Genomic DNA, 138,379 nt, shown 5'->3' with positions numbered 1-138,379 from the left:
AGCTTCTCGAGGGTACACATATTATGGTAGTAATGATTGGTTGAAAGTGTACAAGAATGGTAGTGTGATTCTACAAGGGAATAGGGTCAATCACTTGTACATGTTTGATGGAGGCTCAGTTGCTGGAATGCCTGTGATGAAAGAAAAGAAGAAAGGTAAGCATGTTAGCTTTGCAGATACTGTTGAAGTGTTTGGAGATTCAAGTCAAGGGAGGATTTGTTGGGATTTGCCTTGAATCTCAGAATCCCACATCGAAAGTTAAGTAAGTTTGAATTTGTCTTGTATCCCACATCGGGAGTTTAGTAAAGGTATAAAGGGTTTCACCCCTATAAATAAGATGTTTTGGTTTTAGTTTAGTAACCCCAGAGAGTTAGACACCAAGAGAATAGCTAAGTGAGTAGGCTATTAAAGGGTGTAATTGGGTTTTGGGTTAAGTTTTGAGTAAGGAGTTTTAGGAGACTTTTCTCATTCTAAAAGTCTCACCATTGTAAAGACTTATTTGATAGTGAATTAGATTTGGAGTAGGCCATTTTGAGTTGGGCCGAACCAAATATATTTGTGTGTTCTTATTCTTGATTTGAGCTTGTTATTTTGGGTGTGGTTGCTGCGCGTGGATATTGTTGTTTTTCCCAACACATAGCACATGGAGTCGATGGTGAATTGATTTTTAATGGTTCAAAGGAGCTATACCATGACATATATAAACCTCGTTTCTACACACTTTCCATTCTTCCTCTGGGAAAATTATCTTCACACCTTCAAACGAAAACCAATCTCAAACCAAATCAGGACATGATTTGCACATACCAAATACTTTCACTTTTGCACTTCGAGTGAGAAATTTTTATCTGACAAAGTTTGGTTACTTGGGGTGGTTTTTTAAAGTGTATTTTGCCTTTTTGTAATTTGATGATTAAGAAAACCTTTTAGCTATTAATATTCGTATAACTTTTTTGGGTACCGATACGCAAGTAGAGAATTTTCTTGAATCATTTTTCAAGGTGGGTGAGTGGAGGAGCTTTGGATTTATTAGCATTTAGGGTTTCTTTTTAAAGCTTTTTACATTTGTTGTGTTGTTGTCTTTTAATTTTTGATAGCGATCGTTCTGGTCGTGGTTGATTTACGTAGTTATAAGAGTTTGCTATGCATGAAAGAAAAAATTTATTAATTCGAACAATAACTTTTTCTGTTAATTTGGAAAGTTTCATAATTAAATATATGCATATAGCTATATGAAATAATATTAAGAATTCATTTAGATGTGTTGTTAGAGAATATTTATCATGTTGTATTTATCATTTTATTCATTAAATTTTTTAAGATTCAATAATAAAGTATTGTTATAATACGGACATTTCATTAGTTGAAAAATCTAATCATAAAATACAATTATGATGTAATGACAATCTCTCCCACCATGCAATTAAAAAAACTTTAGTTGTCCTTAAGTTTTTGATCTAGTGATTAAAATCATTTGAGGGGATATTAAGGATTTAATTTCGAATCAGGTTTCTTTTTTGCCCTTACTTGTATTAAAATTTTATTCTCTTGATATAATAAAAAAAAATTTTAGTTAAGTAAAGTATGCTTGTTTTTAACCTAGTTTTCATCAAATTTTCTCTTGGTATACGTACGGATTGTTTCAATTAATTATGTTTATATAATTAATCAATGTGATATATTTTTTTTCTAACCTCAATTTATTTATTAATACTGAGATTTTTAAATAAACAAAGATATTTTAATAATTTGATAGCATTTCTTGACAATTTTTGTTTCTTTTATAATTGAGTCAAACGAGCTTGTACACTAGCTAGTCCCTTAATAGTTACATTAAAAACAAAAAATTCTTACTCTTCAATTATCTTTTGCTTAAAACATTAGTAATTTCGTTTTCAGGCGGCAGTTGGTTGGAAAATTGATACAAGAAATTTAATAACAATTAATGGTCCTAAAGTTACGTTAGAGCAGATATATATATAGCTTTTTAACTTTGACCATTTCATCTGGATCACTGAAATTCTTTAATTGCTTTTTCCTGTTTGATAACCAAACTTAATTCTTTTCAAATTTGACCCAACCATAATTTCACATATATATTCTTCTACTATCACTGATTTTATCATTAGTTGAACTCGGAATGCTGACATACATGACTTTAATTCAACTCAAAATAACAAAACTAATCTTTGTAAAAAGGATTAATATCTAAAACATTGTAAAATTCATAATAAATTCAAGAGAGTCCACATTCCACAAGCCTCTTGATAAATTCAATCAAGAGAATAAAATAATGATTAAAAAAAAGAATATCTAATAATAATAAACCTAACTAGCTATTATATTTATTTTTGTAATTACGTGTAATTTATTTGAATGAACTATACTTAAGGATTTTACATACACTCTTTAAAAATACTTTTTAAAGTTAAAAGACACTTTGAAAATTTAAGAATGAATGATGAGATTTTTTTTTAAAATTACAAAAAAAAAAAGTGTCTAGATCTAGAAGCTAGGAAATTGAATTAAAAAAATCAATCTTAAAAATGAAAAAAAAAAGTTTCTGGTTCAAAAAAATGTTGTGATTCAATTAATAATAGGGAGAATATTACTGTTCCATTCCATAAATGATTGAAGTTGAGTCTCTGTCTACCAATTATAAAAGAGGTTTCATTTTCTCCCTCTCACTCCAATGAACCACGATTGATATATGTAAGTATATAATAAAAAAATAAAATTAAAATTTACATGTAATGTAACATTACTGGACGTCGAAAGCCTAAACCACACCTCCGCTGATATTTTTGTGGTTTTTCGTTTTTCATGCTGCAAATAGCACTCATTGCCTAAGTTGCTAGCACGTACCCTGCACGACCTTTGTTTGATTTTGACTGATGTCACTTTTACATCAACAATTTCTTTTCCATTTTTAGCTTGACAGGTTATATAAATATGTCATTGTTAAATTCAATTATTACTGTAATAATAATATAATATATGTTGCTCATGGCCACGTATTCATATTCAGATAATTATATGAAATTCATTAAAATTTTATATAAAAATTATATTTATAAATAATATATTTTTATATTATTTTTTGTTATAATTAAATAATTATATGATTATAATAAAAAAATTTATAAATGAAATGCTCAAATTTAATGCATAGATAGAGCTGATTTGAAATTGTAATTAGAGTCACGTTTACTATTTAAGCTTGAGCCCAACTGGAAGAAAGACCAGAGATCCATTCAAATTGAATGCTGCTATGTCAATACTGAGGTTCGGTTAGAAGCCTACGAATGTAAGAAAACTAAAGAACAAATTTCTGGATGGGCTGTAACAGGTCATTTTCAAAATTTTGGTTGCCCAAATCCATGTCTCCCTCCAATTTTTTTTCTTTTTCTGTGCTCGTCTTTTGATATTGAATAACTATTCCTATAATAATTTAAGAGGAGCGATTGATTTAAATACTATAATTTTTTAAAATTTAAATTATTAGTTTTATTATTTTTAAAAAATAAAATGAAATTATATTTATTTATTTTTTAAATTTATTAAAATTAATAATTAAAAAATATATAAAATATAAAATTATACTGTATAAATTAATTCTTTAATTTAATCTCCATAAAGCAATTAGCATTTGTCTATTTGCTAATGAAGAAAAAGTTTACTTTTAATTAATATGCAATTTAGAGTATATTATCTTGTTTCTTGATTGCATTTATTTAATTTACAAATTAAATACTAATTCAATTAAAATATCACCCAAAATTTCATTATTTTGAAAAACATAAACGTTACATCATCAATTAATCTTTTTATTTTATTTTATTTTAAAAATTATACATTAATAAATAACATACAAAATCGAAGTATCCGTTAATCAATTTTACTTGCGATGCACGCCTTAAGTGACCACCGTGTGCCTTGAACGACATTGTTTTATCTTTATTTTATTTTGGAATAACAATAAGGCCCCTGTAACGAAATAACTGCAGAAACGGCATCTTCAAGTCTTCTTAAGAAAAAAATATGTTTTTTTAAAAGGCTCAAGCGCTATTCCAAAATTACCAATAATATTTTGATTTGATAGTGGCAGAGATCTAGCTTGTAAACGTCTAATTATAACTACGCCGAATTTCATCGCCGCCGTCTGATAATCTCCCTTGCTGGTGCATGGAAGGGCTGTGGATCCATCTGTAGGGCACGATTTTCAATTTATTCATAACTAATGGCTTCGTGGCTCAAAGCCGCAGAAGGTATGGCTCTTCTCTCTCAGTTTATTTCAACCTCCATTTTTTTTTTGTTTTTAGTTTTTCCACTTTAAAATTTTTAATTGAATTTTGAAGGTCTGATTCTGATCTTAAGCTTTGAATCATTAAATCATAACCAATTGGAATTAAACTTGAGATTTGAATGGATTAGGCCGCTTAGTTTAATTATTTTCGTTTACTTTTTAATTTACTTGTAATTTGCTAGGTATAAACTAAAGAGCAAGAAGATTTTAGTTTTTTTCCCCTAAAACTAAGAGATCTATTTTGTATTTGGCCATTGACAGTAATTGAAGTAAATAGTGAACGGCAGTTAGGCTTAATCTAGATATGTGATGGGGGACTATGGCATGTTTCTTCATTCGAGGAAATTTAGAATTACCAGTTGCCTTTATGCAAGGGAATTTGCTTTTGTAAGATTTTTGGAGTGTGCAATTTGGATCCTAGTTTTGGTTAATTATTGGCTATTCTTGATAGTGCCAATGGCAGGAATCTATTTACAGTAAGCAAGAGTTGAGTCGATGTTATTTGATTGTTATAAGCAAACATTCATTAGCAAAGGGATTACTGGATGAAATTGACATTATGGCATGGGTATTGATATTATTATTATTTTGGTTGTTTTTCGGTTTTTATGAAATTCCAAGTCCGAGAATGTTTGTTTATAACAATCGTTTGTGTAATTAGATAAGAAATCTTGAGCAGTTGTCTAGTAAGTAGAGCTGTATTTAATAGATAACTTTTGATATGGTGAATGATAGGACTCTATATTAGGGGTAGGTTTTGATGCTGTTGATATGGTTTTTAAAATTCCTGTACGGGAAGTTATTTTGCATCCATGTTAGAGAATTTCAATATCACTTGGAAGTCTCAATGTTCTCCTTTCCATAGAAAAATAAAAATTTCAAACTAAAACTATTGCTTTTTATTTGAATCTTGAGGCCTTCTCTAGGGAGTTGGTAACAGAAAGTCCCTGCATTTGTTTGTTGGCAGTGAGTTCATAAATCTTCTTCATCTATTTTACCTGCTGCATTTTGATTTTTCATATATTGCTGTAATTTTTTTGTTCCTTCTTTTATTTAAATATTTTGTATAAACAGTCTATGTAAAGGTATGCAAGGGGTGACATTGATATCATCTGAACCTTTAGCGCTTTTGGAAAGTCTCTAAGGACTTACCATGTTCTCTTGCTCCTTATTGTTCAATATTTTAACTGTTGCTCTAGGCAATGCTGGCCATCCATCAGTAAAAGCAGCATTCAAAATTCCTTCTATATGATTTGTGAATAATTGAAGGTAAATCACTATTTTGGACCAGATTTATTCGAAGTTGTAGATCGAAGAGCAAAGCTGGTTGTTAGTGAACTGTCAGAAGAGCAATCTGATTCTCAGTTAGAAGGTAAGGATGTCAAAATCTAGGGGTTATTTGTAGGCATAAATCAATGTGAAAAATGTGGTTAGGCATCTTTGTACATTTTCTATTCTTGGTTATATATCAACAGAGTGTTAATCTAATGGAGAGACTAAAGTTATAAAAGTCTGTTTGTCGATTATGAGATTATGCCTTAGTAGCAATTCAAATGGCCATTTCATATTCGGATCATTTGCTTAGTCAGATAAAAATCAATATGTAGATATTCCTTTTAATATCAAGCCGACATGAACCTCAGTTTAGCATTCTTTACTAGCCATTTATTATCTATACTTGCACCAATATAACAATTGCCTCGAATATTAGAGTTTGGCTGTACTTAATAATAGCATGCAGGATCCTTAATTCTTACTTTTCTCATTTCTTTTGGAAATTAAGTGAAATTCTTATCAGAAACTTGATGATATCTTGAATTTTCTTCCCCGAAGATGGGAAAATCAGATATTTCAAGCTTCATGGTAATCAGGTTCTAATAATTTTGTTGAATAGAAATATTAAAAACGTGAAAACTATAATATCAGCATGAATTCTGAGGTGAAAAATAAAATTTAATTTAGTCCAATATTCTTGTTTTAGAGGTTTATTATAATAACACCAAGCTATCTTCTTTTTTGTTTCTGAATTACAATCTCAGCTGCTTCTCTCTCTCTCTCTCTCTCTCAAACACACACACAAACACATATCTTTCCCCCTTTTAATTGTAAAGCTTCTAATGTGCAAGGTTCTTCAGAAAAAAAGACAAAGTCAAGGACAAAGGTATTACAAGCATACAACCTCGAATTAGCTTTAATTGTATTCATTTCAAGTAAATATATTCATAAAAGCAAATTTAATTGGGTGGTTTTTCTTGTTTGCAGGCTCAAAAAAGACTTTCTACAACTAAATCTCCCAAACCTAGTGATACTGTACGTGAACACAAAAGTTCAGAAGCGTTACAATCAGATGTAACACCTGAGAAAGATAAGGGTACTCTTTCTTCTGACAATGAGGGAAACCCTAGTGCTAAGTCTATGGTCCAGACAAGTAGTGATCTGTATAGCAACAATGAGAAAGATAACCCTAGAATTCCTTCATCTGAGCCATTGGACACTGATCTGGTTAAACATGATTCTGATCAGGAAGAAGTCTCTGCAATTGTTCGCAATGCAGAAGCTTCATTGTCAACTTCAAATGGGGAGCTTCTCAATGAGAATGCTTCTGATGTTCATGTGGAGCACCCTCCTTCACCGGTAGCTGCCAAAGATATTGAGGTTCTTAGTGAAGATCATTTAACTGATGGTAGGCAAAATATTGAATCCCAAAGTGCAGATGTTCCTTCAAAGACTCACCAAGAGAGGTCACAACCTGTAGCTGCTGATTCTCCTGTTAACACTGAAGCTCAATTAAATGAAGATGATGTTAAAGTTGAAACTCCTGTGAATCAAAAGAAGCCACATGAGCAAAATTCTGATACTCCTCCAACGATAGTCCAGGACCAACTAGATGAGGTGACAAATACACTCAAGCTGTAATTACAGTTGATGTCCTTGAATCTTCTCATGCACCTTCCATCAAAAGCTTTATTCACTAGTCCTTCAGTTTTTTCCAGGCTCAAGGACTGCTTAAAACCACCAATTCCACTGGTCAATCAAAAGAGGCAAGGCTAGCTCGGGTAAGCTCTCTGAATCTATTGGTTTTCCTGTTTCAGACGAATATTGAGACTAAGTGGTATACAAAGAAGTAGGTGTCATTTTTATGTATTGCTTTTAGAAAAGAAGAGTTCTGTATCTGACCATAAGGGATACGTGAGTGGGATGGTAAATGATGGAGTGACCCTGATATAATTTTGTTGTGAATAAGAATAAGCTGCACCCTTGGGATGAAATCATCATGTCTGTTTCTTTTTCTTGAAATCTGTTAATGGGTTATTTAAGCATCTAATTTGCTGTTGTTGTTGTTATGACTTGATGTGAATCATATTTGTGTCCATCCAGCAGCCGGGCAGAAACTTGAGAACTGTTCTGTTAAATGCATGGAAATCTCATTTAAAAAAATTATTCTCACGAAAAGAGTAAACTTTAGATTGTATCAGCTGAACTTGCAAATGAGTGGGACTGTTTTTTGTGCCTCCTAAGTAATCACTCCCAGATTAGACATTTTGCTGTTTTTCCCTTCTTTTTCTGTTTGTTTGTGAATTTTGTAATTTGGCATTCATAGCAAATTGTTCTACATTGATTCCTAGGTTTGTGCTGGACTGTCATCCCGTCTTCAAGAATATAAATCTGAGAATGCACAGCTTGAGGAGCTTCTAATTGCTGAGGTAAGTTATTATATCCTTTTTCTCCTTTTGGATATATTTTCAAGTTATAGTCATGCTTGTTATCATGGATGCTGTTTAAGGAATACTATTTACTAAATTGATCCCCTGACAGAGAGAGCTGAGTAAGTCTTATGAGGCTCGTATAAAACAACTACAGCAAGATTTATCTGTATCTAAGAGTGAAGTAACAAGGGTAGAGTCAAATATGGTTGAGGCTTTGGCAGCAAAGAACTCTGAGATTGAGGCACTTGTCAAGTCTATGGATGCACTTAAGAAACAAGCTGCTTTATCTGAAGGAAATCTGGCATCACTGCAGGTTGGACTCTAAACGATATTCAGTTATTGTTGGTTATAAACCCCCTGTTTTCCAAGCTATATCTTACATAAAATGTGGTTTCTATTTAATATCTCATCTAAATGAATTAATTTAGTTTCTAATGAGAAGTTTATTTTCTAGAAGGCCTTGTTACTGACTGAAATAATAACAGCAACAATTGTCAAGATTGCATGCGATATACATAGCAGCTTTCAATTATGTGATTTAGTGGGTGAGTTTATGTGGTTTAGCTTAAAAAAATAGTTCCTATCATTACAAATTCTGTATATCTGACTATTAATAGCTTTATAAGCAAAATAGAAAGATATAGATCCTGCCACTTACTTCTGTTACTCATGCTTTTGTCATGACAGAGAAACCTAAGGAGCTTATTTCATGTCCCTTATAACAAAAACTCAGACTATTCATGAGTTCCTGTTAAACTGCTAAGCAAATTGTAATATGCATGACTGCTTTTGTATCCCTCTCCTATATAGTATTTGCTCCTTTATTTTGCCTCTACATTTAAACATTCTCCCTCTCTCTCTCTCTCCATCTCTCTATCCTATGGGCAATCAATATGTGCTGTTGACTTGTGCCTTTTGATCATTTGAGGTTTGTTAATACTTTTGATTGCATACCATCAGGCAAACATGGAGTCTGTTATGAGAAACAGGGAATTGACAGAGACGAGGATGATGCAGGTAAACTAAATGGTTCTTTCTTGCTTGCACACGCATTTGTATTCACACACACACACACAATATTGTTTCATTATGAGCTTGTTAATCTATTTGTTTGCATCTTTCTTAGGCCCTACGTGAGGAGTTGGCTTCTGCAGAAAGGAGAGCAGAAGAAGAACGTGCAGCACATAATGCTACCAAAATGGTCCATATTTGGAACATTGATATATTTACTTTTTGTTGTTATCTTGCAGTCTAATAATCTCTATTTTTTGGAACAGGCTGCTATAGAAAGGGAAGTTGAATTGGAACATCGAGCTGTTGAGGCATCTGCAGCTCTTGCTAGGATCCAGGTAATGTAAGGATTCTTTGTTTTTGATCCCATGGCCAAATCAGCACCTAACTTGCATGCATAATATTCTTGTTTTGCTTGATAATCAAGTAACTTAGTGATGCATATTCAATACATTTTTCAGTTGAATGTACTATTAACCTTTTAAATTTTGCCTATTCCTCATTCTTTTTTAAGTGGATATCAGCTGGTTCAAGTTAATGCCTTGATGTGGTAGAAATTTTGCATTAATATCTGTTTGGTGAAGTTATGTCAACATTTTGAATTTCTAAATATGGTTATGCAGGAAAATATCATTTGCAAACATATTCACATTTTTATTCCTTGTTTGGAATTTCTTTCTTGGCAAAGTAAGGTTACTAAGATAAATATGTGATTGCAATGGTTGATCAGATGTTTGTCTTTTGAATTCTTGGGATTCTGGTGTCTCGATATGATGTATAACCTGGTATACCTGCACAATCTTATTTGCCATGACTCTTTCTCTGAGAAAAGGTGGAAAATCAATGTTTACTGGATTATGGATCTGCATGAGTATCAAATGCTAAAGTGGCAAAAAGGAGCAATCCACTTGAATTTGATAATCAGGATGCAGTAATCTTAATACTCCTCATTTTTTTGTTTCATATTTACTAATCTAGGAGTTTTAATGCCGACTGTTCTCTTATTGATATAAAAATTTATTACATATCCTTCATAGTTGCTAAACTTGTTTAGAATTGCCCTATTTATGAGTTTACTGACATTAGTTTCACCATTATGGTGCCATATCTTCGTTATTTTAATTTAGTCTCCATCAATTTTTCTTTTAAATTAAAAATAACTGTCTGTCCTGTAGTTAGTATGTCATCTAAAGTTTGAATTTCAATTCCCTACCCCTAGGGTTACTTTCATGTTCTCTCCCCCATTTCAGAAACATCAAGCTGGTTAGTTAAATATATATATTGCATCAAACCATAGTTTTGGAATATCTATGCCCACAATGCAAACTGAGCATAACTAATGCAACAGAACAATGGCTACATTATTGCTATGTTTACTTAAAGTATACTATCCAGTTTGGTGCTAAGTTCACTTCAAAGTTGGTAAACAGAAGCTTTCATTGAATTTCTGTAACTTTGACATATGCATCTGTAAGCGTGTGCTAGGGGACATCCAGCTGGAATAATATAGAAAATAGAAGAAACAGTTAGGATCAAAACTGGTGCCTCTTCCTTATTCAGCACAGCAAGTTGTACATTGATCATTTGGCTTCTGTATATGTTTCAACAAGCATTGTAAATTGCTGCTTGTTTCTTTGTCCAGAGGGTTGCAGATGAGAGGACAACAAAAGCTGCAGAGCTTGAGCAGAAGGTGGCACTTCTTGAGGTATATAAACAAACTGATAACAATGCTTTTGTATGAAAGTTTGTCTTTTTGGCTAAGCTAAATATGAAGTGAAAAGCCTCTTGAAATTAATCAGATATGATAACAGGTAGAATGCACATCTCTAAATCAAGAATTGCAAGATATGGAAGCTCGAGCTCGTCATGAACAAAAGAAGTCCCCTGAAGAAGCAAATCAAATGGTTCAGGTAAATATGACGGGGATGTAACTGTTTGAACTCTATCTGGCAAATGACATTTTTAACCATTTCCATTCAGCCGGAGTTAGCTATAAAAAGCTTCGTACTTATTTGATCCCAATGCATCACCGTAATCTACTGGGATGTGGGTTTCTTTGTCATTAAGAACATTCTGAAGTTCAACAGTTCAAAATACATTTAATATCTAGTTACAGGCATAACCTGTGGCCTTTAGCTGTTGCACCAACTGTAATAACTGTAAAAGACAATGACTTAAAGATGGTGATATCAGATGCAAGCATGGCAGGAGGAAGTGGAGCATGCACGGCGAGGTCAAAGAGATGCTGAGAGCAAGCTCTCTTCACTAGAGGCAAGTATCAAAATTTTTTTCTTGCCTAATACGGGTATCTTTGTACAATTATAGTAAGGCTATTCTGGTTTCAATTGCTAGCTGATTCATGGATTTGTTTTCTGTGACCAATTTTTCTGGCTGTAGGCTGAAGTACAGAAAATGAGGGTTGAAGTGGCTGCCATGAAGAGGGATGCTGAGCATTATTCACGCCAGGTAACTGTTCAAATTTATTCATCATCTTTTTTCTTTCTTTAATCAAACACATAAATGCATATGCCTTGATCAGAAATGAAGGTATAGCTTTATCGATGGTATTATTGCTGCTAAGTTGCAAGCATTTATTGTAGTGACTGCTGAACTTAGTAGAGCCTTAACTTTAATTGCTTGTCTGCTTTATGTAGCTGCGTGCCAGTTGTCAAGTTACATGGCCATGTTCTCTTGTATGTTTGGGTTCAACCAACACCTCAAAGTTATCAGATCTTATTGTGTATGCCTAATCATTATGGAACAATCTGTCTTTGTTGTATTCTTGGCTTGAATGTGTTTGCTCTTCCCTTAAAGTTGTCATATACTCATTTATTCACATGAAACATACTGGAGTTCTTGGGCCAAGTTTCCTGAAAATTTTAGCTGTAGAAAACATCTATGGCATGCCCTCCGTTGAAGTTGTATTGAGACACCCCATATATGTTCTCTATCAAAATATGCAGATGAAGAGAAAATTCCTGAACTAGAAGCCGTGGCACTGAGTTACTGTTGTTGATCTGTGACATCTTAAATTTTCTTGCTCCTGTCTGAAAATGTGATGGAATTTAGTTCAGTTGTTTTCTATATGCAAATTTATTAAGTATATTTCTTCATGGTACGTTCTTTCCATGTTGTAAATCCCCCCAAGCATTGCCTTATTGATGTTGATGCCTTCTATCAGGAGCATATGGAACTAGAGAAACGCTACCGAGAACTAACTGATCTATTGGTAATACAAACTGAGATTTACTTTTTCTTATAAATCTATTTGTTTGTGCTGACTTCTTGTGGCTACACCATTATGTAGTACTACAAGCAAACACAGTTAGAAACTATGGCTAGTGAAAAAGCTGCAGCTGAGTTCCAGTTGGAGAAGGAAATAAAGCGTCTTCAAGAAGCACAGGTTTATTGATTTCTGTGCTGTAAGACTGATTATCTAGTTCTTGTTATAACTAATGGTATTCAATATCCCTGTTTTGCCTTTGATGCTACTATTATAATCAACAGGTTGAAGTAGAAAGAAGTAGAGTTCCTCATCGGGCATCATCTTCCTGGGAGGAAGACACTGAAATCAAAGCACTTGAGTGTGTTAAGCTTCTTTTGTTTTATTAGATTAGAACCTGGCACCTTTTCTCTGCAAGTTTTAGCATCTTACTGAGAATATTGAGATACATGGTCATTATTAGCTAGCAGGAATTTATATTACCTTCTCTTTTGAGATCTGATTATGTGATTTGTGAAATTCAGTTGTATTTGATTGAATTTGTATCTATTATATGTTCTGCAGAACCATCTAATGTTGCAAGTGTTGTTTTGGCTCAATTAGATTTCCTGATACGATTATTTACGTACATCTATCCTTTGGATAAAAGTATGAAATACTATAGCAGAAGTTAGCAGCGTGTTTGGAATGAATTGCTGTGGTTGCAACCGAAACATTTACATTCCTATAGTATCTAACATTTCGTATAAGGAGAGCATCATGGGTGCAACCTTGAGCACAATGAGAGAAAAGTGCAATATTATGTATCTGTCATGACCATCTAGAACATCTGAATTCTCACGTTTGTATGAAGGGAGAAAAAGTAAAGAGAAAGGAGGGGAAAAACAGAAATTCTTTGTGAGCCTGTAGTCTGTGGACCTGAATCACCATTTATTAACTATATGAGCTAATTTTTTTGTGATACATCGGCCATTGTTCATGCATTGCTTCTTGTGTTGTAATGCCTTAAAATTAGAACAACACTCTTTGTACAATTTTTAGGCTTTGATGCTTGTGATTGAGGTATTCTTTTGGCTTTTCCTCAAAATATCTTTTCTCCCTAGCACTGTTATGAAGTAAATCAATGTGAAACAAAAATGAAAACAGATATTACTACCCGTCCTTCCTACATGCTCATTGGGTCCCCTGCATGAATATTTTGCTTCCTCTTAATTCACTGAGGTGGTTAGTGGTTACTTTTGATCTTTTCAAAATTTCCTTATCAAGTTAATAATTGCAGGCCTCTTCCTTTGCATCACCGACAGATGGCTGCTGCAAACATACAGGTATTCCATTCTTATATCCAAAACCAACTTACCATCCCATTTATTTGTTCTGACTCATGTAACAACCTGCCGCATGCAGTTACAGAAGGTCGCAAAATTCCTGGATTCAGGGGCAGTCAGGGCCACAAGATTTCTTTGGCGATATCCAATAGCTCGAATAATCTTGCTATTCTATCTTGTAAGAACAGTTTCACCTTGTCTTTATTGAAATATGTTATGGAAAGGATTAAATTCTAAAATAACCATTTGGAAAAAATATGCAGGTGTTTGTACATCTCTTTTTGATGTATTTGTTGCATCGCCTTCAGGTGTGTCTATCTGAATATTTGCACTATTACCTTATGAATGGTTGATTGTAGGAATCCGTTCACAAAAAGGAAAAATTACTATTTGTATGAAAAAATTTTTCTAACTTCAGGCCAAGGATGCTGTGTCGTACATCACTAAATTATTATGTTAAATGTGGCGTGTAGGAACAAGCGGACAATTTTGCTGCTAGGGAACTCGCAGAATCTATGGGTCTTGCCAACCCTAACTTACCATAATTGGGCAAAATGCCCCAGGTCGGCCGACGGAGAGTTCTCCAAATATGTGATTTAATATTTAATATCTGCAAGGTTGTATATTCAAGTTTCTTTTGCAGGTTCATATGCAATGATCCAAGAACTGATCAAGAAGTATGAAGCTATAGAAGATGCATATAGCGGAAGTCAATCACTCCCATTCTGGATATGCAAATATTCTTGGGAGCAAATACTGCAGATTGGAACTACTAGCAAAACTAGATTTTGATGCATTTATGAAATTAAGATGCATCAAGCGGCTGCTAACTGTCCAATGTCGATATACTACCATTTTTACATAAATTTGATTTTTGAAACGAGAATGGCAAAATCAGAAATGAGAAGCTGCATGTTGTAGAATGCAGATCCAAAGTCATTATCATGTGAAGCAAATATTCTTTTATATGCATACAGGTAATTGTGGAATCCTAACTTTTGCTTTTGACCTGTTCTTAACGTCGTAGAGTGGAAGTTCTGGAATATACATGTATGTGAAACTTAACTTTAACTAAGTAATATTATACTATGTTTGGATGAAAAGGGAAAGAAAGAAAAGACAAATAAAAGAAAGCAATGGAAATAAATTTTTTTTTTTTTTGGATAAAATTTTAATTTTAAAAAATAAATATTTAATAATATTTAATTTATTAATAATTTTTATTTTTTTAATATCTTAATTTGAGGAAAAAGTTAAAAAAAAGTTGAAATTTTTTTTATATAAAAAAATTATTATATTTATTTTTATATTAATATTAAAACTTTAGTAAAAACACTAATCATATCACAGTTTTTTGTAATTTTTAAAAGTTATTTTTTTAAACAAGTTTTACATGTTTTTTTCAATAAAAAAATTATTGATATAATTACAATCATACGAACAGATAAAATAATAAATATATGAATTTTAAAATCATAAATAATAAATTATTATAATTAAAAAAATTATTATAATAAATTATTTTTTTCACTTTTTATCAAAATAATGTTTGTTAAAATTTTTTTTATTAATATTTATTCAAATATTGCGTTAACGCGGTTACTTTCAACATCGGAATTGGACACCTTTAGATCATCTCATTGCTGAATGATATAAAGAGTAGATGCATATGCAAACATCTTTTTCTTTTTTTCCTTTTATTAGCTAATAAAAAAGAAAAGTGGACAATTATAACTCGAATCTTGACTTTTATTGAAAGTATCTTTTCCCTCACTTAGTGCTTAAATTGTGGTCTGCTTTAAAAGAATCTTCGACTTTTTTTATCGTAAAAAAATATATGTACAATGGTATTGGTTTTTTTTTGTTTTTTGTTAAAAATATATATATAAAGGAATATTTTATTTTTATGAATTATATTAAAGTGACTTTGTTTTCATACACGGTGATCAGATAAGATGCTAGAATCGATTTTATCTTTAAATTACTTATTTGTATAATTTTAATGATAATTTTATTTTTAATACTAATATAATACTAGTATTTTACTTCTAACATTGTTAAAAATGGAAATTAAGAAAACTTTTTTATGGAAATGAAAATTAAGAAATAAAAGAAAGTTTATAATGATAAAATTTTCATATCATTTAAATTTGTTTATAAAATAAAAATTCTACCCATGAGAAATTGGTTAATGATCCTTTTACATTTTTCGTTTTTTGGTTACTATGCTTTTACTTTAATAGAGAACGCACTCCCATGTCTCTTTGCCTCTCTAAAACAAAAGGATTTGTTATGAGGTACGAAATCTTACTTCCCCACGAAGGTAGAACCATATAAATCTTTTAATATCAGTTGTGAAAGTGGTCACATTTGAGCTATAAAAGCCTTTACTGGTGAAAGTGTTTTTTTTTTTTTTTTTCCATTTATTTTTTTCCTGGAATATTCGCTGCCTTTTTGCATCAGCACATCTATCGATCATTCATCACATTCCAGCAATCATAAAGTAAAAAAAGTGTTAAAATGATAACTTGTAAGTTTAGAATTGCAGACTAGACCGAATAATTGTTGTAGATAAAATTTACTTATGGTCTTTATTTTTTATTTTTAGTTATATTTTAGTCCATAACTTTTAAATTGTTTTATTTTATTAAAATTGACGTATTATTTATAACATTTCGACTTCCGATCCTAAGTGTAATATTTTTACTACAATAATCTTATGTTGAGATATTACAATATTTTATTAATACGAACAAACAACAAATTCCATTTCCTGTACAAATTAGAAACACTCTAATTTTTCTGTTGATTCTATCTTTTTCATTTTCTCATTTTTCTTATCTTTCACTTTGCCTCCTCTCTGACACCACCCTACTCTGTTGCACGTCACCTCTTGACACCACTCACCACCGAAAACAATCTCTGTTTACATTGGGTGAGACGACCAAAACAAAGAAATTTCAACCGAGTATTTATTTATTTATTTTTGCTTTAGTTAGAAGTGTGTTCCGATTAAATCCTGATCCGAATAGTGAGTCAATAACAAATCGAACGGCTCACTCTTTAGATAGCACGATGAAAGTATCGCTCTTTAACCCTTTTTGAATTTTGACACCAAAGTTTGCTTCTTCTTTTTTTTTTTCTTAAATTAATTAGTTTGTATCGTACTAAAAGTCTACACTTCCCTCCCTATTCTTGTCCTATCACACTGCAAACGATCACTTCAGAAAGAAGAAAAGGCTTTCACTTTCCATTTCAAAACAAATTACTACTACTGTATAAACTTGTGTTCTTTCAAAACTCAAGCTCGAGATTGTTTTAGGATCAGTTTGATCAATGGAGAGTAATTTTCATGAGGCCATTGCTTTACCTCAAACGGTCGAAGCAGCAATATCTAGAATCTGTCGTGAGCAAAATCAACGGCCACTTGCCAACTCCACGAGATGTGCTCTAGCTAAAATAGGTGAAGAAGAAGCTTTAAGAATACTAGAGACAATTCAACGGTCGAGAATTCATTCTTCGTTTGATGGATTTGTTTTTTATATAATACGAAACGAAGGATACAACGGGTCTCCTCAAAAACGGCCAAGTCCTTCTACTCAAATAAACCGGAGCCCCCAATCTTCTCCAGTTAAAGCTTGCCGACTTATGATGGATTCTCAAGGTTACCTCTCTCTCTCTATAAAGCAATGAAGGTTTTTTTTTTTTTTTTTTTTATTTAAGGCATTGTTTTGATTTTTTTTTCCCTTTTTTGGATTTTTGGTTTTATAGTTACTTTAAGGGGAGATGATGATGTTATTCAGACCCCAGTTACTCCTGCTTTGAATTTTGCATCAAACGTCGTCGTAGAAGAAAAGTTTAGTCCACAGTTGATGGCTTTGGGGGAGCTTGAGTTTAGAAAAGCGTTCCTCATTTTAAGTTACATTGGCTTGTAAGTGTTTCCAATGAACCTATCCTTTTAAAAAAAAAAAGTTGATATTTTTTTCCAACCGTTTAACTACAGGGAGAGGTTGGAAGAAGTAACTACTGCTGATAAAATTCGAAGATTAAAAGATTTGGCCATGGATAAGTTTGAGGAGGAGGTCTGGGTTTCTCTGGGCCAACAGTATATCACTCCGGCTGATCGTCGAAAGGTAGCATAACGTGTTTTTAACCATATTCTGAATTATGTTACATGCTAATGTCTGAGTAAAACGGAATTTTGAAAAAAATGTTACGAAGTTTGTATCAACTAAGATTTTTCCCACCAATAGATTTTAATTTTCAGCTTGTTGTCTCTGGAATGCAAGGATATCTCAAAAGTTTGGAATGTGTATTAGACCACTCACTCATATGGGCATTACTCCCTTGCCTGTGATGATTTATGCAATTGATTATTTTCTGTTTTTTGTCATTCCCCCTCACCATTATGTTCCCTTGTCTTGCAGTCACTTGAGTGGGAGTCTGGAAAGACGTACGAGTACCATTGTCATGTCTCTGAAAATGGGAGTTGTAGGTTCAAGGTAAATTGGGAATTGCAGTTTCAAGGTTCTTACATTTCCTTGATTTTGTTCGTACATTTATGTTAACTTACATTGAAAGGACAGAAGGTTTGAGTTAAATGTATTGACGCTAGTAGAAACAAATATCGGATGGTGTGGACAGCTTTATGAGGCCACTGCAGGCAGTGAAATACGATTTTTCTCAATTTTAAGCCTATCTCTCAAACATGCCACTCTCATATTGTATATCATGAATGTTAATGCATGGTTATAGGGATCTATTATGAGATTACAAAGATTAAATAAATTTTTATGGTAGTGCATGGGATAGAGATCAATCATGAGATTGGGATTTTAGCACATGTGATGCATCTACTCCAAGTGTGTATTTGTTAATTGCTTACTTTCACTAGCTTTGAATCCTGATTTATAGTCTTGGCTGTATTAATCTCATATAATGTTTGTGATTCTCTTCCTAAACGGTGCTTGAGTCCCCTGATCTGACTTTCTAGGGTGGTGGACACACTCCAAATCAACAATCTCCAAGATGTGGAAGGATTCACATATAATTTGCTAATTCTGATTTGATACTTTCCTGATAATTCATTTATTAATGCTATTATGACTCTTTTACTGAAAAAGACAGAGGTGGTGACTTAAACATGAGATAACAAGAATCTATAATCTTTTTCTACACCCCAAACCACTTAAAATTTCTTTTACTAAGCTTTCATGCTTTTTTAATTTAACAATAAATATGCTGCTGGTAGCAGTTTCCATATTGAAACCTTTGCTAACAGTTTTAGTTATCTTGTTTGTCTTTCTTTTTTTACTGTTCTCATCAAATAGGAAAATTAATTAGGTCAGTCCTATTAAGCCTTTCCACATAAATTCCTTCTTTATTGTATCAGTCTTTTGTGTTATCTTTATTACTGGATAACACTTTAATTTTTGTGGTGGCGGTGGGTGACACTCTTTTCACCTATCATAAAATCAATTACTTCAATTTGGTTCCTTGATTGTATAAAAAGTTTTAAATTTGAGTTTTTTTATTCTTACACTTGAAAGGAATTGCTTCAAATAGTAATTATATTATCTTGGCATTTATACATTTTATGTAACTTTGAAGCTATTTTCCCTCTTTTAAATTTAAAGTTATCACTTTTGTGCTCTGTTCTTAGTACTTTATGAGTAACTGGTCTCTTCGAGATTAAGCTATATTATTTTTAAGGTTCCATAAACATCAGTAACCTAAAGTGCATTGTTTATTGATTATTATTTAGCATTAATTTTCTTTTATAATATTTTCCTCCATTTTATTTTATTTTTTATGTTCTTATTGTCTTGAATGTGTTATGACTTTGATGTGCTTATTTTCAGGGTCCTTATATGGACAAGACTAGTAGAAGTCACTTACAAAGGGTTTTAGGAGATGATAATGTTCTGATCGTAAAGTTTGCAAATGCCACAGATGGTAAAAGTTCAGCTGACAATGATTGTTTTGCTGAGTACAGCAAAATTGCGAAAAGAGGAATCCTTGTTGGTTTGCGTCGTTACCGGTTTTTTGGTTAGTCTTCTACACCACACTCTTGTAATGATGAATTTTTCATTTGGTTTTCTTGTTTGTCCTTTTGTAACATTTATACTTGTTATTCCAACATACATCAATATTGTCTGTTCAAGCCAACATGTAAGGTGATAGGTTTTATCGTCTCAGCTAGCAGTATGCATCTCTGAATGTATTTTAGGCATGCATGTCCCTGATGTGCACCTCTGCTAGAGTGGAGGAAAGCTTGATATGTCTGCTGAGTTGTATCTTTTGTTCTTGTCTTACTAATGAGAATAGTCTGCGTTGTTCGGTTCGTTGATTTAGGTTTTTTATTCAACTTGTCTCAGAGAATTAGCACAAAGCAATGCGGCAAGAGCTGTTTTTAAACCATGAATTGGTTCATTGCTTTTCTACAATCTTACTTGATAGTTTCCCTATTTTAATGGTGGTGAAATGTATCTTTGGTTTATTTATTTTTAACTATGCCATTCCCTAATTTTTGTCTTTATGATAATTAGGATGATTGGTTGCAACAAATAGGGGTTTCAATCCCTTACAGATTTGGGGTTTTCGTTCCATTATGGTGCTGGGTGTTTGAGGTTCTATGTGCATGAAAGAAAGGATTGATCTTATTTTCCAGGTTGCAGCTTTGTGTGGATGTCCTGAGTCCTGACTTCTACGTACATATTTGTTTCTTTCATCTGTAACATGTCAGTTATTGAGGATCCTGTGCTTCTCTTTTTTTTTTTTTTTGGTACCCTTATAACATGGAAAGAATTTTTTAATACCTGACTTCTTGGGAATGGCTTTGAATATGCACTGACTTGTAGGATGTGTTGACTTAATATATTCAACAGCATCATCTGTTCCTAACTTTTATGAATGACAAACTAGTTTTTTTTTTTTTTTTTTTTAATTTTTTTATCCCAAATATGCTGAATTTTCAGTGTTCAAGGATGGAGGCAAAGAAGCAAGAAAGAAAGACCCAACTTCCTCATCTGTTAAGTGCTTATTTGTTCGATTTGAGTCTGATGCATCTGTTGATGATGGTAAAGATTATGTTCTATCTGGGAAGACAGTTCAAGAAGCCAGATGTGTGTTTATGCATGTCCATACCCTGTCAAATATAGCCAAGTATATGGTCAGGTCAGTGATAATAAGAATCTGCATGTTTCTTTTATTCCTTTAAATTTCTTAGACTTTTTTTGAGAGGCATTCTTAAGGTTGTTTGTTTATAATTTAATTTTCTTTGGGCTATAGATTTTCGCTAATCTTGTCCAAGACCATGAAGCTGGAAGTTAATTTAGCTGATGTAAATTTTGACCCGATAGAAGATATACAATGCCAGGTATGATATATGGATTTAAGTTTTGATTAAAAATCATCTTGTCTCCCTTCTTTACAGCTTTTTTCTTGTGTTTTTCTTTCTGAGTTTTAAATTTGATATTATATATATTATATATATTGCAGGATAAAGATGGAAATTCTGTTTGTAAAAAAGACGGGGAACCTTGTATTCAAACGGATGGAACTGGTTATATATCAGAGGATTTGGCTTTGAATTGCCCAAAGAACGTTTTCAAAGGAAGCATTGTGAATGGTGACATTGTTGAGGTTGGTGATTGGGGGCTTGATTTACTACTCGTTATACAATTGGTTAGAGATGAAAGTATTGCACATTATTTGCCTAATAATTCATCTTCTTGGTGTGCACAACAACAAGAAAAGAGTTTGATATATGTAAACCTGAAACAGCTTTTTCACTTAAACTCCAGTTTATGGAATTGCTTAAACTTGACAAGGTTTGAGATATTATTGATGGTCATGCTTGTTATGTCTTGGTAATTTTAAAAGGCACATATTCCAACTATTTGTTTGTCATTTAGTTCTTTGTGGTATTCATGTTTTCCTTTCCATTTATATTTCTTATCCTAATATCATAAATTTCTTAACCTTTAGGGGAAGTTTTCAGGCATGAATTCGACAGAAGCTCACCATAGGGTACCGGTGTGTGCATTTAACAACTCAGTGGTGCTTTCTTTGCTAAATCTTATCTATTGATTATCATTCTTTTCTTTATTTTCTTTCTAGCCTCTGCTGATCCAGTTCCGCCTTTTTAACAATGGTTCTGCTGTGAAGGGAACCTTACTTGTCAATAAAAAGGTATATTTTGTCATTTCAATGTTTGAGAAATTATAAAAAAGATGAATTTTCCTTTTAATTGGAATAAACTTACACAATCCAAAATGTCCCTACTTGAAATGAGAATTGATGATTAGTTCTTTGTAGTAGTTCCAGTAGAGGACAGTGCTAATTAAATTAATTCTGGAACAGATTGCTTAAAATTTTGGGGAAAGGTGGAATAGATGGAGAACACATTGCAGATATTAGCCTGATTCAATTTGTTGTAACAGTTATTGCATCAGAGAATCTAGTTTTGTGCAGTCAGTCTAATACAATTTGATATTGGAATTGATAACACCTCAAATGCCATATTTCCCTTAAATTATTTATTAGTTAATCTTATATATTTTTATTGTTGTCTAGGATCATAACAACTGTGAGTAAGATATTTTTGTTGGCTAATAATTTCTGAATGCTTTGTTAAAAGCTGCATGCTTATAATAATTCCAAATTTTGTAGCTTCCACCCAGAACCATTCAGGTTCGGCCTTCCATGACTAAAGTTAAGTCAGATCCAAATCTATCAAACATCTGCACGAGGAATTCTTTGGAAGTAGTTGCAACAAGGTACATGACATCGTGCAGTTTGTTTAATTTCTGTTTAATATATTTGTATATCACATAGTTCATTTTTTCTTAAATCACTTGATAATTGCTAATTGAATGTGTACTGGGTTCAATATGGAAGAGATAAGTTGAGGGGGTGGAGGAGGGGGATGGGGAGCCTAAACATTCTAGAGCTTAAATGAATCTCCTAAAATGAAAATAAAGGGAAATAAGTGAAAGGAAAATAAGGAAAAGGATAAATCTCTCATTTGTATTATTCTTTATGCACATGTCTGTCTAAATATCCGTTGAATAGATAAAATTAGATGAACAAATTTTGGGCAAACTATGGGAGCTAAAGGCCTTTCTCTCCAGCAAATTTGGATGGGATGCCCATTCCCAGTTATTGGGTCACTCTAGTGCTGATATCTCCAACATAATTTATGGACACGGAGCCTCAGTTTGAAGCCAATGACTTTACAGCACTTTAAAGTTTTGACTTCCTTAAAACTTAACAGCAGAGCATGAGATTGTGCTTTAGAAGTTGAAAGTGTGATTGAAGAATAATTTGGTGCATGTTATTGTTGCTGAAATCAATCTTCCAGCACCAATAAGACATTTCCTGCATACTGTTATAAGCCAATGCCCAAGTGAAGGTGTAAAATTTCTTTTATTTTTGACTTGATTTTGATGAATTTGGTTTTGCTGAGATTGATTTACCTTGAGAAATTTGATGCCCTGTGAGCACTTTATTGTATTATTTCATTGCATTTTAGCATGATGTTTTTGTGTTATCTCCTGCAGCAATAAGCCAAAGAAGACTTCTCTTTCTAGGAATTTGATTGTGCTTCTTTGCCATGGAGGTGTCCCGGATGACTTTTTTATGGGCTTATTGAAGAATGCACTGGAAGAGTCACAAGGTGTTTTCTCCAATAAACGTGCAGCACTTAAAGGTAGGTTTATTAACTTCTACATGACAATAACTTCAAGCATTTTAGAAAAAATTTGTCCCTCTCGCTCCCTCCATCTAATTTTTATTTTGAAGATTATACTACCTTAATGTGAACATATTATATTCTTTTAGAAATACTGTAATACTTTAATATATATATATATATTTGCTTTTATTGGCTTTGCATGATCGCCTTCGAAATTGGTTGACATATCTTGTCTCATTCATGCTTCTTTGCTTTATCTGGTATCTCTCAATGATCTCATCACCTTTTGAATTGATCTTCGTAACTATCACATGCAGTTTCTCTTAACCGTGGTGGCATGGATGATCTTAGTGCAGCAAAAATGATTTTATCAGGGATTCCCCTTGATGAATCATATTTGCAATATCGGATGTCAATAATGTTAAATGAAGAAAGGAAGGGTCTCCTAGGAGGCAAACTTCCTATCACCGAGTCTTATTATTTAATGGGTACTGTTGATCCATCTGGAGTCCTAGAAAGTGATGAAGTCTGCATTATATTGTACGTAAGTTGGGGTTTTTTGTTATTCTTGTCATTTTGTTTGTGATGGTGACATAAAAAATAATTACAATTTTGAACTGCATTATTTAAAGATGCCATTATGGAATATGTTTTCAATAGAAAATGTAGCAGTTGATATGCACAATTACATCAGCCAGTATATGCTGCAAAGTTAACTAGCAATTTTCAAGTCTTAGCTACAAGTTTGCAAGCTGGAATATTATACCTAATCGTAGCATATGGTTTAACGTGTAATGTTTGCTATTCTATTATGCTTATGTGCATGTTGAAAGGGAGTGAAAATGGGAAGCTTTACATCTGTGCACATAGGCGCATTTATTATGGCACATATTATGAGGACACCCCTAATATCATCTGTCTCCATGTTTCTCATTTATTGGACTTTTAATTTTATAGCAAGTTGAAATTTGGGTTATTTTATTATACATTGAAACATTATAAGGTCTATGATGCATAAGAGGAAGGAATATTGTTTGGGTCCCCTTTTCTTGAACTTGTTTACTATTTGTATTAGTTAATTTGTTGATATTGTCTCAACTATTTTGGGCAGAATTAACTTTTGCATTAATGGTTGGATGTTGTGTTGTCTTCTCGGATGATATGTGTAGGGATAATGGACAGATTTCTGGGAAAGTTCTAGTGTTCCGCCAACCTGGTGTACATTTTGGAGATATACATGTTCTAAATGCTAGATATGTGGAATCCTTGGAGGAATTTGTAGGACTTGCCAAATATGCTATATTCTTTCCCTGTAAAGGCCCACGCTCTTTGGCTGATGAGATGGCTGGGGGTGATTTTGATGGTGATATGTATTTTGTATCAAGAAATCCCCAGGTTGGATTTATTTTGAATTAGTTTCTACTAGTTCAAGAGTTTATTTATCTTATCTTTTTTTTTTTCCTCTTTTCTTCAGTCTATAGCTGCCCTAGTCGCTACCCTTATTGATCTTTCCTTTTAATAGATGGTCAAATGGGTAACCAACTTGTTTCTATCTTCATTTCAATATATTTTTGTATTCTTGCACTTACTTCAACTGGATGCATTCATTAACTTCAGTATATGCCGAAAGGTGATATCTAATTTGGTCTTTACTTCACTCTTCTATCTTCTTACAAATGAATTTACTTGAATGCCTTTACATTCCTATATGGTTGGTTGTAGTTACTGTCAACAGCATTTTGTATTGGCCTAGGTGTCAACAGCATTCTTAGAGATCATGCATGGAATGGATATTGATTATTTAGGGAAACTTTTAACTATTTCTTGTCCTACTTATTTGACATTAGCATTTAAGAGACATGTTCAATTGGTAGTATTGCCATTGTACTTTAAATTGCAATGTATGTATGTATGTATGTATGCATGCATGAAGACTCTCTTTCTCTCCTGTGCAGAAATACATGCAATAATTTTAAGTGGACTTGCCAACAATAATTTTTCTATTATGTAGGGATATTTCTGATTCTTCAAACTCTGCACTACTCCTATGTCTATTTGGTTATTTTTGCCTAATGTTTTCGCTGCTAAATTTGAATGGGATGTTTGGCTTACCCTTCAAACAAGAGGAATCTTGTTTTTAATTAGATTGTAGTTTGATGTTTTGGAGATATCCAATTGAATTTGAATGTTGTACGTTAAATTGTAGGTTGCATCTGTATTTGGCATTATTTTGATGTTTTCTTAGACTAGCTCTACTAATTGTTGTATTGTCTTCAGTTATTGGATTACTACAGAGTGAGTGAACCTTGGATAGAAAATTCTTCTACTTGTGGAGTGTCCAGTAAAGGACCAAGTGAGCTCTCAGATGGGGAGCCGGAGGATGAGCTCTTCAAATTATTCTTGAGAACTAGGTTTCAGCCAAGGTAATCACTTTAGTGTATTCCTTAATAACATTTTGTTTTCATTAGTAAGAGGGAAGACCCCCGATTTGGAATGTTAACAACTGTGAAAGAATGAGTTGATATTTGCTTGAATTATATTGTGTCACTGCTTATTACATTCCTTTTTGAACAATTAATATAAATCAAACTCTTATAAGTAGAATTTCCTTTTTATCTGAAGTTATGTAAAAGAAACTAGGTTTTTTTCATTTTTCTTCTTAAGTTCCTCAGAACTAGTACCTTCTTCTGAGAAAAGACTCGGTTGCTTTGCTTGCTTCACATCTCAGCAAATACTTTTGAGGTCATCAAAAGTGTCTTTCAGTCTTATCAAATGATATGCCAGACTAGAAGTCCATATTGAGGTCATTTTGTGGTATGCTATTAACTTGTTTGCATACTTGATAACAGCTATGAGGTGGCAACTTGGTCAGGGATCTCCTGGTTTTGGTTTCTAATGTCTCTGGTGTATGGTAGTGTTCTTTGGGTACTGGGTAGTCCTAACATCATATTAGTTATTGTTTTTGGTTCTGATGTAAAGGTGCCTTTGGCTGCTTTCAGTTATGCCATGAGTATTGCAGCTGATAATTGGCTTGCAATAATGGATCGCTTTCTTACAATAGAAGATAGTAACTCTTCTGAGAAAGCTCTTATGAAGAAAAACCTGCTACAATTGATTGATTTATACTACCAGGCTCTGGATGCACCAAAGACAGGAAAAAAGGTTAGCTTGTTAACCTTTTCAAGGGATTGAGATGGTTGATATTTGGCCCACATATATGTCATTCTTTTTTAAGTGAAGTCAATGACAGCATTCTCATCTGTCAATGGTGAGCTATTGATTTGAAGAACTTGTGACTTGATTGGTTGATTGTTAACTAAAGCAGAAAGATGAATGTGAAATCCACAGGAGATGATTGCATCTTTTTATGGTTTTTCTGCTGTAAACTATATGTTTGCGTGAATAAGTATTTTTATTACTTTTGTATGTTTTTGACCTCCAAAGATATTTTACTTAAAACTGATTGTTGCTATCTTGAAATTTGGTGTAACCATTTTCTCCTACTACCAAATAGGTTGAAGTTCCAGATGACTTGAGAGTAGCTGTATTTCCTCATTATATGGAACGGGAAAATTCTTTCAAATCTACTTCCATATTGGGGAAAATGTATGATTTTGTCAAATCATATGGAGAAGAAATGTCGAGGAAAGGTAAAGGTTATCTTGATCAAAATTGAAGCTGTATGTGTTATTTGACTTAAAGAGCATTTTGTTAAAGCACCTTTCCTAGTTTTATGTTTTGTGCTATTATGGAATAAGTGAATGGCCATAATGTGTTTGTCTTATCCTATTCAGAAGTTCGAAAGCTCCCTTGTTTCGATGTTGGCTTTCCTGAAGATTGCCGAGAAAAGTGGACTGAACTGTATAAGCAGTACAGGAAGGACATGACGCATGCCCTGGATGGCAAGAGCAAAGAAATGAAAGAAGAGGCTGCTAATGCAGTTTATAACGAATACAAAGAGGTGATTGTTACGTTTTGCATTTGTACATTGCCTCTTCCCTGTTAGCATAGAAGTCATTCTGCTCAATAAGACACGTTCTGATTCTTTTTACTCTTGTGGTTTAGAAATTGTACGGAGCTACAGAATTCGAGCAGAGACAAAGGCCTCTAGATCAAATCTATAAAGAGGCTCTTGCCATTTATAACATTTCATATGATTATGCTATTACAATAGACGACGTGAGGAAATGTGTATTTGCTTGGAAAGTTGCAGGCTCAGCCCTCTTAAGTCTGTATGCCTTGGAACAGGGCGAAATGACATTGTCATGTGCACCTTCTGTTTTAAAAGAGCTCTTTGCTTGAAGTAATGTCTTTTGTTATTGGCTAATAGCATATAGTTTCAAACTTTTAAGTTAAAAGAAACGTAATATAATGTACAATATGTAGTTTATCATCTCCCTGAAGTATATGGTTGATGGTTTTTTTTTTTTTTTTAATTGTGGATGAAAGCCCTCAAAATCTCGTGGCTCAATTAGATGTTCTCATACGATTATTTGCATACATCTCTCCTTTGGATAACAGAATGAAATACTTTAGCAGATGTCAGCAGCATGCTTGGAGTGAATTGGTTTGGTTGCAACCAGAAATATTTACTTTTCCGTAGCAATGTAGCCGTTATGACGAGTTAGAACATCTGAAATCTCATTCTTTTGTATGAAGGGATAAAATGCTCTTCGTGAGACTATTGTTTGTGGTGGTTGAATCATCCATTTAGTGACACTATGAGCTCATTTTTTGTTGATACCTCGACCATTGTTCTTGCATTGCTTCTTGGGTTGTAAATTATAATGCCTTCAATTTAGAACAACACTCTTCAATCCTGATGCAATATTCAGGCTTTAACGCTTGTGATTGAATTCCTTTTCGGCTTGCCCTGCCCCTATCCTTTCTCTCTAGTACTTATATGAAGTAAAAAAAAAATGAAAAAAAATGAAAAGTGATGTGGAATGATCCAATAACGCATTGAAGAAGATGCATACAGGAGAAAATCAGTCGGTCCCATTCTGGATATATGCAAATATGTTGGGAAAATGTTGATATTGGGAGCAAATACTGCAGATTGGAACTACTAGCAAAACCAGATTTGGTGTATTTAAGAAATTTAGATGCATCAAGCAGCTGTTAACTGTCCACTGTCGACATTTTTACATGAACTGGAAATTCCTTAATGAAACGGGGAATGACAAAATCAGAAATGAGAAGCAGCATGCTGTAGAATGTAGATCCAAAATCTAAATCGAAACCATTCTCCTGTGAATGAAATATTCTTAGATACGGGTGCTTTTTTTTAAAGCACTTTTTGTTCCTTTAGTGCTTAAGTGATGGCGGCTTATTGGTTCTAACTAAAGAATGTACTTGGTTTCCTCTAGGTTGTCTCGTTTGTTGATTTCACAAAAACTACTTAGGTCATGCCAATTGTCTTTCCAAAGAAGTAAATGAGTCAAACCATCTTTCGATACCCAAAATCAAACATTTTAAAATGGTTGCCGACTTCCCTACCTGAACTATAATGTTGTGTGTAATAGCATATTGTTTTAAACTTTCCAAGTTAAGAAGAAACGTAATAGATTGTGTATATATATGTGTAGTTTATCATCTCCCACATATACAAGTTTTTTCCTTTAAATTGTGGGGAAGCTCTGAAAATGTCGATTTTTTTTTTTGCGGAAATGTGAAAATAAGTGGGAGAAGGAAATAAAGCAATGAGATGGATCTGCATTCTACAACATGCTGCTTCTCATTTCTGATTTTGCCTTTCCCGTTTCAGAAATCAAATTTATGTATGTACAGCATTAAAGCAATCCAAAAGCAAGGACAAAAGCAAAGTACATGCATTAAAGCAAAGACATTCTCATTGCATTAATGGAAATATAGTCAGCATGTTGTAGAATGCAGATCCAAAGTCATTCTTTTATATACAAACATTATTATTATTATTATTATTATTATTATTAATGTGGTTGCTGTCAACATCAATATTGGACACCTTCAGATCATCTCATTGCCGAAAAATATAAAGAGCACATGCATACGCAAACATCTTTTTTTTCTTTTTTTGGTCCTTTTATTAGCTAATAAAGAAGAAAAGTGGACAATTATAATTCGAATCTTGACCTTTTTTGAAAGTATCTTCTCCTTTACTTAGTTCTTAAGTTTTGTCTGGTTTTAAAAACTCTTGACTTATTTTTTTCATAAAAATATTTCTAGAAATAAAAATATATTTACAATGGTATTTTTTTGTTAAGAAAATAAAATAAAATATAGGAAAAATTTTGCTTTTATCAATTATATTAAAGTGATTTTGTTGTCATATATGGTAATAGGATAAGATGCTTGAATAGATTTTATCTTTAAATTACTTATTTGTATAATTTTAATGATAATTTTATTTTTTAATAGTAATATAATACAAGTATTTTGCTTATAACATTGTTAAAAATGAAAATTTAGAGAACTGTTTCATGGAAGTGAAAATTAAGAAATAAAAGGAAGTTTATAATAATAAAATTTTCATATTAGAGTACGTACTCCAATGTCTCTTTGTCTTTCTTTTTTTTTTTTTTTTTTTTTCTAAGCAATCTTTTTGCCTCTTAAAACATAGTATTTGTTATGAGATAAGAAATCTTACTTCCCCACGAAGGTAGATCCATATAAATCTTTTAATACCAGTTGTGAAAGTGGAGCTATAAAAGCCTTTACAGGTGAAATTGTTCTTTTTTTTTTTTTTTTTGTCTGGAAAATTTGCTGAATCTGCAAGCAAAGGCATCAGCACATCTATTGATCATTCAACAGATTCCAGCAATCACACAGTAAAAAAGTGTGTTAAAATGATAACTCGAATGTTTGGAATTTCAACAAGACCAAATAATTGTTGTAGATAAATTTTGCTTATGGTCCTTTTTTTTTAAGTTACATTTTAGTCCATAATTTTTAAATTGTTCTAGGCGTAATATTTACCAGTTGTATTAAAATTGACGTATTATTTATAAAATTACTCGAATAATTGTTGAGATATTACAATATTTTATTAGTATGAACAAACAGCAAATGCTATTTCCTGTACGTTCATAAACACTCTAATTTTTCTCTGAGATTCTATCATTTTCATTCTCTCAAATTTTCTCTTCTTCAATTTGCCTCCACCGCCAAAAACAATCTCGATTTATACGTTTAAGTCGATGAGACAACCAAAAAAGAAGAAATTTCAACCAATTATTTATTTATTTTTGCTTTATTTAAAGTGTTAAAAATTTGTTCCGATTAATTCTTACCTTGATCAGAGGGTCAGCAACAAATCCAACGGCTCACTTATGAGAGAGCACGATAAAAGTATCGCTCTTTAACCCCTTTAGAATTTTGATACCAAAGCTTTCTTCTTCTTCTTCTTCTTCTTCTTCTTCTTTTTTAATTTAATTAGTATGTATATTAGTTCCCTCCCTCTTCTTGGCCGATCGCCCTTCAAACGATCAAATCAGAAAGAGAAAGAAAGAAGAAAAGCCTTCCACTTTCCGTTTCAAAAGAAATTACTACTACTATATAAACTTGTGTTCTTTCGAGTTGTTTTAAGAACAATTTGATCAACGGAGAGTAATTTTCATGAGGACGTAGCTTTACCTCGAACGGTCGAAGAAGCAATATCCATAATCTTTCGTGAGTAAAATCAACAGCCACTTACCAACTCCACGAGATGTGCTCTAGCTAAAAAAGGTGAAGAAGCAGCTTTAAGAATACTAGAGACAATTCAACGGTCGACAATCCGTTATTCATTTGATGGATTTGTTATTTATATGATACGAAACGAACGTAACAACGGCTCTCCTCAAAAACGGCCAAGTCCTTCTTCTTCTCATGTAAACTGGAGCCCCCTTTCTTCTCCGGTTAAAACTAGCCGACATATAATGGATTCTCTAGGTTATCTCTCTCTATCTCTCTCTCTTTATAAAGCAATGATTGGTTTTTTATTTAATGCATTGTTATGATTTTTTCCCCTTTTTTTGGATTTTTGGTTTTATAGTTAATTTAAGGGGAGATGATGATGTTATTCAGACCCCAATTGCTCCTGCTTTGAATTTTGCATCAAACGTCGTCGTAGAAGAAAAGTTTAGTTCACAGTTGATGGCTTTGGGGGAGCTTGAGTTTAGAAAAGCGTTCCTTATTTTAAGTTACATTGGCTCGTAAGTGTTTTCAATGTACCTATCCTTTAAACAAGTTTTGGCTTTTTTTAAGTAAAATAAAAAAAAAAAGTTGATATTTTTTTCTTGGCCGTTTAACTACAGGGAGAGGTTGGAAGAAGTAACTACTGCTGATAAAATTCGAAGATTAAAAGATTTGGCCATGGATAAGTTTGAGGAAGAGGTCTGGGTTTCTCTGGGCCGACAGTATGTCACTCCGGCTGATCGTCGTAAGGTAGCATAACGTGTTTTTAACCATATTCTGAATTATGTTACATGCTAACGTCTGAGTAAAACGGAATTTTGAAAAAAATGTTACGAAGTTTGTATCAACTAAGATTTTTCCCACCAATAGAATTTAATTTTCAGCCTGTTGTCTCTGGAATGCAAGGATGTCTCAAAAGTTTGGAATGTGTATTAGACCACTCACTCATATGGGCATTACTCCCTTGCCTGTGATGATTTATGCAATTGATTATTTTCTGTTTTTTGTCCTTCCCCCTCACCCTTATGTTCCCTTGTCTTGCAGTCACTTGAGTGGGAGTCTGGAAAGACGTACGAATACCATTGTCATGTCTCTGAAAATGGGAGTTGTAGGTTCAAGGTAAATTGGGAATTGCAGCTTCAAGGTTCTTACATTTCCTTGATTTTGTTCTTACATTTAATTTGGTTAGTCCTATTAAGCCTTTCCACATAAATTCCTTCTTTATTGTATCAGTCTTTTGTCTTATCTTTATTACTGGATAACACTTTTATTTTTGAGGTGGGGTGGGGTGACACTCTTTTCACCTACCATAAAATCAAATACTTCAATTTGGTTCCTTGATTGTATAAAAAGTTTTAAATTTGACTTTTTTTATTCTTACACTTAAAGGAATTGCTGCAAATAGTAATTATATTATCTAAGCATGCACGCATTTTACGTACTTTGAAGCTAGTTTCCCTCTTTTAAATTTGAAGTTATAACTTTTGTGCTCTGTTCTTACTACTTTATGAGTAATCGGTCTCTTGGAGATGAAGCTACATTATTTTTAAGGTTCCACAAACATCGGTAACCTAAAGTGTATTGCTTATTAATTATTTTTTAGCATTAATTTTCTTTTATAATATTTTCCCTCCATTTTATTTTATATTTTTTTATGTTCTTATTGTCTTGAATGTATTATGGTTTTGATGTGCTTATTTTCAGGGTCCTTATGTGGACAAGACTAGTAGAACTCACTTACAAAGGGTTTTAGGAGATGATAATGTTCTGATCGTAAAGTTTGCAAGCGTCTCGGATGGTAAAAGTTCAGGTGACGATGATTGTTTTGCTGAGTACAGCAAAATTGCGAAAAGAGGAATCCTTGTTGGTTTGCGTTGTTACCGGTTTTTTGGTTAGTCGTCTAAACCACACTCTTTTAATGATGAATTTTTCATTCGGTGTTCTTTTTTGTCGTTTCGTATCATTTATAATTGTTATTCCAGCATCATCAATATTGTCTGTTCAAGGAAGCCAACATGTAAGGTGATTGGTTTTATATTCTCAGCTAGCAGTATGCATCTCTGAATGTATTTTAGGCACACATATCCCTGATGTGCGCCTCTGCCAGAGTGGAGGGAAGCTTGATCTGTCTGCTGAGTTGTATCTCTTGTTCTTGTCTTACTAATGAGAATTGTAGAAATCTGATTCTTTTATATTAGTGCAATTCTTTTATATTACTGCAGATCTCATTGTTTTATGTTAGTGTAACTTGATTTTTTAATTTATTTTGAGAATATTTCTCATTTATTCTTTTGATTTAGTTAATTATTTCGACTATTAAGTTTTTAAGGATTTGTTTTTATTCTAGAATAAAATAATTTTCTTTGCTTTTATTATTTTTTATTTTCTGTTCCATGTAAGTTGCTTTCTAATAAAGAACTTCATTGTTCCTATTTATTTAGATGTACTCCTTCGTTGTAGATTGAATAAGAAGAAGTAAGTACAATTGTTCTTTAAGTTTTCTATATGTTATCAGAGCAAGTCAGCCTGAACCATTAGACTGTAACCACATGAGTTTCTATTATGGCTAGCAGGAGTGATAACTCTTTTTCTATAAAGGTATGGCATGAGAAAAGTCACAAAGAGGTGATGCTCCAACAAACCTTTCAAAACAAGTCTGCAACCTTTGAAACTAGTTTACTAGCACAAAAAGGTAACTTTCTAAATGCTATAAGTGTTCAACAGGGAAATACACAATTTTGGATTGTTGATTCAGGAGCATTAGATTATATGACTGGAGATGTATCCTTATTCAACACATATAGAGCTTGCTATGATAGTTTTGCTATAAAAATTGCCGATGGCTCTCTTTCAAAGGTGGCAGGAATAGGTTCTATTGTAGTTATGAAAGACATAACACTCGACTCTATCCTCCATGTCCTTAATTTAAGCTGTAACCTACTTTCCATCAGTAAATTTATGAAGGATAGATGTTGTGTCACTAAATTTTTTCCCAACTTGTGTGAAATTCAAGAATTGGGCTTGGGGAGGATTATTGGTAGTGCTAGGATGTGTGAAGGGCTCTACCTTCTTCAAGATGATGCACTTGAGAGATCACAAAACTCTTGTACAACCTTAGCCTCTAGTACTAGTAAGGATGACCTTATCATGTTATGGCATTATAGATTAGGACATCCAAATATTTCATACCTAAAAAGGCTATTTATGTCATTATTAAATAACATCTCTAAAGATTTTCAATGTGAAATTTGTCAACTTTTCAAGCACACCTGAAATATCTACCCTAGTTTTTCCTATAAATCATCTCAGCCTTTCTCAATGATTCACAGTGACATTTGGGTACCATCAAGAGTTAACAATATCACTGGTTCTAGGTGGTTTGTTACATTCATTGATGATCATACTCAACTCACTTGGGTATTCCTTATCTGAGATTCGTCAAATCTTTTAAAACTCCAATAGCATGGTACAAACCCAATTCCAAGCCAAAATCCAAGTCTTAAAAACTGACAATGGAAGGGAATAGTTCAACTCTGTGCTTGGCCCTTACCTTACCAATTATGGCATTATCCATCAAAGCTTTTGCGTTGACATTCTATAACAAAATGGGGTTACCGAACATGAAAACAAACATTTGATAGAAGTGACCAGATCTCTCTTGTTGACTTCCAATGTGCCTAAATATTTTTGGGGAGAAGTTGTTCTCACTGCAACCTATTTGGTTAACCGAATGTCTTCTCGAGTTCTTGGCTTTAAAACACCATGTCAAACTCTCTTTGCTTCTTACCCACAAACTTGGTTGATCTCTTCCATTCCCATCAAACTCTTTGGTTTCATTGCCTTTGTTCATATTAGCCAACAAAACTACAACAAGCTTGATCCCAAAGCCTTAAAATGCATATTCCTTGATTATTCCCTAAACTAAAAGGGTTATAGGTGTTACTCACCCATCACAAAAAAATTCTATAGCTCTATGGATGTGACCTTCTTTGAGAATCTTCCATACTACAACAAGAATGATATTTAGGGGGGAAATACTACTCAGGAATATCAATTCTTAGCTATTGACTTGCCAATTTCCCAACCAACCCCTTCAAAACCATATTCCCAACTAGCCGCTTTAAAACTAGAATCTCAACCAGCCATTTCAAAACCAGATTCTCAACCTACCCAATGTATCAGCCATGCAGATTATGAAACCCAACCTGTTCAGACAACTCTTGACTCTATAAACCTTAAGATTATGCAAGAAAAAACAAAAGAACTGATACTCTACTCAAGGAAGCAAAAACCACAGGAAGAAATGGACAATTTTACCTAGCCTAGCATTAAAAATCAACCTAATTTGAGTCTCCAAGAACCTAAAACCAACACAGGTAATGTCCCTATTGAATCTGAAATTGAAACTTTTGAGCCAGCTGGTGACCTTGACATTCTTATTACATTAAAAAAAGGTGTGAGATCATGCACCCAATACCCTATCTGCAATTACATCTTATATGACAAGTTAAATCCAAACTTTGAGCCTTGACTTTCCAAAAAATATTCAGGAAGCCCTTAATGAACCAAATTGGAAGGTAATAGTTCTTGAAGAAATCAAGGCATTAGAGAAAAATAGGACATGGGAAATTTCAGATTTTCCTAAAGGAAAAAACCCGGTTGGATGTAAGTGGATCTTCATAATAAAGCACAATGTAGATGGAAGTATAAACAGGTTCAAAGCTAGACTTGTTGCAAAGGGGTTCATTCAATCCTATGGGATAGACTATGAGAAGACATTTGCTCTGGTAGCCAAACTCAATTCAATTAGAGTTTTACTGTCACTAGCAGCCAACTTGGATTGGTCTCTTCGCCAACTTGATATCAAGAATGCATTCTTACATGGTGACTTGGAAAAGGATGTCTAAATGGAAATTCTACCTGGTTTCGAAAGGCAAGACAACATGAGCAAAGTGTGCAAACTCTGAGAATCTTTGTATGGACTTAAACAGTCTTCTTGGGCTTGGTTTGAACGGTTGACCAAGGCAATGAAGAGGTATGGATTCTTTCAATGTCAATATGATCATACTGTGTTTGTTAAGTTTACTAATGAAGGAAAAAGAGTTATTCTTATTGTTTATGTGGATGATATCATAATCACCGGAGACCACAAGGAAAGAATAGATGATTTGAGGAGACTCTTTGCAAAGGAATTTGAAATAAAGGACTTAGGGTTCCTTAAATATTTCCTTGGAATGGAAGTGGCTCATTATAAGAATGGAATATCAGTATCTCAGCGTAAGTATGTACTTGATCTACTCAAAGAAACCGGTATGATTGGATGCAAACCTGCCGATACACCCATAGACTTAACTAATAAAATTGGAAGTGAAAATGGAAGCTCTCTCACTGACAAAGGGTGATACCAAAGACTAGTTGGGAAGTTTATTTACCTCTTTCACACATGACTTGATATCGGGTTTACAGTAGGGATGGTGAGTAGATACATGAATAATCCAATTAAGGAGCATCTTAAGGCTATTCATCGCATCCTATAGTACTTAAAAAGGAGTCCTGGTGAAGGTTTATATTTTAAGAAGTCAATGGACAGGGCAGTCGAGGTGTATACAGATGCTGACTGGGCTATATTAGTAACAAATAGAAAGTCCACTACTGGATATTGCACTTATGTTTGGGAAATTTTGGTCACTTGGAGAAGTAAAAAGCAAGCTGTTGTATCTAGGAGCAATGTTGAGGCTGAGTTTAGAGCAATGTCCCATGATATTTATGAAGAAATTTGGCTGATGAGGTTTGTTGGAGAACTAAAAGTTCAAACTGTGACATCTATGACACTATTTTGTGATAATAATGCTACTATAAGTATTGTCAAAAATCCTATTTATCATGATAGGATCAAGCACATAGAGCTAAACCTACATTTCATAAAGGAAAAGATAGAAAATGGGTCGGTCAAACTGGCCTATATCCCTACAAGTTCACAAATTGCAGATATTCTAATTAAAGCTCTTCCTAGAAGATTTTTTATGGTTTGAAATTCAAGCTGAGTATGATTAACATTTATAATTCAGCTTGATGGTAAGTGTAGAAGTCTGATTCTCCCACATTAGTGCAACTTAATTTTTTAATTTATTTTGAAAATATTTCTCATTTACTTTCTGATTTGATAAATTATTCTGATTTTCAAGTTTTTTGAGATTTTTTTTTAATTTTTAATTTTTTTGTTTCATGTAAGTTACTTCCTAATAAGAAACTTCATTGTTCCTATTTATTTATATGAACTTCTTCATTGTAGATTGAATAAGAAGAAATAAGAACAATTGTTCTTTTAAGTTTTCCACAAGAATAGTCTGCGTCTTCCAGTTTGTTGATTTAGGTTTTTTATTCAACTTGTCTTAGAGAATTAGCACAAAACAATGCGGCGAAAGCTGTTTTTAACCCATGAATTGGTTCTTTGCTTTTCTACAATCTTACTTGATAGTTTCCCTAATTTAATGGTGGTGAAACGTATCATTCATTTATTTATTCTTACCTATGCCACTTCCTAGTTTTTGTCTTTATGATAATTAGGATGATCAATTACAACAACTAGGGGTTTCAATCCTTTACAGATTAGGGGTTTTGTTCCATTTTAGTGCTGGGTGCTTGAGGTTCTATGTGCGTGAAAGAAAGGATTGATCTTATTTTCTAGGTTGCAGCTTTGCGTGGATGTCCTGACTTGTACACACATATTTATTTCCTTCATCTGTAACATGTCTGTTATTGAGGATCCTGTGCTTCTCATTTTTTTGGTACACCTATAACAGGGAAAGAATTTTGAATACCCGACTTCCAGGGAATGGCTTTGAATATGCACCAACTTGTAGGATGTGTTGACTTAATATATTCAACACCTATGATATCATCTGTTCCTAACTTTTAAGAATGGCAAATTAGGTTTTTTTTTTTTATGCCAAATATGCTGAATTTTCAGTGTTCAATGGAGGCAAAAAAGCAAGAAAGAAAGACCCAACTTCCTCATCTGTTAGGTGCTTATTTGTTCGATTCGAGTCAGATGCATCTGTTGATGATGGTAAAGATTATGTTTTATCTGGGAAAACAATTCAAGAAGCCAGACGTGTGTTTATGCATGTCCATACCCTCTCAAATATAGCCAAGTATATGGCCAGGTCAGTGATAATAAGAATCTGCATGTTTCTTTTATTCCTTTAAATTTCTTGGACTTCTTTTGAGAGGCATTCTTGAGGTTGATTGTTTATAACTTAATAGGCTTCCTTTTCCTTGGGCTATAGATTTTCACTAATCTTGTCAACAACCATGAAGCTGGAAGTTGATTTAGCTGATGTAAATGTTGACACGATAGAAGATATACAATGCCAGGTATGATATATGGATTTAAGTTTTGAATAAAAATCATCTTGTTTCCCTTCTTAACAGCTTGTTTCTTGTGTTTTCTTTATGAGTTTTTAATTTGATATTTTATCAAATATATATATATATATATGCATATCTATTGCAGGACAAAGATGGAAATTCTGTTTGTAATAAAGATGGGGAACCTTGCATTCACACAGATGGAACTGGTTATATATCAGAGGATTTGGCTTTGAAATGCCCAAAGAATGTTTTTGAAGGAAGCATTGTGAATGGTGACAATGTTGAGGTTGGTGATTTGGGGCTTGATTTGCTACTCGTTTTACGTTTAGTTAGAGATGAAAGTATGTGCATTATTTGCCCAATGATTAATCTTTCCGGTGTGAACCAAAAAAAAAAAGAAAAAGAAAAGAGTTTGACATATGTAAATCTGAAACAACATTTTCAATAAAACTTCATTTTATGGAATTGCTTAAACTTGATAAGGTTTGAGATATTATGGATGGTCATGCTTTTTATGTCTAGGTAATTTTAAAAGGCATGGTTTCCAACTATTCCTTTTTCATTTAGTCCTTTGTGGTACTATTTGTCAATTTTATTCTTGTTTTCCTTTCCATTTATATTTCTTATCTTAATAACATAAATTTCTTAACCTTTAGGGGAAGTTTTCGGGCATGAATTCGACAGAATCTGACCATAGGGTACCGGTATGTGCATTTAACAACTCAGTGTTGCTTTCTTTGCTAAATTTTATCCATTGATTATCATTCCTTTCTTTTTTTTTCTTTTAATAGCCTTTGCTGATCCAGTTCCGCCTCTTTAACAATGGTTCTGCTGTGAAGGGAACCTTACTTGTCAATAAAAAGGTATATTTTTGTCATTTTCAATGTTTGAGAAATTATAAAAAGGACAAAATTTCCCTTTAATTAGAATAACTTACATAATCCAAAATGTCCATGCTTGAAATGAGAATTGATGATTAGTTCTTTGTAGGAGTAGTTCCAGTTGAAGGCAGTGCTAATTAAATTAATTCTGGAACAGATTGTGTAAAATTTTGGGGAAAGGTGGAATATATGGAGAACACATTGCAGATATTAGCCTGATTCAATTAGTTGTAAAAGTTATTACATCAGGGAATCTAGTTTTGTGTAGTCAATCTAATGCAATTCGATATTGGAATTGATACCACCTCAAATGCCATATTTCTTTGAAAATATTTATTGGTCAATCTTATACATTTTTGTTGTTGCCTAGGATCCTAACAACTGTGAGGAACATATTTTTGTTGGCTAATAATTTCTGAATGCGTTTTTAAAAGCTGCATGCTTATAATAATTCCAAATTTTGTAGCTTCCACCTAGAACCATTGAGATACGGCCTTCCATGATTAAAGTTAAGTCAGATCCAAATCTGTCAAATATCTGCACAAGGAATACATTGGAAGTAGTTGCAACAAGGTACTTGCCATCGTGCAGTTTGTGTAATTTCCGTTTAATATATTTGTATGTCACATAGTTCATTTTTTCTCAAATCACTTGATAATTGCTAATTGAATGTGTACTGGGTTCAATAAGGAAGAGATGAGTTGGGGTTGGAGGAGGGGGAGAGGGACCCTAAACATTCTAGAGCTTAAATGAATCTCCTAATATGAATATTAGAAATAAGTGAAAGGAAAATAATGAAAAGGATGGAATCTCTAGTTTGTATTATTCTTTATGCACATTTGTGTCTAATCCATTGAATAGATAAAATTAGATGTACAAACTTTGGGCAAACTACGGGAGCTAAAGGTCTTTCTCTCCAGCAAATTTGGATGGGATGCCCATTCCCAGTTATTGGATCACTCTGGTGCTCATATCTCCAACCTAATTTATGGGCATGGAGCTGCAGTTTGAAGCCAATGACTGCTTATCACTTTTAAGTTTTGACTTCCCTAGAACTTAACAGCATAGCATGATATGGTGATTTAGAAGTTGAAAGCATGACTGCAGAATAATTCGGTGCATGTTATTGTTGCTGAAATCAGTCTTCCAGCCCCATTAGAAACTACCTGCATACTGTTATAAGCCAATACCCAAGTGAAGGTGTAAAATTTCTTTTATTTTTGACTTGATTTTGATGAATTTGGTTTTGATGAGATTGATTTACCTTGAGAAATTTGATGCCCTGTGAGCACTTTATTGTTTTTATTTCATTGCATTTTAGGATGATGTTTTTGTGTTATCTACTGCAGCAATCAGCCAAAGAAGACTTCTCTTTCAAGGAATATGATTGCGCTTCTTAGCCATGGAGGTGTCCCGGATGACTTTTTTATGGGCATATTGAAGAATGCTATAGAAGAGTCACATGGTGTTTTCTCCAATAAACGTGCAGCTCTTAAAGGTAGATCTATTAACTTCTATATAACAATAACTTCAAGCATTTCCCCTCCCTCCCTCCAATTTTTATTTTGAAGATTATACTACCTTAATATGAATATATTATATTTGTTTAGAAATGAAATACTGTAATTCCAATATTTTTATTATTTTTTTATTTTTTTGGCTTTGCATTATTGCCTTCGAGTTTGGTCGCATTTCTTGTCATTCATGTTCCTTTGCTTTATCTGCTGCCTCTCAATATTCTCATCACCTTTTGAATTGATCTTCTTTACTATCACATGCAGTTTCTCATCACCGTGGTGGCATGGATGATGTCAGTGCAATGATTTTATCAGGGATTCCCCTTGATGAATCATATTTGCAACATCGGATGTCAATAATGTTAAATGAAGAAAGGAAGGGTCTCCTAGGAGGAAAACTTCCTATCACCGAGTCTTATTATTTAATGGGTACTGTTGATCCGTCTGGAGTACTAGAAAGTGATGAAGTCTGCATTATATTGTACGTAAGTTTTGGGGTTTTTCTGTTATTCTTGTCATTTTGTTTGTGACGGTGACATAACAAATAATTACAATTTTGAACTACATTATTTAAAGATGCCATTATGGAATACGCTTTCAATAGAAAATTTGGAAGTTGATATGTACAATTACATCAGCCAGTATATGCTGCAGAGTTAACTAGCAATTTTCAAGTCTTAGCTTCAAGTTTGCAAGTTGGAATGTTGTTGATAGATTATGTATCAAATCAGGATCACTTTCCTGATTTGTTGGGATTTATATTTCTGGTCTTTTATTTGTTTCTATGTTTGGATGATTTTGTCGTGATTTTGTGGGTTCTTTGTACATATCAATTTCTCAATATATTTGGGGATTCTTTTTAATCAAATAACACAGAGAGAACATTGTTTTTTATCTTTGTTTTCTAATGTTATACCTGATTGTAGCATATGGTTTAATGTGTAATGTTTGCTGTTCTATTATGCTTATGTGCATGTTGAAAGAGAGTGAAAATGGAAGCTTTACATCTGTGCACATATACGCATTTATTATGGCACTTATTATGAGGACACCCCTAATATCATCTGTCTCCATGTTTCTCATTTATCGGACTTTTTAATTTTATAGCAAGTTGAAATTTGGTTTATTTTATTATACATTGAGACATTATAAGGTCTATGATGCATAAGAGGAAGGAATATTGTTTGGGCCCCCTTTGCTTGAACCTGTTTACTATTTGTATTAGTAAATTTGTTGATATTGTCTCAACTATTTTGGGCAGAATTAACTTTTGCATTAATGGTTGGATGTTGTGTTGTCTTCTCGGATGATATGTGTAGGGATAATGGACAGATTTCTGGGAAAGTTCTAGTGTACCGCCAACCTGGTGTACATTTTGGAGATATACATGTTCTAAATGCTAGATATGTGGAATCCTTGGAGGAATTTGTAGGACATGCCAAATATGCTATATTCTTTCCCTGTAAAGGCCCGCGCTCTTTGGCTGATGAGATGGCTGGGGGTGATTTTGATGGTGATATGTATTTTGTATCAAGAAATCCCCAGGTTGGATATTTTGAATTAGTTTCTAGTTCAAGAGTTTATTTATCTTTTCTTTTTTTTTTTTCCTTTTCTTCAGTCGCTAGCTGCCCTAGTCGCAACCCTTATTGTTCTTTCCTTTTAATAGATGGTCAAATGGGTAACCAACTTGTTTCTATCTTCATTTCAATATATATATTTTTTATTCTTGCACTGACTTCTACTGGATGCATCATGAATTTCAGTATATGCTAGAAGGTAATATTTAATTTGGTCTTTAGTTCACTCTTCTATCTTCTTACAGATGAACTTACTTGAATGCCTTTACATTCCTATATGGTTGGTGTTAGTTGCTGTCAACAGCATTTTGTATTGGCCTAGGTGTCAACAGCATTCTTGGAGATCATGCATGAAATGGATACTGGTTATTTAGGGAAACTTTTAACTATTTCTTGTCCTACTTATTTGACTAGCATTTATGAGACATGTTCAATTGTTAATATAACCATTGTACTTTAAATTGCAATCAATATATATATATATATGTGTGTGTGTGTGTGTGTGTGTGACCCGAAATATCCTATGTGCCATATTTATAAAATTTATGAAATACATTGAAGACCCTCTTTCTTGTGTGGAAATACATTCAATAATTTTAAGTTGACTTGCCAACAATAATTTTTGTATTATGTAGGTATATTTCTGATTCTTCAAACTCTGCACTACTCCTATGTCTATTGGGTGATTTTTGCCTAATGTTTTGGCTGCTAAATTTGAACGGGACATTTGGCTTACTCTTCAAACAAGAGGAATATTGTTTTTAATTAGATTATAGTTTGATGTTTTAGAGATATCCTATTCCAATTTGAATGTCGTACATTAAATTGTAGGATGAATCTGTATTTTGCATTATTTTGATGTTTTTTAGATTAGCTTGACTAATTGTTGTACTATCTTCAGTTATTGAATTACTTCAGAGTGAGTGAACCTTGGATGGGAAATTCTTCTACTTTTGGAGTGTCTAGTAAAGGACCAAGTGAGCTCTCAGATGGGGAGCTGGAGGATGAGCTCTTCAAATTATTCCTGAGAACTAGGTTTCGGCCAAGGTAATCACTTTACTGTATTCCTTAATAGCATTTTGGTTTCATTAGTAAGAGGGAAGAGCCCTGATTTGGAATGTTAACAACTGTGAAAGAGTGAGTTGATATTTGCTTGAATTATATTATGTCACTGTTTATCACATTCCTTTCTGAACAATTAATGTATTATAAATCGAACTCTTATAAGTAGAATTTCCTTTTTATCTGAAGTTTTGTAAAGGAAACTAGGTTTTTTTCATTTTTCATCTTAAGTTCCTCAAAACTAGTACATTCTCCCTAGAAAAGACTTGTTGCTTTACTTGCTTCTCATCTCAGCAAATACTTATGAGGTCATCAAAAGTGTCTTTCAGTCTCATCAAATGATATGCCGGACTTGGAGTCCATATTGAGGTCATTTAATAGGATGCTATTAACTTGTTTGCCACACTTGATAACAGCTATGGGGTGGCAACTTGGTAAGGGATCTCCTGGTTTTGGTTCCTAATGTCTCTAGTGTATGGAGGTGGAGTTCTTTGGGTAGTCCTAATATCATATTGGATATTGATTTTGGTTCTGATGTAGAGGTGCTTTTGGCTGCTTTCAGTTATGCCACGAGCCTTGCAGCTAATAATTGGCTTGCAATAATGGATCAATTTCTTACACTAGAAGATAGTAACTCTTGTGAGAAAGCTCTTCTGAAGAAAAACCTGCTACGATTGATTGATTTATATTATGAGGCTCTGGATGCACCAAAGACAGGAAAAGAGGTTAGTATGTTACTTTTTCAAGGGATTGAGATGGCTGATATTTTAGCCCACGTTTCTGTCATTCTTTTTAAGTGAAGTCAATGACAACATTCTTATCTGTCAATGGTGAGCTATTGATTTGAAGAACTTGTGACTTGGGGGTTGATTGTTAACTAAAGCAGAAAGATGAATGTGAAATCCGCAGGAGATGATTGCTTATTTTTTTTGGTTTTGCTGCAGTAAACTATATGTATGCATGTATAAGTATTTTTATTACTTTTGTATGTTTTTGACCTCCAAAGATATTTTACTTAAAACTGATTGTTGCTGTCTTGAAATTTGGTGTAACCATTTTCTCCTACTTCCAAATAGATTGAAGTTCCAGAAGACTTGAGAGTAGCTGGATTTCCTCATTATATGGAACGGGAAAATTCTTTCAAATCAACTTCCATATTGGGGAAAATGTATGATTTTTTCAAATCATATCGAGAAGAAATGTCGAGGAAAGTTAAAGGTTATCTTGATCAAAATTGAAGCTATATGTGTCATTTGACTTAAAGAGCATTTTGTTAAAGCACCTTTCTGAGTTTTATGTTTTATGCTATCATGGGATAAGTGAACGGGGATAATGTGTTTGTCTTATCTTGTTCAGAAGTTCGGAAGCTCCCTTGCTTTGATGTTGGCTTTCCTGAAGATTGCGGAGAAAAGTGGACTGAACTATGTAAGCAGTACAGGAAGGACATGACGCATGCTCTGGATGGCAAGAGCAAAGAAATGAGAGAAGAGGCTGCTAAAGCAGTTTATAACGAATACAAAGAGGTGATTGTGACGCTTTGCATTTGTATATTGCCTCTTCTGCTGAGTAAGATTCATTCTGATTCTTTATACTCTTGTGGTATAGAAATTGTACGGTGCTACAGAATTTGAGCAGAGACAAAAGCCTCTAGATCAAATCTATAAAGAGGCTCTTGCCATTTATAACATTTCCTATGATTATGCCATTAAAATAGATGACGTGAGCAAATGTGGATTTGCTTGGAAAGTTGCCGGCTCAGCCCTCTTAAGTTTGTATGCCTCAGAACAGGTGAAATGACATTGCCATGTGCACTTTCTGTTTTAAAAGACCTCTTTGCCTGAAGTAATGTCGTTTGTAATTGGCTAATAGCATATGGTTTCAAACCTTCAATTTTCAATGTTTATCATCGCCCTGAAGTATATGGTTTATGTTTTTTTTTTTTTAATTGTGGAGGAAAGCCCTCAAAATGTCATGGTTCAATTAGATATTCCGATATGATTATTTGCATATATCTCTCCTTCAGATAAAAGAATGAAATACTTTAGCAGATGTCAGCAGCATGCTTGGAATGAATTGCTGTGGTTGCAATCTGAAACATTTACTTTTACGTAGTAATGTAGCTGTTATGACGAGTTAGAACATCTGAATTCTCATTCTTTTGTATGAAGGGATAAAATGCTCTTTGTGAGACTGTTTTTTGTAGTGGCTGAATCATCCATTTAGTGACTATATGAGCTTATTTTTTGTTGATACCTCGACCATTGCTCTTGCATTGCTTCTTGGGTTGTAAATTCTAATGCCTTAAAATTAGAACAACAGTCTTCAATCCTGATGCAATATTCAGGCTTTGACGCTTGTGATTGAATTCTTTTTCGGCTTGCCGTCAACCTATCCTTTCTCCCTAGTACTTATATGAAGTTAAGAAAAAAAAAAGGTGAAAACAAAAATGAAAAGAGATATGGAATGATCCATGAAAGCACGAGAATTATGAAACTACAGAAGATATAGACAGGAGAAATCAGTCAGTCCCATTCTGGATATATACAAATAATTTGGGGAAATGTTGATCTTGGGAGCAGATACTGCAGATTTGAACCACTAGCAAAACTAAATTTTGGTTTATTTATGAAATTCGGATGCATCAAGCAGTGGTAACTGTCCACTGTCGACATTTTTACGTGAACTGGAAATTCCTTGATGAAACAGGGAATGACAAAATCAGGAATGAGAAGCAGCATGTTGTAGAATGTAGATCAATCTAAATCAGAACCTTTCTCACGTGAGTGAAATATTCTTCTAGATACGGGAGCTTTTATTTAAAGCACTTTTTGTTCCCTTAGTGCTTAAATGGAGGCTGCTCATTGGTTCTTCTAGGTTGTCTTGTTTGTTGATTTGACAAAGACTACGTAGGTCATGCCCATTGTCTTTACCAAAGAAGCAAAAGTTATCGTCCGCGCCATGAATCAAACCATCTTTCGATACCCAAAATCAAACATTTTAAAATGTTTGCCGACTTCCCTACTTGAACTAAATGTTGTGTGTAATAGCGTATTGTTTCAAACTTTCAAGTTAAGAAGAAACGTAATATAATGTGTATATATATGTAGTTTATCATCTCCCTGATGTATGAGTTTTACCTTTTAATTGTGGAGGAAGCCCCGAAAATGTTGACTTTTTTGCAGAAATGTCGAGATAGTGTGGGGGACCGTAGTTTTTGCCCTTTTCAAGCCAAAAGAAATGCATAAGGTAGGCAGGCAATAGGCGTCACGAAACTTATCATAACCCGCCAGGTCCAGGCGGCTGTCGAAGAATCAATTGGTTGTAAGTTTTAACTTGTAGCTTGTTTGCTATCTACTTTTCAAGTCTTATCCAAACCCATCGGTTATTAGTAGCTTTATGTCTTGTCAGATAAAGAAAACAAAAATAAAATTGATGAAACAAAGACAAGAAAGTGAAACATGTCAAGAGAGGATAGAAAATGTGCAAAAGAACAAAACAAAACTGAATGGTCCTGAAAGGTTTATTTGTATTAAAATTTATATTTGATATATTATATATTGTTAATAATCATATAATGATATTTTAGAAAAATAATTTTAAAATTAAAAAATATACATTTAATTTTGAAAACATTTAAAATTATTTTCTATTATTAAAAAAAGCTAGTATATTCCAATTGATATACTGAAATCATGGACCTGAAAAGAGTCAAATGTGCTAAAAATCAGCAAGACATGCACGTTCGCAGTCCCCACCGCCAGCAATCCCTTGTTGACATGTGACCAACCTCCGCCACCCACCATCACCACTTAGCCACCACGTCGGTCCAAATCTGCCAATTAGCCGCCTCTCCTCCCACCCACTCTCCCTATTTTCCGTTATTTAAAAATTTTACGTATTAAATATGGAGCTTAGTTGCCTACTTCCACGTTCTATCCTAAACACAAACGTTATTTCTAAAATATTTTTGTAGTTCAGAGTTCAGATGATTCGAGCTTTCCAACAAAGACAAGAACCCTTCCGTCTCATCTTAGCTGAAATTAGTACTCCTGTTGTCCTAACAACATTTTTTTTGTACGCTACACTAACCATTTCTTATTTGTCTTAATCTCATAAAGATAAACATCACTTCTCTATCTGTCTTCCAAAAAAAAAAAAAAATCTTATGTTCATGAACGAGTTACTATTTGTGTCCACATGGGGTCTTACTGCATTGAAAACAGTTCACTGTTTTCAAGTTCTAGGTGCATGACAATGACGTTGATTATTTTAAAGTCTTCAACTTGACTTTTGATTAATGCTAAAATTGAAGTGGCACACTGAAAACAGCTAACCCATGTGTTTTTTTAAAGTTCTGGGGATTGATTATTTATCTGTAATATATCCAGTTGGATGTCTCAGACTCACAGAAAAAATAGTAGTAATAGTATCAGCTGAATCAATATAGAGGAAAGGATGGAGAGCACCATGAAGGAGATGAGAGGCGGGGAATCTGTGCTTGACATGGACCCCAAATCTACCGTTGGTGGCGGTGTTGAGGATGTCTATGGTGAGGATTGTGCCACTGAGGACCAGCTTCTCACCCCCTGGACTTACTCTGTAGCCAGGTCACCTTTCTTCTTCTTCTTCTTTTTTTTTTTCATGAAACTTTTGTTTATGTTTTAGTATGTTTTCATGTATGATCGGTGATCAAACATCATTTGATTTGGTTTAATTTACTTCCAATTTATGATGATAATAGAAATGAAAATGATCGTTAAAACCATTAAGTAGGATTGGAAGAAATCGGAAAAAAGGTTGTTGTTTTTGGTTCTGAATGTTAACTGAAAGTAGTATTACTATTCCATGGTGCAGTGGATATTCATTGTTGAGGGATCCACACCATAACAAAGGGCTTGCATTCACTGAGACAGAGAGGGATTCTCACTACTTGCGTGGTTTACTGCCTCCTACTGTTGTCACTCAACAGCTTCAGGTTTACGCTAATTGCAAGACCTTTTTGCACAAACATGTTTGCTTTTGAGAAGTAGTATAAATTAATTTTTAAATTTTATTCTAAAACCCAGGAGAAAAAATTGATGGCCAGTATCCGGAAATATCAAGTTCCACTGCAAAAGTATATGGCCATGATGGAACTTCAGGTCTCTCTTTTAACCTTAATTATATTCACGTTAGCCTTTGAAGTTGATGATATTAGCAATAAACAGATCAATTTTCGTAATGAATGATGTGGAAAAGAACTGTTCCTGATCAGTTCATAGGAGAAGGAAATGACTGACTAAGTTCTTTGTCTTCACTGTTAATAGGAAAGGAATGAAAGACTGTTTTACAAGCTTCTAATTGATAATGTTGAGGAGTTGCTCCCAGTTGTCTATACTCCAACTGTAGGTGAAGCTTGCCAGAAGTATGGAAGCATCTTCAGGCGTCCTCAGGGTCTCTACATAAGCTTGAAAGAGAAGTATGAATGTTTAGTTTCGTTGTGTAAATTTGAATCTCCAAGTAGATTGGCTTCGACTTAACCTGCTAACAACGTGCAGGGGAAAAGTTCTTGATGTCTTGAAGAACTGGCCTGAAAGGAGTATTCAAGTTATTGTTGTAACTGATGGTGAGCGTATTTTGGGGCTTGGGGATCTTGGTTGTCAGGTAAATTGTGTGAAGACATTTCTTCAATTAGAAACATTTTAATTGGTAGTTAGTTTAAATTGCAGTTTTGGGATTCTATCCTATTGTGTTTTATTCTGTTGGAAATTTAGGGGATGGGAATTCCAGTTGGAAAATTGTCTTTATACACAGCACTTGGAGGGGTTCGTCCTTCTGCGGTAAGCATTTCCAATGTGTCTTTTCTCCTGAATTTCTTCAGTTGTTGTGCTTGAGATCTACATTTGTAGTTCTTAAGCTGCAGTTTGACATAGTTAAAGGAGTGGAAATAAAATTTGAATATAAATAGCAATTGTAATGGTGCCGCTGTAGTTCTGAGCCTCTGACTCTCATAGTGATTGATTATGCTTTATAGTGTTTGCCTGTGACCATCGATGTGGGCACAAATAATGAGGCATTGTTGAAGGATGAGTTCTACATCGGACTTAAACAAAGAAGGGCAACTGGGCAGGTAGGTAGATTTCAGTAGCATAATCATTATGAACATAACTTATTTTACACTGAGGTTATTTTTTACTACATTCCAGGAATACGCTGACTTGTTACACGAGTTCATGACTGCTGTCAAGCAGAACTATGGGGAAAAAGTTCTTATACAGGTATTCATGCTTTGGAGACTTCCTTTTTTATTCATAAAACTTTCAGGATTTGATGTTCTTCTTGCATTTCTCTAACCATGTCTAATTCTTTTGATATTACACAGTTTGAAGACTTTGCAAATCATAATGCTTTTACATTGCTTGCAAAATATGGCACAACGCACCTTGTCTTCAATGATGATATACAGGTAAGAGCTAGTAGCAGCATTATATGTAGCTCCCTCCTTATAATTGTTTACGCTTTCTTTATCTACCATCACTTTTATTGCAGGGGACAGCATCTGTTGTTCTTGCTGGGGTCGTTGCAGCATTGAAGTTGATTGGTGGTACTCTAGCTGACCACAGATTCTTGTTCCTTGGTGCTGGAGAAGTAAGACTTTGATCTCTGCGTCATCATTATTTTAATCATTTGCTGAAGGGGAAGGGAGCAAAATGCTGAAATAATTGATAAGAAAGAAATAATGCTCTCTGTGCAACATGATTTAACTTTGAATGGATCAATTTAAGGTACCTCTCTAATCTTCAGCAGTCTGTATTAATCGAGTCACTTACACTTGCTTTTGTCACACTGTTGCAGGCTGGGACTGGTATAGCAGAGCTTATAGCTCTTGAGATGTCAAAGCAGGTAATAGCATACTATTAACATTTGCAGATCTTTTTAGTTTATTCTAAATTCCATTGTAGTGTTTGGAGTGATATGATCATTAAGCTGGATGTGGTTTTTCTGTCACACGTGTAGACAAAAGCTCCCTTGGAAGAGACCCGTAAGAAGATCTGGCTTGTGGACTCAAAGGTATAGATAAGCTTGGTAATTATATATATATATATATCTTATGGGTATCCCTTTTCACCTATGGAGCCTGTGAATTATCTTTCAGGGACTGATTGTTAGTTCTCGTAAAGACTCACTTCAACACTTCAAGAAACCATGGGCACATGAACATGAACCTGTTAAGAATCTATTAGGTGCTGTCCAGGTAAGAGAAACATTGCTTACTTCCGCATTTTAAAAGTAATTTTTGGTTCTTATTTTTCTCTCACTTCTTCAGGCAATCAAGCCAACAGTTTTGATTGGATCATCTGGAGTGGGAAGAACTTTTACAAAGGAAATAATTGAAACCGTGGCCTCCTTCAATGAGGTACTTCACTTATTCATTCTGCCAATAAGCAAGAAAATGTCATATCTATAGGCTTCTGTTAAAACTGTGTCTGCCAGAAAAAGGTTTACGTTGTTGTAAATATATGCTGCATGCAGAAACCTCTTATTATGGCTCTCTCCAATCCAACCTCACAATCAGAGTGCACAGCCGAAGAAGCTTATACTTGGAGTCAGGTAAAACTCTTAATCGTTTCTTAGACCTCATAACTAAAGTAAAAATGCTATAGGGAAGTTTTGAGTGCCCTATTTGCTTCCAAATCTCTTTCTTATTATTTGTTGCCTGCATCTTGCAGGGCCGTGCAATTTTTGCTAGTGGTAGTCCATTTGATCCCTTTGAATACAATGGCAAACTTTTTGTTCCTGGCCAGGTCCAACCATTATTTGATTGTTTAATATATGTTGGCAAATTCTCCCATATGGGATATCTGTTAAATATCAGGGACTGAGCTCTGTGCTTTCTTCTGTCAATTCAGGCCAATAATGCTTACATTTTCCCAGGATTTGGTTTGGGTCTGGTCATCTCTGGAGCAATTCGTGTTCATGATGACATGCTTCTGGCAGCCTGTAAGTAGGCAGAAATTTAAGAACAAAATTACTGATATAAGCTGTCCTGCCTTTTCTTTTCGTTCGCTAAACTGAAATTTCTGTACTTTGTGGCATTCTTTTGATACGTTATCTCCAAACGAGAGACAAATCTTAATAGCAGATACATACTGAAGTTCACTATGATTATGATTCAAAGTCTTGACATGAGTTTAAGCATCGATAAGTTGCCGAGGAATTAACTGTATACTTTTCTTGTCTGTGTTCTATAACAGCGGAAGCCTTGGCTAAGCAAGTGTCTGAGGAAAACTATGACAAGGGGCTCATCTACCCACCTTTCTCTAATATAAGGAAAATTTCAGCTAACATAGCTGCTAACGTGGCTGCTAAGGCATATGAACTTGGTGAGTGACATTTCTAGTAGATTTAAAGACAAAAATTGTTGTTGTTTCATCTCTTAAGCAAGACATTATTTCTAATTATGCTTTCTATAGGTGTGGCAACACGTCTCCCTCGTCCTGTGAATCTTTTGAAATATGCTGAGAGTTGCATGTACTCTCCCGTCTACCGAAGTTTCCGGTAAATGGTCAGAGGTTTTCATCTTGAAGCTCGTTGTATGTCGCTTGATGCCTAATGAATAAGGTCAAGTAAAAATATGACTTCGGGTTGGGAAATTTTAACTCGTACCATTTAGTGTTTGAGATAATAAGATGTTTGTATGTTTATGTTTTGCAAAAGCCCAATAATACAAAGTAGTGTAAAACTGTAAATTACCTTTCCATGTTATCCCATCTGATTTTTCTCTTAGCATCTCGCCGATCAGTTTGGTTAGACTTTTCGATGCCTAAATTATATTTTTTACGAGGTGGGCAGCATGTTTTAGCTGTCTCTAACCTCATTGACCCAAGGTATAAATGGAGACACATCCTCCATTGCAAAGGGCCATTTCAGGCCTTTGTTGGCAGCTGATGGGTTTTCCTCTTTAACGCAAGATAATGGGAATAGAACTTAAAATACTTGAATTTCCAAGCACCTATTTAAATATTCGAAACTGCAAGGTTACTGTGGACTCCAGGGTACATAAACATCTTTCTTTCCCTTTTCGAAGTAATCTACTATTGGTTTTACTCGACCTACTACTGCTTTATCTTTTTTATGAAGATTGCATACAGCTGTGACGCTTTAGGGACAAATGACAGGTAATTTTGCTTTGTGATTGTAATCTACTGTTCAATGGAGAAAAGCCAGCTAAAGAGAAAATAGATAAAATAGGTTCCTTTCTGAATCTTGCAACATAATAACTTTATTAGGAATCATAACCCTATTACTGTAATACATCTACATGAGAGTAAAACAGACTTTCTAATGTTTGATATAAAGCAAATGCAAATCGATATGCTCCTTGTATTATGAAAATTACAAATTCAGTAAGGACTTCAAGTTTGATGTTTGTTGTATACACTTAAATCAGCATGAGTGTCCTTGTAACGTTGGCTTAGGTATGTGTCGCATCTAATTGGGGGAAACCTGGTTAGAGTACATGCAGCAGTTCAATTAGAAATGGTGTGTTAGATAAAACAAGACACGAATGTCATTGCAACTAAGGTCTAAAAGGGCGTGGGGAGGGTGGGGGTGGAATGGACTTCAATGCTTATTATCTATTATTAAAACACTTCGAAACTAAGACTTACTGGGGAGGATTTTTTTCTGATTTGCAAGTTGGCAAACATTCAACAAGACATTCATGACTAGGTTCCACAAAGTATGCAATCTGCCGTCAGAAACAAGAGACAAACCTTAATTTTCTTCAAAAGGTTATATGTTAGAAGTTACTAAGACAACACGTCCCCAAGAAAATTCCAAGCAAGAATAACTAGAAAGAAACTTGCAAAAAGAATATTAATAAAAAAAATCAAGGAACTAAGCCAAAAATTTCAACTATAAAGGCAAACGATAAGAAAAACCAAGATGAAAATACCAGTTAAAACCTGTCTTTTCATGTCAACCAATTTTAGCCTACTTGATGACATACACCAATCATAGAATAGTTAAGTTCATTTTAGTGAAGTCTGAAAAGATCAAATGGAGTCAACTCAATAGAGTAACAAGAGTTCGTAGAAAGGTTAATTTCAAATTTCTAGTAGGCAAAGTTACCCTGCTTGCATTTAGTTCCCAAAGACAGTTGGCCACATCGGCAAAGAACAAGTTCATCAAAGAATAACTATATAACCAGCATTAACCAGCATTAAAAGTCGGGCAAGATACATAGAAAAGAGTATCACAGAATGAATATATCGGAACAACCAAATATCATAACATGAAGACATCTTAGAAGATCTGTTCAATCATGAAATCATCTAAAAGGCTGTGAAAGGCCTTAAAGCCTGGATGATAAAGAAAGGTTTAAAAAGTTAAGGGGCCTTACAGAATATCTCTCTTGACCATTCCCTAAAACTCTGTGTAAAGTGGACCTGAGTTCAAACAAAAACCAAATATTTGGTTAAGAAAAGAAAAGAAAGTGTAAATTCAAAGTGTAAAAATTTTTTAAATGATGAATAAGTGTAAAAATGTCACAAAACAATAAAAATCGTGAGCCAATAAAGCTCAAAGTTACTATAGGGCAGCTTTCACTAAGTAACCTTCTGTACATATAATAATACAAAAGAACCAAGAAATAATGGAGTTATATTTGCTCTAGATCAATAGACATGACAGCCTTAGACAATAGTTCTATGCTTTAAATTTGTCAATATAATAAATCTGCATAACTTAAAAGTAAAAGGCAAAGTGGAGTACTAAAATTAGTCTTAAGTTATGTAGTAAATGTTGAACAATATGGGAGCCTCTTAAAATCTAGTATCATTTATCTTTTACTGTCATCTTAATAAAATGCAATTTGGACCATAGATACCACAGAAAGTTCCACATTACTTGAATAGGCAGTTGCTCCAACGCTCCAACATATCCCCAAGATTGACTATAAAAGCTCTGTAAGAAGATAAGCCACATTTTAAGCATGTCATATGCTACGATTATTAGTGATTAAATTAAACTTAGTACATGGAAAGCAAGACCAGATTAATTGATTAGCAGAACAATGCAAGGATAGAAATTTAAGAAAATAACAGGAAAAATGATGATAGCAACCTAGTTGTAGCAAGCAACTGGAAATCAATCATTTAAGAGTTGATATTGGGTCCAAATTCAGCATCCAACATGAAGGCAGTTGCAGCTTCCAAGACCCAGACAGTAAAACCATTGCATATGCACTACATGTCTACAATTTAACCTAAAATCTCAAATTTCTGCTAGCCATCAGTGTCCTACCCTTTTATTGGTGCCACATACTCCCATACCTGAGGTTTTGCATCTTTATCCTTGCATATCTGCAAAAATCATACAAACTTTATTTTAACTAGTCAAGTGGGCAAAGTAATGGTAATATAGTCACATGTTACAGCAATGTTCATACTTGCAGACCCATAACATCATCTGTTACCAAGAGTGTAATCAATCCATAGTCAGAATGTGCTCCAGCTCCAAATATTCCTTTTGAGGGATCAGAAATTTGACCTGAACATATTATGAAGTTCATATAATGACTTTCATCAACTGTACAATGACACCAAGATCAAATAATCGCATTCCAATTTCTTCCACCTTCATAGTGTAGTAAGCGCAGGGTGGCAATAGGCTTTCCAAGCATCTCAGGCTTATCAAAGAAATCAACCTCTAGGTCAAGTGCAAGTGCTATGACCCTTGCAACTGCTTTTGCCACCTCCCTAATTGCAATTAAAGAAGAAAAATAGAATCTTATTAGCCTATTTTCTTCACACGTGTATCATAAAACGCATAGAAACCTAATAAAATGCTAGCTTATCACTTACAATGCCTCGTGATGGAATTTCTCCATAGTCTGCCTCCATCCAGGCAAAACACCTAACCAGAGCCAAAAGTTAAAAAAAAAAAAAAATTGTTGAAGCATTCTTTCAAACAGGTCTTGCAAGAAAACCAATCAATGAAGTCCAATATATTTTACCATCAGCGGGCCAAACATTTGGACCATAAAAAGGCTTTTCAGCTTCAGGATCATCTTCAGGCACTTCCACACCTATGTAATACCCCTCTTTGTAGTCTCCTGCTAGCCCACCAGAAAGAAAAGCTGGTACTTTGGTTCCATATAAACTATTTCACCAATGATCAATATGACTGGTAAAGCAGATAATGCAGTCGAAAAAAATACAATCACTAAAAAGAAAGAGTTGCTGACCATGCAATTGATTATCAGGGTCAAGAAGCTCATCAAGCACGGGAGTGTAGCCTCTATGTTTTTCATTCCTCAAAACTTTCATTTTCTCATTTAATGGCAAATGAAAAAAGTTCTTGCTTTGAGCAAATACTTCATCCATGAATTCCTGACTTACCCCATGGTTTACCACATAGAAAAACCCACAATCCAAACAAGCCTAAACCCACCAAAAAAAACCCAGACTTTAATTCTGGGGTTATCTGAATAATCAACAAGATATCAAAATATCAACTTCAAATCATCAAAAGAATACAAAAAATAATAATAATTCAAATGACAAGTACAACAAAAACATAGAAGCCAAAGGAACAATAAAAAAGTAGAGAGGGAAATAGAAACCTGCTTGAGTAAAGAGACGGATTGGTGAATATCAGGATTAGAGAGATCGATACAATAGAGGGTTGACACTTTGGTCGGATCTTCGGCTCCATTTTGGTTCTGATTCATCTCCATTTTATCTTGGCGTAGCTTTGTTGTTGTGGTTTTGTTTCTATAATTACTAAGGATTTAAGTTTCGAAACTCAAGATGAGAATTTACGGTTGGATGAATATAGAGAACAACGGTAACTTGTCGATAATCTAAGTGGGAACCTCACTTGGTTTCCACAATCTCCACGTAACCCTACTTTGGTAATTTGACATTTTGACAAACGCAAAGACTTTTTTTTTTTCTTTTTACCTAAAATTATATTATTTAAAATTTATTTTTTAAAAATTTGAGACAAAAGAGTTTTAAAAAAATATTATTAATTTCGTGCTTCATAATATAAAAATATAACATTAAATTAAAAAAATTTAATATTAGATTCAAGAATCAAGATGCAATTTACTTTCGAAAGAAAAGTTGGAAATTATAATTAATAACAAAAGGTTAATTAATTTTATCAGTCAAACTTTTATTTTTTCCAATTTTCTTAGAGTTCCAACTTAATTTCCATATACCATATTTAAAAATCTCTACTTTTTCCAAATGTACGACCTTTATAATCAATGGTGGAAAATCTTGATCATTTGCATTTGCATTCTAATAAAAAAAATTTTAAACGGTGGGACACTGGCGGATTTATTTATAACCACTCTATATGTATTTATTATTTATTAGCTCATTCAATGGATGACAAAAATTTTGAGTAAAAAGAAAGATAATGGCAAATAATTAAAAAGAAATTATCAAATATATTGATAATAAATTTTTTTAATTTTACAAACAGAATTAAAATTGTGACATATATTTTTTATATATTTTAAAAAATTCATTTAAAAAAATTCACTTTAAACTCATTTACAAAATTTTAAAAAATTTATTATTTATCAAATAATTTCTCATAATTAAAAGGCTGTTCTTTTTAATCAAGTATTGAAACTGTTGTTATGTAATGGTTTTTTTTTTTTTACAAAATTGACGGTTTGAGATGAAGAAAAAGATTTCAAATTTTTTTATTATTTCTTTACGTATTCAAACAATCATAGCAACGAAGGTCCTTTTTCGGTGAAAAGCATCGATGTTTTATTGGTTTCAATCTTGTAATTCGAGCGCAATAAAAACGAATCCCCAATGCAAAGAATTTTCCATATAGGTAATGAAAACATTGAATGAAAATTTTAATTAAAACTCAATCATGCCTTTTTGAGAACTAAAATTACGTTTTGAATACCATTATAAGCGATGACTAATCAATTTTGACCATACATTTATTGGTTGCATATTCCCACAAATTAATTAATAAAGTTATATTAGTATTGGGTTTGTATGAGATTTTAAAATCTTGAGGTCTTAATTTTAAGTTTTGATTTGTAGATTTGCTTAATTAATTATGATTTAATTTGTTAATTGATTTATTTAATTATGATGTAATAGTTGATGAATTAATTATATAGATATACTAGATTGTAATTTTCAAAAGATTATATTAGTACTAAAATTAAAAGCATTGGTAAAAATTATTAAGCATGGGTAGCTATATTAGTGGGGGGATAAACAGTGTATTTATAGCTCTTGGGTTAATTAAATGTATAATTGAAAGTTTAGTGCCACAAATGACAAAACAAGTAGTAGTGGAAAAAGTAGGGTCATAATTACTCAATAACTTTTGGAGTAGTTTAACTTTAATTTTATATTTAAGGGCATAATTATCAATTTGACTTAAAAAAATTAGGCAAGAATTTCTAAAAACGGAAGTTTCCTTATTAATTAGACATCATTAATAAATTTAGCACAGCATTTAGGCAGCTGTATATGTACATTTCTTTTTTCTTTTTTTTTTTTGGAAAAAAGGCACATTTTATTTTAGAGAATTCACTTGGAGTATTCCGATTCTTGTGATTTCTGATGTTATTGTTATTACTTATCTTAAAAAAGGATAAAGTAGAACTTTTAGATTCAATTTTTTTTTTAGCACAATAAACATTCATCCTACCTTCAAAAATAGATCATCGTGGCTAGATATGCGGAAAAAGCCCAACCCATTAAAATGCCATAGATGATGGAAGTAATGGAAATCGATTCATTGAATATCCTACATAAACAAAGTACATAAAATTGATCAACTACATTTGCCTATTCAATAGCTAAGTAAATTTCAGCTTCATCACCAAAAAAGAATAATGAAATAAAATTCCCATCAAACCATCATAGTGAAAATTTTAAGCAGTACCCAAATCTTGAAAATTAAAGAAATTTAAAGTTTGAAGCTCCAAAATCATAGAAGAGCAAGAAACCCTGTCAGCAGCACAAATTCTAAAAGGAAAAAAAACACACACACACACACGTTGGAATATGGAAGACACTATAATGATAAATATTCATTTTCTGATCCACTAACCATTTTGTGCAAAAGGACGGGTTTTCTCTATCTGTTTTCATGGAATCTTCAAAACTTCAATCTTGGCAACTAAACTAAACTAAACTAATCAAATCAATCATGAGTTGGTGAGTAAGAGTAACAAAAACTAAGAAAAAGGGCAGATAAGGATGGAGACAAGTAATGGAGGTTAGATGCATGGGGCTGCCAAGGTAAGAGGGATGGGCAGAAACAAAACAGAAAATATATCTTATTATGAGAAAAAGGAAAAGGCCAAACAGTTTTTCATTTTCTATACAAAGGCAGGCAGCCAAGCATACGAACGTTCTCAGTCTTATAATAATAAGATAGAATTGAGATTAACGATAACGAACCTTCTTCTAAATCAGCCAAGCATGGTCTAAATCTCATAATAGAATTGATAGAATTGAGATTAAATCAGCAATCTTATATTCTATCATGGATTGATTTAATCAATAAATCCATTTACGTTGATGTTAATAATTCTGAATTTAATTTTTTTTTTGTAAATTTTTATTTATACAAATTTTGATACGATTTATTTTATTTTAATTTAAATTAAAATTTAAGCATATTTATCTTAAATTTCTTTTAATATTAGTACATACTTGAGTTAATATGATTCCTTTGCTGTCTCTTCTTCCTTCTTTTTAATTTTAATATTCCAAATATGGGCGTAGTACGTATAGGGGGTGCTTGACCAAGACTGGAAATTAATGGCTCGTGAGCCTCATTGCAATTGCGGTCAAGCACGTTTTTTTTGTCGGGGAGGCATAATTCCTGTGCTGACGATACGGTAAAGACTATATATTAAGGACTAACTTAACTTCTGGGGTCAGGTATTGATGTGTTAATTTTGTCAATCCTTCCTCCAATTATAGTCAAAACAAAAAGTGTAAAAAAATAAAAAGGCCTTAATTTCAATGAATAATTGTTTGCTTGCGATATACGTTCGACCGGGTTTCCCATGTCTTACATAGTGATTAAAAAAGTGAAGAAAGAGACATGGGCGTAAGGAAGCCTATTGGATAATGCACATGGTTGATTTAAAAAGTAAAGTTCACTTTACCTTTTTATTTCATAAAAACCAACAATAATATTACCCTTATAACTTAAAATCAAATGATAATAAATTAAAAGAGATTTCATTTAGTTATAAAATCACATAAAATTTAATATCTAATAAATATATATGAGATAATATTACTCAATAGATTCTTTCACATGTAAACATAACACAAAAAAAATCTATCATGTAATAAATTTGTAAAGAATAATAAATAGGAAAGAAATATTTAGATTTAAATATTATATTAAATATTCAATTTAAAATTAATTAATAAAAAAAAAAAAACTTAAATGATATTATTATATATAAAACCGACATTGATTGAATTTTTTTCTTCAATAAAGTTTTATAAAGTCCTCAATTTTCAAGGTCGGAAAAACAGCATGCAGTTTATGAGAAAATAAAAGAAAAACATGCAAAGCAATTCAGGAGGAGAAAAACCATTAATTTACACAGCCAATGCCCAAACAAAATAATGGGTATAGGAAGCTAGCTTCTTGGAGGCTTAGCTACCACACATATGTCCAATTCAAAAGAATGCCTAGATTAAAAAAGCCGTAGGCGGCAAAAAAAAACTTAGGACAACATTTTTCTTCAGCTAATATGATCGATGTTGTTGAAGGTGAGAAAAGTTACTGACAAATTATGGAGTTTTTATTGCTTAATCGAAACCTATCAATTCTGCTACTGCACAAGTCTTTGCCGAAAACCAACAAAAAAATATATATATATATACAAAGAGTCAAGTCTAAATGGCTGATGTTAGATCGAGGGAGCAAAAAGTCCAGTCTCTTTTGCATGAGTTATTTTTTATTATCTGCTACACTCCCTTTTTCTCCCTCCACTCGAAAATTTTGCCACTTTGATCCCATTTTCCGTTCCCTTTGAAAACTATATTTTTGTCTATAATAAGTAACGTGTTTGAGAAAAGTATTTTGTATTTTTATGGGGAAAGTATATAACTTTTTTTCTTGTTCTTTCAAACATACAAACAAATAGGAAACCGCAATCAAGTTTTGATTTAGCAGAGAAGTTTGAACTCTTTGATGGGTCAAGTGTAGAACTTTGAAGTGCAACTTTTCAATTCAATATAATTTTGTTTCTTCTTTATTTTTCAAGATATTATTGGCTTTTCCTCTTTTTGGTGCACTTAATATTAAATTTTTAGCCGAACAACATTATTGAATTAGTTAACGAAGAATATTTTTCTTTTATTGATGATGTTGTAATTGATGTTCAAAATTGTAATAAAGAAGTAACTGACCTTTTCCTATTGAGAATTCGTAGCCATCACGTTCAAAAAATCTTGTCAAATTGTCGCAATTCCAGATTACAACTTGTTCTTTCCGTTGATATCCCACCAGCCAGTTGCTAGTTTGCTTGTCCACTTGCCACTGCAAATTGAACGCAAATGTGACTTTTGCCCTTAATCTCGTTTTCACTTTTGTAGAAAAATATTTGCCCATTCAAGATAATTACCAAATGGTGCAAATTCATTGAACTAATAGATTGCAATGCGATTATATATAATTAAGAATATTTGAATTCCCTATACCAATTTTAAAATGTGGTAAGTTATAGCTGAATATATGATCAATCACAAATCTAATAAAGAATGTTTATGCATAAACAAACATTTAAGTTGATACTATAATTTATACATAATGGATATAATAAGTCTTTAAATATATTTATCTTAATTTCGTCAACTACATAATTTAAAAAAAAAAAAAAAAAAAAAAAGATCGGGAGTGGACATATACTCCGAATTGAGAAGCTATAGATAATTAGATAGCTAAATGTCTGTGGACTGTGGGCTGTGGCTATATATATATATGTGTGTGTATATATATCATCATATCATTTCATCAGTCGAAGATTTGATGGCGGCAAAGAGGGCAAGAGTTGCTGTTGCCGTTCAGGAGCCAGTCGAAGATACAATTATGGTGATAGACATGGCCGCATGAGACTTGCCTAGAAGCAGCTGATCCCTGGGATTGCGGGAAACTTTCCATGCAAATGGAGCAACAACCAGTTGCACAATTAACCGCTGGCATGTCCGAAACCAAACGGGCGACTGCTTGATGCCTGACTTGAAGGTTCTCCGGCATCGTTATAGCATCGTCGAGGTCGAATTGTTGAGTGAAAGGGATTATGGAATTATTGCCTGAAACGACAACAACATGGTATTTTGCTGGTCCGCTGGTCATGGCAATTAGCAAAACAAGAAATTTAGGAAGAAAAGATTATTGTCAGACGATAAAGGGTGGGGGCTTAACTGCTGTTTTGGAAGAGGTTTTTGGAGATTAGTTTTAAGGAAGCAAAGCATGGTTGGGAGCAGAACCTTTGTCCGCTGCTGTATATGAAGGCCTGCTTCAAGGGGGCGAAATTTGACCATCTCAAAAAGGCAACGATCTTTTTTGACTTCTCTGCCCCTATCAACATCAACTTCCAAGAAATTGCGGATAACAATTTTTGCTAGCTTATTGGTCCAAAAAATTACCTTAAGAATGATAATTTATTTTTTATTCATTAAATGAAAAGTCGTAAGTATTTGTTAAGGTGGGGCTTTACGACTGCTTTCGATAATTTAAGCATTTAAGCATTTAAGCAACTGCTTGGCTAAGATCCGTTAAATATTAATCTAATTAATACTATTTTTCAACGGTCTTATAAGTTTTAACATGATTATTTACCTAAGATTATTAGTACTATTGTCGTACTTCAAAAAATTTGTGGAATTTATAATTGAACTAATAAATTATGCTACAGCGCGCATCAGTGCCTAGAAATTGTGCCTTATTGGGCCTAAGCCTAATAAATTGCCAATCTCAATTTGGGTTTAGAAAGTGGCTTCAAATAGATGTCCATAGTCCAAGGGTATCTTTGGGTTTAACACCATTCCAATCACATTGACCAGTCGATTCGAGATTAGAGGGAAAAGGTCCAGCAGAAAGCCCTTCTACCATCGCAGTGTAATCTAATTAGATATATTTTCTTTTTGACTGACGTAACCTAAGGATTTCTTTTCGAATTAGTTCTAATGTCATTTTTTTTAGGTATGTGTCGATGATACGAAGGTGATATGAATTAAAAATTAATTTTTATTGATATTGTGGAATTTGAAAATATTTTAAGTTAATATTTTAATATACATGGTATTTTTAATGCCGATGTAGAATTCCTGAAAGAAAAAAAAATTACAAATAACAAAAAACACTATTTATTAAAATTTAAATTGAAAAATAAAAATAATTATTTTACATTTTTTTTTCTTGTTTCTTCTCTGTTCTCTTATTCATTTTTCTTCTTCTCTCCCTAATCTATGTCTATAAGGCTATTGCACACCAAAATTTGTTATTGCCAATACTAGAAAACTTTTTTTCATTGTCAAAAAAACTTGGTCAAATTTAACTTCTTCTTATAATTGTCAAAAACTCTTCCCAACAAAAATTTTCTCACTTTTTTTTTTTTTTTCACTTTCTCACTGACCAAACAGTCTATAAACACCAGAGGCTGATTTCAAAACTCAATTGGTAGTCTGTACTAAACAAGACAGCTCAAAACATGAACTAATACAAAACTGGTTGGATAAAACAGCTCATATCCCACATAATATAAAGTCGGCCCATTTTCAGGGAAACTTCCGACTGGTGAACCTTATAATTCTTGCATTTTGTCCGAAGAAAAAGATTAAATTAAGAATGTAAAATATTCATAAATATAAAGATATTTCATTGGTGATTTAATATGATTTTTGTCTGAGTTTATTTTTTATGCAATGTTTTTAAATTCTATAAATGAATTTAAAAAATAAAAACTAATGAGATGTGTTGTGGCCATCAGCGGAAATCTTTGTCTAGCTAGTCAATGTTTGAGATTTAATTGTGGACAAATCTTTTTTGTAAGCCAGTACTTTTTGATTGATTGAAACCAAGAAAAACCTTCACTAATCACTACAACTCGACAAGCGTTTTAATCTAACGTCAAGGCTTGCAACATTGACATCAAGACGGTAATTTTACATCATAGACCTCTACTTAGGATAATTTCACACGCAATGGCCAAAACACGTGGAACCAATGATTTTAACGCCAGTCTTTAATTTTTTGGGACTGATGATCAAATTAGATAGCTGGCAAACAATTGAGGGAGAAAATTTGAAAGAAAGCAATACTAAAATATGTAGCTTTTTATTTTTGATCATTTTAAGTTTTAATTAATTCAAATTATTTAAAAATTTAATATAAGATGTAATATTTTTAGTATTTTTTTAAGTGTAAACCGTATTCAAGTTTGTTTTAAAATTTTTTTTTAGTTCAAATAAATTTGTATTCAAATTATTTTAAATTTAATTTTCCATATTTGTCTTAATTCAAAATTTTTAATTATTTTAATCAAATTAAGATCGATGCAATTTTTGTTGAGTAAATTTTCTAATTCATTTTCATTTTATTACATTTTCTTTTTGACTGCTCCATATATAATCATACATTATTTAGTTTATTGTGGACGTTTCAAATTGGATAACGATAAAAAAGGCAATTCTCGAATTTGATAGAAACTAAAGCAAGTAATCTAATAATGGAAAACGTGGGCCAAGCAAAAGCGGTAGTAATAAAAGTAATAACCGAGCTTTCACGCGGACAAATGTTACTTACCTGAGTTATCCCAAAAGGCCGTTACCAAACATCGCCTTAGTCCTAGCCTATGTTATGTACCACGAAGTTTTGAATTTCATATTAAATATAAAAAAAAAAATCATTGAGATATAAAATAATTCACATTATTTTATTTATGAGATATTTTTTATAAGATAAAATCTTAAAATCATGAAGATCAGAGCAAATAATACTATACAATGATGTAAATTATAACAAATAGACTAATATGAGATACCCAATAAATGAATGCTTGGATCTTGGAGTTACGTTTTTGAAGCATAAGTCTCGATCTGTGATAAGTAGTATCAGAGTTACGTTCGATCTACGTCAAATACCTTAAGAGAAGTAGACAGGATAATTAGTCTCCGTAATGAAGACATCATGAAATTATGTGAGAAAAAATATCACGAATCTAAGAAGAAGTTTTGAATCTCATATCGAATATAAAAAAAGAATCACTAGAGTATAAAAAACATCGAATATAAAAGAAAGATCGTATAAAAAGATTCACATAATTTTTGTTCACACCATCTTTTTTTTTTGACATTTTTTATAAAATAAAATCATGAGATCAAAAAAATCAAAATAAATAATATTTCATAAAAATATAAATAATAATAAATAAATTAATTTAAAATATCAAATAAAAATTATAATAAATAAATTAATCTGAAATATCAAATGCTCAAATCTCAAAATTATATGAATTTAAAGGTCAAATCTCGACATATGCGTCACCCTCTTATTTGAGATGCAAAATAGCCGATGCAATAGTCACAAAAAGAGACAGAAGGATATATCAGTCATTTCGCCATTGAAAGAATCTTGCACTGCAACACTTTTCAATCCCAGACCGATGGAGGTACCAATGTCTTATAGAGTGAATCGTGTCAAACTGAAGCTACGTGGGCCCCATTTGCATGCTCACGTGTTTATTCTACATTGATAAGTTTGGCGAGTTTTTTTTCCAAATAGGAGTACTTTAAGATTTTTATTCCCCATCGGAAGTAGTCTTATTTTTTATTCCTTAAACAAGATACTTTCTAACGTATGAATGCCCTGTCACATTACATGCGGCAAAAATTTGCCACATAACCCTTTTTTTTTTTTTTCTTTCGTACTATCATCACTTGCTCACCAAAATAGCCTGCTACCAACCACCATTGAAAGGAGAGAAATATTAAATCAATTTGCGATGAATTAAAACAACAATTGAAAATTACAATCATTATAAAAGTTGTCATCATATCATCTGTACATTTATTTTCGTATTAAATTTCACTAAAAAACTCGATTACATTGTTAAGTTGTTCTAAAATAATGTACTTAAAAGTAATATCCTCAAATCCGTTTCAACATTCATCGAATCCTTTCTTAACTTTGATTTAGTACTTTTGGGGTTGTGTCCTTCATCCAACATAGGTGCTCTATTTTTTACTTGGTGAATTTCTTGTACTAGCTTTTGGAGCAAGGAGTAAAGGCCTCTTTCATGAGAATAACTTCATGTAGCTAACAAGGAATGCAATAATAAGAAAAGAGAAAACAAATTCTAGGACAAAAAAATAAGAGTTGATGTGGCGGTTATATGTTTACATGGCAAAAATATCGTCGATAAATTAAGAATACAACCACCTTTTTTTTAGAATAAAAATTTCTACTAACCTTAGTTTGGAAAAAAAAAAAACTTTGACAGTTGGCAGTGTGCCGTCTGATCTTATCAGAATCGAAGCCACTGGGGACTTTCCCATTGATTCGATGTTGATTCAACTCCTCACTCGGGGTTCCCATGCTCTCTTTTGTCGTGCATCATTATTTCTCTGGACCTCGTGATGAAACCTGATCCTCCAATATCAACCGTATGATTCTCGCTTTATTGCTACAATTAAAAGCTAACTCTTGACTCGGATTATTTAGCAAAAATAAAAATTCCGTTTCAATTACAATTTTTTACTCGAGGCTCTCTTTCCACCTAATGGTGGGCCCTAACTCTGTTCCTACTCGCCACGTAGCGAGTTTAAGGACGTACTTTTGATTCATGCGATATAGACTTACTCGAATCCAATACATACTTGTGCTTTGTATATGATGACCTAACACCCAATCAGCTTCTTCCCTACTGCCATGCCAGCTTTTAAAACATTCATTGCAGTGACACCTCATTTAATTATTGTTGGCGCAGGGAATTTCAAGAGAGTAGCCCGACAGCGAAGCTATGTTCTTATTTGTTTGTCTGGGCTTCTAGACCCGCAACACCATCATATCAGCGTGGCATAGGTAAATCAAAGGACAGGTGGCGTTTCAAGAAAAAGAAAGTGAGGACGACTCGTAATCCATGACTTTTTTTCTTTTATTTTATTTTTCCAGTTTTTTCTAAATTCGTATAATTTCACTGGGGATCCGTGTGTCATCGACTCAATTTTATTCGCACGTGTCGCATTTCTCTTAAGGCTTCCCTCTTCTTTTTATCTCATTCTCTTTCTGTTCTCTCTTTCTTCCGTGTCACTCCACATGGAACCTCTACCAGAAGAACAAGAGGAACAACGATTCCACCGAGTCGACTCACTACCTGAACCGGGCCTGACTTCAGCTAGTTCAAGCCAATCCTCGATTCCCAGCGCGGAGGATTCTAGAAGCACGACGAGTTCGGGTGATATCTCCGGCGCTAGCGGGAGTTCCAGTGAGATTTTAACAGCGGAGGCTGTGGTTCCGAGGTTGCTCGAGCCTGCGCCTACTGGTCAGGAGTTGGATTTGACGGTAACGGCGAGAAAGAATTGTGTTGGGATGAATAATAAGGGAGTGACATGGGGGTTCACTTCGGTGATTGGGAGACGGAGAGAGATGGAAGATGCTATCGCCGTTATACCGGCGTTCATGTCACACAAGTGCGATCACGTGGGAGGTTGTACGGCTCATGGTTCTAGAACCTCCGCTGAAATCTCCCCTATCCATTTCTTCGGCGTCTATGATGGCCACGGTGGCTCACGGGTAACAAGTTTCACTTCTTTAGGATTTACTTTGCTTAATTTTATTTCCTTAAAACTGGTTTTTTTTTTTCTTTTAAAATTCAATTTGTTTTTAACTCTTTAAATGTTTTATTGTTTAAGTCTAGAAAAAAGTCAAATTATGAATTATCGGTTGTCTCCATAAAGAGAAAAAGGAGGGGAGATGGCGAGAGAGACTCCCTTCCCGTTTCCATGGAATTTTTTTTTGTATTTTCGATGGTATATCAAAATTAATATATATTGGACATAAATAAAATTTTTTGACATTGTTTGACACGTTCTCAATTTCTAGTGGTCCATTCCATACATAGGAGAATTTATAGCGCCTTTCGCATTCATCCTGGACACGTGTCATAGAAAACCAGCACAGCAGTTTTTTGTTTTTGTCTTAGCTCAATAGTTGCGGCCGCTTTGGTTTTTATGGTTAAAAAAAAAATTCTTTGCTGAGGATATCCATCCAGCCTGATTTTTGTGGTCAGCGTATTGCGAAATGCAAATCTCATGCATTACCATTTGTAAATAAGTCAAGGCCATTTTCTTAGATTGTGGGTTTAAGATGAAGTTTTGAATTACCAAGTTATCATTGGTTTAATTTAATTTTGTTTATTGGGTATGGGTCTTGCGGGGTTTCACCATTTTAGTTGAGATGGTGGTGATGTATACCGATAATGAATAGTGTGAGCCACTGGGAATCAAAGAGGTTCCTTCCTTCATTGTGGGAATGGGAAAGTCAATGGAAGTGGGACCAAATATTTCTTGGGTGCGCAACGTTTATGACATTGAGGAAGTAGCATAACCCGTGGTCGGGTCTACGCAAAGGGGTTTTAGCCTTTTGGGTGTGCGGGTTGTGGTCAGTAGTCACCGAGTTCTTCCCTCTTTTACATTTTATAATCTCCTTTTTCTTTATTTTTTTGGCTAGATTTTCTCATCTTTCTAAACAAATTGGTGCTTTTCTTGATTTGCAATGAACCCCAAACTAATTTTAGTTATAAGCCACGTTTTATATCACCATTTGGTAGGTAGTTAATGTTGACATGTGTCCATTAGCATATAGGCATCAAAAGAACACAATTCCACCAAATTATTTTAATTTGTAAGAAAATCATCACAAACTATCTTATATTTTCTTTGATCTTAAGACTTATTTTAATCAAATGACAATAATATTCTTATCTCATGTATACAACTGTCCTACTATTGTCATGTTTTCAACAGAATCCTTGGATTTCCTAAAGAACTTGCCTAAATGTTTTTATATAATACATTATAGGTGGAGTAATAATCTATACGTTGGTTTATATTTTTATTGTCTGTTCATTTGATGATAAATGCAAAAAAATGTAATATTGTATATGTAATTTTTTTCTTAAAGGGACATGTTAAATATATTTTTTTAAATGAATACACGAGAAAATATATACGTGTACTTGTCTAATTTTTGTAGCCCCAATTCCCCATCTCATATATATATATATAATGGATCTTTTAGGCACTGGTTAATACAAATTCAATTTAATTTAACCTCAAGAGTCATGATATAGAGGCACTAGATCATTGTGCCTTGAAGTTGATAATCATTAAAGCAATTGACTTTCAACGGAAGGATTACATGTGGAGAGCATATATAATTCTCTTTGTGTACATGCGTCTGCTGCACTGTTTATCTATTGGAGTTGGCTATCTTTGTTAGTTTTGAAGTTACTCTTTAAGCAGTAAATTGATCTTTCAGATTTCTCAAGCTAATTAACCGCTGTTACTTGAAATCCATGATAAAATTATGTGGATATATATTGTATTTTCCCCTTGTGTCAAAGCAAATTCATTATAATCAATGCTTGAGCTTGAAAGATATATACTCGGAGTTATTTTAGTTTAACATCAGTTTCTGCTTCACTATAATAGCATGAATATGAAGTTTTAGTTATCTTTTGCTGTATGAAGGAATTCTTTTCTTTCCTTACCGTGAAGCATACTAACAACAGTACATTTGCCTGTTTGCGTTATATGACAAATTAGACAATCCCTTATTTTGACGTCCCTGATGCCACTTATTAACTTCAGCAATAATTGGTAGGTGGCTAAATTTTGTGCTGAGAGGATGCATGGAGTGTTAGCAGAGGAATGGGACCGTGAAGTGGTTGGGAGCTCAGGGTGGCAGAGGAGATGGGAAGTGGCATTTTCCAGTAGTTTTGAGAGGGCTGACAATGAAGTCCTGACTGCAGCAGTTGCACCAGAAATGGTGGGATCAACCGCTGTTGTTGTAGTTTTATCTGGTTGCCAGATTATTACATCGAATTGTGGTGATTCGAGGACTGTGCTTTGCCGGGGAACTGAAACAATTCCGTTAACTGTTGATCAGAAGGTAACGATGAAAATTCCTTTAGCCTTTAAGTCATTCTCTATTCACTAGTTTTTTGAAATTTTTTAATTAACTGTTATAATTTTACAAGTTCATACTCTTTCAAGAAATTTTAAGAACTGTATACAAAAGAAAGTGGAGGATGAAGCCAATGAGGTAATAGCCATCTTTGGTGTTCTACTAATAACTATTCAGCTACTGTCCCTTGTTCATAGCCTGATAAGAGTCTGTAACCTTCTAAGTTGAATATTTTCATGCTTTTAGCGCATAGTTACCTTATGACTTACCTAAACTAACCAAACTAGTGTGCTACAAAAACTAACCGGTTGTTTCAACAGTCAACCAAGACTAACTATAAGACATCTTATCTCTAATCAGATAATTTTAAGGCTTTGGTTCCTTTTTTCCCCTCTTTTTTGTTAAAATTAACTTGCGCATAGATATAAAGATGTTATGTATTTTTATGGCATTAGAGGGACACAAAACATTAGTGGAGCACATTATGGAGCTAATCTAATCAAAGACATCACTTGGCAAGTGATTAACTGCATTGATATATCATAGGTTCTATAGTGGTGTATTAAGCTTTGTTTCATCAACAAGATTAAAGACATTTATGTTTCATTATTGTTTCTGCTTACTACAGCCAGATAGGCAGGACGAGCTCCTGAGAATTGAAAGAGAGGGAGGGAGAGTCATAAACTGGAATGGTGCTAGGGTCTTTGGAGTTCTTGCAATGTCCAGAGCCATAGGTTCTCCTTTGTCTCTACATCTCTATTTCATTTCAAATTTCTTGTTTAGCATTTATCAAACTTCTTCATTTGAATGTGTTCAAGGCATCTTGTAATACGTTACCTGATTAACATCATTATGCTCATTGGCATCTAGCCTGTTCTATTGTTCTGTGATTTAATCACATAGGAAAAAATGTTTTGTTCTAAATGATATTTTGGCAAAACAATGATTGAAAATAAGTTGTGGATTGCTTGATGGCATTGTGCTGGATCCCTAAAATATATCTTGTATCATTGCAATAGGATCAAACATTTTGAAATGCTTATTTGGTTGCACTATTAAAATTGTGGAAAAAATGAACTTGTATTCTTAAAAAAAATCCTAACTGTATTAAAATTATTTATATCCCAAATGGACATGATAGCATGAAAACTAAAGATTCGAATTTTAACATAGAGAATTTTTAGATTATATTTCAGTCTATGTTATCTGAGTGTATACATATTCATATAGTTATGTAGTATATAAGTGATTGTATTTTCTTCAACATGTTGAATCTTTTCTATTCTTTTTACTTTTACTTTTGAATGAGTTATGTGGATTCCTCATTTCCTACTGTAGGATTTAGCATGAGTAGATGGCAATTGAAGAAAGTTATAGTTATTCTTTTGTTAGCAGGTGAAAAATCTAGATGCTATTATTTTCTGTAATCTGATGAGAAATCACTTTATTGTCAGTGTAATTTGTAACTGACGCCTATCTACAGAGTGGCTAGCTATGCTGTTAAAACTCACAAATTGTCACCAATACCATTTCTAAAGACTAGATTGGTGTTAAAATGTAAAACTTGAAAGCATAGCTAGTCTACTGATCAAAATTTAAAACTGTCACCATTTGTAAAGACGAGTCTTCTGTTATTTTTTAATTTTTTTTGGAGAAAAGAAAATAGTGTTGTTGTTGTTGTTAGCTATTCTTAATGCTATTATATGGTTAATACGGTTTTATTGTCAGCCTTGTCCTGCTTTCACCGTAGCTGGAGGTCTTTGACTAGTTTAAGGACACATTGTCCTGCTTCACCAGTCGAAAAAGCTTTCAATATGATTATCCTTCTTTCGAGATAATAAAACTATAATTTTGAATAATCAAATATCTTTAGTGACTTGTAATGTGATTGAACTACCAATACTAATCTCTGTCCCACTCTTGGTCCAATACATTGACTTCCTCCACCTAGGCAAAGAAATTTTTTGCCTTTGATTTGTGATAAAAACCATATGTTGATAAAATATTCTCGTTACCATATGCTTATCAAAGCCTCCATTCTACATTCGCTCAGCATTTTCTAAAAAAGTTGGCTGGAATTTGGTTAGCCGAAACAGAAGGCAATGGCTCTATCTTTGAGTTTGTGAAATATAAAATTTGTGAACTCTAATTATAAACACATAGGTTTTCGACAGGAAAGTGGCAGTCTGCTTAGTTAAATATGTCCATTCATTTTTCTTCATATATAACAGATATTAAAAATGGTCACTGGTTGGCACAATATACAGATCATCACATAGTTGAAATTTTAACTGATTATGGTTTGGAGAGGGGAGGTTGTTAAAAAATAAAATCATTTGTAATTGATTTACTAAAAACAGTAATACCACCATGACACCATAATACAATTAAGGACCCATAGGAACTGGGAATTCAGATCTTGGTATTAAGTCAAGCTTGGGTTGTAGATTAGCACTAGCAACTTTCAACATTTGGTTTCAATATAGCTTCTTATAAACTATCGTGATTTTGTAAATCACATTAGTGTTGAAAGTTATCATTATGTTTGCGATTGTAGTTAGAAGCAAGAAAAAGACAGGGAATCCAATTCAATGTAGGAATATTAGTTCTTCTTACTGTGTCTATGACCATAAGTAGCGGGTAATGGGGGGCTGGGGGTGAGGTTTCTGTTTTGTATTGCTTCTGAGTGCTGATGTTTTTAAGAACCCATTGCGGCTGAAATAATACTGGAAAGACAATGGTTAAACAAAAAAAATGATAATTCAGCTTCTTTAGTCATCCTTATGATTCTTAATGTTTGCGATGTGTCTCTCAGGTGATCGCTATTTAAGGCCATGGATAATTCCAGTGCCAGAGATTACCTTCATGACCAGGACTGATGAGGATGAGTGTTTGATATTGGCCAGTGATGGGTTGTGGGATGTCATGACAAATGAAGAGGCTGGAGAGGTAGCTCGCCGCCTGTTAAGACGGCGGCGAAGGTCTTTGATGGCTGATGGGGTTTCTCCGGCTCAAGGAGTAGCTGATAATCTCACAGAAATAGCAATAAGACGAAACAGTTCGGATAATATTTCTATCATTGTTGTGGATTTAAAATCCAAGGGGAAACGCCAGCCGAGGCAGTGAAATCTTTCTTCAATTACCTCGTAATCCATTTCCTTAATTCTCCCCTGCCACTAAAGTTAACAGATGAGATTGGTAAGATTGATCTTGTAAGTTCACCTACTTACCAAACCAAACAGATACCCCATGTGACTGAATAGGAGGAGGCCACTTACAGCTATTCTTGCTGATCTTTACAAAGTTGACCGGAATATGACATCTACTCCATAATAGGAACAGGTTTGATGCTGCAATCCTTTAGATCAATCCTCACTTTTATATAGTTTGGTGAAGAGAGCGAGAAGCAGGGATTAAAAAAATAGGAGCTCCTTTATGCATATGTTGTGAAGATGAGAAAGATAGGAAAGGATGAGTATCTTTTGTTTATGCTATTTGTTTGTTGTGTTCTTTTCCAATTCCTATCCTTCTCTTCTCCCTAGCAATTAGAGGGAAATTAAACTAGGGAAAGGTTCAATCATTGTAACTGTGCCTTTATAACTCGTATTATTCTTTGTTTCACTTTGTAAATTAAAAAAAAAGAAAAGAGTAAAATATGATGATTCGATGATGATGGCTATTACATTAGTTTTGGACTGTTTTTTTGGGCCAAGGTTTGGACTGGACTCAAATAAGACAAGCTACAAACAGAACCACCAAATCAACAGAAAACAGGTACTTGTTTTTGTTTTATACCAAAAGAATGTTTTTTTATTGTAAGAAAAATTTGAGGTTAAATAGATTGTTCAATTCAAGATAAGATGTTTCGTATCTGATAATTTAAAATAAGTGATTATAAGTTATGCATTAGATATAATTTCAATAAATGACTATCAAAAAAACGATTTTAATCAATTAAATCAATTATATATTGGCGAATGATTAATGTTATTTGTTAGATACTCATATATCTATAATGTTGAAACAACAATAGATCAATATTTTCAATTCGGAATTAACAGTTAATTTATTCCAATAAATTATATCACTTCTAAAATTAAAATTATAAGATAACATCTGTTTTAGATTTTTTTAAAAATACTTTTGGTATATAACATCGGATTTAGATATTAGTCCATGACAGTGAATGGTAATTTTTGTCCCCGCCAACCTTAAAGAAAGTAATTTTGAGAATCCTGTTCATTAATTTCACAATCTACTTAATAGATACAGAGAATCTAATGTATTTTCTTAAAGTTTTCAAGAGTCATGTTCATTACTAAAAGATCAGATTTTCTCTGATGCTTTTTGTACCATAGGTTGCACATTCTTAACACAATTGCCTCTTTTGCTTCTTTTTAATGAATATTGAAACAATATTATTGCATGCTTCTATATTTGTTGGCTCTTTGTAACTTTTTCTGCTTATATATAGTCTGGTTTGGCTAGCCATTGTAGGATATCAAGTAATTTTGCCTTCAAATGGAGAGCAGACCTTTGCGTCAACAAATTGCTGCCATGAGGCAATCCTTCTTTGATGAGGTTTTCTAATTCCATCAAAATATATATTGGTTATGTTCATTTTTTCCCCCATTTTCAGGTTTAGAATTAGAGCATCTTTGTATGTCACCCATTTTATTAATTTCTGCCCCATTATTAATTTGACTACACTGCAAACAAAAAGCCTTCCTTTTTCATTTTATCTTCTTGCTATAGGGGAAATCTGAAGGTTTATTTTCTTAATTTCCATTTTAAATCCTTAATTATCTTATTCAAGCAAAAAATAAAACTAGTTATAACATTTTCATTTTATCTTGGTTTGACTTATTTAATTTGTTCTCCTAGAATATGCATCATATATGAACTTTTCAACATTTTCTTTTTGTCATGAAAATATTTTGAACTCCTCTAGGAAAAATGCTAATTCATAAAAAAAAGGATTAATTGGAACCTTTGAAAATCTTAAATCTTTGCTATTGAAGGAAATTTTGGACAGACAGTTCATTCAACTGGAGAAGCTAGAGGATCGAGAGAACCCCAACTTTGTCGAGGAGGTGCTTACCTTGTACTTCAGGGACTCCACTACGCTGCTAGCTACGGTTGAGCGAGAAATGTTAGTAGACTATTGATTTGGATAATTGTATTTCCCTCTAGGTTTTCCTTTGAATATATAATTTAATTTCACCTTATTTTTTTTATTATGATGATGAGGGTAACAATGAACAGTGATGATTATTTATCTGCATCCAGGGAAAATGTCCCTATTGACTTCCCAAAGGTAGACAGGATCCTTCATCAGCTCAAGGGCAGCAGTGCCAGGTAAATTATTAATTCCATTAGCTAGTAACTTAAATATATTACGTTTTGAATCTCCAAACAAGCTTTAATAAATCTTGCTCAAATTACAGTATCGGTGCTAACAAAGTTCGAAATGAGATCACCAAGACAAGGGAGCTTTGGCAGCAAGGAAACCGGGAAGGGTACTGATCATATTCTTGTTTACATCCATATTTTCTCCATCTAGTAAATATATTTATATTTTCATTCTTTAGTTTCAAGGATAAACCGAAGAAATGCTCAACTTTCAGTCATGCCAATTTAATATTTGTTTAGGCCCTTTTATACGTGCAATACTGACTTCCATTTGAAAATGAATGTGACGCGCAGGGCAAAGGCCACCTTCCAGGAGGCACGGAAGGAGCATGACACTCTCAAAGCAAAGCTCGAGCCGTACTTTCAGGTTTATCTCTCGAGTCTCGACCCACTTGGACCATATCTAAATCACATTTTTCTTGCTAATTCCTATGTACAAAACTCACTTTGTTTCCTATATATGGCAGCAACTGAGGCAAGCTGGCCCTGCTGAGACAGCAATGCGTCCCAGGTGAAGCCATCACGCTAAAGCTGGAGAGTGGAGTGGAGGCAGAAGCTGCTATTTGATGGCCCTAGCCCCAGCAAATCCACCTTTTAAATGGTCTGGCTCTGGCTATTAGAACAAAAATAAAAACTAGGGATATCTTTCTTTCTTCTATGTTTGTTAGTGTCCTTAATCAGTTTGTTTAGCTATATCTTTGAGTTCTTTGTTTCTGGGTTTTGAGGCAATCTACAGTTCCTCGAATGGCTTGTCTCTTTCATTTCTGTGTACCTTTCTATCATGTAATAAGGGTTTGCTTTAGTTACTGTTACTAATATATATATATATATATATATACTAATAGTAGCGTATATTATAAGGAAGCTTCATATTTTCAATGTATATCAGAAGTAGATTTCAGTTTCCATATGAATTCTGAAATATTATATCCTACAATCAGTTTCCAACTTTCCGTGTTCCAGTCTGTTCCCACTCTCTCTCTCTGTCTCCCTCTCTCCATCTCTCTTTGTTAAATTATAAATTAAATTATAATAGAAAGTTAAATTATAATCTATGCCGAAAAGTAAACAAAATAATGGAAACAAAAGGCCTAAAAGACAAAAAAGAAAAGGAAAGTTAAATTGTAATCTATGCCGAAAAGTAAGCAAAATAATGGAAACAAAAGGCCTAAAAGACAAAAAAGACGGGAAAGAAAAATGTCGGAAACTGGGCGTCTTAATCTAAGCCTGAAACCCAACTAATTAACTCCAGAGTAGGCCTATTTCTCAGACCCAAATTCGATCATGGGCCTCGATGCAATTAAACACAAATACCAGCTTGGATAAAGTAAAAGGATCTCTCAAAATTCCCAAAAGTTCCATTGATGAGGTTTTTCTTCTATTTCGCATAAAAACATTTGCTGTGCCATTTTTACATTTTCAGGTTTAAAGCACCTTGCATCTCATTAGGCATTTTATTTCTGTCCCTTGAGCAACTACATAGTTATAGCATAAATGAAATAATCTTTCCTTCAAATTTTAATTAGCTAGTGTGAGCTCTTAGACATTTTTTATTGTTTTAAAAGTTAATTAAAATGATAATAGACCCGTTCAAAAGTATATATGGTTCATAAATTTTATTTATATATCATATATGTTACAATTTGATAGTATATCACTGCTATGTCATGGTTCATGTTAAAGACCAGCTGACAATATTAATCTACATGTCTATAACCAGTTTTCCCATGTTTTGATACCTTCACAGCTCCATTAGCACAATGTTCTGCATTACGTACACAACTAGGATATTTCTTCCAAGTATAACTAATCCAAGAGTGAGTGCTAGTAGCTCTAGGGTAACACTAGAACTGACAGCTATAGTGGCATTTCCAGTCTTTAAGATCAGTTAACAAGTACAACTATGTTTGAAGGTTGGCAAGCTTGGAGAATGCTCCTTGTTGGTTCTTGAGCTGAGCATAGGTACCTCGTTCAATCACCTTCCCATCGGCAACAAATGCAATTGAGTCAACCTTTTTTATTGTGTTAAGCCGATGAGCTACTACAATTGTGGTTCTTCCCACCATGATTCGATCCAATGCTTCTTGAACAACTTGTTCGGATTGCACGTCAAGAGCGCTAGTTGCTTCATCTAGTAAAAGAATTCTTGGGTTCTTAATTATAGCTCTAGCAATGGCCATTCTTTGTTTCTGTCCTCCTGATAATTGTACCCCTCTTTCTCCACATTCTGTTTCATATCCTTCCTTCAGTGCCCTACACAACAAATTCAATGAAAAACCAGAATTATCATTACATTGCAAGGTTGCAATGCCATTAATGCAATGGCTTGAAAGTAACAACTTACGAGATAAACTCATGAGCATTTGCAGCTCTAGCTGCCTCCACAACTTCATTCTCTGATGCATCAAGCTTTCCAAACAGAATGTTGTCCCTGATGCTGCCTGAATATAACACTGGCTCTTGGTTGACAAGTGCCATTTGCCTCCTGCACCATTGAACATCTAGTTCTCTTATGTCGATACCATCTACTTTCACTGACCCCATTTTGACATCATAAAATCTTTGGATTAATCCAATCACTGTTGATTTTCCACATCCACTTTTCCCAACTAGTCCAACGCTTGTGCCTGCTTTCACCTCCAGGCTAAATTGGCGTAACACTAGTGTCTCTGGCCTGCTTGGATATGCAAAATCAACCTTCTTCAGCTCAATCTTTCCAGTCATTCTTTCTAACTTTGTTCCACTGGTGCCATCTCCTCCCTAATACAATAGTCAACAGATTAAATGAAAGAAAATTTTATGTTGTAATATAAACAAAGATAAATTAATTTGACTACATTTTTTTAGCATTAAGGAAACATTCTACTTACTTGAGACCCTGGAATTGTGGATTGCCGGTCAAGGATCTCAAACACAGAGGCCACTGCGGTTGAGCCCTTGGCTAAATCAGAGGTCATGCTTCCGGCATCAGCTATGACCTTTCCAGTGCTCACCAAGACAAAGAATGTCTTAAACACATCCCCTGCCGACATCTCTCCCTTTTCGACTAATGTACCCCCATACCAAAAATCCAAAGCCCATGACATAAAGGTTAAGCATTGAGCTGAACCCATACCAATTCCTGCAAGCCATGATTTTTTCCTTGCCTCTTTCCTTGGTTCCTCTTGAGCCTCATCAAAAAGTTGAAGAACCTTACCTATGCTCCCAAATGAAGTTACAATTCTATGATTATAGACTGCTTCCACAGCTATTTGAGTACTTTGATTTTGTGCCTTGACAAAATTAGTAGAAATACTAGAAAGCAAAACTTTTCGTGTATAGAAACATAGAATTGTGAGAGGTTGGACTGCAATCATGACTACTGCTAACTTCCAAGCGACAATTAGTCCGATAATCATCGCGATGGTAACAGCAGAAGTAGTTTGAACTAACAATGAAATTCTGTCTGCAACAAGAGTCTTAACCATTGAAGCCTGATTGCTCAAACTAGAACATAAAGCTCCACTAGAGTTTTTCTCTTCATCAAACCAAGCAGCTTCAAATGACAAAATTTTTTCTAGCATTCTCTTCCGGATTCTCCGGGTTAGCCGCTCACCCATATAAGCAAAACTGTAATGCTGAATAAGATTCAGAATGATGGAGAACAATGTAAGTGAAGAAAATATCAAAGCATAGGTCCGTATCCGAGCCTGCATTTCTTGGTGACTTGTTGCAAAAAAGGCTGAAATCATGCCACCAATGGTTAAGGCATAGACAGGTTGAACTGCACCAAAAGCTATAGCTGAGAGACTACCAATCAAACCTTGCTTCCATTCTGAGGAATTTAAAGAGAGAAGCCGAAGGAAGGAAGGAGGGGGATGAGATACTGGTTTTGGACTTTCAATATTGGACAATGGTGTAGCAAAGAAATCTGGGCTTGATTTGACTGTGCTTAGCCTGCCTGTACTGATTCTTCCAACAGAAGAAAGGCGTGTTTCAGGATTTTGTTCATGGTCATCACAGCTGAATTGTCTTTGTAGCTTTGCAAGTTGTGCGTAGTGGCCATTTCTCATGTTTATCAGATCGTCGTGCGATCCCATTTCAATAATACAACCATTGTTAACCACTGCAATGAGGTCTGCATTTCGAATAGTGGAGAGCTTGTGGGCAACAACCTGATCAAATTGGATCTCTGCTTAATTAGAAGAGACCAAGGCTTTTTTTATTCGAACTGCAATCTAAATTAAACTAGAATGAAATCCTTAATCTAAATAAATTTCTTCCTAGCACTTCCTGCAATCTAAATTAAATGTATGTCAGGACAAAAAAAATGGTGTAAACTTTAAAAAAAAAGATTTATTAGGTAACAAAGACAACTCATCTTTGCTATTGTTGTAAAACGTTGACCAATAATCAGGAAACATGCCGGACAGGGTGTTTTAAGAGAACTATGCACAGAAAGTTTATGGGAAAATGATTATATTGAAATTATCATAGTGCTTTCCTTAAGAGCACTTTAAATTGGAAACAAGTATCGAAAAATGATGAGGTAATTAACAATATATATGTAGTCCCATCTTGCCACAAAGCAGAATCCAAGGAAATTCATATATTTTTCATCAGCCACAATTAATGGAACTGACATCTTGTATTTTATAAAAGAAATTAACCAGTGAAAGCAGTCAAACTAGTTATCACTAACCAGAGTGGTTCTTCCCATGGAGGCCTGATCAAGTGCATTTTGTACCAGTGTTTCTGATTCAGAGTCAAGAGCACTTGTTGCCTCATCAAGTAGTAGAATCACAGGGTTCTTGATAATGGCTCTGGCAATCGCAATTCGCTGTTTTTGTCCACCTGATAAAAGTGCTCCGCGTTCGCCAATCTGGTACAATATTTTTCATGTTAAAAGTCAGACTTGAATATATATATTTCCTGATTTGATTCAAGAAATAACAGACATAACAAATTTCACAAATTTTTTAAGCAATGGAAGCACAAGTTTTTATTGTTAACACCCACCTTTGTTTCATACCCTTCAGGAAGCTGTCTGATGAAATTATGAGCATTAGCAGCCATGGAAGCGGCCATGACTTCATCCATTGTAGCATCTAGTTTCCCAAACATTATATTTTGCTTTATTGATGTCCCAAACAATGCATGTTCTTGACTAACAAGCCCCATTTTTCCTCTTATCCATTTCAATTGCAATGTTCTTATATCAACACCATCAATCTTGACTACTCCATCGTTTGCATCATAAAATCGTTGCACCAGTGCAATTGCGGTAGATTTGCCGCTTCCACTTGCACCAACAAGAGCCACAGTTTTGCCTGCTTCAACTTTGAGGTTGAAATCTTTGAGAACAACGGAATCAGGACGAGAAGGATATATGAATTTGACATTCTCAAATTCTACATCTCCTCGAATTGTGTCTAACACAATGCCTTTTGTGTCTTCACTATCGATTTCTGGAGTCCGGTCAATCCTAGCAAATATTCTTGTAGCAGCGACGGCAGCTTCTGTGAAGTACTTCAGATCAGCAAGTGCTACTCCAAGAGACCTACATTTAATTTACCACATTAATTTTAGTTAAGTAGCTAGAGAAACTTAATTTCCACTTAGTGGCTGGCTACATACAGATGAACAATCTGAAAATGAGTACTAGGAGAACTTTGGTTGAACTAGGGGAAAACTTCGAAAGGATCAGATAAATATTTGATTCGAGATTCCTGAGGTAGTTTCATGCATATCCCTTATCGTATAATTAGAGCTTATTAGTCCATAATTAATCAATATGAGTAATCAGAAATAAGATGGGTTAAGGTATCATTTACAGTCCGCCCAATATAAAGGAGAGGCCAGCTGCATAGACCCTTCCTCCACTTTCTCCTTTGTACATTACCAAATGACTTCCATACCAAGCAAGGAAAGCCCATATTGCAAATGAAAGCCCTGTGCTCCCCACTGCCAAACCTTTTGCTATGCCTTGCTTCAATCCCAACTTTATTGTCCTATCCAATATTGCTGAATATCTCTCCACAATTCTCCTTTCTGCTGTGAATGAATAAACCGTCTTAATGGAACTTAGAGCCTGCTCCACGATGGTGTTTGCTTTCCCATATTCCTTGGAAGCTTTCTTGGATAGATAGAGAAGGTACTTTCCATAAATTATTCCTGGAATGATGAGGAAAAGTAGTGCTGGAAAAACTACTAAAGCCAACCTCCGTGAAAGGTAAGTGGAAAATGCAAGTCCTGATATGAAGGAAGATGAATTCATCACAAATATCGGCACCTGAAAATTTAAACGTTAGGAACAGTACTTCACTATCTTGGTTTGAATTAACAATAATAGGCGGATCTGGAACTTTAGTTTTGTTCAAAAAGTTAACCATAATGTGTAAAATCATAGCAATTAATGTCCCACTATTAAATACTGAATTATATACTATGAAATAAGATTCATCGATATTCATGAGATTAACTGCAGAAGAATATATTGTACATATGAAATGGGTACCTTTTCACTAAGGACTTCTTGTATGAGAGATGTATCTTTAGATATGCTATTGATGACTTCTGAAGTAGTTGCCTCCTGTGAATCAAAAAAGCCTACTTCTTGTCTAAGAATGGCTTCCAAATACTTGTAACGAATCTTCAGCACTTGCCGTTCACTAGTTTTGCTCCAACAGTAGCCTTCTGCAAGCATTAAGATGGATCAATTTTAGTCTTTTTGTATCCTTTTTTAGATTATATTTTGACATGCAATAGGATTACTTTGATTTTATATACTAATACCAGTTAAATTTTAGTCTTTTCAAAATTAGGGCGTGTTTAGGGTTTCATAAAATGAACTCATTTTATTGTTTCATTTTTTTGGTTATGAAGTCAGTGTCTCCTTATTATGCTACTATCGCTTCCTCGGATCCCTCCTGTTTGTGAATTGACTGCAGGTTTAACTAGTACCAGACTCTCCCCTTGTCCTCATAAAGCTAAACAAAACGTGAAAACTGATATTGTTTCCTGAAAATTACCCATGAAAGCCACCACCATGACTACTAGTCCCAAGTATGTAAAGTATGAGCTGCACTGTTAACAAAGTAAAAAAAACAAAATGAAATATATGAGAGACAGAAAGAGCAGGACAAAAGATTAATAGAATGAAATTGTTGACTACCTGTTCTAAGTTACAACTAATAACATCTAATTAAGTGCTAACCTTTTCGACATCTTCCATGAAATTGTTATTATTTTGTGGGGTATTACCATAACCCATGCTGTTCATTAAGCGGCCAGCAAAGACTATTAACCAATATGTTGACATTCCATCTCCGATAGCTCCAATAGTACCCAACACCATTAGCACAACATCAACCCAATCAGCATATCTGAAAATTATGCCCATATTTTGCTTTCTTCCCTTCTCCCTGGAGAACCCATTTTCCTCTAACTCATTCTTCTCTGGAGAACCCATTTTCCCCTTCTGATCAGAACCTCAGTTTTCAAAGAAGTTTTTAGATGTCCTAAGCAAATTAACCAGTCAAGAAAGGCGATATGATAATGAAAGAAAGAAAAGCAAAAAAAAGCAGTGAGCATATATCTAACATAAAAGGACTTGATTTGCTCTACCAAACTTATGGAGCATTTGAATATGTATTTATATATGCAAGTAAAAAATGATGTCTGCTGATTTTCCATGAAGTAGCCAACTTTACATATGTTTCCAAAGCCTTTTGTTGTGGGGTTGTTAAAGATAGTCTTTTTATGGTGTTGGTGGTTGTTACTTTCATTACCATGCGAGCAAGGATAAACCATTTTCTATGTAAATTCAAGAAAAGATGACTATGCATCCCTTAATGTGGGGCCATTTTTTTTTTCTTGTTCCCTTTCTTTTCCTATATATTTTCATTTTACGGTTTAGTTTAATCCTGTTGTGAAGTGAGATTACTTTAAACACATGTCTTTAGTATTGTCGGTTTATATTTTATATATTACAAATTGAATTTTAATAATTATACAATTATTAAAGATTTGATTAAGTAGACTTCCAGCTTCTAGTTCCAACTCCAATTTCAATTTGGCTTGCTGCATATAATATTATAGTAACAACTAGAGTATAAAAGACATGCACCAATCCATTACTGATCATTAGTAAATATATATACCTGAATTTTTGTAGATATTACCTTAGTTTGGTATAACCATGAATCTAACAATGTGGGAGTCCCAATTGTTTTCAAATTTTACTACATCAAGATCATCATTTTAAAAGGTAGAGATCAACATAACTTAGATTGCATAATTTCTAAATCTTAAAGTTAAAAAGGGTTAAAAGAATTGAAAAGAAGAAAAGCTCCTGGAATGACCAGCTGGAAAATAAAAAGTTTCCTCTTTAAAAAATTGGCGGGTTCCCTTTTTTTCTAAAGCAAAGCAGGGTTTTCTTTCTTTCTTTGTTTTTTTATTAAATATAAAGCACATACTCCTTTAGCCAAATTGCAGTCAGTTGGTTGCACCGATCCTATGCTGGCATTAGCATCATATATTCTTGGATGTATTGCTGGACTTATTTTAATCATATTCTCTTATCTCTCTCTCACACACACAATGAAATAACATATATATACATAAGAATTAAATTAAAATCATATTTCTTGCAAGCTAGCTAGTTACTGTGCTACAGTTTAAATTGGCAAAAGCACTTTTTCTAAGCTCTCCAACCTACAATTAATGCTAAACATCACTGCAACTGCCTCTTATAGCATGTCCTATAATAGTAATGCATGATTGATTAACCCAACTAAGAGCATATCAATGATTAATAATAGAAGTACGAGAAAAGATAGAATCTTCTTTCCAGGAGATAAGAGATCTTCCTTCCATTTATAACATGATATAAGCAAATTCATCTATATATATATATATATATATCAATTTTGTTTTCTAAATTAATTTTTTTGGACCTGCCTTTTTTTTTTTTTTTACTTTTGGAATATTGATGAAGTCAAGCAAATAAGACGTTTTTCTTTGTTTGAATCCAAAATTATTGTGCATTTCTCTAAATATTTCCGAAACATAAATCCTGTACAATCATAACTTCCAATGATGATGTATTGTAACATATTTAGCTGAAAGGGCGAGAATATTCCTTTGTATCCTCCAACTTTCTTTTTGATTACGTGAAGATTTCCTAGAATAATAAAGGACAACAAAATCTGTTTCAAATCCCATTACTTTATCGCCAGCAATGTGGTTAAAGCATTTGGCTTATGTTGCAATTCGGAGTTCAAATTAGAAGCCATTGCATATACCACTAAACAGTCCAACTTCTTGCACTTGGCCCTTCACCATTTTAAATACATTTTCCATCTTTCCTCTTCGAAATTTTCGTATCAGAATAAGATTTTTTTGTTTAATTAACAAAAGATTTTTTGCTCCCAAGAACCCCCCCCCTCCCAGCATTTCCATCCAATCCAATAAGATCTTATAGGATGCTATTTAGATTGTATGAATTGATATTCTTAGACTATATATATATATTTATATATTTAGTTAAGGGAATATTTAGACGGTACATTAATTAATTAGGGTAGTGCGTAGAAGAATTTTTGAAGGCCGGTGCTCTCGGCGTGAACTTGGTGAGGTTTTATATAAGCCTAGTCCCTCTTCTCGTACTAATTTTCAATGATAGTGTGACACCCAATTTTATGTTAGGATTATCTGAAATTTTATTATGATATATAAATAAAGGTTTAAACTCAAATTTATGAAAAAAATTTTATATAATAAAATCGTAAAATTTTTAAATTAAAATAAATAATACTTCATAAATTAAATGTGAGTCTCTACAAATAACATATATAGATTAACAAAATTAGTCATTAAATTAAATTAACCAATCACCAATGTTGATTTATATGTTAGTTTAACAATCATACTACATGAAAATTGCAAGGGTGTTAATTTCAATTAGTGGACTTAATACATAACTATATTTGTGAGACAAAGTGGGTTTATTTTTATTTTATATATATATATATATATATATATATTTATATATCAATTGAGGCCAAACTCAAAAGCTTTATCTTTTTTAAACAGATCAAACAACAATCAACCCAAACCTAAAAATAACATAAAATAATAAAATCCCAACATTGTTTTTATTTTTTCCTAGTATTTTACAGGCCAGGGGGGCCAATTTTGGAGGGAGATTATTAATGTTATTCTAACGATGAGCAATAAAACATATTAAACATATGTGCCATTCAGGATCATGAGGTAGCTAGAATTTGTGGTATATCTGCCTAACTTAGTATGAATGGAATTTAATACCAAAGATTTAGATGATTCATGGAGATCAGGCAACCAGTTGCTGAAAAAAAGTCACTTTAAGCATTACAATTATTATATATGTTAGGAACTGGGTGAAAAACAATTTTGGCGTGTGTAATTAGTATGTGACTATTAATTTAATCAAGTTGGCTAATTCGTTACTAAACCACTGTATTTAATTTTATATAACTAGTACTAGTAAATAAAGTGGGTGTTTCTCCAATGACAGGTGAAGTAGGTGGCCGGAATTAAGTTTTAATTTCAAGATTAGTCATGTGTTTTGAACTTCCTCTAACAATTGGATTTACCAATTTTGATTTCGCAAATGCTAAGGGGGTGCCTTTTAATGTTACTATGGCAAACTTTGCAAGCTTAGCTACTTTATGAAACTTTTTAGAATTTATCATCCGACCTAAAATGTGATTTTTTTGTATGCACCGTCTTGTTGTATCTTATATGAATTAATTTTGATAATTTTATCCTACGAAAAAAATTAATGATCATTAATTAATAAAATTAAAACCAAGCAAAGTAATATGTATATTTTTATTAATTTATTATTAGTGATCGTTTGGGATTTTAAATGATTCTACATCTTTATTGATCAAATGGTGTGGCACCATATTCCAAAAAAAAAAGTTAATAGTTGCACCAAAAATATCGAAATCAATGTTCCATATATATATATATATATATATATATATATATCATAAAAAGAAAATATCCCTGAATTGACAAAATGAGAATCAAAAAGGAAAAAATGATTAAATAGATGATAAGACAGGGTATAGTTGATTAAACTAAGAAAATGGGACCTATCTTCACTTTAATTTAATGCCAACCACTAATTTAATCACTAACACAATTTGACGCCAGTGTTGTTAATGAATTACTAATGGCATAATTGGTGGATCCAAAGAGAAAAAGGTTGAAAGTGGAGCTGATGCATGATCTTGCTGGTTCTTTGCCTGTGATCAGCCAGCTTGTGACTTGACCTCGTTTTTTGTCCATGGCAAAGCGATTAGGCTTAAGCATTGCTTCAGTGGAAAATGGGGTCCTCTCCTTTTAGACAGTGACAAAAGTTAAATCACTAGTGTTTAGATCATTGCAAAACAAGACAGGAGTTAAAGAAACTGTCTCTATCATTTCTCGATCCCCTTAAAAAAAAAAACCAAAAATCAAAAGCTTATAATCTCCATTACATCAAGAAAAATGTGAAGTACTGCCTCCCCTTTGGTCTTGGTCTTTCATCTTTAATATTTTTTTTTAAGTCTGTCGCATTGTGGCACCATTAATGTAACTGATTTGTTTAAATATTGAATTACGGCAACTACTAAGATTAAAATTACTTTATATATGCATGCTCATTTTCTTTCCATTGTGCTTTCCAATTATGGCCATGCAACAAGTTGATCACGTGCATTTAGAGACTATTTCATTTGTTTAATTGTTTGATGAGGGATTTATAACACAGATTACTCAGATTGGAACTCTGAAAACGAACAACGTGCCAGAGACAGCTCCAAAACAAATAACATCGAAAAGGAGAAGAGATTATTCAATAAAAACATCTTATAGCTAGGAAAAAAATTGAAACAAAAAAAAGGTAGATTTGATACCATAGTCGATAGTCTATTACAAAAATGGTTGAAAAATGTTATAATCTTCTCGTCTGTCTTCTTAATTTTATGGTACATTATAATATTCCCTTTCTGACTTTACTGAAATATTCATTTAATTTCTTTTGGTACATAAAACCACATAAATATTCGAGTAAAATATCAGTGCAAAATTTTCAGCTTTCACCAAAGATCTTCTGGCTCTCCTGAAAACTACATTTGAAGAATAATTCTGCCAGTCAGCATCATTTCACTGTAAAATATATAATGAGAGAACTGATCAAATACCTGCAAACTTAGGTGACTTTTCCACTATTAAGAAAACTGAAAACTTGTTTGAGGTTTCCTCTTGATGGCCGGGCCTTTATTGCAAATTTACAAATATATACAAGTCGTCGCCGCATCTCACATTTCGTGATACATGTCTCACTGAAGGATTTGCCACCATCAAAGGACCCTAAAGAGGGTGAAAACTTGAGAAATTACCCAAAAACTTATAAGTCAGAAAGCAAAAGAAGGATGCTAACAACAATCTATCATGCATGGGAATATTAAGTTTTGGTTTCAGGTACAATGTCAATATTTCAGTTTTGGTTCCAGTTTCTTCTCTAGATGCACCAACTCTACCCTGATTAAATTCCTTAGGGGTGGGTAACGAAGTTTAGTCCACAAGGCAACCATCAAGAAAACAAACTCGTCTAGTATCTTAAGAGGGAAAGAGATTTCATCAGTCATCCATTTTCGCAGGCAGCAAACATAATTAAGCAAAAGGTTGAATTGAACCTAATAGATTAATTGGATACAAGTATTATTGCATAGGTTAGTCTTAAGATAGCATACCTTCATCATCAAACAATGATATCAAGATTGCCAGACAAACGCATACACTGATGTCTTCCCCTGATAACAAATGCATAACAACATGTTAGAGCATACTTCAATGCTATACAAACAAACCAATCCATTTTATTTCCCATGAAATTACAAAGATAAAAAGCTTGACCAAAGATGGTTGAGAAGATAAAAGATAGTTTAATTAGGAAAATGGCATGTGAGATTTACCATCATGGCAACATATAAGAAGTGTTCTCCCTTTTGTAAGATTTAATTTTGCGAAGCTAACCGCAGAAGAAAGGTTATTAAACAAGGAAAACCGATCCAACTTTGAATTCTGGTCAGCAAAGCAAAAGTAAGCAGGAAAAGTACAAAAATGATTATTAACAAACCCAGGTTTCAGTTTACTTGCATACAGACCACAATAGGAAGATGCAAATTCGCTTCAGCCTCTTTAAGACAGACAAAGTTTGACCATTGATCACAATTCAATATGCAATCAACGTTAGATGCATTTTCAGCTGCACCACATAAGTAAAACAAAATATAAGGCACATGAAAATCACACAAAGCTCTAACTGCTTTATTGTCACTGATATATAGGATAGAAAGAGAAACAAACAAGTAACAAAGATATGATTCTAGTCTGGCCAATACATACACCGCAACCACCATTACCTCAACTTTGGCATGTCATCATCACTATCATTACAGACAACCAATTTCTCTACTTTTCAAAGAATTCAACATACTTATCTGTATCACATTGGATTCAGTCCTAAAGGTTCAATTATGTGGAATTTTATTGCAGACACCAAGTTCCCAGATAACATCCATTAACATACTTACAACCTCTAAGGAAAATTTGTCAACTAAGCTCCCCCATCAGCTAGTTCACCAATGAAATCAACAGAAATATGAACATAATCTCATATTTGGGAAAAGACTAAAACAAGTGCTTGAAATAAATTTATCAGATAGACAGACTGAAATACATCACCTACTCTGTTTGATTTTAGTGTGTATGTGGGTAACTTGGAGTGTTTCTTCTTACAAATTTTACCAAAGGAGCAATCTTACGGAAGCATCCACAAAAAAAAAAAAAAAAATGTAACTAAATGAAAGTAGCAATAATAGAATGACCAATGAGAGGAATTGCTAATGCATCATACCAACTTGAGATGAGCCCAGAGCAAGATTAGTAGATCCTAGCCAAAATATTCCACATCCTTCATCAGAAGAGATAATCTTAAGGTTTGAAAGATCTGAACACAATAGGGGGCCTAAACAAGGAAGATGAGGTGAATTCCCAGATATTGAGGGCTTGGCAGTGATCTGAGGGGCATTCTGCCCCCTTTGAGCACGATACACTCTGTCCTTCTCAACTATATCAGCAACCTTCTGGTTACACAAATCAGGTCCTGAGCTAATAAGATCATAGGCATGATTCCAAAAGAGATTAGGAGACAAGCCCCTAGCCCAGCTTTCTTCATCATCTCCAGCTCCTGGTATATAATTCCAGCTAAACTCTGAGGTAGTCCTATGTTGAGTTACTCCACTCGAGGAAGAGGCAGAAACAAGAATTATTGGTGTGAAATCCCAAGAATCATAATCCGGCACTTCGTTTATCCAGATGACAGTTTTCTGAGAAATCCATAGAGGACGCAAGGGCTTTTTTAAGCACGATGCAAGAGTCGCAATATCAGCTCCACTTGCATCCAGGTCTTTGGTCCATCCTTCTAACCGGTCCTCAATAGCTGACTTCTCTGTTTCGGAAACCCAAAGGGGAAGGTGCAAGGAACAATCCCAATCAACAGAATTGTGCCCTGCATCTGACTCCTGCAGAGAAGCAAGTCAGAAAACAGGAACAAGAAAGTACTTCTACCAGAATGCAGTCAATTTCAACCAATGAGGTAGCTTCCTCTGTAACATATACCCAAAACAAAAAAGCATAAATGCAGTCTCAGCCCTAACACTTAGTCAAGTGCTTGTCATATCATGAATGATGCTCTTTAGGGGGGAGGGGGGGGGGAGAGAAAAAATTGCTCGCAATTGATTTGGGTAATTATGAAAACTCAAACACTTGATTTTACATGAAACCCAAGGATAGAAAATGATGAAAGGTTGGACAAAATTAAGAAACTTTAAACAGAGAACATTGCCGGTACTCACCCGCTCCACCAATGAGGCGTCGTCATTACACAACTTGTTCAAATAATTACAAATGGAGCGGTTCAAAACACACGTCCAAATGGGTATAGTTTTCGACATACTATCAGGAAACCGCTTCCCCCTCCGTGTCGAATCAATTATAATACACCCTCCCTTCTGTCCTACCATTAAAAAACAAAAAACCCAAAAAAAAAAATCATTTCAAATTACATTTAAAAAGAGGAAAAAAATGAGAATTTTACCAGCGAGAAGGGCGATGTGGAAGTTGAGACGCGAGGTATTGAAAGACCAATTATTGTTATGACCGTCGGTGGATTTGAAGTAACAAGTGGACTGAAATTTGGAAGAATACCAGAGACCGCAACGGAGGTTGGCGACGAGAGGAAGTTGAGGCCACAGCTGGGAGATTTCGCCGACAAAGATTGAGTCCTCGTAAATGGATCTAAGTGCGTTGTAGAGAGTGTTGTCTTTGCGTTTTATTGTTCTTGCTGCTCTGTATATGCTTAGCTTTGTTTCGTTTTCCATTGTAGGGCTTTGTGTGCTTTGGTTTCTTTCTTTTGGGGTTTTTTTTTTTTTTGGGCAATTAGGGTTTGGGGTTTTCAGAGAGAACACAATTTCGTTGTTACATGTACTTTGGACCGATCTTCTGATGAAATGGTAGGTGATGGTAACCCATAACGGAAAACTGATATGATGAAACGACTGCCGTTTGGCTTTGGATCGTTAGAGTAGTGCGGTGGGCAGCCAAAACGCAACAGTTTTGAACCTCTTTGGGCCGATTAAGGGCAGTTGCCAAAACTGATGATAAATTTGTTATTTTTTTAGGCTTAAGTATATAAAAAAATTTTTTTAACTAAAATTGAATAATCAATCAAATTTTTAATAAAAAAATTATTCAAATCTTTATTATTTTATTATAAATCAATTGAGCTATCAAATATTTATTTTTACTTTATAAAACTCTTGTTGGACAAAATTTTGTTAATTCTCATCATTAATTTTCATCCAATCAAAGATTCAACTTAATGAAAATAATTATTTCAGCGTTTAATTATAATAAAATAATAAATACTTTAGATGATTATTTAATTTTAATTCAAAATTTTCATATTTAAGTCATTTTTCTACTTATGAAAGTAGTATTTAATTTAATAGTAATTAATATAATAACAAAAAATTGCCACATGATTAAATTAGAGTGATAGAGGATTTAGATGGAAATCTTGTGTTTTACTAATAGTATTTTCATTTATATCAATAAATAATTTAAACAAAAGTAAACAAATTACAAATTTTATATGATTGATTCACTTTTACTCTTAGGATTTACAGGCTACTGTTGTGGTTCAAGAGTAAATATGAAAAACAATGGAGAAGATTTGGTCAAATTGTTTATGATATTTGCATCATTAGAATTAAATTTGATTTTTTTTTCAAACAAGTGAAATTAACTAAATTGGTTATACCACCATTTCAATGGCAATGGAAATAACGCACACCTCACACCTGCTATTCTCTGCAGATAATAACTCTTTTCTCTTGCCTGGTATATGTAACTATCAAAAAAGTGCTTCAGTTTTTGAGAAAAGAAAAAAAAGATTTATTGGAAAATACACACAGATTCATGACATGCTTTAGAACACTTAAAGGATTTGGTTCAGTTTCAATACAAAATAGATTATAGCCTTCTAAATATTTTTTTTCGTTTGCAGATCATAAAATCTCTCGAATAGAGGAGTCTTAATTATAAGATTTCCTGCTTTTGTACTTGGCTGCATTGTTCAATAGTCCAGCACTGGCTTTGGATGAAGGAGTGATTGCCTTCCTTATCTTGAAGATATTCCAAGCAGCACTAGCACAATGCCCTGCAGTTGCTAGCACATCTTCAGTGGCCTCCCCTGCTCTTTCACCGAACCTAGTACTCAAAACCATAAACAGGAATCAAGATTGAGAAATATATATATATATATATATATGTATATAAAGATACAAAGATATTATCCAATAAATGGGAAAAGAAAATTCTGTATTTCAATTTTGGAGAGAATGTAAATGTCAAGTGCTGCATGTTCAATGGCTTCTTGGGTCATATTACCTATCAGTCATCATTCTGGTTGCTGCAGTGGATGTTGCAGAAAAAGCTTGCTTTTCAGCAACTTCAGCTGCATCCAGAACCTTGTCTGCAATACACGAAATGGACAATGCAGTCACCAGATATACACTTTTCCACTAAGTGAGATGATCAGAAGTCATACTATTTTGTAACAATGCTATATACTATATTCTCAATTTTAGAGAAATGAACCACTGCAATATTTGGCTTTTTATTACTCACTGACAGCGTCAAGGGAAGCTACAAGAACTTCTCCTGGAACCATGGATAGGAAAGCTTTCCCAGGTTTGGAGTTAACCAAGGGCGCCATCACTGTTCCGCTAGCCACACCAACCACGTCAAGCATTGATTTGCTTAGCTTTTCAGTCATTTTCGACAGCTTTCTCACACTGCACACAATAGACAGTACCTCAGAGGCATCAACTTTTGACTTCATAAAAATTTATGTCATGCTCAAATAATAACTGAAAAGAAATTTTCTTGTCTTGGGATACCGTTTTAGGCTTTTGTTAGCTCCACTACTCTTCCTTGGGGCCCCGCTGCTTTTGTAGCCATTACTTGCTGGCGTTAAAATGATTTCTCCTCCTTTCTGCACCTGCTTTTTCCCTTCTTTTCTTTAGATTGACTAACCAAGGCAATTCAAAGCGTGGCAAATCTTTTTCCTTTTGAGCATATAAAAACTTATATACCAGGCTTTTTTACCTTTTGCAATGAATGTTTTCTTATGGTTAGCTTGGCGTAAAAATGCAAGTTTATTGAATAATTGTTGGTGTATTACTCATGCCTAAACTTAGTACTTTCTTTTCCATTTTCAGATAACTTTCATTAGATGATTAAATGCTCCGACTGTAGCTATCTTGAACGAGGATGACATGACATGACATGTGTGGGCTAGATTAATGTTGACGTTCAAAAGCAAACCTGGCTAGTATAAGCATTGCTGCATTTGAAGATTCCTTTAACAATCTGGCCGGTCCCTCCAGCAATGGCCTTTGCCAAAACATTGTTGTAATCTTCAATCCTGGGGGCATACTCCTTCCAATTAACATGTTTATCCCCAGTTGAAGCTGCACCAGACAAGCATGAGTGCTCCTTTAAAAACGAATCCAACGAGCCCAAGTTGCTACCATACTGCCCCGAAAAGGTCACTCCATAACTCAGAGGATTCCCATCTTTCATCGGCAAGGAAAATAGGTAGTGAAATGAATCAAGCTTAACAACTGGCTCATCTTTTGTCAAAGGCCATTGAAGTTCCTCACCAACCTTAACAATGGTAGCAAGAGGAACATCAGCATCCAATATCCGGACAAGTGTGAACTCACCCCTGGCAAGTTCCAAGGCTTCTCCTTCATCCATCAGATGAACTGTGCATCCTGGAATCTGCAAAAGAACCTCCAGTTTGAGATTCCTGTTTTCCGGGTATGCAAGAACAGGTTCAGTTGAGGAAGGCTGCATGGGAGCCGAAGTTTTGGAACTCTTAGGCCTGAAACAACCCATTTTTCTGTTATTCTTGCAGCTAAGTTTGCTATCTTTTTGTTCAAGGGAACAAGTTCGGATATAAAGTAAAGGGAAAAGAACAAAGAAAGATGAAAAGGGAAATTGGGCAACAGAGGAAACTTTGCTATGATGGATTCCTTTTTGGTAACTTTATTCTAATTCCTAATGGATAGATAGGCTCGCTTCGACTGTTGCTTTCGGTGGATGCCAAATCAGAGCTGGACATATGATTTTTCAACTAGTTAATAATTTTAGGAAAAGGAGATTTGAAATTCGAAAATTTTTGTTTACCAATTAAACTATTCTTTGCTAATGCGTGAAAGGCAATTTATACTTTGCATTTTTTGAACCACGTGGGAACTCTATCATTGGCTACATAATTATATATATTTAAGTTTTTTTTTTCGTATTTGATATTATCAATATTTAACTTACAGTTATTGAAATTAATCATTGGATAACTTTTTTATTTTTAATTTCTAATAATCATTCGTAAGCTAAAAGTTAATGCACGAAAATCCTATTTTCGTAGGTTTTTAATTAGGTAAATTGCATGTTTAGTCATTAAAATTTTTGTGATTTTTTTAAATTTTGATCATTCAATTATAAAAAATTACGATTTGATATTATAATTTTAATATTATGTATTAAAATATTAATATTTTACTTATATTTTGTTTATAAAGTTTCATATTTTTTTGAGTATTATATAAAGATATTTTAATATTAATAATAAAAATAACAAAATAATTTATTATTCTAAATTTTATAAAGGTTAATGATCAAATTATAATTTTTTAAAAGTTAAGGAATCAGAATAATTTTTTTTTTTAAAGTAAGTGAGCTAAACATAATCTGGCCAAAATGATCTCAACATATAATTTATCTTTTTTTAATATATAAATTTTGTCTTTTAAAAAATTATAATATTAACTATATGACAATGAGGAGATGATGTCACTTCAACTAAACAATTTGCTTCTAACAGTTGAATGGTGAAAAAAAATAAAATTTTATAATATAAATGATTAAATTATGGTTTTTCATAAATAAATGGCTAAAATAAAAGATTTAGAAAATTTTAATCACTAAACATAGGGAAAAGATTTAAATGAAAATTTTTAAATAAAATTTATGAAATTTCATATTAAAAATGATTAAATAAAAATAAAAATGAAATATGATAAATTAAAAAATTTTATTGCATAAATCAAATGAATAAAATTTTAAAAAAATTTAATTTTTTTTATATATTATATATATTTAATATTTTAAATAATTTTTTATATATTATTAATTTTCACATTAAACTATTTTAATCTATAAATTTAAATTTTTTATTAAAAATTTTATTAAATTATTTTTTAAAAATATTTTATAAATTTTACCTAAAAATTTTAATTTAAGTATTTCCCTTAAACAAATAGTTTACCCTTTTAATTATGGGATTATATTGGCTTTATAATCAACCGTTAACCCGATCCGTTTCCAGAGGCGGACTTGACCCGGCCGGAAAGCGAAAAACATGAAAAATATCAAGTCACAGGGCAGCAAAGCAAAAAGATTCTACGCTAGGATCTCATCGGCAAATCCGCTCAACTCCACTGGTCACATTCTCCGGACTACCCACATTCCAATCCCTTTTCCAGGTAAAAAAGCTTTAGCTTTTACTCTCTTTTGAGTCTTCTTTTCCATTCGCAGTTGAGAGTTTTATTCATTTCTAGCTTTGGAAAAACCCTTCCATTTCTCTCATTTTCTCAGCTACCAAAAACCCTCTTTTTTTCTTAGCACATACATTCAAGCATCCACTTCGTAATGAACTGTGTGCTTGAACCTGTTGAAGTTAGTTCAAATTTGAGTTTTCTCATTTTTGTATTTTTGTTTAAAATTGCTGCTGGGATAAATCTGGGTTCATCAGTAAAAAGAAGCTGAACTCTGAGAGATGGCAATAGCCGTGATAGCATTGATTTTGGGTGTCTTACTTGGAGCTTTTATTTTGATACCCCGGCGTGGTAAATCAGGTAGTCTTTAATTTGTGTGTTTTTCTCTTTGTTTACATTGTTTTAGTGTAGTAGCAGATAGAAATAAATGAAATAAAAATAGTTCTGCAGATTATTTTGATTGGTGATATTCTGTTTCATTGCAGCTCATACAAACAAGATTCAATCAAATGCTAACAATTCTAAGGTACATTTATGAATCTTGGTAACTTCGAAATAAATTGATCGCATTTTTGCTGTTTTTTAGAGTTCAATTTTCAGAGTTTGTACGTTTATGACCAAGCAAATCTATGGATTTGAAATTATTGGGGGTCACTGCATGATCTAACATATCAGTTTATCAGTTATACATTACAGTGTTTCATATATGCTTTAGTTGCATTATTAAAGTGGAGGTTTGCAAATTCACTCCAAACTCTTTTGTAGGCATCCAAATCCTACAGTAAGGCAGAAATCGCATTACATGATAAGAGGACTGATTGTTGGATCATCATTAAAGACAAGGTAATTGATGACTTTGGCTTGATGCTGTTTTTGGAACTTACAACACCTTGAGATATTAAGATATCTCGCTTCTGTTGTTCATTTCTTTCTATATTTAACAACTGCAGGTTTATGATGTTTCCTCATATGTAGAGGAACATCCAGGTGGTGATGCCATCTTGGCGCATGCCGGAGATGATTCAACTGAAGGGTTTTATGGGTATGCATTTGTTCCTTTCATTTGGAAGAACTCATGAAATTTTGAAAATTTCATGTTGCCTCTTTCTCTTCTATCCCTCTGGAGTTAGTTAGCTTGACTCGTCTTTTACTTGGGCTTGGCTCTTATGTATGTCTAGCTAGGTTTTTATGCATAAAACAGGCAAATGAGGATAAAATCCTTGCATTTTTCATCTTCCAAACCATGTTGTAAATAGTATATTCTTATTCAGTTTACTCTCTATTAACATGATTGAAGTTCTCTTCTATACATCCAAACTTATTTGGTATTTCCATCTTTTTATTGCCTATGTCAGGCCGCAGCATGCTACCCGAGTATTTGACATGATTGATGACTTCTACATTGGAGTTCTTCAGAAGTAAATTACAAGCAACTGCCACCATTGGGTTGTAAAATTGAGAGCAAAATGGGAACCTTCTAAGAATATTCTTCTGGTGGCTTTACAAGTCTTAACATTGTCATGTGCTGTGCACACTTGGTTTTTTTTTAAGGAGAAATACTTGGCAGTTATTCTGGTGCTTAACTTTTTTTTTTCTTCATCCGCTGATTAATCTGTGATTTATCTAATGCTCTGATCATCTTCTGATTCAGAAGTTTATCTGCCACATGCATTTGTCATCTGTGGTTGCCATGGCAGAGAGTTTTAATATGCTTGAATTTTGGTAACAGGAAAAAAAAAAAAAACAAGAACGATGGAAATTGTACAGTTACAAACAGAACGGCCACTCCACAGAGTCTGATTGTAGAGAACTGTGAATCACAAACACTACTGTCTCACATTTGAACAATAACTGTATGCAAGGATTTATAAAATTACAGGGAGAATTCAATTCATATTACAAAACCAGCCCCGACTAGGGTTGATAAATTAAGAATAAATTGATTGAATTGGCGACTAAAAAATGAGGCAAAAATTCCTAAACCACTAAAATCAATCAAATAAGGAATCACCAAATAATGCACCAACAATCAACGACCGGATCTTTGCTTCAGAATACTTGCTGTCTATCGGGTCTTGAAAAGGAGACGCAAAATGGTCACAACTTTCTCTGCGCCAAAGCTTATCTCTAGAGTCTAGACATCGTATTTCTTGGGTTGACGCCTCTGAGCCAAACTTCTCGCCAAAGAGCTGAGGAATGAGGCCTTGGGAGAAGTTCCTTTTTTCCCATATAAATGCTTCCCTCCCAGGTCTGTGAACTTTGGACCCATATCCTTGTTCCTTTCAATCTGCAGCGTAGGCAAATACTCCTAAGCTTTGAACTAAATAAATAAAGCTGATCATTATTGCTTAAGTGCTATGCTCAACTAACGTACCTTGCTTATCTTTCCATTCTTCAAGTGATAACGAATACCAGACCAATTGATAGATTGAGAGAAATGAGATCGGATAGCAGATATAGGGTACAAAAAGTTATCAACCAGCATTGCAACAAAGATCTGCCCAATCACAAAACAACTTATTTACATTAGTAAATACTCATAAGTGTCTGTGATATCCAAGCTCTAGCTCAAATAATGACCAGGCTTCAAGTCAAAATTCAGGCCCTTTAAATCCAACCAAAAACATCAAGCCGATTTAAATATAAACTTTTTTTTTTCTAACTGAAAGCTTGGTTATATTTTACTAATTTACTTTAGTCTGAAGGCATTGTAGAATTCTAGACAACGCATTCAAACGGATAAAAAAACCAGAATTTTTCTTCATCACTCCAAACATTTATGTATAATTTATAAGTGATATACAATGAAAAATGGAAGTCTCAATGCTCAAGTTAAGCACTCAAGTTTCATGGGAACAACAGAATGACACAACTTTAATAAAGCTCGTTGTCATCACTCAGACTAAAGAGAGAGAGGTACTTACCATGCTCCAGTTGTAATAATCAAGTGAGAGCTTAGGTGCCTCAGGAGATAACATGTTGCATAGTTGAACTTCAATCCTTGTTAAGTTCCACATAGAAAGTAGCTCCATAAAGGTACATATAGCTAGGCAACTCGCTAGTAACAATCCTGTGCAAACACAGTTTGCTTAGTTGCAGGAGCTAATTCCAGTTTTAATACCATAGTATACTTTTCTAGCTTCCATTTTATTAGACTGAGTACTTTACCAGACTAACTGCAACCTAAAAATACAACTGAAAAAGAAATTTCTATTACGTGACAAGGGCTACTACCAGCATTTCTAGTTGCCAAAGTGCAAACAGTTATGCAACCCTGATATACAAGTGTGTTTAAATTACTAAAAATCCAACATGTTGAGGGCCAAGTGGAACTTGTAAATTATCAGTATAACTCAGTACTGTCTCAGCCAAAGACAAAAAACAAACTCTTGTTACTCAAAAATAACCACTGGACTTGTATAACTATCCAGATCAGGACCTGAGACATTGGTTTCATCTGAATTAATAATGCTACAGCCTAACTAAAAAGGAAAAATAGTGTGCTCACCACCCGTTGTACAGGTTGTTTCCTCATATGAATAACCCTTCATATAGATTTGTAGTGCTGCTGCAACATGAACCATAGCCATCAAGTATGGCGCAACAAATCCCCATGAAAGATAGCAATGGGATGAAAACAGTGCTTTATTCATTAGCCAATTAACCTTGCTTATGTATGATTCTAAAACAAATGTTTGCTTCCTCAAGTAATTCCAGTACCTGGACAAGAAGTCAAAATCACCATAGATATAACTATAATAGAAAAGCTTAATGGGTAAAAATCACAAACCTTGAGAAACTAAGATCACTTGCAAGAGGATGAGGAAAAACAGCTGTGGGAGGAGATGTAATAAGACTCTTGTGGGCTCCTATGAAGAGACAATAAATGAGCAGTTAAAACATTGCAAGTGTATGAGTCTACAAAGCAGTAATTCTAACATCAATAGAAATATTGAATTTCTTATTACTCTACTAAAAGATATAATAGAGACTAGATTACCAGCTATAGCAGCTAGAGTCATATCATCGGAGTATCCACCATCTTGAAGTCCCGAGACCACACCATAGCGGTCATGTCTAAAATCATCAGCATGCATCTGAAAAACAATCTAGAAGAATCAGAAATAATCCTTTAATTTTGCACAGGAAGCACTGAGAAGAATAGGAGGAACTACTTGCCATCATACACCCTCCCCAAAGAAAAAATGTTTTCCCACCAGTAGCAAATCCCATTGAGCAAGGCTGTAGAAAAAAGAAATATTCAATGAGTACATGAATTAAAGGATGCAATAACCAACTTATTGGAGAAAGATTAAAATAGCACATGCAATATCAACGGGTAGAGCACAGTTACACAAAAAAACAAAAGTTTTTCCACTTGTGAACTACAGTGTGGGTTGGGGGGGGGGGGTCAGCTTCACCTCTTGGCCAAATTCAAATAATAGAGAGAGATGAGGCAATCCCCCTATACACCAAACTGACCATCTATACCTATAGGGCTCTATTCTTGTTTGAACTTTGGGCTATGGAATAGGTTAACACATTAGAGCTGATATTTCCCAACTTGCTGCTGCTGTGATATTTCAATAAGAACTGTTTGCCTGTTGATGTGCATTTGTGTTAAATCTTTTGGGAGGGGCGCAGGGTTGTTCAGCTAGCATAATGCTTGTGAAGTAATTGAAGGTTGAACGTAGATTGGGCAGTAGAACATGAATAAAACAGTAAGCCATATACGAATGAGTTATTAGAGTGCCTGAATCCAGCATTAATCAGATTTTACGTAATAATTCAACCATTAACATAGGGTGTAGCCACTAATTTCTTTGATTCTGGTTGTACTGTTGTTTTGATAGCAGGTTTTCCCCTGCTCTCGCGGATAAAAACAATGGTAGTTATCTATATAAAAAAAGATATGGTCAGGTAAATGCAATATCTCAGGAAGAAAGAATAAGTCATAGATGGCACCATACCATATGGTATTCGTAGATGCAGTAACTCCCTAAACTTCCGGATGGTAAATCAAGAGGGTATCCAGTTTGAATAAATATCTGCACATTACTTCCAATAACATGAGTACCACAAAAAGTATCACTAGTTTACACTCTATGCACCATAAGCATAACAGATACATGTAAAGGTTCAGAAAAATCTAATTATTTAGATTGAAGGTATATGGATGTACAGAAACACACCTCAGGATTCTTTTCCATCTCAGTAGTGAGGGCCCCAATCGATCCTGGGTGAAGCCTAACATCATCATCCAAAAATAATACATACTTGGCATCTTTATGCATTTGCTCCACCCCAACCTTCACAAAAAATACCAAAAAAATATATGGTTAAGCACTATATTGAATACACTTCTAGCAGAGAGATTTTAACAACATACAAGGACTAACTTTAAATAATTGTGGATTAGCGAAAGAGGACATCTTCAGCTAAGACTTAGTAAGTCTTCATTAAGTACAAGTGAGAGTGGCAAGACATGTAGTCTAAACAATAATATTAACAGAAAAATAACAGATATTCAAGGCCGGTTATTTACAGAATCAGCTTAACAATTGGTAAAGTTGTTATATACCAGCTGGTTATGTATTTTCTGACTACAGGTTGTTGATAAACCAGCTACAATGATTTTAGCATCAACATCATCCTGCACAGAGAAACATGCAACGAAGTCAGGAAGGCAAGAAGTGAAGGCACAATGAATAAGCTCAAATGAAGCCCTCAAACACTTATATAAAACAAAGTACAAGCATTGAGTATTTTGGAAGTTTGAGAATAAAGGATTACACAGTAATTAACAATCATATTTGACTTTTGTCAGATTCTTTTTCTTAATATTATCAGAAAATACAGAATAAAGCAAATTTGTGGTATACCTTAAAATCTGTTATTAACCGAGATACAGCATGGTAAGCAGGGTCTTCAGTACTTTCCACCACAAAAAGGAACTCCAAAGGACCACCATAGAGAGATGTAATCTGTCTCCATAAGTATGAAATAAATACTTCAGAAAATTACTTATTGCAAACATGAATATTTTAAAATAATCAATTCTGGTAGAGCAATATTTAAAAAACAGGGCAGGGGGAATATGCCTAACACTTATTAAAGGAAATTTAGTTAAATTTTCCATTTTCCAATGAACAAAATGTGGCTACGGAAAAGTTAAATGCATGCTTAGCATGCCTGAGAAGACAACTCAAGGTAAGTGCTAGCTAGAATGCCTACCATTAAATACTCACCTGACTCCTCCAGTTGTGTAGATTATGCTCTCCAAAACCTTTTAAAGGCATCACGACTGAAACTCTTGGTAGATTGACCTGATTAGAGTGCTCAAGTTCATTAATATCATGGCACAGAAAAGCAAAGCTATTGCCGCCTTTCATGCCATCTTTCATTCGATTGATCTCTCTGTTCCTGTGAAGGGTAAAAAGTGTAGGTATATATAAACATAGGCAAGTTTTCTAGGTAATGTTGACAACTTGGAACAGTCACGGCATCCTGCTGTTTAAATTCTCATCGTTAAAACCATGTACCTGACATAAGCAGCAAAAGCCCACCCAATAGCAAGAGTCAAGCAGATTACACATCCCTACATTATATACAAATATTCAGATTGGTAACCTTTTTTAAGTTCAAACAGGCAGAGAGAGAGAGAGAGAGAGAGAGAAAAGATAACTGATTTAAGATAATCAAAGTGAAAACACTGCATTAATAAAGTAGAAAATTGGACTGATTGCAAAGTAATAAAAGAAGGAGGCCCATTAGTCAAAAGCAGAAGAATATCAGCAAGCAGAACAGATAACACGTATTGGCTATGAAGCACAGACACTTCTGAACCCCTCACATACTCATGTCGTATCTGTGTCCAACACTTTGACACTTGCGATGCACTGAAATACATGTTGAAATTTGCAGGATACACGAAAGAAATCAGCCCAATATCTACCATATATTTTTAAGTGATAATTGTATATAAAACATAATTTCTTATTGCCGAGTCCTACCATATCCGTGTCCTCATTTTTTAGAAATTGCCATGTGGCCATGTCTGTACTTCATAGCATATCAATCAAGCATTTTAGTTCCTTCAAAAATTTTAATTGGTAATTAATGTATAAAAGTAAGGACGCTTCAATAGCTTTTCTTTTGGATAAACCATTGGTCGGATGCTAACTTCGTCTGCTTTTCAATGAGACAACCTTTGTTACATTAACTGACATACCAGCCTTCCCACCAACAACTTGAACAAATCAGTAAACCAAAACAAAGCTCCCATTATGGAAAAATGGTATTTATAAAAGGAGCTTTCTACTCCATTTGATTTCAATACTATAACAAACAAAGCTCAACTCAGAGCTTAATAAAACCTTATCACCTCGATATTCCTTACAATGGAATTGAAGCAAAATTAATGAATTTACATCTACAAACTTGGAAGATACACTGCAGACTATCATAATAACAGCCATCTTTGCGACCAAATATCAAACATCTCATCTCCATTATGTCACAAAAAGAATTCTTTTTTTTTTTTTTTGTAATTTTAAAAAATAAAACATATAATTTTTGCTCTAAACATAGCTATCTAGATCCAATGGTAACGAAAAACCAGCACCGTCAACGGAAAAAGGAAATTATAACTTCTTTAAAGAATAGATCCTTTAGGCTACATATTAAGGAGAATTTTAAAAAATTAAGGTAATTATAAATAAGATAGGAAGCTAAGAACTAACCAAATATGCATTTAATTTCTAAGAAAAGACACATAAAAAGGTTTAGAAAATTTGAAAACGAATTCAAGAAAGCAATTCAGGTTATTTCCACACGTTAAAATTCTATCCAAACAACGAAAATCCGCAAAATATATATATTATTTGGCGCTGTTTGCGGATAATTAAGAACTTTGAGCGGAAGAAAAGAAAGAAAATGGATCTGAAAGAGAAAAGAACAAACCTGGATCTGAATAAAAACAGCAAGAGGATTACAAAATGATCTGCTGAGAGAGAAGAGAAGCCAATCGACAGGGTCCAATGCCGACATTCTATTGTATTTATTTTCTTTTTCTTTTCCTTTTCCCTCTCTCAATCCTCGTCACGGAAACGGCTGTCAAACTAGCCAAATAGAAAATCAATCAATCAAACAAACACACAAACAAAAAGAAAAGAAGACTAGAATTTATCAATGGAATTTTTTGTGCCTCTCTCTTCCCTCTCTCTCTCTCTCCGTGTTTGAATGGAAGGGGTGAGTTGGGTCTCTGAGAGAAAGGAAAAGAGAGAGAAACAGAGAAAGAAGAAGAAGGTAAGAGTAAGAGACCGCGTGAGCTTTATAACATTTGGGTTTGGGCTGAGAAAGAAAGAAGGAAAGGTGACTGACCACACACAGCCGCTCTTCCCTTCCCGTTTTTAAGGGAAAAAAAATAGGAAGAAAAATTACAAAATAAACAGACAGATTGGAAAAAGAAGACTGAAGAGGGAGAGACCGTTAGATGGGTTAAATTTGGACCCCACGTGTGAGCTGGCACGTGCCCCAATCGCCTTTGTTTTTTTCTTTTTTAATTATCGTTTTGGTTTACACACGGAAAAAGAAAGAAGATGCTGCGTTATGATCCGAATCTTCTCCTTCCAATGTCGTTTTAGTTTTTTTTTTAAAGTGTCGTTTGCCGTATCCTTTTGTTTTTGCTTTTTCCGATTTTCAGGCTTGCTCTTTTTTGCTATTACCACGCCTATTTTCCATTTTTGAAGATATCCTCTTCAATCTTTCTGTCTAAAAAACCAATGGATTTTGTCTGCTTTGTGGTAGCGTTCTTCCTTTTGTTTTCTTTCTTAATTTTTCTACTTTCTTATCACACGGAAATTTCTTGATTAAATAGTTTATACCCAAAAAAAAACCTATTCTATATATTAGCCAAAAATATTTGAATAAAAATATAGGGTAAGATTTGGGCCTATCAGATATTGCTGTCCATTCCTACATTGCCACATTGGCATCAGCAAAATTTTTGAAGGGGAATAGAAAAGAGTCCAAATCCGAATAATAATAATAATAATAGTAATAATAATACAATAAAAGATTAACAGATACTCACAAATGATACGATTAATAGTACAAGAATTGTCAACCGAGGACCAAAGGAAACACCAAGCGACAATAATAAAGAAACCCGGGCATGATTTTTATTTTTTTTAAATGACAGTCCAAGTATTTGTTCTTGGTTTGTTCGTTTGGATTTTAAGGAATTCCCCATGTGGACCTGTGAATTTACGTTAGAATCTTAACCTGTGAATTTACGTTGGAAATAAAATAAGCTGTTTGGTTTGAAATTGCTTATGTATCGTCATTAGGAGGAGTAGCAACTGGAGCGGGCAATGCCGATAAGCATATACCCACATGGTGCTGCTTGCAGCTTTCTTGCTTGAACACATGACATGGTTTGCGTATTTGCCTCCCATGTGGCCCACTGTTTTTTTATATTTTAACAAAAAAAATAAATAAAAGGTCATCCTAATTCATGAATCATGATTTTTTTTCAAAATGTTTTTGGTTTCGAATTTGGTTGGTATCCTAACCTGCCGGTCTTACATGTTTTTGACCCTTGAACAATCATTCTTAGCATTTCAATTTCAATCCAAAGCTGCCTTTTCAAATTTGAAATGTTCTTGAATACTACTTCAAATTAGTGAAATTTTTACTATTCATTCAAAGGTGATTAATTCGCATTGAAATTAATTTATGATTAAATTTTTAATGATTTTAAAGTAAATATGAAAATAAATAAAATTGAATTTAATAGAAATTTAATTTTTTTATAAAATTATAATATAATTATAATCAAATATTATATTTATATAAAAATTCATTGAATTAAAATCAAATAAACTATAGAACTAATATAAAATTAGATAAATTTTATATAAAATTGGATTAAACCTAGAAATACCGTCCCTTTGTCATTAAACCAAAACATCATTGACAAGTAAAAAGAAATTTAAACAAATATTAATTTTAAGTTTAATTAAAAATGTAATAATCACTTTTCGATAAAAATAATGAAAATCTGTCATAGTTAAAAAAATAGTCCCAATTACAATTAGTTACGAAGAGTTATCTGAGAAAAAAGTTCAAATAATTTCATTATGAGTTTAGAAAAGCTTGGGAAACAGGGGGGACCAAGCTGAGTCAGCTATTGATATTTGATAATGAGTTTTACGAATGTCATCTTAGAAGGGGACCGATCCGTAGTGAGTAGTGGACCATGGGAATGCCACTGGAGCAAACAGAATCTTCCACCTTATTCAATTGCTCGACTATTAACCTTTGCTCCAACAGCTACTCTGTCTTATATTTTCATGCTTCGAAGATAATTTTTGTATTAATCCCAAATGACGAGACGAATTAAACATAGTTTCATCTCATGAAAGGTCCATTCAGTTAGGTAAAAAGACGTATTAACAATGACAAAAAGGACCGACCATTTTGGCAATGCAGGAAAGGGACCCAAATTTATCATGAAATTGGGACATGTTAAAACAAACAAACAAACAAACCTCACAAAGTGTGACGGCCTTTTCACAATGTCTTTCGAGAGTGTTTAGCGGGCAAAAGGCCATTTTCAATCAATCAGGTTTCCACGTACTGCCGCAGAATTGGGATCTAGCGATAGATTCGATCCAGCTTCGCGTAAGAAAAGTTGATTAATGATAGATAATATGCTTTAAAAAGGAGCAGCTGCACCTTGTGGAGTCGGCAATGACAAGGTTGAAATTTATCTTTAAATACAAAATTTAATTTAATTGATTTATTTAATTATTTTTTAAATGTGATATTTAATAATTTTAAATTTTAAATTTTAATATTTATAATTTTGTTTTATTTTCATATTATCACCTCTTTTGTAAATAAAAAATAAAAATCTATAGATTATATAAAATTTTTAATTGTTATATATTATTAGGATTATATTAGTAATTTAATTTTTAAAAAAAGTAAAAAAAAAAAACCAACTTTGCTTACTTTTTTTGGTTTTAAAAATCAGTACTTTGAGTTTTTTTTTTTTTTTACATTTCAAAATAACTATGTAAAATATTTTGTATTATTTTACTAATATTTACTTTAATTATCAAACTTTTTACATATTTCACTCACATAATGAGTGTGTATAAGGCTAGTGATACCCTTACGCCAATGAGGAAATTATCTTTGAATAACTTTTCCTAGTCCACATTGTTCTCGTGGCATGAGTTTTCAAACTTCTTTCTTTATATTTTTATTTGAGATGTTATAAATTTATCATTTTATGTGAGTGGTTATTCACCAGCAATATTTCATTTGACTTAATTTTCACACCATATTATTCATTTTGGAGCAAATTTATTATCATATTTTAAAATTTAAAAGCAATTAAAGAATGTTCAATAAAAATTTTGTTAGAAACTGTTTTACAGTTGGAGAAATAAATTTTATAATAATATAGCAAAAATAGAACAACCATTAAACTAAAATTTAAATTTTTATTTTATTTATTATTTTTTGTTATGGCATTGTCTATTACATGCAATGCCACATAATTCCAAAATTTTTAATTTTATTTTATTTCTGCATTTTCTATTAAACATAATACTATATCATACTTTAACTTGATTTTAATTTGCTCAAAATTAATAATTTAACGATAAAATTTCACCAATTAAAAAAGTAATGATAAAATTTAAATCACTCACTCAAATAAAATTTGTACCTTATAATTTTTGTTTCTTTTGTTTTATTTTATGATTGAAAAGCCTTTGCTTATGAAATCTAACTACTTTTACAATTCCGCAAGAACACCAGACAAACATTGACTTTAGTTTGTATTTCTGTACTAGAATCAAATCAAAATCATACGAAATTTCAAAGCAATTCAGCAGTTTGAGAAAGCCTACAAATCCACACACAGTAACCATTAAATTTCCAAGGAAATTCCGAATCTGTCATTGCATTCCAAGTGTTGTTAATGGTTTATTCATTTTCCATATCAAATCAACCACATGTAGCAATAAAAAAGATCTTTCTGCATATAACCAATATAAAGTCTCTTATCACTTATCTTTCCTCTGAAAAAAGTAGAAGTCAGAGTTGTCAACCTATTTCCATTTCTAGAAAAAGCCTTACGAATGGTGATAAAATTTCTGAAATAAGTATTAGACGATGACAAGACACCAAGCTTAATGCATCAGCCATGGCATATCATTGATGCATATCAGTTGGCTTGTCATCTATTGGAAAATTAATACCGCTTCCAATTAAGTGGTGAAGAAGCACACCTACTGCAACACTGACATTCAAGCTCTCCAAAGCCAAAAAGGACCGGAGCTCCCTGCCTGAGCACCCAGAATCCACTTCTGTAGGTTCCATATCATTAACCTCTCTGGCTGCTATGTCCACAGGAAAGTTTCCAGGAATCCCAACTAACTGAGTGCATGATCTCTCTACTAAAGGACACAAGCCAGTACCTCCACTGCCTAAAACAAGAACGGTTAGCACGCCTGGCAAAACATCATTCAAGGGGACAACTTTTGAATAAACAGAGCCCCCAAGAACTCGCCAACCATTTTCGGCTGATGCTAAGAACTGCATCATATTCTTGCTATATCGAAGCTCCATTAATTCAAGTAAGCCAGCACTTGCCTTGCTCACAACACCACCTAATGGAGCTGAATTTTTTGCACATAGCCCCACCCCTGAGGCTCCAAAGAAGTAAGCCGACCTAATTATTGCCCCCAAATTCTGAGGATCAGTAACCTCATCCAAAGCTACCCAAAGATAAACTTTTTCTTCATCATTTGAGACAGAATCCAATTCCTTTATTTTCACCATCTATAAGGGGGAAGCATCAAGCACCAAATCCTGATGGGGGCGGTTATCAACAACCATATTGAGATCATGCTTTGAAACTTCCTTTACATTTAAGCCAAGTTTTTCAGCCATCATAAAAACTTTTTCAAACCCTTTCTAATCCTTTTTTTTCCTATTATTACTACTCAAATCTAATCCTTCTTGGACATACAAAGCCTAAAATTCCCTTCTTCCAGCAGACAATGCAGCCAAAACAGGACCCACCCCATAAACCCCTCCACCAACCATCTTAGGTAAAGTTGAATCAGTAGCCCCTTTCCATGTTTTCCTACCCCAACATTCTTGGTTATTCCATCTTCGACACTCTGGTTTCTCAGACCCAAGTTCTACGCCAACCATTCCTCTAAACCTACCCTTAATCTTATCCCATTTTGAATAATTGACAACCTCATCCTCTTCTCTTACTTTTTTTTCTTAATTGCTTTCATCCCCTCAGCCATGACTACTGTTACGATGATCACTCATCATACGTAAGTTCCTATGTCTACTCTCTTTCATATCTAGTAAGTGAGCACCCTTTTTTTTCACAAAAAAGATTCAACAGAATCGGAATCCTCCCCTAAGGACTGTCCAGTTTTTCCTACCGTCACCTTCTCCAACCACTTCGGTGTTTCCTCCCAAGCGGAGCGATTATTCTCTATCTCCAACCTATCAAACAATTCCTTCCAAGAAGAACAACTATTAGCCTTCGCAATTGCTACTTTATGTTACCCTTTCGACCCATTCACTTTCTCCGAGGCTAACCAACGCAATGATTTCCCTGCTCTAGTTAAATCCCTCTCTTCACCAGTTCTTGAATGCAAACACGATTAACTTTTAGCTCTTACCAAAGAACAACAATGTATAGCACACCTCATCCTAAACCCACTTAAAATACTTCTGGGTTTTTCCAAACTGCTAAATTTTAAGGACTTATGGTGAAAGTGGAGAACTTTATGGGTGGTATTCATCAAGGAAGGGTTTAACGAGGGTTTTGGACAAGACCCAATTTGTAAAGATTGGTTTTTTGAGGTATGAAATTGTTGGACACATTTGGTTTGTGAAGAAAATCTAATAACAATTGGAAATGCTTGGCTCTTTGTCAGGTTAAAGTACCATTGTGCGCATTCTTAGATAGAATTACAGAACTACCACTCTCTTTATAAATGAGACATGAACTTGGAAATTGAAAAGGCAGTTCAGTGAAAGAAAACTCTACCTGTTAGTAAAGCAATAACCATATCCACTCTCCGTCAATGGTTAGACCAGCTTCCTTTAATGATTTTACACGTCTGGTTCTTTATAACCGATAGCATCATAGCAATTAGCAAATGATTTTTTAGGTTTCATTGGCTGCCGAAGCTCAAAACGACGCCGCCATTGCAAAACCTCCCGGTTTTTCTGTTTCTGAAGTGACTGAAATATCCTTGTTAAATGCCGACAATGCCCTTTTGTTTTTTTTTCCCGTCAATACAAATATCTGTTTCTTTTCCCAACAAGAAATTTGTTTGAAATTCAATAAAACAAATACACCGTAAATCGAAAATATCGAACTCTTTTGACTTTTCCAGAGGGGCTTTTCCGTCAGGCCGATAACTTAAAATCGAACACAAAGAACGACACTCTTCCAAGAAAAGGAAGAAACCACCGAAAAGGTCTCATTTCATTTACCACTGTCAAAGCTAAAACCCCTCCAATACCCCCTGACCTAATCAGCCCACAGAAAAACCGAACTAAAAAAAAAAAAAAATCTAGAACGGGAACTCCAGAAACCTCTCGGGAACTTTGCCCTGATCGCATCCTCGACGACATCGGCGGGGCGTTTGGGATGGGAGCGGTGGGAGGATCGGCTTTCCACTTCCTCAAGGGCTTCTACAACTCGGCAACTGGTTCATGCTTCCTCCGCGGCTCACAAGCCCTTCGTATGAATGCTCCGCGTGTGGGTGGAAGCTTCGCTGTCTGGGGAGGTCTCTTCTCTGCCTTCGATTGCACCATGGTTTATGTTCGCCAAAAGGAAGACCCTTGCAACTCCATCTTCGCCGGAGCCGCCACCGGTGGCTTCCTTCAGATGCGCCAAGGACTCGGCGCCTCAGCTCGATCGGCCCTTTTGGGTGGGGTCCTATTGGCTCTTATCGAAGGATCTGGGATCATGCTCAACAAAGTCCTCTCCGCCCAACAAAGTATGCCTGTAATGATCGAAGAACCGGGGCATGGGGTTGGTCTCCCAATGGGCTTGCCGAGTCAGACCGGAAATACGGTTGGATCTTCCTCGGATTCAGGTTGGTTTGGAGGGTGGTTTGGTGGAGGCAAGAAGAAAGATGAGGTCAGAAGTGGAGGTGCCAAAACAGAGATTTTGGAGAGTTTTGATGCACCGCCATTGCCAACTTTTGAGTTAAAGTGAAATGGAGCATTTAAAGAGGTTAAAAGTTTTTATTTTGATATAAATATAGAATCTTTTATTTTCCATTGTTCTTTTTTTTTTTTTTTTGATGAAAATTTTGAATAGTAGTATAATAAGCAATGGACAAATTTTGTTAGGAGATATTGGTGATGCTTGTATGTGAATCAATGGTTATGCTTTTATGTGAATCAATGGTTATGTTGCTATTGCTTTTGCCCTTCTCCTCGGAAAGGTCTTTGCTTTACTATGTCTTTGCTTTACTATAGTTTCATAAACTGACAGTTTTGCTGCATGAAATTCTGATTTCTGTTTTTTCATATATTGATTTTTGTTAAAATCCCTTTCATGGTTATCCATTATTTGCCCTCTGAGTTGCATCTTTATATCAGTTATACGTTTTCTGCTTGTTACATGGAAACAAGACCTTCAATGGGGCATTTCTGCTTGTTACATGGAAACAAGACATTCAATATGTTCTCTCTACTTTTTGAGTAAACGATAGTTTTATTTATCCCTTTGTTTTCCTCTGTTCAAGTAGATTTGTGCTACAAACTAATTTGACTTTTGTGCTGAATACATATGTTAATGCATTGATATATTGACACAAAAGTGTCTTTTCTTATGGATTGTTATTTTCATAATTATGCTCTCGATCGAAACCATTGCATTCTGCAGCTTTCCCTTTTTTTGCTAACCATTGCATCTGTTGGAACAGCGGATGTGTTACAATGATTAATCAACAGCTAGATGCAAATTTCTCTGTTTGCTCGCCAAAGAAAGAAGATTGAAGGATGGGTTGCTTTACGTTGCCTCGAACTTCATTTTCTGATGAAACCAAGTTGATCTTTCCATGACCCTGGACTGGCGTAAGGCAGACTGATTGCTGATGGTTAACTATGTTCCTTTATCTAGCAGGTAAATGGTCGCTGAATTTCAGATTTATAGCAGAAGACAAAACATGGCCGGCTTTATTATTGTCCAAGAAAAAACAAAAAACAAATCCTGACAATCAAAATCGAACCAAAATTTTAGTAAATTACCATTTCTCACACAATAAAAAAAAAAAAAAGATAATTCGCATAAAAATAAAACGCGATCATTATCATTTATATTCCGCTCACTCTCTCGCTATTATCACCATTCTGAAACTCCCTCTCCTCCTCACCCTACCTCTCTTCTCGGCTCTATGGCCACATACGAAGCTTCCGAGCCCATCAGCCCATCCAACACCAGCGTGGGCTAGAATGGAACCGGCGTAATGGGCCGATCCATGTGTGCTCATCTAATCAACTCTGGCTACACTCTCACCGTCTTCAACCGAACCCTCTCCAAGGCCCAACCCCTCGTCGACGTGGGTGCTCGCCTAGCCCAGACTCCTCACAACCTCGCCGCCCAATCCGACGTTGTTTTCTCCATCGTCGGCTACCCTTCGGACGTCCGCCAAGTCCTTCTCGGTCCCACTGACGGAGCCCTCTCCGGTGTCCGTCACGGCGGCATACTCGTGGACATGACAATATCGGAACCTTCCCTCGCCGTCGAAATATCCGCTGCCGCCTCCTCCAAGAACTGCTACTCCATCGACACCCCCGTCTCTGGAGGCGACCGAGGTGCCAAGAACGGGACCGTCGCCATATTCGCGGGCGGAGAGGAAGCCATCGTCCACCGTTTAAACGCCCTTTTTACCCTCATGGTAAAAATTAATTACATGGGCCCCAGCGGGAAAGGCCAATTCGCAAAATTAGCGAATCAAATCACGATAGGATCAACCACGGTCGGATTAGTAGAAGGAATTATTTACGCCCACAAAGCAGGGCTCAATGTGGCGTCATTTTTGGATGCGATATCAATGGGGGCAGCTGGCTCCAAAATCATTGGATTTGTATGGGAGAAGGATTTTGAAGAGGGATTTCGATCCGGGCTTCTTCGTGAATCATTTTGTTAAGGATTTGGGGATTTGTTTAAAGGATTGTCAAAACATGGGACTTGCTTTGCCCGGTTTGGCTTTGGCTCAACAGCTTTATTTGTCGCTTAAGGCTCATGGGGAAGGGAATTTGGGAACCTAAGCTTTGATTTTGGCTCTGGAGAGGCTCAACAACGTGACCCTTGATTCTTAAACCCGGTAAACCATTAAATACTTACATGTTTGTTAAATTCTAGTACTACATTGACGATCCTTGTTCAATATTATGGCAACTTAAAATTATGCTGTGTCATTGTTTGTTGCAGTTTATAAAATTTTCAGTTTGGTGATATGATGTTGATAGCTTATTGCTTTTTATATGCTGCCATTTACAGTCTCGCTTCATAATATAACTCTTGATAAGCTTATTTGCAATCTTGTGTTTTTGCTGCTATAATTACTGTTCACATCTAAGCTATGGTGCAAGCAATGCATCCAACGGCGTTAAAAAATTATATTTACTCTCTTCATTCATCGGTAAGTTGTTTGAGCTTGAGTCAGTAGACGATACCTGTTATTGTAGAGTTGGAAGTAAATGGCTTGGATGTTATACTACTGATGCCATTGTACCAAAATTGTGAAACCGCAATCGCATTTTGCATTTAGGCTTTAGACCCTGCTTTAGTTCGAAATTCAGAGTCGTCTTCTTTATATAGAGAAGTAGCATTTGATTCCTTATATTAATTATGACTTGTTTCGGGCCAAGATAATAGCTTGATGCTAGCCACACCTTACTTTCAAAAAGGTCAAAAGTTAAGATTTCCTCTTTCCCAACTATCAGAAAGAGAGCAAGACTTTATATGCCTAGCCAGTAAACTTCCATCTAAGACTATATGTCTCAATCCATCCATTATCTTCTGCTAGTCAGAATGTGAATGATGAATGATCTATATACTTTAGACTCTATTTGTTCTCGACTTGCAATAATAAGTTGAATAGCAAAGAACATCATTTTTTAGTGGAACTGGGATTTATGTGCCTTAGTTGGCTTCGATTTGTTTCCATTTTTTAGTGGGACTGGCATTTATGTGCAAGAAAAAAAGAGGAAGGGATTGGGGGAGGGTTATAATTTATTGAGATGTCCTGCAATAAGAGGGCATGCCTCCTACTGCAGGGCAGTGCTATCTGAGCATGTTACTTGACAGAAAACTTGTCTTGCTTTATCATAGATTTCATGTAGTATTACAGTCGTCAGAGCTGGACATCAAGCACTTTCAGTTTTCAGTTTTATTCCTTATTTTGAGACACGCAGACATGCACACACTTTATTCAGAAGGAACTATGTAATAATATGCATGCTATCGTGATGTCTCACACACACACACACACACACACACACACACACAGAGACATACGCAGACCTTCTTTCTTAAGTTTAAACTGGCAGGACTGCAAATGCCTCTGAAGTTGCAACATATATATGATCCAAATTTGTTTACCTTTCCCTTGCCTAACCCACACAAAATAGCAATGGCATTTGAAACTTTTTTTCCCATGATATGGCAATCTGACAAGGATGCCACTAAAATGATTCCGATGCTACTAGAATGATTCTGATGCCACTAGAATGATTCTGATCAATCTACTAGTATCTAATTAAATGAAGTGGAAGGACTTAAGTTTGTAGCAGGACCATCCTACTGAAAATAGTGGTCATTCCATTGTTCTTTGACTGCATTATGCGTGGAGAACTAAATTAAACAACATAATAAGATCATTCCACTACAAATAGTGGCCAAGAAACTGTTTCCATAAATTAATTAGGAACGAAGGGTTAAATTAAACATGGTGGCAGCCTAGCAGGGCCATTCCATTGTGGATGGTGGCCATGAAAATGTTCTTTGATTGCACTCTGAGTCAAGCTCAAGAGTCTTGTTTTTCATTGATATGATATTAAAATGCCTGTTTCTCTTAGGTGGGTCAAAGTCTTTGGCGATACTTTCTTTTGGTCTTCCTCCAAAAGGAAAGGATCATGCTCTTTTGACCTTTCCTCTCTTTCTCCCCCTCCACCACTCCCTAACAGGCCAACACCAACCTCTTCCCCACCTATATAACTACGACGTTGCACTAATTTCCAACAGATGTGATAACCTAAACATTTCATATACACACAGATTTAAAATGTGAAAAAATGCAGGTATTCTCTTCTGCATACATATGCATGTATGTATAAAGTTAATTTCTTTTATGATCATAAGCATATACGATTTATTTAATCGAGTTTTTTTTTTAAAATTTTTAGTATATATAAAATTTTGGATTACACAATAAAAAATAATTATTTTCCTTGTCATCCCATCTCAGTTTTAAGAACTGAACTTCGATCTTCAAGTTTTAAATTTAAGGTGTCCCTTTTGAGGTCATTAATCAAGTTTTAACTAGTAGTTGTTAACATAAAATGATATTAACTCAATTATATGTTCACGTAGATTACTCCATCCCATCCATGGGAAACTTAAAACAACAATTTGGCAGCCAAAGCAAATTTATTACTTCTACCTTTTTGTTTTTCTAATTGCTGGGGTGTACTAATTGTGATAGTAGCATGTTACATGTACTAGAAAAGACCGTTTTGGAGGGGTCAGTGCCAAGAAAAGACGAAACATCTTTTGGAATAAGATAAAAAGTATGATTATTTCAATTTCTATAGATTTATTTACCATAACCTAAAAAATGCAGTATAATAGACTAGTTTTCCTTACTCTTCGACTTGGGAGCATGGCTAACTAACTGGTTCTGGCTTCTAATCCCTGAGACTGAGAGTAGTGTCTTTGTCAGTGTTCCATTGGACCATTTATTATCAAACTCCCTTTTCCACGACTTGTTCGTAGGGATCGGTTCTCTAACGAGAACCATTTAATAAGAATCTTTGTAAATTGGAGTATTATCATTGGCTCCAGTTTCCAAAGAATCATTGAATATCTAACCCCTTGAATGCTCCCAACGAGTTTTTTTTTTTTTCTTGACCTAATAGCAAAAAAACCTTACGAAAAATATTAGAGCTTGGGTTCAAACCAAATTACCTCCTCTCTTTGTTTTATGTAGTAGGGCGTTGTCATCCTTTGAAATAAATAAAAAAAAAAATGCTTCCAGCTAGTTATAAATATTCAACCCCTTAAGTTGTGAAAGCATAGCCCTTTTAAGATTCTACCATTAATTCTTCATTGCTACCCATTCCACCCACTCAAGCCTTGAAAATATAGCCGTTAAATTACACTTCTATGCTTCAGTCAGCGGGATTCTGATACTGAATTTCACTCTCGTTTAGTAGCAAACAATACATATACCACAAACTTCCCCATGTCCCAAATGTCGAAAGCAAAAGCCGCATTCCTCCAAATTCATTTCAATGCCCTCGCCCTTGTTCTCCTTCTGAGCCATGCATGCTCCCAACTGCATGATGCTCAAGAACAAGCTATCTTAATTCAACTAAAGCAATATTGGCAAAATCCATCGTCCATCAGCCACTGGATCCTGTCATCAAACTTTTCCAACCATTGCAGCTGGCCTGAAATCACTTGCACTAACAACTCAGTCACTGAGTTACACCTTTCCAACAAGACAATCAACGGAAAAATCCCATCTTTCATTTGTGGCCTTAAGAACCTTACATCCATTGATCTTAACTACAACAACATCATAGGTGAATTTCCAAAACCTCTCTACAACTGTTCCAAACTTGAGCACTTGGACCTCTCTCAAAACTATTTTGTCGGCACAATCCCTGATGACATTGACAGACTGCGTCGGCTCCAGTGCTTGAACCTTACGAGTAATAACTTTTCTGGTGACATTCCCGTAGGCATTGGACGGTTACAAGAGCTAAGGAACCTTCAGCTTGCTGCAAACCAGTTCAATGGTTCTCTCCCGCCGGAAATTGGCAACTTGTCTGAACTTGAATATTTGGGATTGGCATATAATTCAAAGTTACTGCCGTCCAAGTTGCCTTCAAGTTTCACACAATTGAAGAAGCTGAAGACATTATGGATGTGTAATGCAAATTTAATTGGTGAAATCCCCGATATAATTGGAGATATGGCAGCTCTCGAGGTATTGGATTTATCTAACAATGTATTGACGGCAAAAATCCCAAATGCTTTGTTCTTGTTAAAGAATTTGAAGAAGATAGATCTTTTCAACAACAGTTTAGTTGGAGAGATTCCTCAAGTAATTAGATCTTCCAATCTGACTGTGATTGATCTTTCTCAAAACAACCTGACTGGAAGAATCCCGAGTGATATTGGGAAACTAGAAAAGTTATCGGGTTTGGTTCTGTTTTCCAATCAACTGTCGGGTGAAATTCCAGAAGGCATCGGACGAATCTCAACATTAACAGACGTTAGATTGTTTAGCAACCAATTGTCAGGCACCCTGCCTCTAGATTTCGGCCGGTACTCAATGCTCCAGATATTCGAGGTTGCTTCTAACAGGCTTACGGGGATGTTGCCTAAGAATTTATGCAATGGAGGTAAGTTGCTAGGAATTGTAGCTTTTGATAACAATCTTACTGGAGAATTGCCAAAATCACTTGGTAACTGTAATAGCTTAACAACAGTCGAAATCTCCAGGAATGGTCTTACTGGGAGCATTCCTAGTGGTCTATGGACATCGTTGGACTTATCAAAGTTAATGATAAGTGACAACTTGTTCACAGGTGAGCTTCCCAGAAAAGTGTCATATAATCTCACCCGACTTGAGATCAGTAACAACAGGTTTTTCGGAAAAATTCCTGTTGAAGTGAAGCTATGGAGGAAACTTTCTGTATTTAATGCCAGTAACAACTTCCTTAATGGTACGATTCCGAGAGAATTAACAGCTCTTCCATCTCTGTCTATTCTTTTGCTTGATCAAAACCAACTCCATGGCTCCCTTCCGTCTGATATAATCTCATGGAGGTCACTCAGTACTCTAAATCTTAGTAAAAATAAACTTTTTGGTCAAATTCCAAAGGCCATTGGTTTTCTACCGTGCCTTAACCAATTGGATTTGTCAGAAAACCAATTTTCTGGCCAAATTCCTCCTCAACTTGGTCGTCTAAGGTTTACTTCCTTTAACCTTTCTTCCAATCATCTCACGGGGAACATTCCAAGAGAGTTTGAAAATGATGCATATTCCAACAGCTTCGTAAACAATCCTGGTCTTTGTGCAACTACTGCAAATGTAAACCTTCACATTTGTGGTTCACAAAAAAACTCTAGCTTAAGTTATCCTCAAAATCTTATTTGGATTTCAAGTGCAGCAGTTCTTGTACTGTGTTTATCTGTTTCGTTCTTCCTGACTAAATTATATAGGAAGAGAAATCGTGCACCAGGTTCAATATGGGAGCTCACCCCTTTCCAAATGTTGAATTTCACAACAGAAGGCATTTTATCAGGATTGAAAGATCAAACAAACAGGATTGGAGATGGGGGGTCAGGAGAAGTCTACCGTGTTGATATAACTGGCAATGGTGATTTTGTTGCTGTTAAACGGATTTGGAATAACAAAAAGTTGGAGCAGGAATTGGAAAAGCAATTTCAAGCTGAAGTTATGACATTGAGTAGAATTCAGCACTTGAACATAGTGAAACTGATGTGTTGCATCTCAAGTGAGGATTCAATGTCAAGACTTCTGGTTTATGAGTACATGGAAAATGGTAGCCTATACCAATGGTTGGATAAGCATCGAGCATCAGCAATAATCTTGGACTGGCCTAAGAGATTCCAAATTGCAATTGGAGCTGCCCAAGGACTCTGCTATATGCACCATGATTGCTTCCCTCCCATTATTCATCGAGATGTGAAATCAAGCAACATCCTATTAGATTCTGAATTCAATGCTAAAATCGCTGATTTTGGTCTAGCTAAGATGTTAATCAAACAAGGAGAACCTACAACAATTTCTGTGGTGGCTGGTTCCTTCGGCTACATTGCTCCTGGTGAGTTGCAGCATGGACAATATTGTTAGACTTCTTTTTGTTATATGATTCAATTTTGCATCCACTTCTACTAGCTTGATTTCTAGTTAAATATTATCCTTATTTTTAATTGAATTGAACTGTAGAATATGCTCATACAAGAAGAATAAACGAAAAGATTGATGTTTATAGCTTTGGAGTCATCCTTTTGGAGCTAACAACGGGAAGAAAAGCGAGTCATGGAGATGAAAACAGATCACTTGCAGAATGGGCTCAAGATTACATTCAAGGAGGCAACTCAATACTAGATGCATTAGATGAAGATATCAAGGAAGGTTGTCACTTGAATCAAATGTGCAACGTCTTCAAACTCGGAATCTATTGTACTAGAACATTGCCTTCAATAAGACCCTGCATGAGAACGGTTCTGCAAATGTTACTCCAAAGCGATCATCCTCCTAATTATCAGCACATGAATGCTGAAAAGGAGTATGATGCGCCCCATTTGCTTCACCAGTTGAAGGATGGAAGCACCTCGGGTAGCAATAATGTTGATTCACTATATATGGACTTCAATTGAAGGTAAAAGTTGCAGACCTTTTTAGGATCGGTTACACCATGACTTGTTACTAACATATCTCTGATCTTGCTTTTTTTTTCCTCACATAGTGAAAGAAAGAGACTATGTCTCCTAAGGAGACATTTCTATGATGAATTTGAGGTCGGGATTTCATTGAAGAATGGATCTACTTGCATGCTGCCAAGGCTGCATCTCAAAAAGACAAATAACCTTGACTTGGACAACTAGCGTGTAGTTAATTGCTTACTTATAATATAACTATGTATATAATTTGAGTGCATATCCCCTGTGGCCCTGTCCTTATCGTTCCACTATCAGAGAGATGCCTTTTTGTTGTAACTCTGGAATATCAATAAAAGGAAGCTTAGATCCAGCCTAATGAATTTCTGGGTTTGATGAAAATTTGATTTTAATTAAGGTGGGAAAGAGAATAGGAAAGGAAATGTTTCATTCCATAGATATCTAATTTCATCCATTAAAAGTGAAATTTTTAGATTTCAAATGTGGGATTAGTAAAGTAAAAAATAAAATATGTACAAGTCTTCTGATTTTGATTGTAGAGTTAAAAATTATATTGAAAAAAAAAAAAATATATATATATATATATATATAGAGAGAGAGAGAGAGAGAGAATTTTTATAAAGAAATTAACTGTTTAAGAGTAAGGTGGTGTCAACATTAACATAAACCATTAGAATTTGTTAGTAAGACAAAGACATAGCTTTCCAAACCATTGGAGGGTTCATGACTTCCCTGAATTATTCCACAATTGAATTAATCATTCAGAGGATGTCTTTTCTTCGGTACTACTCCCATTGGTCTCTATGTCCCTTAACTTCAATGACAGTGGCCGCATGATTACTATTCTTGTACTGACTCTGTGTTATTAGCTAGGTGCATCTGTCCTACTGTTTTTGTCAACTTAGACAAAGGGTTAATCGTCTATATCCCAAAATTGCTTTTGATCATCAAGCATTTCACTCTTCTTGTAAATTTTTTTATTACGATTCTTCAATTACTTCATCTCGACAAAATATTATGTAGAATCTATCATTTATAAACATAAAGTTTATACAAAATTTTAATAAATTTCACATTTTTTAAAAATTATTTTTATATAATTTTAATTTATAATTAATTATTTATAATAATCATAGATGATATGTTTTTGTGAAAATGTGCATTTCACAAATTTAATTTTGAAAATTGGCAAATATGAATATGAAATGAGCCTATCAAAATATTTGCAAGATAGTAACTTAAATTATGCTTTCATTTACATTGTAAAACTTTAAGGATAAAATAACTTTCATTAGCATTTTCATTTTTTTTATCCTTTCTTTCTATATAGAGAGGAACCAAAGAAAGTTCCATGATCTTTACTAATTACCACTTCGGTTTGGATTACAAATTAAATTTACAACAAGTAAATCCTATATATTAGGACTGATAATTGTTCTTGTCTCAATAAAAAATGAGAGACGTTTTAGAGCTTTAAAATTTCATGTTTTAATTTTTCCATACTTGAATTTACAGCTTCAAATTTTACATTTTGTTGGTTAATTGTTTATTGATTTCTTTTATAGTGTATATTTATGAAACTTTATAAAAAAAAATTGTTATAATAAATAAAAATAAATAAATAAATAATCATGTATACGCTATACTAGACAAACTAAGAAAAAATCTTAGAAGTGAGAAACTTTCATGAATAAATTTACACCAAACAAGTTAATAAAAAAATATATCTATAAGAAAATTTAAAATAAAGAATTTCACGTTTATCTATAGTTTTAATGAACTTATTATTATTATTTAAGTTCAATTAGAATGCCATTCAACAAAGTTATATAGCAACATTAATATGGCAAAATGATAAATAAAGTTTATATGACAATATTAATATAACATTTTATCAATAGATTATACAATTTATCGGCATATTTACCGATATTAATGATTAAAGATTATTTCAAACTAGTTCTTGGGAAAACACCTAGTATGTTGGATCCAATGGCAGGGATTTAGCTATTAGTTGGTCGCTTCATCGACTGGAACATTATCCTCGGCAGAATCATTTTGGAGTTGAAGTCCATAACGAGTGATTCTTCCACCATGGGCCTGATAGCTAGTTGTCAAGGAATCTGATCCCAATCCCATTACGCTACAAGATGCAAATAAAAAATAAAAAGGATATGAGAACTTACATAGATTAATGAGGATAAACACATTTGCTTTTTCTTTCTTTTTTTTTTTTTTTTTGCAAATTTATGTGCTCACCTTTCATTAAAAATGATCACTGAACGAATTTCACAATTTCCGAACCTGCATATTTATATAGGACAACAATATGAGGATAGCTTTGACTTGTGCAAAAAGGTTTTAACAGTAAAATTGCTTGAGGTTTGGTGTGTGTCAGTTTCAATAACACGAGAATTAGAGGACTATATATATATATGTATGTATGTATGTATATATGATATGTACACTGAATTACCGGCTGTAATTAAAATCACCATCCACTAAGGGGTAACACTTATTTCTAAGTGCAATCATTGTCTGCTGTAAAAAAACTCCATGGCTGACCACTGCTATCTCCTTTTCTTTCCGTCCCAACAACCTGGAATTAAGATTAAGCGACATAAACAAGTTTATTGGAGTTGATTTTGGCTTTTGCACTGTATCGATTGAAAAGTACTTAAATTACTCGAGATTATCATCCCCACAAGAAATTTGATCTTTGCTTAATTTGCTGCACTAATTAAGTTTTCATTTCTTTTAGTATCAGTATCCAATGCATATATGTTCAGCAGACGTGAGTATGTCATTAAAATCCTTAAAATATAAACAATCTGATAATATCTGTAGGTACTCACCAGGGTCTTCTGTTGGTTTTTATAATCAACACAGCTATATTATACATATGTGCATGACAGGAAAGCGGATAGCCCTAGTTTATAAGAATTGAAGATTTTAGTACACACACCATTTGATAAACTTAATTCCCCTAGCTGCAACTGCTTCATTGGTTTCGCGTTCGTCAGACTCCCACAAAACGTCATCTTCACTTTCAATCTGAAGTACAGAAGTGTAGTGGACTAATTTGTTACATATGGAATCAAGTAATTATTCTATATATGCAACCAGGACGTACGGTGGCGAAACTACAAGTGATTGAAGTACTTGCCAAAGAAAAATCAACTGCAGGGAAACGAGACCGGCACTGGCTGAGGGTTCCTCTCTGTCGATTTTTACTCTACATTGAATTGGATCATAGATCATGTGAGAACAAAAACGTAAGCTTTAATTTCCAAACTTATATAAATAAATCGCCAATGACTAACTTATTAATAAAGGCATGTAGATTGCCTACTTCAATTTCACTCTCAAATTAAGGAATCTATGCTGGAGTTAGATATGTCAGCAACATACCTTGCGTTCTCGACAAAGTTCAGATGCTATAATTGGTAGGCGATTGAAAGTTGATATCCCACGCTGACCGTCATTCTCTATATTTGCCTCCTGTAATGGAGTTACATGATCCGGACGATCTGGATCACCACCAAAAATTCCAACTGACGTCTGCAATGTCCTGCAATTCAACCATTAAAATCAAGGACCATTCCTTAGAACCCCCCAAGAGAGACCGAAATGTTATCCTGACGAATTCAGATTGAGATAGATACTCAAGGATATATTTGAAGTTATTGATTTGATATTGGAGGGGCTAGAGAAACTGAAATATGAGAAATCGATACCTTAACAAAGGGGACGTGATGACTACCTCAATCCTCTCCAGCAGCCCGCTTGCAGAGAGATTTTTCCGCTGATCACGAACCTGCAGTTAAACTAGCTAATTTAAATGTCACTCCTGTAACAATCCTGTTGATTGGTGGCTTGATAAGTCAAGCTGAAATTGTAAACTTTTTTTAGCCAATCAATTCTTATTTGGAGCAGTAAAGTTAGAAGAAAGGAGAAGGATGAATTCTTTTGGCTAGCTCAGCTTCAAAAGTAAAAGAAGTTTGCACCCACATTTGAAAACTTTGCATGGGAGATGAAAGTCAGCACCGACAGCCTTGCAATATGGTGGGCTAAGAAGCGAAATTTCAGGAGTCCAATGCCTATATAAGGCCCGTGCTGCAAAGGTTTCGGACATCCCAAAATCCCAAAGTGAAGCGAGAGAGCTAGAGAGAGCTAGAGAGAGCCGAGAGAGCGAGCAAAATAAAAGTGCACACGGTAAGATTTTGGTTAGGGTGTCCTATTTTTTTGTTTTTGTTTTTTGTAAATTTCTTGACTTTCATAGTAAAATTCGTATTGGCCCATGAAACACGTAAATCTCTGTGTAAATTTTTTTGTCGTCATTTTATTTTTCACTTATCAAAATAGTCTATTCTGGTTGCGGGATCTAGGCAAATTTCAGGACAAATCCATTGACGGAACTGCTATATATTATATTTCCTAATTACAACATTATACTCATAGGCGAAATGAAACCATGGCGAAGATTTATTTTTAAAACTGCTTCTGTCACCTGCTGCCAGCCCTGAGAGGAGAGCTCAGGATCAACCAAGTCAATTGATGTTGGCCTCTTCTCTGCCTCTAAATTGTGAAGCCCTTGTGCATGCCTTACCTGAATCAACGTTTATAATCATAGATATATGCATTTCAACAAACTGCTTTAAACAATTAATGAAAATGTAAGCTAAATTCAAATAAAAAAAATACTACTACAAGCTTGTCTTTTATGGTTGTATCCTTTTCGTTCAACATATCTCCTAAACTCCCACAAACCATTCATCCAAGTAAAATAGTGAAAAAAAAAATTGCACAAACCAGATGAAGAAGTTTTTGACTGCCATGCAGGTATGGAGCTGGAGCTGCTGCAGTTGTTTCCATTTCTGTAATGTAAAAAACAGAGAAACACAGACAAAGAAAAGCAAACAAGGTAGTAGAAGCATAAAATGGAATGGATCTGATATATATATATTTGTACTTTCATGAAATTGGTAGTTTCTCTAAAATCTACTCAAGATGGTCAGTGGAGTGGAAGTGTGAATGGGCCGAGCCCATTTCACACCTTGAAAAGCTTAAGGTGCGATCGAATTTGACCAAATCGACTTTTAGTTCACGTTTATTGTTAAAATATAGTTAAAAAAATCTCTTTGCTATTATTTTTTAACTATTTTTTATATTTAAAATTGTTAGAGAATAAATTTCAAATTTCAATTAATGAAACAAAGAATCTAATATTATATAATTATTGTTAATCTTTTCATTATTACAACTTTGCCTTGATAGTAGTAGCTGTTGCTATTTTCTCATCTTATTGTTCTGGAATATGATATTAATTCAAAGACTCGTCTTTAATTTCACATTAATCCCGATTCCTCGAGCCATTCGACAATGAAAGGTGTCTTTTCACTCTCTTTGTTTGGTTATACGTTTCCGTAAGGAATGAGAGTTGTTCAATGCTTCATTATATTATCTGTGACTGTACTTTAGTTTCTATTATTCTCAACGTACAAAATAAGCCAACGACGATCATGATCATCCCATTGTTCTATATTCATTAGATTTATGTTTACTTAATTATATAAGGAACGTTGTTGATTTTTTAAAAATAATTAATTTCTCTCTTTTATTTTTTTAAAATTTTTAATTTATTCTTAAATCATTCTATTCTATTACAAACTTAAATAAAAAAAAATATTATACATCTAAATTCTCTCAAACTCATAATTTTTAAATATCAATTGATTCAAAAAATAATTGATATTTTTCTCCTCCATTTTCAAGTTTTATTCCAAGTGAAAAGCATCAAAATCTTTATGAATTATAATAAAAAATTATGTGTGAAATAAATGCATTGGACGATTGAGGATAGCCCTTGTAATCTATGGAATTCCAAAAGGAGGAGCTAGTAATTGGATATTCTATTAATCAACCTGTTTACAGATATTAAATTAAATAAAATGGGCATGCATTAATCAATCATTCACCGGTCAAAAGATGAAGATGTTTCTAACTATAAAGTGACGTGCCATGACTGGTCAATATTCCAAATCTAAACCGTTCAACGGTTCATTAATTTCCAATATTCAACAATCCAGCTGTCTTTCACACTCTCATTATCATATATATATTAAACCATAATTTTAATTAATGATAGTTTTTTTGAATGCTTATTGATGCATATTATTTCTATATTATTTGTCTATCTCGTACCGGTATCATTGTCAGCAAACATGAGTCTATCAAAGCATTTACCCCCCCATTCTTCAAAGTTCTAAACCATTTCAGGGGTCATGACTTGTCTGAATAATGACAGTTAGAGTAGCGATGTATTAGCTCTACCCACTGCTTTTAATATTCCAATTCACAGTCATTTTTTAAATTAATCTCAAATTTTTATGACTGTGAACTTAAACAAGTCTAGTTTTGAGAATTGACTACAATAATTAAATATAAATATACCGATTTGGAAGTTAGTGTCCCCATAGAATTAACTTCGGTGTTCCCTGTCTCTGTCTTGTGAGTCTCTTAATTTAACGTTTGACATTATCGAACAATTACGACAAATTTAGAACGCCAATAAAATTAAAATTGAATATTTCAATTTTCAAATATCAACAGATGAGAAAGTTTCTAGAAAATATTTTTTTAAAAAAAAAATAATAAGTATTTTCATTAACAGAGTTAACAAATTGTGTAAAAAAAAATCGCATTCGATTGACAGATTAAAGTTTCCAATTAAATCTGTTTATTTAAATTCGATACTAATTAATATATTATTTTTTATATTTTTATATATTTTTTTAAATTGAAATTAAATAAAAATATTTTGAATTGTCAGACTCAAATTCTAGAATTTCTGTTCACCCGAATCGTTCCAGTCCATGATCTATGTAATCCCCACGAACACGATCTTCTAACATAAAGTGGTCGTAGAAGTTAGAATCACTTTTTTCTTTTGACCGTTGAATTCGCAATGAAAATAACAAACGCCGAACCCTTTGACACTCTCGGCGTGGTACAACCTATGCATGCTGTCTCACTCAAACTCCATGGAAATTACATGGATTGATTTGCCTTGGGTTCCATTCCAATTTCCATCCATATATTTTTTTTAATCAATGCAATCGGAAAATCTAATGATCTAGTTAGTTTCATAAACACCTTTCTATTTTTGTAGCATTCGTAACATTTTAATTTCTATTTTTGTAGCATTCGTAACATTTTAATTAAAATGTTTTCCATAGATGGCCAAAGATTTCATTTTTGTTCTCAATGAGTAGAAATCAAAAACTAAATATATCAATCTTACTGATACCCTATAAATAATCGACTTTATATCCAAATAAATATGAAAATTGATATTATATTGTATGAGAATAAATATAATTTTAAATTTTTATTAAATATAAAAATAAAAATAAAAAATATAGTATTTGTTTCATACTTATATCATATATATATTTTTATATATTTAATAAATAAATTTTATATTTAATAATATAAATTATTATTTTAAATTAATTAAAATTAATATATTTTTATTAAAAATATATATTAATATATATTTCTAAAAATATTACTTAAATATATATAAAAAAAAAAGGTTATAATAATTTAACTTTTATTTTTAAAAAATTAAAAAAGTATAAAAATTACTTATACCTATTAAATACCCGCAATAATAAAAACAAAAGTAAATTTAAAAAATCTATTAAATATGAATACAAAAATAAATATAATATAAAAATTTGAAAATAGAGATGAATAATATTCTATCTTCCTCGTACCCTACAAAATATCAAAAACTCGAAAGAGGAGTTTACATGCCCTTATTTTATTAATTTCAGGAGATCAGAAATTACATATAGCGAATGGAGCCGAGTGACAGTTGCAGCAATGAAGCTTCGGGCAACTATCAGGCACTCATTACATTTTATCCATTACTCAATTATAAACTCCGGATGACCATAACTTAAGCATTTTGCTTGCACGAACTCTTAGTTCTGGTTGAGTTGCAATAAGAACGCAAATGCTGTAAATATACCAAAATCTCAATAGTTGAGAATTTTTTGTAATCTACCTATACTTCAGGGCTCCTCAACCTCAATGTATTGGGAGTGAGAGGCTGCAAGGAGGGCTGCCCCAATGCCAGAGCCATCATTGGATTGCTCAACTACAATGTTCTCGGAGACTTCTTCTCCCAGCAACTCCCTGAGGGTGTTCTCCATGCAGGTCCTGAATTTAGCGTAGTGCTCATATAATCCACCATCTAGAGCTACCACTGACTTCTGTTTTTCACCATCTTTAACTGTATCTCTTCCTAATTTCTTGAGGATACCCACGATTCCAGCAGCAGATAGGCGGGCACCACGAGTAGCAACAATGTCGCACAGCTCAACAATAACTTTTCTTATTTTCAGGGAGGTATTTGATATCTGAAATAAAACAAAGAATTGACAACATAAACATAAGAAAGCCTATAAAAGCAGTGAATTCACATGATCAAATCTCATTTAATCTCATGCAAAACTTATTTCCTTCAAGATGAGAAGTGTTTCCAAACTCAATAATATCTGCTGAAAAGGGGTTCTGTGGTTCAAGTTAAATTCCTTTTCACTCTTAGTTTCTTTTCTTTGTTCTCTATTCTAAAATGTCAAACAGAAGCATTCAGAAGAGAAAAGGTAAGAAACCAAAAGGCTTTACAGAAAATTATACATTTATACAACAAATATCTAACATATTCTACCTCTAATATATCCTTTAGTTTGGTCCCGACCACTTTCAGATCTGGAGACATGTCGTGATGGATTGCAGACATGTGAGGAGTTCTGCAGATTTAACAGATAAAAGTTAGCAGCTCTCCAAGCTCTCATCAGGCCAAAATCAAAGCCTGCTATATTTAATATATTGCAAAACAACTATCTTATGGATGAAGAATTGAACACACTTCAACAAGTACCATATTCCAATACTTATAAACTGCCCAAATTCTGTAACTAAACAAATCATTAAATTAAACTGGATTAGATCAGGTTATGATTGGGTTGGGTTAAGGATCCACATGATGTTATCCTTTCAAGTGGGCACTGTGAAGAGTTAGTATCAGGTGCTAGGGCCTAAGGGTCAGCAAATGAAGAGTTCACAACCAAAGATCGCATATTGAAGGAGCCATGTGATTCTTAGATAGCTACATGCATCTAATTCCCATTGCAAATATGTACATGGAAAATTTATTCCACTCTACATAATGAGTTAATTTTAACCGGGGAACATTATATAATATTATGGCATACCTTAGTATGAAAGGAATTTTCAATTTTGGTGGAACACTATCACCAAAAATTGCAGCTTCCTCAGCCATCTTGCACAAAACTCTACGTACAATCTCTCCCAAATACATACCAGAAATCATTTTTTCAAAAATCTGGAAACAAGTAGTTAAAAAAGTTACATCTAGCTTATACAAAAAGGAATAAGTAGTTAAATAACTTGGACGGAAGAAACTGACCTGTTCTCCAGGGTTTAAACTCTCAGCATCCAGAGTTTGATCATATTCTGTTAGCGGAAGGTGTGAAGACCGAAAGTTACCCCACTCCATGTTGATAACCTGCGGAAACAAGGAAAAGGTTTTAGAACTCTTTATAGAAATAATAATAGCTAATTGAGGATTGCATTCTACAATCAAAAGCATATCTCTCAAATAACAGGGAAGAAGTTTAGCATAACAAGGCTGATCATATATTCAATCAGACATTAACAGAAGCAGAGAACATACATACTAACACTACTTACCATGTCCCCTGATTTAGGTAGAAGACCATGCCATTTGGGAACTGCATGGGCACGCTCTACATAAGCTGCATTTGTGCCTGTACCCAATATCACAGCAGCAACAACATCAGGGTTGTTGTATCTACCACCAGCCAAAGTGCCAATTGTATCATTGACCTGCATATTCCGTAAAAGAATTTGGAATATTAACTCAAACATGTACCCAAGTAGAAGCACCAGATCACATCCATCTACAAGAAATAAGAAAAGCAATGCACCACACCCAACAGAAGAACAAAATCAGACTCACCAAAGCTGCCACACGCATGTCAAGGCCAATCCTTTCCATAGCTTTTGTCAATTCTCCAACAACGTCCTGTCCAACCTACACATACAAGCCAAGAGTAACATTAAGGATCATACTATACACACTCCAAGAGTTATAAACTTATAATGTAAAAAAAAAAAAATAAGTGTCATTGTAATATAAAATTCTGAATGTCACGTTTATGCTTTCTGGACCATCTAAAGGAAGAACTTGTCCTCTCAGGTTATTCATAAAAAATGTCTATAAATTCAATTGTTGGTACACATTAAGGAATTATTCAGAGATACACATGCCAGGCCAGATTTTAAAGGATTGATCTGAATGTATCACCCCACCAACATCTTAGTTCCAGGGTATGAACATAGCCCATAAGCACAAAATTTTAAGATTCTCGAGTGGGGAGAAAACCAAGGTCAACATGCATTAGACTTTGGAAAGAAAAAATTGGGATAGTAATGGCAGGGATGAAGTCCTAATTTAAAAAAATGCCAATAACAAATTACTATAGAAGGCTGCAGAATTGGAGTCAAGGTCATTAGAATTAACTGTATCATCTATCGAGAAGCCCTTTGTCCATTTTATAAGAGTCCCTGATGATATTGATGTTTGCCTAACAGGAAATGAGAAAGTGAACCCCAGCTCCCTTTGTCTACCAGGTGAAACATGTAAACCATCACTTTCTGTAGCAACAAATTTTGCAAGAGCTGAAGCAATATAATCAAATAATGCCTGCAATCACATCATATAAAAAATTTTAGAAAAAGGACAAATATAAGCAGGATTAAATATTGCTAGGTTGGATGGTGAAGGGTCTCACATCTGAAAATCCAGTCATCAAATGTGGAGGAATTGAAACTTCCTCAAATTCCTGCTTAACAACACGGCTTTCTTTACCACCCAAGAGTACACGTAGGACACGGAAATTTGTGCCACCAAGGTCGAGGGCATAAAACAGTCCTTTCTCATCACTGCAAAGTTAAACAAGAAAACATGACATATGCTTAGCTAAGCTTTCAAGCAAGGTAAAAATCTAGAAAACTAGAATCTTTAGCACCATGCAAAATTTTACGACAGCTGAGCAACTTCTTTTCCCTTGTTGGGAATTATGTTTTAAGGAATCTATTGATAAGAATTACCACTTCTTTTCTCTTGAATATTTATAAGATAGTTTATTATGTTATTCAATATAAAAAATAAAAAAAAAAAGTTTATTAGTGAAGTCAAATTTACCAATCATCCTCTCAAAGCAATTTCTTTCATAATAGGAGGCTACCTCCCACTGTGCCGGCTAAGGCTCAACTACAGGTCCACATGTAAACCCTTCACCCTCCCCCCCCCCCCCCCCAAAAAAAAAAAAAAGAAAAAGAGTAAATTCTTTCCCAATTATGACCCACTATCTATGCATAGTTCAGCAGCAAATAAACAAAACATTTTTCCCTAGCATATCATCTCGCATCACCCATATAAAAGAAAATTTAAGGAAAAAAAAAAACTTATTAAGGAAACTGGTATGTCTTACGAGAAATTAAGTCTATGCCAAAACTTAATTAAAAGTTAAAACAATAATGAACCAAATATTCCTCAAACTAAAATTGGAAATCAAGAAATTATCCACAGCATACAAAATTAGTGCTTAAAATCTAAAACAAACAACTCACTCTCACTGATCAGAAAAAGGCAATAGTACATGACAGAAACATCCCACCTAGATAATAGAAATACTATAAGCTTGAGTCAATCAATACAAAAGAGAAATTTGGGTTCCTTATCTCAAAATGTGAAATGACGTTCCACTCCACTTTAATATTCTCTCAGAAAACCATTAAACATTAACAAAAGCAAATCATCATAACACAAAGTCAACATAGAAGGAAGCATTGGCAAGAAAATTTTCATTATAAAAGCTTTAACAAAAGCATTAAACAAAGCACCAAAAATCAAGGACCAAAAATACAATACAAAAGCAAAAGGCAGCAAAGCTTTAGGAGGTAAGCTATATATCAAATTTAAAAGATCAATTATTTATCCCATGAAATGAGGAAAAGGTGGATATTGATGGTGAAAAAGAAAGGTAAATAAGAATCAATGAACGCATAGTTTCTCGGCAAAGCTAACCTATAAATCAACTTTAATGCAGGAACAAGAACTAGCGTAAAGTTCACAAGAATGAAGAGTAGATAATGAAGATAGAGTAAAGATAACATTAAAAAAAAAAAAAAAAAGCAGCATAAGTGGAATCCAACACATCAATTAGGCAAAGTAAAATTCGAAACTAACAAAAATTTTATCTTTTGCGTTAGAAAGTTCGATTCGAGCCATCAAATAATTCTCATTAACAGCAAATTTGAATGGACAACAGTGTAAGTAAACCCTAAACCCACTAAAGCCACTAACATCTAAAGCTTCTTCATCAAATTAATTGAGTTAAATTTCAATCATGAATTGAACTTTTCTATAAGAATTTAAATATATATATATATATAGAGAGAGAGAGAGAGAGGGAGAGAGAGCTTATAATAGGCGTTAATCAATCAAGAGACCATCTTTATCCGATCCAAATTTTCTATTATTGAATCATTTAAACGAAACAGGGAGTTCAAAAAGTATTGAAAATTAAATTTAGAAGGGAAAAAAATTTAGTTTATTTGAGAGTTGATTTGTAAATTTACCCGGTGGGGAGATTATCTACATAGCTGATAATCATCTTGAGCTTGCTGCCACCTTCCGAGGCCAGCCCAGCGTGCATCTCAACGGTCATAGCATCCACCACCTGTTTCAGCTTCGAACTTGGGGTCCCACACTTTTCCTCGAACTCTTTCAGGATAGCCAGCGCCCGGGCCCACTTCCCCGAACTCTTCATCCTATGACGCACAACCAGCGCCGCCGCAGCACACACAGCTGCCGCGCACACCACCGTCGCCCCCATCGCCACCTTCCCCATCACCACCACAACTAAAATCCGCAATACCAATCGAACAAAAATTAAAAAAAAAAAACTTTTGTATAACCTTGTACGGACACAAAAAACAGAGTTTTAATTTAAAGAAAATAAAAACGGTTCAAGTGTCAGTATTTTGAAAGAAAGAGACGGAGAGAAGCCCTAGATCGATTATCTTTGGAGCGAGATTCTCGAAGATTAATAATTACTTGTTTTTATATCGGAAAATTAAAAAAAAAAAAGTTTATGTTTTCTTGGGTAGCTTTCTTGTGCTTGAAAAAGCAAAGAGAAAATATCAAAAAATAAAAAGAGAAAGGTATTTATTTATACTTATAAACTTTTCTTATTTGCTAAAAATAACTTTTGTCTGGAGCTGGGGTGAAGAATAAGAAAAAAAAAAAGCGTAGCAGTGAGGGTAGGATTTTACAGGAGAAAAGGGGCTAACGTTGGAAAGTGGACATAAGAATGGGTTGGAATTACGATAAAGACCTATCAGTTCAATTCTGAGCTTTGAGAGAGTTCAGGAAAGCAGAGGTGTTTGGTAATGGCTGCAGACTTTTGCATTTAGGAATGTTTTCTCTTTCCTTTTATGGAATAGGCTGCTCTATTTCCTTTTCTTTTTTTTTTTTTCTGAGATTTTCAGGCTCATTTTTGGGTTTTAAAGTTTTACAGATTTACTGGCATTGCATACAATAATTAGCAAAATTATTATCCTTTGATATAATTTCAACTGAATTTATTTTGTTTTATTAATAAAGTTGACTTTACTCCTGGGTATTAATTATTTTGTTTAGGCAAATGGAAAGGTCAATGACTTTTGGATCCAAAAAATTGTACAAAAAAATTAAACAGCTTGAAATTTTGAAAAGCAGGCCAATGCCAGACATGCTTAAATTGAAGAACAAGTCAAACCAATAGGCAACCATGTGATTAGATGCCAATTTTCACGTAACGAGAAAAGAACAGACGTTTTGGTAAAAAACCAACTGCTGCTGTTCGAGTTTTTAAGCCATCAATATTTGACAAAAAATCACACCAAAATGAAAGGAGAGAAAATTTTGAACGAATGTCTCTGAGAAATATATATATAAAAAAAAAAAATGCGTTGAACATATATTTAGTTACCCAGGAATTTGAAACCAGGTTTGACCACAGTTAGGCTAGAGACAAATCTGACTCACCATCTCTCAGCACATTGGTTTTAAACAACTTGTTAGCAAGTTGGTGGTCAATTTAGTCTCCAAATTTGACAGTAAGGCACATGTTTTGGATAATGAGATATGATCAACTCTTGCTTTCTTTGACAAGTATCCATTACCCTGCAAGACTATTCTATATTTTTGTTTGTTTAACGATAATAATGAACTCGATTTATAGGAATCACAATCATACATATGCAAATTACGTTGGAAACTTTTATTGTTTTTTTTTTTAACATGTGGGATCTAAAGTTGATTTTAAAGTTTATTCTATTATAACTTAATGTGAAGGCGATTGCCTTTAAATGAAGTTGTTGACACATGTTTATATAGATCACTGCAAGGATCATAAAGCCATCAACATCATACACGATTAATAGCAGCTTGCTGGAACTCAATAAGAGTTGAAATTACAACTAATTTTTGCGCAAATTGAATGGTTTCTCATTTCAAACAATTTCTTTTAGATTGTACGAATTTTTGGAAGCCATCCAGTTATATATATATATAAGCAAAACGTTACCATATGACTTACGTTTAACCTAAATGTACAGCTAGTTTTAGTTTCAGTTGCGGATCAGTTCCAGGTGCAGTGGATACTTGTCGTTCCTCCAACGGTGGGATTTCAGTCCCACTAAAGAAGGAATCTAGATAAAAAATAGATGAATGCTCAAAAGGCTTTTTGTTATTACAAGACAAACATGATTAAAGTGGAACATGGAAACCTTTTGTTTGCATTCTCATACTAGGATTTTTGTTTTTTATGGGCTACCCTTTTCTTCTTTACTTGTTGGTGCTCAGATAAGATGTGTGATAAGCATTATGCCCTGTCGCTGTTGGCCCTGTTATCCACATTTAAAAAATGACGGTGACTGCCATTGGCGTAAACTTGGCTCAGTTTCTCAAGGTGTTACTCATCTTTTCCAATGGGATGGAAACAAAAACCTCATCTTTTTTATCTTGAATTGATTATTACATTTTATGAACATATATAAATATATATATATATATATAAATATATAAGATGATAGATGCTACACATTCCCAAATTTTCTGAAAATACAATGATCTCATATCAAAACTGACAGCCATTCCTCTTAGTCACAAGTTCAAACAATTCCTTAATTAATTTATTAAAAAACCATTCACCCGAAAGACATATTTGGACAAAAATTTTTTTTAAAGTATTTTAATAGGTAAATGGAGTTGATGAGCATGAGTTTGAAATAGACCCTGGGTATTTCAAACCATCTAGCCTAATAAAATGGAAGACCATCAAAACCCACCTAAACACAGAAGCTGGTTTTGGCTTACTCCTAAACCAGGCAACTAAGACAAGTATGGCCGAGGTTGGTTTTATAACAAAATGATGTGTGATAAATAGTCCATATACAATCAAAATGGAGACGTAAAACATGTATAGATATCAAGAAGGTAAACTCGCAAGTGTAATTGGCACACAATTCTCTGATTAGGTTTGCCCTACCTCAGTCCATGATACCATTGGGGCTCTTATTGGGAAACAAAAAGAGAAACGACAGCCAGAAAAGAATCTTATCCATATGGCAAAGGCAAGATAGAAGAATACAATCTACTTCTATATAGGTATTGTTTGGAGATAAAAGTAGATCAAAATGGAAAAGATGCAAGTGGTACTTATCCCGTTAAGTCTGCCCGTGACGGAACAACTGGCACCAGAAAATTCCCGTATTGTGAATCAAATTTCTTAAAATTTCCTGTGCAGCCATCTTGTTGTGCTTGAACTACTGCAAAGTTTTTGGCTTGTTGGATTCTGAAACTTGTTTGTGCAGCTGGAACCTGCACATCCAGTCACTTACAACTTTACCAAGGTTTAAAATGTAGGAAATGAAACTCCATTAGAATAGAAGCAAGAAAAAAAGGCTTTACCATCAAACTACTAGTCAAATCTGCATCTTTGGGAGTCTTTGAAGCGGGTGAAGAGACAGTCCTGCAAAAAGAACATCCAAATAAGGTGTCAAACAGGTTGGTCTCTCTGAATTATAGCATATGAACAAGCTTAACAGAAGAATAATGGGATTTCTATCACTAAGACATATAATCCACATTCTAAGCTTCCCATATAACATCAAATGAGTGCTTCAATCTCTAAATATTTCATTCCCTTTGACAACCCATATTTTGATTAAGGTTTCCATTTATTATCATCATCTTATCTTATGCATTGCTTAAGCTTCAATTCCCAAACAATCGTTGACAACTTAATTCAAACTCCAATCCCAACCTTCATTAAAACCCTAAGTTCAATTTGCAAGCAGACGACTTAAAATTTCAAAGAATCATTGCAGAACCTCATGCTTCCTAACCCCATAATCAAGCCAAGCATCAATCGATCCAATTGAAGCATATTTTTCCTTAAACGAAAAAGACAAAAAAGAAAAAATCAGAACCAGAGAGCTGTGTAAAGATCATACCGGCGAGGCGGTGGCTTAAGGATTTTCCTCCTCTTGGGTTCAGGTCCCTTTTCAGGTTCCATTCTCGCTACCTGCTTCTTAATTTTCCAGGTTTATACAGTTTAATGGTTCACGGGCTGAGACACAATTAGAAACTATTGTGGGCTTAAGCCCAAATTTATTAAGGTTGTCGGCTATTGTTAGGCTTAATCCGAGTTCAAAGTTAAGGCCCATATTCGTTATCTTCTTCTTCTGATTATCATATCTTTTTTTCAATTCTTACTACTTACCGATAATAGGTTAACAAATTTAGGATTCTCAATCTTTTGCTCCAAAATATTATTTTGGCTAAATTTGTTAAGAAAAAATAATAAAATAATTAGGGAGTCATAAAATCAAATTTCATGTTTGTTGGAAAGTGATTAGGTAAGGGGGAGGCAAAAAGGAGTGAGATCATATATCTTGTTGATTCAAGCCTAAAATCATGCATAGTATTATTATTTTGTAAAGGTGTGTTTTAAAAAGCAAATAAGATGAATTTTGAGTTTAATTAAATTAATTCGTGTAATTATTTTTAAAAAAATGATATCCAACAAAATTAAAATTTAAATCTCAATACTTACAATTTTTTTATCTCCAAATTATACGACCTCTTTTTTTCTTTTTCAAATATAAACAATTAACACATGTGAAAAATATTAGTAATTCATTTCATTTTCATATGACTGTCACTTTCCAAGCTAGGGTCTTCCGATTAAATTGCCACGTGTGGGAATCATCTATTGGAGTTCATATGGGAAGGTGATTATTACCATGTAATAAGGATTTTTTTTTTTTTTTTGATAATATGTAATAGGGGAATTTAGGTGTATAAATTTGGATGAAAATGCCTTCACTCTAAACATATAGTAACATCTATGTTAAAAAATAATAATAATAACATATAGTAACATCAAATTGACACAGGCATTGAAAATTCAACTTATTCTTGACAGTTGGCTTCAAGAAACAGCACATGTCAAATATTTGACATAGTATTTATCGATTTTTTATTGACTCATGAGGCAAATAAAATCATAAATCTATTATTTTATTTTTATTCAATTAGTCAGCTTGGGTTATCATAGAACATCACATGCCTATCTGAAAGAGGTTTAACTCCTTGGTATATTCACATCTATGCCAAAAAATGCCCGTAAATGGAAGAAAATTGAATGGGGCCAGGTAAAAATTTATTTTTGTATTTGAAATTGTTAAAATTTGAATCATGATCGAAATATATAATAATAAAATCAAACATAATGTTACTATATAGAAACATGTTGGTGAAAAAGTACTTCATTGTTAACTGGCAATTCGTTGTAAATGTATCAAAATTCAAAAGTCTAGCTGCTTGTAATTAGTTGCAATTGCCAATCATATTTTCCACACCATTAAACAGTATCGATTCTTGCATGGCTAAGCCTAGACATGACCCTTTAGTTTATCCATATTTTTACTTTAAGGGGATTGGCCGCGGGCGACCCAGCTTGGTTTCCGGAAAGCATGTCCTTGACTGGGAGAGGAGCGAATAATTATGTTTGTCAACGCTAAAACATAGATTTACCATCATGAGATTCCTCATTTACTAGCCTTATATCTGTCATTCCCATACCCTACCTTGGATTTTGTTACTATTTAAAGATTTAATCAGTCTTGGATTAGTAGTATCAATTAGACAGGTGCACCACGATTAAGATCTTCTAAACTAATTAATTTCATGTATGTATCTCTTCGTTATTATGATTCCCTTCATATACACCATCATGATTTTTTTTATATTTAAAATTGTCAAGATTAAATTTTGATTATTGAAGTTAAGTATCAATATTTTATTAACGAACCATATGACTATTGATATTGTGGATTATTTTGTATTTCCTTTCTCTTTTCAATTTTCAATTTTTCTCTTATTAGTTAGATGTATTAATCCAATCGAATGCATTTTTTTTAACTAAGATCTACATGCATGGATCCATTTTTTTTTTCATCAACTTTTTAGATTGGTGTATATATTATATATATACATGTACAACTTCTTTCCTGAAGTAAAAACTGATTCAATACATTTATTGTTTTTTTTTTTTTGGGTTACATTAAAGCATAAATTGTTCTATTATCTCTCTTTCTTCCAATTAAAGAACTAATAGCTCATTTTGATCAATATGATTCAAATGCATATATATATATATATATATAAATATAAACATATATATATATATATATATGCACACGTAAACATTATTGATGGTGTTTCTTTGAATTGTCATGATCTCTCCAAATTGTCAAAAAGAACTTGGACCAGAATAAAGGAATCAAATCACAAAGTGAGGTAGCAGGACTTTGACTTGACAATTGTATCTATAGATATGTTTTTGATTGTCCTTCGGTTTTGATGGGGGAAGGGTAGTCATGAGCTAATGGTGGGATCCATATATATATTTAACGAAAAGAATGATGGTTATATGGTACTCTTTAGATTTCTGTATCCAGAAAAACATCTATATGATCCTTCTCTATATTCTCCAAGCAATAATACCTTTCCAACATCGTTGTTGATTTGTCAGTCGACCCCCCAAATCCTATCATATCTAATTCTAATCATTCCATGACCAGGTTTTGTGTGTTAATGGCAAACCTTTTGCTCTGATGCCTTCTATATACATCATTTTGTCAGATGGGAAGTAATCTCTCTTTGTTTGATCCAAATGGCAATAATTAATTGATGCTGTTGACTTGACTTTTTCTATGTTTGACGTCAATATAAAGAATATTAATTGTACGACG

The 138,379-nt window shown here is 33.9% G+C and overlaps 15 protein-coding genes and 4 pseudogenes across 40 annotated transcripts; 10 read left to right on the top strand and 9 right to left on the bottom strand.

The window, feature by feature from the left end:
- Positions 1–3,989: 3,989 nt before the first annotated feature.
- LOC111284830 (golgin candidate 1-like) lies at positions 3,990–14,561 on the top strand. Of its 7 annotated transcripts, none has more exons than XR_016343280.1 (22): positions 3,990–4,268; positions 5,598–5,678; positions 6,442–6,467; positions 6,569–7,198; positions 7,300–7,362; positions 7,933–8,010; positions 8,123–8,326; positions 8,974–9,030; positions 9,140–9,214; positions 9,291–9,362; positions 10,667–10,729; positions 10,836–10,934; positions 11,218–11,295; positions 11,422–11,490; positions 12,206–12,253; positions 12,332–12,446; positions 12,532–12,608; positions 13,527–13,572; positions 13,652–13,750; positions 13,836–13,880; positions 14,046–14,135; positions 14,216–14,561. XR_016343280.1 is itself a non-coding variant. In XM_022873830.2 (22 exons), exons 1-21 carry the CDS (start codon positions 4,241–4,243, stop codon positions 14,115–14,117), a joined length of 2,106 nt encoding a protein of 701 aa, XP_022729565.2. In that variant the 5' UTR covers positions 3,990–4,240; the 3' UTR covers positions 14,118–14,135; positions 14,216–14,561. The 7 variants fall into 7 exon arrangements, 3 of the variants coding, with proteins under 3 accessions (XP_022729565.2, XP_022729564.2, XP_089619351.1); XR_016343277.1 differs by having other exon boundaries at positions 6,433–6,467; positions 12,332–12,427; positions 12,532–12,610; positions 13,515–13,572; XR_016343278.1 differs by having other exon boundaries at positions 6,433–6,467.
- A 1,786-nt stretch (positions 14,562–16,347) lies between these two features.
- LOC111285794 (putative RNA-dependent RNA polymerase 3) lies at positions 16,348–27,662 on the top strand. Of its 2 annotated transcripts, XM_022875397.2 has the most exons (19): positions 16,348–17,236; positions 17,344–17,503; positions 17,576–17,705; positions 18,000–18,074; positions 19,434–19,620; positions 20,550–20,748; positions 20,863–20,950; positions 21,073–21,216; positions 21,562–21,609; positions 21,694–21,765; positions 22,246–22,352; positions 23,136–23,284; positions 23,587–23,809; positions 24,439–24,664; positions 25,547–25,692; positions 26,269–26,431; positions 26,784–26,919; positions 27,064–27,230; positions 27,335–27,662. In XM_022875397.2, exons 1-19 carry the CDS (start codon positions 16,909–16,911, stop codon positions 27,569–27,571), a joined length of 2,985 nt encoding a protein of 994 aa, XP_022731132.1. In that variant the 5' UTR covers positions 16,348–16,908; the 3' UTR covers positions 27,572–27,662. The 2 variants fall into 2 exon arrangements, 1 of the variants encoding a protein (XP_022731132.1); XR_016343276.1 differs by lacking the exons at positions 27,064–27,230; positions 27,335–27,662 and having other exon boundaries at positions 16,746–17,236; positions 26,269–26,537.
- Positions 27,663–30,633: 2,971 nt separating this feature from the next.
- On the top strand, positions 30,634–45,255 carry LOC111286545 (putative RNA-dependent RNA polymerase 3; annotated as a pseudogene). Its single transcript, XR_016343275.1, has 21 exons — positions 30,634–31,180; positions 31,284–31,443; positions 31,546–31,675; positions 31,970–32,044; positions 32,630–32,816; positions 33,367–33,400; positions 33,499–33,617; positions 37,896–38,091; positions 38,215–38,302; positions 38,442–38,585; positions 38,956–39,003; positions 39,091–39,162; positions 39,647–39,753; positions 40,530–40,678; positions 40,962–41,178; positions 42,017–42,242; positions 43,176–43,321; positions 43,899–44,061; positions 44,413–44,554; positions 44,693–44,859; positions 44,942–45,255. The product of XR_016343275.1 is annotated as a putative RNA-dependent RNA polymerase 3 (transcript).
- A 2,480-nt stretch (positions 45,256–47,735) lies between these two features.
- LOC111286064 (NADP-dependent malic enzyme) lies at positions 47,736–52,102 on the top strand. The gene is made up of 19 exons (XM_022875843.2): positions 47,736–47,943; positions 48,191–48,311; positions 48,403–48,477; positions 48,643–48,794; positions 48,874–48,979; positions 49,090–49,155; positions 49,350–49,445; positions 49,522–49,593; positions 49,698–49,781; positions 49,865–49,963; positions 50,171–50,218; positions 50,333–50,386; positions 50,472–50,570; positions 50,643–50,732; positions 50,849–50,926; positions 51,046–51,120; positions 51,226–51,316; positions 51,571–51,699; positions 51,790–52,102. Exons 1-19 carry the CDS (start codon positions 47,792–47,794, stop codon positions 51,876–51,878), a joined length of 1,776 nt encoding a protein of 591 aa, XP_022731578.2. The 5' UTR covers positions 47,736–47,791; the 3' UTR covers positions 51,879–52,102.
- A 470-nt stretch (positions 52,103–52,572) lies between these two features.
- LOC111286065 (kihadalactone A synthase LFS-like) lies at positions 52,573–56,151 on the bottom strand. Of its 6 annotated transcripts, none has more exons than XR_002689795.2 (11): positions 55,944–56,140; positions 55,566–55,761; positions 55,335–55,433; positions 55,183–55,234; positions 54,956–55,077; positions 54,768–54,868; positions 54,652–54,681; positions 54,227–54,283; positions 53,721–53,766; positions 52,987–53,066; positions 52,573–52,822 (listed from the first exon to the last, which is right to left on the bottom strand). XR_002689795.2 is itself a non-coding variant. In XM_022875844.2 (11 exons), the coding sequence occupies exons 1-11, from the start codon at positions 56,055–56,057 to the stop codon at positions 52,732–52,734; spliced, it is 1,017 nt and encodes a 338-aa protein (XP_022731579.1). In that variant the 5' UTR covers positions 56,058–56,151; the 3' UTR covers positions 52,573–52,731. The 6 variants fall into 6 exon arrangements, 5 of the variants coding, with proteins under 5 accessions (XP_022731579.1, XP_022731583.1, XP_022731582.1 ...); XM_022875844.2 differs by having other exon boundaries at positions 54,623–54,681; positions 55,944–56,151; XM_022875848.2 differs by having other exon boundaries at positions 54,623–54,681; positions 55,566–55,804; positions 55,944–56,113.
- A 10,402-nt stretch (positions 56,152–66,553) lies between these two features.
- LOC111284968 (protein phosphatase 2C 56-like) lies at positions 66,554–73,200 on the top strand. Its single transcript, XM_022874125.2, has 4 exons — positions 66,554–67,144; positions 69,236–69,523; positions 70,167–70,272; positions 72,354–73,200. Exons 1-4 carry the CDS (start codon positions 66,668–66,670, stop codon positions 72,662–72,664), a joined length of 1,182 nt encoding a protein of 393 aa, XP_022729860.2. The 5' UTR covers positions 66,554–66,667; the 3' UTR covers positions 72,665–73,200.
- Positions 72,801–75,897, top strand: LOC111284969 (pseudo histidine-containing phosphotransfer protein 5-like). Of its 3 annotated transcripts, none has more exons than XM_022874127.2 (8): positions 72,801–72,880; positions 73,252–73,312; positions 74,027–74,119; positions 74,560–74,690; positions 74,828–74,896; positions 74,986–75,057; positions 75,245–75,317; positions 75,418–75,897. In XM_022874127.2, exons 3-8 carry the CDS (start codon positions 74,060–74,062, stop codon positions 75,463–75,465), a joined length of 453 nt encoding a protein of 150 aa, XP_022729862.2. In that variant the 5' UTR covers positions 72,801–72,880; positions 73,252–73,312; positions 74,027–74,059; the 3' UTR covers positions 75,466–75,897. The 3 variants fall into 3 exon arrangements, with proteins under 3 accessions (XP_022729862.2, XP_089619347.1, XP_089619349.1); XM_089763221.1 differs by having other exon boundaries at positions 74,804–74,896; XM_089763223.1 differs by lacking the exon at positions 72,801–72,880 and having other exon boundaries at positions 73,282–73,312; positions 74,574–74,690; positions 74,804–74,896.
- Positions 75,898–76,532: 635 nt separating this feature from the next.
- LOC111286624 (putative ABC transporter B family member 8) lies at positions 76,533–82,611 on the bottom strand. 2 transcript variants are annotated; one of them, XM_022876684.2, is made up of 9 exons: positions 82,146–82,611; positions 81,961–82,015; positions 81,447–81,625; positions 80,764–81,221; positions 79,949–80,489; positions 79,632–79,811; positions 77,821–79,104; positions 77,295–77,710; positions 76,533–77,203 (listed from the first exon to the last, which is right to left on the bottom strand). In XM_022876684.2, the coding sequence occupies exons 1-9, from the start codon at positions 82,398–82,400 to the stop codon at positions 76,852–76,854; spliced, it is 3,720 nt and encodes a 1,239-aa protein (XP_022732419.1). In that variant the 5' UTR covers positions 82,401–82,611; the 3' UTR covers positions 76,533–76,851. The 2 variants fall into 2 exon arrangements, with proteins under 2 accessions (XP_022732419.1, XP_022732420.1); XM_022876685.2 differs by having other exon boundaries at positions 76,552–77,203; positions 80,848–81,221.
- A 4,237-nt stretch (positions 82,612–86,848) lies between these two features.
- LOC111285917 (initiator tRNA phosphoribosyl transferase family protein) lies at positions 86,849–90,663 on the bottom strand. Of its 5 annotated transcripts, none has more exons than XR_016343274.1 (8): positions 90,126–90,537; positions 89,884–90,044; positions 88,884–89,550; positions 88,132–88,232; positions 87,940–88,048; positions 87,718–87,777; positions 87,166–87,350; positions 86,849–87,090 (listed from the first exon to the last, which is right to left on the bottom strand). XR_016343274.1 is itself a non-coding variant. In XM_022875599.2 (8 exons), exons 2-7 carry the CDS (start codon positions 89,980–89,982, stop codon positions 87,174–87,176), a joined length of 1,197 nt encoding a protein of 398 aa, XP_022731334.2. In that variant the 5' UTR covers positions 89,983–90,039; positions 90,126–90,663; the 3' UTR covers positions 86,849–87,090; positions 87,166–87,173. The 5 variants fall into 5 exon arrangements, 4 of the variants coding, with proteins under 4 accessions (XP_022731334.2, XP_022731329.2, XP_022731331.2 ...); XM_022875599.2 differs by having other exon boundaries at positions 87,166–87,334; positions 89,884–90,039; positions 90,126–90,663; XM_022875594.2 differs by having other exon boundaries at positions 87,166–87,334; positions 90,126–90,549.
- Positions 90,664–91,459: 796 nt separating this feature from the next.
- Positions 91,460–93,618, bottom strand: LOC111285677 (senescence/dehydration-associated protein At4g35985, chloroplastic-like). 2 transcript variants are annotated; one of them, XM_022875238.2, is made up of 5 exons: positions 92,918–93,616; positions 92,491–92,591; positions 92,219–92,385; positions 91,979–92,063; positions 91,460–91,798 (listed from the first exon to the last, which is right to left on the bottom strand). In XM_022875238.2, exons 1-5 carry the CDS (start codon positions 93,491–93,493, stop codon positions 91,624–91,626), a joined length of 1,104 nt encoding a protein of 367 aa, XP_022730973.2. In that variant the 5' UTR covers positions 93,494–93,616; the 3' UTR covers positions 91,460–91,623. The 2 variants fall into 2 exon arrangements, with proteins under 2 accessions (XP_022730973.2, XP_022730974.2); XM_022875239.2 differs by having other exon boundaries at positions 91,660–91,798; positions 92,223–92,385; positions 92,918–93,618.
- Positions 93,619–95,003: 1,385 nt separating this feature from the next.
- Positions 95,004–96,725, top strand: CB5LP (cytochrome B5-like protein). The gene is made up of 6 exons (XM_022874028.2): positions 95,004–95,142; positions 95,412–95,514; positions 95,640–95,680; positions 95,920–95,997; positions 96,105–96,196; positions 96,510–96,725. The coding sequence occupies exons 2-6, from the start codon at positions 95,436–95,438 to the stop codon at positions 96,574–96,576; spliced, it is 357 nt and encodes a 118-aa protein (XP_022729763.1). The 5' UTR covers positions 95,004–95,142; positions 95,412–95,435; the 3' UTR covers positions 96,577–96,725.
- A 229-nt stretch (positions 96,726–96,954) lies between these two features.
- LOC111284921 (uncharacterized) lies at positions 96,955–103,628 on the bottom strand. Of its 3 annotated transcripts, none has more exons than XM_022874027.2 (15): positions 103,537–103,628; positions 103,117–103,274; positions 101,697–101,752; positions 101,403–101,577; positions 101,037–101,138; positions 100,736–100,807; positions 100,347–100,463; positions 100,125–100,202; positions 99,334–99,396; positions 99,155–99,251; positions 98,945–99,023; positions 98,663–98,874; positions 98,079–98,224; positions 97,529–97,651; positions 96,955–97,441 (listed from the first exon to the last, which is right to left on the bottom strand). In XM_022874027.2, the coding sequence occupies exons 2-15, from the start codon at positions 103,201–103,203 to the stop codon at positions 97,289–97,291; spliced, it is 1,560 nt and encodes a 519-aa protein (XP_022729762.1). In that variant the 5' UTR covers positions 103,204–103,274; positions 103,537–103,628; the 3' UTR covers positions 96,955–97,288. The 3 variants fall into 3 exon arrangements, with proteins under 3 accessions (XP_022729762.1, XP_022729761.1, XP_089619344.1); XM_022874026.2 differs by having other exon boundaries at positions 103,477–103,591; XM_089763218.1 differs by lacking the exon at positions 103,537–103,628 and having other exon boundaries at positions 103,117–103,376.
- A 3,504-nt stretch (positions 103,629–107,132) lies between these two features.
- LOC111285899 (uncharacterized) lies at positions 107,133–109,274 on the bottom strand (annotated as a pseudogene).
- On the top strand, positions 109,151–112,684 carry LOC111284508 (mitochondrial import inner membrane translocase subunit TIM17-2 pseudogene; annotated as a pseudogene). Its single transcript, XR_016343273.1, has 2 exons — positions 109,151–110,452; positions 111,150–112,684. The product of XR_016343273.1 is annotated as a mitochondrial import inner membrane translocase subunit TIM17-2 pseudogene (transcript).
- On the top strand, positions 111,621–112,684 carry LOC111285060 (putative 3-hydroxyisobutyrate dehydrogenase-like 1, mitochondrial; annotated as a pseudogene).
- A 143-nt stretch (positions 112,685–112,827) lies between these two features.
- Positions 112,828–119,275, top strand: LOC111285061 (uncharacterized). The gene is made up of 3 exons (XM_022874285.2): positions 112,828–118,311; positions 118,437–118,872; positions 118,960–119,275. Exons 1-2 carry the CDS (start codon positions 115,695–115,697, stop codon positions 118,868–118,870), a joined length of 3,051 nt encoding a protein of 1,016 aa, XP_022730020.2. The 5' UTR covers positions 112,828–115,694; the 3' UTR covers positions 118,871–118,872; positions 118,960–119,275.
- A 1,460-nt stretch (positions 119,276–120,735) lies between these two features.
- On the bottom strand, positions 120,736–123,834 carry LOC111285985 (phosphoglycerate mutase-like protein 1). Of its 2 annotated transcripts, XM_089763216.1 has the most exons (10): positions 123,704–123,834; positions 123,402–123,500; positions 122,903–123,064; positions 122,629–122,708; positions 122,303–122,462; positions 122,058–122,126; positions 121,857–121,945; positions 121,368–121,490; positions 121,151–121,195; positions 120,736–121,034 (listed from the first exon to the last, which is right to left on the bottom strand). In XM_089763216.1, exons 1-10 carry the CDS (start codon positions 123,764–123,766, stop codon positions 120,902–120,904), a joined length of 1,023 nt encoding a protein of 340 aa, XP_089619342.1. In that variant the 5' UTR covers positions 123,767–123,834; the 3' UTR covers positions 120,736–120,901. The 2 variants fall into 2 exon arrangements, with proteins under 2 accessions (XP_089619342.1, XP_022731465.1); XM_022875730.2 differs by lacking the exon at positions 122,903–123,064.
- A 2,847-nt stretch (positions 123,835–126,681) lies between these two features.
- Positions 126,682–132,219, bottom strand: LOC111284200 (hexokinase-1-like). Its single transcript, XM_022872924.2, has 9 exons — positions 131,654–132,219; positions 129,802–129,952; positions 129,531–129,713; positions 128,967–129,041; positions 128,678–128,833; positions 128,394–128,492; positions 128,179–128,309; positions 127,632–127,713; positions 126,682–127,320 (listed from the first exon to the last, which is right to left on the bottom strand). The coding sequence occupies exons 1-9, from the start codon at positions 131,923–131,925 to the stop codon at positions 126,973–126,975; spliced, it is 1,497 nt and encodes a 498-aa protein (XP_022728659.2). The 5' UTR covers positions 131,926–132,219; the 3' UTR covers positions 126,682–126,972.
- Positions 132,220–134,522: 2,303 nt separating this feature from the next.
- LOC149518614 (uncharacterized) lies at positions 134,523–135,690 on the bottom strand. The gene is made up of 3 exons (XM_089763215.1): positions 135,575–135,690; positions 135,030–135,090; positions 134,523–134,939 (listed from the first exon to the last, which is right to left on the bottom strand). The coding sequence occupies exons 1-3, from the start codon at positions 135,634–135,636 to the stop codon at positions 134,778–134,780; spliced, it is 285 nt and encodes a 94-aa protein (XP_089619341.1). The 5' UTR covers positions 135,637–135,690; the 3' UTR covers positions 134,523–134,777.
- Between the last annotated feature and the right edge of the window lie 2,689 nt (positions 135,691–138,379).

The sequence above is a fragment of the Durio zibethinus genome, chromosome 6, assembly GCF_047325235.1.
Source record: "Durio zibethinus cultivar Kanyao isolate XHJ-2024 chromosome 6, ASM4732523v1, whole genome shotgun sequence".
In the NCBI taxonomy this organism is placed as follows: domain Eukaryota; kingdom Viridiplantae; phylum Streptophyta; class Magnoliopsida; order Malvales; family Malvaceae; genus Durio; species Durio zibethinus.
Note: the sequence above shows the minus strand (reverse complement) of the source record. Positions and strands in the feature narration are given on the sequence as shown.

Coding starts and splice junctions, on each gene's coding strand:
- LOC111285985 (XM_089763216.1), bottom strand. CDS start 123,766: ATGGAAACAACTGCAGCAGCTCCAGCTCCATACCTGCATGGCAGTCAA. Junction 122,463..122,628: donor ATCACGTCCCCTTTGTTAAG/GTATCGATTTCT, acceptor GTTGAATTGCAG/GACATTGCAGACGTCAGTTG. Junction 122,127..122,302: donor AACTTTGTCGAGAACGCAAG/GTATGTTGCTGA, acceptor AATTCAATGTAG/AGTAAAAATCGACAGAGAGG.
- LOC111285677 (XM_022875238.2), bottom strand. CDS start 93,493: ATGGGTTGTTTCAGGCCTAAGAGTTCCAAAACTTCGGCTCCCATGCAG. Junction 92,386..92,490: donor GCTAACAAAAGCCTAAAACG/GTATCCCAAGAC, acceptor TATTGTGTGCAG/TGTGAGAAAGCTGTCGAAAA. Junction 91,799..91,978: donor ACCAGAATGATGACTGATAG/GTAATATGACCC, acceptor TTTGAGTACTAG/GTTCGGTGAAAGAGCAGGGG.
- LOC111285917 (XM_022875594.2), bottom strand. CDS start 90,408: ATGGAAAACGAAACAAAGCTAAGCATATACAGAGCAGCAAGAACAATA. Junction 88,049..88,131: donor ATTTGCATCTTCCTATTGTG/GTCTGTATGCAA, acceptor TTTGCTGACCAG/AATTCAAAGTTGGATCGGTT. Junction 87,335..87,717: donor ATCATTGTTTGATGATGAAG/GTATGCTATCTT, acceptor CACCCTCTTTAG/GGTCCTTTGATGGTGGCAAA.
- LOC149518614 (XM_089763215.1), bottom strand. CDS start 135,636: ATGGAACCTGAAAAGGGACCTGAACCCAAGAGGAGGAAAATCCTTAAG. Junction 135,091..135,574: donor CTTAAGCCACCGCCTCGCCG/GTATGATCTTTA, acceptor TTCTTTTTGCAG/GACTGTCTCTTCACCCGCTT. Junction 134,940..135,029: donor ATTTGACTAGTAGTTTGATG/GTAAAGCCTTTT, acceptor CTGGATGTGCAG/GTTCCAGCTGCACAAACAAG.
- LOC111284200 (XM_022872924.2), bottom strand. CDS start 131,925: ATGGGGAAGGTGGCGATGGGGGCGACGGTGGTGTGCGCGGCAGCTGTG. Junction 128,493..128,677: donor TACCTAAATCAGGGGACATG/GTAAGTAGTGTT, acceptor TTGTTTCCGCAG/GTTATCAACATGGAGTGGGG. Junction 128,310..128,393: donor GTTTAAACCCTGGAGAACAG/GTCAGTTTCTTC, acceptor ACTTGTTTCCAG/ATTTTTGAAAAAATGATTTC.
- LOC111284921 (XM_022874027.2), bottom strand. CDS start 103,203: ATGTCGGCATTGGACCCTGTCGATTGGCTTCTCTTCTCTCTCAGCAGA. Junction 99,252..99,333: donor TTTGGGGAGGGTGTATGATG/GCAAGTAGTTCC, acceptor ATTGTTTTTCAG/ATGCATGCTGATGATTTTAG. Junction 97,652..98,078: donor ATTATTACAACTGGAGCATG/GTAAGTACCTCT, acceptor GTGATTGGGCAG/ATCTTTGTTGCAATGCTGGT.
- LOC111284969 (XM_089763221.1), top strand. CDS start 74,060: ATGGAGAGCAGACCTTTGCGTCAACAAATTGCTGCCATGAGGCAATCC. Junction 74,120..74,559: donor GGCAATCCTTCTTTGATGAG/GTTTTCTAATTC, acceptor TTGCTATTGAAG/GAAATTTTGGACAGACAGTT. Junction 75,318..75,417: donor AGCTCGAGCCGTACTTTCAG/GTTTATCTCTCG, acceptor TATATATGGCAG/CAACTGAGGCAAGCTGGCCC.
- LOC111285794 (XM_022875397.2), top strand. CDS start 16,909: ATGGAGAGTAATTTTCATGAGGCCATTGCTTTACCTCAAACGGTCGAA. Junction 19,621..20,549: donor GCGTCGTTACCGGTTTTTTG/GTTAGTCTTCTA, acceptor CTGAATTTTCAG/TGTTCAAGGATGGAGGCAAA. Junction 26,432..26,783: donor CACCAAAGACAGGAAAAAAG/GTTAGCTTGTTA, acceptor ACTACCAAATAG/GTTGAAGTTCCAGATGACTT.
- LOC111286065 (XM_022875844.2), bottom strand. CDS start 56,057: ATGGAGATGAATCAGAACCAAAATGGAGCCGAAGATCCGACCAAAGTG. Junction 54,869..54,955: donor GCGCTTACTACACTATGAAG/GTGGAAGAAATT, acceptor TAATATGTTCAG/GTCAAATTTCTGATCCCTCA. Junction 53,767..54,226: donor TGGAGCAACTGCCTATTCAA/GTAATGTGGAAC, acceptor GTTTGAACTCAG/GTCCACTTTACACAGAGTTT.
- LOC111284830 (XM_022873829.2), top strand. CDS start 4,241: ATGGCTTCGTGGCTCAAAGCCGCAGAAG. Junction 5,679..6,432: donor ATCTGATTCTCAGTTAGAAG/GTAAGGATGTCA, acceptor CTAATGTGCAAG/GTTCTTCAGAAAAAAAGACA. Junction 6,468..6,568: donor AGACAAAGTCAAGGACAAAG/GTATTACAAGCA, acceptor TCTTGTTTGCAG/GCTCAAAAAAGACTTTCTAC.
- LOC111284968 (XM_022874125.2), top strand. CDS start 66,668: ATGGAACCTCTACCAGAAGAACAAGAGGAACAACGATTCCACCGAGTC. Junction 69,524..70,166: donor CGTTAACTGTTGATCAGAAG/GTAACGATGAAA, acceptor TGCTTACTACAG/CCAGATAGGCAGGACGAGCT. Junction 70,273..72,353: donor TGCAATGTCCAGAGCCATAG/GTTCTCCTTTGT, acceptor TGTGTCTCTCAG/GTGATCGCTATTTAAGGCCA.
- LOC111286624 (XM_022876684.2), bottom strand. CDS start 82,400: ATGGGTTCTCCAGAGAAGAATGAGTTAGAGGAAAATGGGTTCTCCAGG. Junction 80,490..80,763: donor TCCTTTATATTGGGCGGACT/GTAAATGATACC, acceptor AATTAAATGTAG/GTCTCTTGGAGTAGCACTTG. Junction 79,105..79,631: donor CCATGGGAAGAACCACTCTG/GTTAGTGATAAC, acceptor CAATTTGATCAG/GTTGTTGCCCACAAGCTCTC.
- CB5LP (XM_022874028.2), top strand. CDS start 95,436: ATGGCAATAGCCGTGATAGCATTGATTTTGGGTGTCTTACTTGGAGCT. Junction 95,515..95,639: donor ACCCCGGCGTGGTAAATCAG/GTAGTCTTTAAT, acceptor GTTTCATTGCAG/CTCATACAAACAAGATTCAA. Junction 95,998..96,104: donor GGATCATCATTAAAGACAAG/GTAATTGATGAC, acceptor TAACAACTGCAG/GTTTATGATGTTTCCTCATA.
- LOC111285061 (XM_022874285.2), top strand. CDS start 115,695: ATGTCCCAAATGTCGAAAGCAAAAGCCGCATTCCTCCAAATTCATTTC. Junction 118,312..118,436: donor CTTCGGCTACATTGCTCCTG/GTGAGTTGCAGC, acceptor ATTGAACTGTAG/AATATGCTCATACAAGAAGA.
- LOC111286064 (XM_022875843.2), top strand. CDS start 47,792: ATGGAGAGCACCATGAAGGAGATGAGAGGCGGGGAATCTGTGCTTGAC. Junction 49,782..49,864: donor TCTTCAATGATGATATACAG/GTAAGAGCTAGT, acceptor CTTTTATTGCAG/GGGACAGCATCTGTTGTTCT. Junction 50,219..50,332: donor CTCTTGAGATGTCAAAGCAG/GTAATAGCATAC, acceptor TCACACGTGTAG/ACAAAAGCTCCCTTGGAAGA.